Source organism: Phocoena phocoena, chromosome 4 (genome assembly GCF_963924675.1).
Source record: "Phocoena phocoena chromosome 4, mPhoPho1.1, whole genome shotgun sequence".
Taxonomy (NCBI): domain Eukaryota; kingdom Metazoa; phylum Chordata; class Mammalia; order Artiodactyla; family Phocoenidae; genus Phocoena; species Phocoena phocoena.
The window spans coordinates 140,934,802-141,078,980 of record NC_089222.1 but is presented as its reverse complement, the minus strand read 5'-3'; the positions used below and the strand labels follow the sequence as shown (position 1 = coordinate 141,078,980).

Sequence of the window (144,179 nt, the reverse complement as noted above, 5' to 3'; positions counted from 1 at the left end):
TCAGACACACCCCTGTAGGGCACACCTGCTCAACACAGCTTCCCAAAGCATCAGTGTGACTTGAGGGTTTGGGGAAATAGACATTTTTATGTTAAAACAAGTGGGAATGTGATAAGAACGTAAATCATAGGGGTAAGTGGGAAACTGAAATAGAAAATTACACAAAAATGTTGTGTTTTTGGTAAGTCATTCTGGGTTATCCCCCAGAACTGCAGGGACACACATCTCTCTCTTCTGCAAGGAGAATGCTGAGAGAAACATTTGGGAAACACTGTCCAAAGCCAACGAAGCAATGAGGGGACCACAAACATCAGCGATCAGGCAGGAAAAATACACAAGGGGTAAACTCGACTGTACAACAGCAAGTGGGAAACTAACCATATTGACTTCCTTGAAATCAATATTGCGGTCACGTGACAGGAAGATTACTAACAACTAAATGTTTAAACATTTTGATCTTCATAACATCCTTATTGGTAGAGAGGGCTTTAGTTGGTATCCTTTGTCTTATCCTCCAAATACTTCATGGAATGTGTTAGTAAAGAAAATACAGGTTCTAAATTTTTTTTTTTTTTTTTTTGCGGTACGCGGGCCTCTCACTGCTGTGGCCTCTCCCATTGTGGAGCACAGGCTCCGGACGCGCAGGCTCAGCGGCCATGGCTCACGGGCCCAGCCGCTCCGTGGCATGTGAGATCTTCCTGGACCGGGGCTCGAACCCGTGTCCCCTGCCTCGGCAGGCGGACTTCCAACCACTGTGCCACCAGGGAAGCCCCTAACTTTTTTTTAGCATTTAATTTTAGGGATTTTATTGTAGGGTTCAAATTCTATATTTTGCAGAGAGAGAGAAAGAGAGCACTCAAAAAAGGAAACCAATCGAACAGAATAAGCATCTCAAAATCTTAGGAGGATTTGGAAACTGGCCCATCATTTCATAAAAAGGAGAAAAGAAATTGAAGCTTTAAAAAGAAGAGAATATATAACTGATTCACTTTGTTATAAATCAGAAACTAACACACCATTGTAAAGCAATTATACTCCAATAAAGATGTTAAAAAAAAAAAGAAGAGAATGAAGTCACTATTTTCATGAAATTTTTAAAAATCCAAACTCTAAGGGCTCAGATTTAGCTAAGCCACCATAAAATGAAAACCAATAAAGCCTGTAAGTGCATATTTTCATGAAGTGGAAACTACACTAATTTTTATAATTACAAAGTAGGAGACTTCTTTGGGTCCGTCTGTCAATTTTAATTCAGGTGCTCTTATTTAGTTTATTGCCTCTTTGGAACCGGAGTCTCAGCAGATAAAATTTTAATGGTGTTAGAAAGCACACTCCGGTCTCACCTCTGGCTGTGTCTGTGGAGAGTGTTGGATAACAGACCTCTCACTCGTGGAGGAGAGCCATTCACACTTAAAAACCCGTGGCCTCTAAAGCAGCCTGGGCAGCTGATCACTGTGCCCTTGGTCCTTCCCACAGGGGAACTACGTCAGGGCTCAGAGGACGGCAAAGTAAGTGACTGAGCGCAGAGCCCCACCCACCTCTGCACCAGCCAATTCTGGAACCATCTAAACTGCATCCTTCCTGATTGATCAGTTTGTAGTTACGTGTGTACTTGTCTAAGATCTGTCTCCCCTGCTAGCCTGGAAGCTCCAAGAGGCTGGGGATTGTGCTGCTAGTCTAAAGGGAGAATATTTGCTGAATGAATACATGAATGAATGATGCTTCCCAAGGAGCAGTCATTGAGTCTCAGAGTTTTCCTCCTTGCCTGGACATCAGTTATTTCACCAAATGGGGAGGCTCCAGACTCCAGCTTCCTGTAAATTGTCATTCATCCAGCTCATGTTCTCTGAGGCCCTATCACGTCTCAGGCGCTGAGAATAGAAAGATGAACAAGATGCAAACAAATGTGTGAACTCATCAATCAAATCAAAGCTTGCCTTCCAATAGTTTTTTTTTTTTTTTCAGAGGTAATTACATTGAGTTTTTCACTCTTAAAATGCAAAAAATATAAAATAAAAACTCTGAAAGGCCTGTAGGAAAAAAAAATACCTTTATCAACATAAGTATAATTCACACTGCTGTATGTTATACTTGAAAGTTGTTAAGAGAGCAAACCCTCACGTTCTCATCATAGGGGAAAATTTTTTTTCCTATTTCTTTAATTTTGTGTCTATATGAGATGGATGTTCGCTAAACGTACTGTGGTGATCATTTCCCGACATGTGTAAGTCAAATCATTATGCTGTATACCTTAAACATACACTGTGCTATATATGTCAATTATACCTCAATAAAACTAAAAGAAAAAAATAAAATTATACATTTGTATGAAAAAAATGCAATATGAAAACAGAAATTATAAATTTAGGAAGAGAAACAAAAGAGGTGACAATCTTGACTCACCAGTATCTAGGCCCAGAGAGGACAGGCTCTCTGATTTCACTTCCGGTAACCCCCAGTTTTTCTCTCCTCGAAACAGCAGACATTAATAGAGAACCCCTAAATTTCCTATACACAGAGACCATCAACAGCCAAATAGAAAATGGGGTTAGTCTCCAAAGCCCACTCCTACTGGCTGGTAGTGTCTGCCTGGAGTCATGGGTGCCATATGCAAAGTGGGAAAAGACCACTACCAATTAGTGATGCAACAGGCACCATGGGCGCCACATGCCATATTTTTGTCACTCCTGCCCTAGGAGGTGGACATTAGTACAAGGCAGACATGGGGAAGATCAGAGGAGCTTTTTTCTGACCCTGCCTTAGCCCAGTATTGGGCATACAGTAAGTGCTCAAGAAAATTTTAATTAGATTAATTAATCTCTACTCTAGTAATGTTCACTTGGTGAGATTCATGCCACACTTTCTGTACCATTTTGTAGCTGAAGAGTTTATGGGAAAGTGATCACTTTAGGATGGAGACATTGCAAATAACCTTTCTTATGGTTCTTATATATGACTAACTAATAGAGTAACATTCTTCTATTGGGCTCATGCAATAGAGCCCAAGACATTCCTGATTTAATTTATGCCCAAGAAGACTCCTTGTGTTCCCCCATGACAGGCAGCCCGTACTGAACATTGTTATGATCATTTATTTATTCATCTGCCACTTCTGCAAAGACAGTGATGATTTCTAATTCATTTTTGTTTCATCAACCCGGGAATAGTAACTGCTACATAGCAGCTTCTTATTAAATTTTAATTAAGTTAATGAACTGGAAAGTGGTTATGATATAACTACTGCCGGTTATATATTTTTTGACAAAAATAGCACAAAAATATTATGATTTTTTAAATATATAAATGCAATTATAAGGAACCCAACAACAAGAAAATAAACAAACCAATTAAAAAGTGGGTAAAGAACTTGAAAATACATTTCTCCAAAGAAGATATTCAAATGGCTAATAAGCACTTGAAGAGACGTTCAATATCACTAATGATTAGGGAAATGCAAATCAAAATCACAGTAAGATATCATATCACACCCATTAAGATGGTTATTATCGAAAAAAAGAAGAAAATAAAATAACAAGTGTTGGTGAGGATGTGGAGGAATTGGAACCCTTGCGCACTGTTGGTGGGAATGTAAAATGGGGCAGCTGCTGTGAAAACAGTATAGTATTTCCTCAAAAAATTAAACAAGGAAGTATCATATGATCCAGCAATTCTAATTCTGAGTGTAGACCCTAAAGAATTGAAAGCAGGGACTCGAACACATATTTGTACGCCAGTGTTCACAGCACCATTATTTACAATAGCCAAAAGGGGGAACAACCCAAGTGTCCATTGATGGATGAATGGATAAACAAAATGTGGTATATACATACGATGCAATATTTTTCAGCCTTAAAAAGGAAAGAAATTCTGACACATACTCCAACATGGAAAAAACCTTGAAGACATTATACTAAATGAAATCCATCAGGCTCAAAAAGACAATATTATATGATTCCACTTGTATGAGGTACCAAGTGTGGTCAAATTCATAAGTAGAATGGTGGTTGCCCAAGCTAGGGAAAGGGGAAAATGAGGGGTTAGTGTTTAATGAGTACAGAGTTTCAGTTTGGGAAAATGAAAAATTCTAGAGATGGACGGTGGTGATGGGTGCACAGCAATGTGAATGTACTTAAATGCCACTGAAATGTACACTATATTTAGTGCCACTTAAAAATCATTTAAATGGTATCTTTTATGGTATGTATATTTTACCACAGTGAAACAATTTTTATAAACAATAAGTGCACATGCCTTTAGGATTATGTCATTTTACTTTTGTGGAGTTTATCCTACATATATAGTCACAAACACATGAAACTACATATGTATACAGTTATTTGTTGCAGCCTCATTTATAATAGCAAAATATTGGAAGCTATCTAAATGGTCATCATGAGAGCACCAGCTAAATAAATCATCTTTCCAAGCATGCAATGGAAACTTTTGCAACTGTAAGAATAAATCAAGATGTTCTTTATATACTCATATGGAAAATTTCCCAAGATAAATAGTTGAATGAAAAAAAAACAAGGTACAAAGCAGAGTATATAGTATGCTATGATTTGCTTTAAAAATGGGGAAAGAATATACCCTTGAATGATTTGTATATGCATAAAACTCTCCTGGAAGATTACACAAGGAAGAAATGAAAAATATTGCCTGGGAGAAGGGAAATGGAGCAGGGAAAGGAGGGAGGCTTTTCACGTTTTCCTGTTTAAGTTTTTATTGACAACCCTGTGAATGCACCATCTGTTCATATAGATTGCTAGAAACCACGTTTTAAAATAAGAATAAGCTGGTTCAACAATAACCCCCCAAAAAAGTGATTATGGGGTATTTTTACTTATATTGAGCACCTGATGATGTCTAATTATTTAGATGCACTGTGTTAGTTTCCTGAGGCTCCCATAACAAATTACTACAAACGAGATGTATATAAAGGAAGATTCCCTCACAGTTCTAGAGCCCAGACCTCTGAAATCTAAGTACTGATAGAGCCATGCTCTCTGGAGACCCTAGTGGAGGATCCCTCCAGCTCTTCTAGCTTCTGGTGCTTGCCAGCAATCCTTGGTGTTCCTTGACTTTCAGACGCATCACTCCAATCTCTTCCTCTGTCTTCACAGGGATTTCTCCCTATGTATATGGCTCTGTGTCCAAATTTTCCCTTTTGTAAGGACAGTAGTCATATTGGACTGAAGACCAAATAATTTTAAGTTTATTATATTTGCAAAGATACTATTTCCAAACCAAGTCACATTCACAGGTTCTGGATGGATATGAATTTGGGGAGGACACTATTAAACTCAGGACATGCTCTAAAGATCGTGGCTGGTGTTTCAGAGTGTTTATAAAATTACCACCTTTCTTGGCCCCTTTATAGAAACCTCATGTCTTTCTCTCCCAGGAAGGTTGGGGTAGAGATGCACCCATAAGGAACACCTAAATGATCTAACACAAGAGTTGATACATTCACTGGTCCTATTATTATTCCCCTGGTCTTTTCCAATTCCAATCCTGTGACAATGTTGGTCACCAGTTTTAGGTATTTCTACTCAAACCAGTCCCCACTGGGATTATTTTAATAGTAAGGTTAAACTAAAGGACTTACTTGAGAATAACCACCACACTGTGATAAATTGCTGAGGGTATTTACTAAGTTGTTAAACTAAGTATAAGGCGCTAACCACAATACAAATATGAGTTAGGTTCTTACCTGTATTTTACTTTCCTAGGAAATAAATAATATTCTCTAGTTGGGGACAGCAGTTTAGTTTTGTAGTCCTGATCCTGTAATCCATGAATTATGATCTAGCATCTTATTCTTGGCTGTACTGAGGAGTTAAAAGTCTTACTCTTCATTTTACTCAACATCCAGTTGCTCTGTTACTGAGTTCTGCTGCTGTTGCCAAAAATGCTCACAGGACCACTTCTTCCTTATTCATCTCCTTTGCTTCCCTTCATCCCTTGTATCTTCTGCAACAAGCCCTGCATCATACTGTGTTCTCTGGCCCCTACTATGAAAGAATAAAGACAGAGAAGATGGTGGTCGAGACACAGGATGTGGATTTCAATTACCTGTGCTCAGATCTCAAACGTGTTACTTACTAGAGGAGCAGGCTCACACAAGTTACTGGACTTCTCTGAGCCTCAGCTGGCAAGGAAGTCCTCTCTGAGGAGGTGATATGAATCTGAGACTTGAGTGATGTGAAGATGTACGGAAACAATGTTCAAGGCAGAGGATCAGCAAGTACAAAGGTCCTGAGATAGAAACAAAATTGACCAATGAAGACAAGTAGGCCGGGAAGTTGGCAGCATGGTATTCCAGTGCATAAGTAAGTCGATGGGTGATGAAGGGGTAGGGGTGCCAACTGAAGTCAGAAAAATAAGGTAGAGCCAGATTAAGAGAGCTTGGAGGATTTTTTTCTTAAGTGTAATTGTTACTGAACTCAGGTCCAGCTGCTCACTGCTTGAAAGCCAATACTCAAGAGAAAAGCGTTGGTAGGAAAGGAAAGGTTCCTTTATTCCAGAGGTTGCCAACCGGGAGAGAAGCTGGACTTATGTCCAATAGCCCACTCCCCACTGCTGATTAGGGCACAAGAGCTTTTAAAGGGGAGTTTCAGGGGTGTATAGGCAGAAGTAGGGGGCTACATGCACAGCATCACAGTCAGCTCTGACAGCCATCTTGAAATTGGTCAGGTGATGGTCTGATCAATGTCATCTTGATTGTTTCAACTACAGTTAATCTTTAGTTCCAGGGTTGGTTTGTTCCCATTTCCTTGAGGCCAGTTCTTGAAATTGTGTAAGGTGGAGCAGCTATGTCATGGCTACAGTCTGGTCATCATGTAGTTAACTTCTTCCACCTGGTGGAGGTTTCAGTATCTACAAAGCAGCTCAAAGGATATGGCTCAGAATATTATCTATAGCCCTTGAGGAGGAACTAAAAGTCCTTCACTTTGTGTAATGACTAAACTATTATTATTTTGTCCTGTTCAACTATTTTCTTTCACTTCTGAATTTTCTCACTTCTCTGATTAAATTTAATCTTTGGCTAAAGTTTTCTACAGACAAGAGGCAGGCAGAAGACATGGGGCAGGGGGACCAGGGGTTTGTCCCAGGAAGGCCTCATAGGGTTCTGCTCCATTTCATAATGAGAAGTCATTGGATAGTTTTAACAAAGGAAAAAGTATTATCTGATTTACATTTCTATAGACTCTCCTTGCTATTTGGAGAATGACGTGTACTGGAGCTAGAGTGAAAGCAAAGAGACCAGTGAAGAGGCTAGGGCAGTTGTCTAGAGAGGCGGTGATGATGGCTTGGACCAGCTTGGGAGCTGTGGGGATGAGCCAAGTGGATGGGTTGGGGAAGTACACTGTGGAGGGAGAGCTAGCAGGACTTGCTGATGCATTTGGATGTGTCTATAACGGAAAGAGAAGAAGCAAAGATTACTTCTAGATTATTTTTTTCATTTTATTATTTCTAGATTTTTTTTTCATTTTATAGTGAGGGATCAAAAGTTCTGTTTTAAACGTTTTGATTCAGCAGCCTAGTAGACCTTGAAATGGAGATGTCAAGGGGGTGGTCGCATATATGAGATTAGAGCTCAGGGAAGAAGTCAGGGATGAACATCAACTTGGAAGTCATCAGCATTTAGATGTTATTCAAAGTCATGAGACCATAAAAAAACACCTGAGGGGAAAACATAAATGAAGAAAGAAGGACAGTCAACCACCAGGAGTTTTCCAACATGTCATCTGGTAAAAACAAGAAATAATGAAGGCAGTTTGAGGGAGGAAGAAAATCAAGAAAATGAATCCACTTGGAAACCAAAGAAGAAAGTCTTCCAAGAGAAGGAAGCGGTCAACTTGATTTAACACTGCCAAGAGGACCTGTGAGGTAACCCATGTGGATGTCTTTGATCCTGACAAAATGGTAGTCTTTGGTGACCTTGACATGAGCTGATTCCACACTGTGCTGGGGGCAGAAGCTGGACTGAATCAAAAAGAGAATGGAGGAGGAGGGATTGTGCATATAAAGTGCTGTTCTTAGCACAGAGCCTGGCACAGAGTAAGCTCCAATGAATGATAGGATGTATCACTAGGCATCACAGGGCATGGCTCCTCTGCAGCCCCACGTGACTCCTAAGCTGTAGATTGCTACAGACAGAAATTCTAAAGTTAACATGCTCTCCAAGATGCTACATCACCCAGGTAAAGGGTACCAGCAGAGGAACTTGACCAGGACAAAGTATTTTTTTAATTAAAAAAAATGTAAATTTCTATTTTCCAATCATAGTGAAAAACTGATGATCAAAACTACTAGAAAATACATGATGTAAATGAAGAAGCTACAGAAGCTTGAGTCCTTATGTGCCAACTGGGTCCTGAAACATGGGTGGGAGGAGCGCACAGTGATTTGGAGGAGTTGTGCTGGTCATGTAGACCCAAGTCCACACCTCCCTAGATGAAGGTGTTATTCTGTGAATAAGTTTTGCTTTGTTTTGTTTTGTTTTGTTTTTTAACATCGCATGCCCTGATGTCTCAGCACTTCAGCAATGTCATCAGAAATGAGAGATGCGGGAGTTGAGGAAGATGGCGGAAGAGTAAGACATGGAGATCACCTTCCTCCCCACAGATACATCAGAACTACAACTACATGTGGAACAACTCCTACAGAACACCTACTGAACGCTGGCAGAAGACCTCAGACCTCCCAAAAAGCAAGAAACTCCCCCACGTACCTGGGTAGGGCAAAAGAAAAAAGAATAAACAGAGACAAAAGAATAGGGATGGGACCTGCACCAGTGGGAGGGAGCCATGAACGGGGAAAGGTTTCCACACACTAGGGAGCCCCTTTGTGGGTGGAGACTGCGGGTGGCGGAGGGGGGAAGCTTCGGAGCCGCGGAGGAGAGCACAGCAACACGGGTGTGGGGGGCAAAGCGGAGAGATTCCCGCACAGAGGATGGGTGCTGACCGGCACTCACCAGGCCGAGAAGCTTGTCTGCTCCCCCGCCGGGGCGGGCGGGGCTGGGAGCTGAGGCTCGGGCTTGGTCGGACCGCAGGGAAATGACTGGGCTTGGCGGCGTGAACACAGCCTGAAGGGGTTAGTGCGCAACGGCTAGCCGGGAGGGAGTCCGGGGAAAAGTCTGGAGCTGCCAAAGAGGCAAGAGACCATTGTTTCAGGGCGCGCAAGGAGAGGGGATTCAGAGCACTGCCTGAACGAGCTCCAGAGACGGGCGCGAGCCACAGCTAACAACACGGACCCCAGAGACGGGCATGAGATGCTAAGGCTGCTGCTGACGCCACCAAGAAGCCTGTGTGCGAGCAGAGGTCACCATCCACACCTCCCCTCCTGGGAGCCTGTGCAGCCCACCACTGCGAGGGTCCCGGGATCCAGGGACAACTTCCCCGGGAGAACACATGGCGCGCCTCAGGCTGGTGCAACGTCACGCCAGCCTCTGCCGCCGCAGGCTCGCCCCGCACTCCGTGCCCCTCCCTCCCCCCGGCCTCAGTGAGCCAGAGCCCCTGAATCAGCTGCTCCTTTAACCCCGTGCTGTCTGAGCAAAGAACAGACGCCCTCTGGCGACCTACACACAGACGCCGGGCCACACCCAAAGCTGAACCCCAGGAGCTGTGCGAACAAAGAAGAAAAGGGAAACCTCTCCCAGCAGCCTCAGAAGCAGCAGATTAAATCCCCACAATCAACCTGATGTACCTGCATCTGTGGAATACCTGAATAGACAACGAGTTATCCCAAATTGAGGAGGTTGAGTCTCAGAGCAAGATATATTATTTTTTCCCCTTTTCCACTTTTTGGGTGTATGTGTATGCTTCTGTGTGAGATTTTGTCTGTACAGCTTTGCTTTCACCATTTGTCCTAGGGTTATATCCGTCCTTTTTTGTTTGTTTGTTTTTACTTAAATTTTTTTTCTTAATAATTATTTTAATTATTTTATTTTATCTTACCTTATTTTCTTTTATCCTCTTTCTTTCTTTCTTTCTTCCTTCCTTCCTTCCTTCCTTCCTTCCTTCCTTCCTTCCTTTCTTTCTTTCTTTCTTTCTTTCTTTCTTTCTTTCTTTCTTTCTTTCTTTCTTTCTTTCTTTCTACTTTTTCTCCCTTTTATTCTGACCTGTGTGGATGAAAGCCTCCTGGTGCTCCAACCAGGAATCAGTGCTGTGCCTCTGAGGTGGGAGAGGCAGCTTCAGGACACTGGTCCACAAGAGACCTCCCAGTCCACGTAATATCAAATGGCGAAAATCTCCCAGAGATCTCCATCTCAACACCAAGACCCAGCTTCACTCAACGACCAGCAAGCTACAGTGCTAAACACCCTATGCCAAACAACTAGCAAGACAGGAACACAGCCCCATCCATTAGCAGAGAGGCTGCCTAAAATCATAATAAGTCCACAGACACCCCAAAACACACCACCAGACATGGACCTGCCCACCAGAAAGAAAAGATCCAGCCTCATCCACCAGAACACAGGCACTAGTCCCCTCCACCAGGAAGCCTATACAACCCACTGAACCAACTTTAGCCACTGGGGACAGACACCACAAACAATGGGAACTACAAACCTGCAGCCTGAAAAAAGGAGAGACCCCAAACACAGTAAGATAAGCAAAATGAGAAGACAGAAAAACACACAGCAGATGAAGGAACAAAGTAAAAACCACCAGACCTAACAAATGAAGAGGAAATAGGCAGTCTGCCTGAAAAAGAATTCAGAATAATGATAGTAAAGATTATCCAAAATTTCGAAAACAGAATAGAGAAAATACAAAAAACATTTACCAAGGACCTAGAAGAACTAAAGATGAAACAAGCAACAATGAACAACACAATAAATGATGTTAAAAATACTCTAGAAGGGATCAACAGCAGAATAACTGAGATAGAAGAACAGATAAGTGACCTGGAAGATAAAATAGTGGAAATAACTACTGCAGAGCAGAATAAAGAAAAAAGAATGAAAAGAACTGAGGATAGTCTCAGAGACCTCTGGGACAACATTAAATGCACCAGCATTCGAATTATAGGGGTTCCAGAAGAAGAAGAGAAAAAGAAAGGGACTGAAAAAATATTTGAAGAGATTATAGTTGAAAACTTCCCTAATATGGGAAAGGAAATAGTTAATCAATTCCAGGAAGCACAGAGAGTCCCATACAGAATAAATCCAAGGAGAAACATGCCAAGACACATATTAATCAAATTTTCAAAAATTAAATACAAAGAAAACATATTAAAAGCAGCAAGGGAAAAACAATAAATAACACACAAGGGAATCCCCATAAGGTTAACAGCTGATCTTTCAGCAGAAACTCTGCAAGCCAGAAGGAAGTGTCAAGACATATTTAAAGTGATGAAGGAGAGAAAACCTACAACCAAGATTACTCTACCCAGCAAGGATCTCATTCAGATTTCATGGAGAAATTAAAACCTTTACAGACAAGCAAAAGCTAAGAGAGTTCAGCACCACCAAACCAGCTTTACAATAAATGCTAAAGGAACTTCTCTAGGCAAGAAACACAACAGAAGGAAACTACCTAAAATAACAAACCCAAAACAATTAAGAAAATGGGAATAGGAACATACATATCGATAATTACCTTAAATGTAAATGGACTAAATGCTCCCACCAAAAGACACAGACGGGCTGAATGGATACAAAAACAAGACCCATATATATGCTGTCTAAAAGAGACCCACTTCACACCTAGGGACACATACAGAATGAAAGTGAGGGGATGAAAAAAGATATTCAATGCAAATGGAAATCAAAAGCAAGCTGGAGTAGCAATTCTCATATCAGACAAAATAGACTCTAACACAAAGACTATTACAAAAGACAAAGAAGGACACTACAAAATGATCAAGGGATCAATCCAAGAAGAAGATATAACAATTGTAAATATTTATGCTCCCAACATAGGAGCACCTCAATACAAAAGGAAAACACTAACAGCCATAAAACGGGAAATCGGCAGTAACACAATCATATTGGGGGACTTTAACACCCCACTTTCACCAATGGACAGATCATCCAAAATGAAAATTAATGAGGAAACAGAAGCTTTAAATGATACATTAAACAAGATGGGTTTAATTGATATTTATAGGACATTCCATCCAAAAACAACAAAACACACATTTTTCTCAATTGCTCAGGGAACATTCTCCAAGATAGATCATATCTTGGTCACAAATCAAGCCTTGGTAAATTTAAGAAAATTGAAATTGTATCAAGTATCTTTTCTAACCACAATGCTATGAGACTAGATATCAATTACAGGAAAAGATCTGTAAAAATTACAAACATATGAAGGGTAAACAATACACTACTTGATAACGAAGTGATCACTGAAGAAATCAAATAGGAAATCAAAAATTACCTAGAAACAAATGACAATGGAGACACGACAACCCAAAACCTATGGGATGCAGCCAAAGCACTTCCAAGAGGGAATTTTATAGCAATACAATCCTACCTGAAGAAACAGGAAACATCTCAAATAAATAACCTACCCTTGCAGCAAAAGCAGTTCTAAGAGAGAAGTTTATAGCAATACAATCCTATCTTGCACCAAAAGCAATTAGAGAATAACAAAAAAACCCAAAGTTAGCAGAAGGAAAGAAATCATAAAGATCAGATCAGAAATAAATGAAAAAGAAATGAAGGAAATGACAGCAAAGATCAATAAAACTAAAAGCTTGTTCTTTGAGAAGATAAACAAGATCAATTAACCATTAGTCAGACTCATCAAGAAAAAAAGGGAGAAGACTCAAATCAACAGAATTAGAAATGGAAAAGGAGAAGTAAAAATTGAAACTGCAGAAATACAAAGGATCATGAGAGATTACTACAAGCAACTATATGCCAATAAAATGGACAACCTGGAAGAAATGGACAAATTCTTACAAATGCTCAACATGCCAAGACTGCACCAGGAAGAAATAGAAAATATGAATAGACCAATCACAAGCACTGAAATTGAAACTGTGATTAAAAATCTTCCAACAAACAAAAGCCCAGGACCAGATGGCTTCACAGGCGAATTCTATCAAACCTTTAGAGAAGAGCTAACACCTGTCCTTCTCAAACTCTTCCAAAATATTACAGGGGGAGGAACACTCCCAAACTCATTCTACGAGGCCACCATCACCCTGATACCAAAACCAGACAAGGATGTCACAAAGAAAGAAAACTACAGGCCAATATCACTGATGAACATAGATGCAAAAATCCTCAACAAAATACTAGCAAACAGAATCCAACAGCACATTAAAAGGATCATACACCATGATCAAGTGGGGTTTATTCCAGGAATGCAAGGATTCTTCAATATATGCAAATCAATCAACGTGATACACCATATTAACGAATAGAAGGAGAAAAACCATATGATTATCTCAATAGATCCAGAGAAAGATTTAGACAAAATTCAACACCCATTTATGATAAAAACCCTGCAGAAAGTAGGCATAGAGGGAACTTTCCTCAACATAATAAAGGTCATGTATGACAAACCCACAGCCAACCTCGTCCTCAATGGTGAAAAACTGAAACCATTTCCAATAAGATCAGGAACAAGACAAGGTTACCCACTCTCACCACTATTATTCAACATAGTTTTGGAAGTTTTAGCCACAGCAAACAGAGAAGAAAAGAAATAAAAGGAATCCAAATCGGAAAAGAAGAAGTAAAGCTGTCACTGTTTGCCGATGACATGATACTCTACATAGAGAATCCTAGAGATGCTACCAGAAAACTACTTGAGCTAATCAATGACTTTGGTTAAGTAGCAGGATACAAAATTAATGCACAGAAATCTCTGGCATCCTAATACACTACTGATGAAAAATCTGAAAGTGAAATTAAGAAAACACTCCCATTTACCACTGCAACAAAAAGAATAAAATATCTAGGAATAAACCTACCTAAGGAAACAAAAGGCCTATATGCAGAAAATTATAAGACACAGATGAAAGAAATTAAAGATGGTACAAATAGATGGAGGGATATACCATGTTCTTGGATTGGAAGAATCAACATTGTGAAAATGACTATACTACCCAAAGCAATCTATAGATTCAATGTAATCCCTGTCAAACTACCACTGGCATATTTCACAGAACTAGAACAAAAAATTTCACAATTTGTATGGAAACACAAAATACCCCAAATAGCCAAAGCAATCTTGAGAATGAGAAACGGAGCTGGAGGAATCAGTCTCCCTGACTTCAGGCTATACTACAAAGCTACAGTAATCAAGACAGTATGGTACTGGCACAAAAACAGAAAGATAGATCAATGGAACAGGATAGAAAGCCCAGAGATAAACCCACGCACATATGGTCACCTTATCTTTGATAAAGGAGGCAGGAATTTACAGTGGAGAAAGGACAGCCTCTTCAATAAGCGGTGCTGGGAAAACTGGACAGGCACATGTAAAAGTATGAGATTAGAACACTCCCTAACACCATACACAACAATAAGCTCTAAATGGATTAAATACCTAAATGTAAGGCCAGGCACTATCAAACTCTTAGAGGAAAACATAGGCAGAACACTCTATGACATAAATCACAGCAAGATCCTTTTTGATCCACCTCCTAGAGAAATGGAATTTAAAAAAATAAATAAACAAATGGGACCTAATGAAACTTCAAAGCTTTTGCATAGCAAAGGAATCCATAAACAAGACCAAAGGACAACCCTCAGAATGGGAGAAAATATTTTCAAATGAAGCAACTGACAAAGGATTAATCTCCAAAATTTACAAGCAGCTAACAAAAAAACAAATAACCCAACCCAAAAATGGGCAGAAGACCTAAGTAGACATTTCTCCAAAGAATATATACAGATTGCCAACAAACACACGAAAGAATGCTCAACATCATTAATCATTAGAGAAATGCAAATAAAAACTACAATGAGATATCATTTCACACCTGTCCGAATGGCCATCATCAAAAAATCTAGGAACAATAAATCCTGGAGAGGGTGTGGAGAAAAGGGAACACTCTTGCACTCCTGCTGGGAATGTGAATTGGTACAGCCACTATGGAGAACAGTATGGAGGTTCCTTAAAAAACTACAAATAGAACTACCATACGACCCAGCAATCCCACTACTGGGCATGTACCCTGAGAAAACCATAATTCAAAAAGGGTCATGTACCAAAATATTCACTGTAGCTCTATTTACAATAGCCAGGACATGGAAGCAACCTAAATGTCCATCATCAGATGAATGGATAAAGAAGATGTGGCACATATATACAATGCAATATTACCCAGCCATAAAAGGAAACGAAATTGAGTTATTTGTAGTGAGGTGGATCGACCTAGAGTCTGTCATACCAAGTGAAGTAAGTCAGAAAGAGAAAAACAAATACCATATGCTAACATGTATATATGGAATCTAAGAAAAAAAAAAAAGGTCATCAAGAATCTAGGGGTAAGACGGGAATAAAGACACAGACCTACTAGAGAATGGACTTGAGGATATGGGGAGGGGGAATGGTAAACTGTGACAAAGTGAGAGAGTGGCATGGACATATATACACCACCAAATGTAAAATAGATAGCTAGTGGGAAGCAGCCGCATAACACAAGGAGATCAGCTCGGTGCTTTGTGACCACCTAGAGGGGTGAGATAGGGAGGGTGACAGGGAGGGAGACGCAAGAAGGAAGAGATATGGGAACATAGTATATGTACAACTGATTCACTTTGTTATAAAGCAGAAACTAACACACCATTGTAAAGCAATTATACTCCAATAAAGATGTTTTTTTTAAAAAAAAGAAAAGAAATGAGAGATGCTAGATGTGTGACTTAATTGGAAGATCACGCTCAGTGACTTCTCCCACAGGCTGTAACAGCATGGTACCAGAGCATCCTGTACATGCGAGGAGAGGAGAATCTTCTTCTTGCCATCATTATATTCATAAAGCATGTGAGTTCAGCCAAAAAACAAAGAAGCAAGCAAAATGCCATGGCCTCTTGCATCTCTGAGCACCAGATTTCTGAGACAGCAGCTGACCAACACTGTCAGATGCTTCCCCTGTTTGCCTTGCCCCTTGGGCTCTGATTCTGCTGTGCTGGAACATGAGCAACATGCTAGCCCAACCTAGTCCCACTTCTTTCCAAGCTCTGCAGAGATACTTCACCCGGTGAGCCAACTGATGTGTCGATATGTCTGATAAAGAAGTAATCATGTGGAAAACGGAGAGCATCTCTCTCCATTCCCTCTCCAAGCCCTTGAAGTGCAGAAGAGATGGATTCATTGACTCAAAGACTCAGATACTCTAGTTACATTCTGCACTTCCTCACTCATTCAACAAAAGTATATTAAAACCCTATTACTGGCCAGAAGCTGTTCTAGCCAACAATGCACAAAACAGCAACACACAAGGCAAAATTTTAGGGGCCCTCATGAAGCTTATTTTCTAGTGGCAGAGACAGACAATAAACTAGCAAAGGAAAGAGACTATAATGCCCATTTTGAATACTAATAAATGCTATCAAAAATAGTATAACAGATGAAGGAATAGAGGTGGCAGGAGTGGGACATGGGATGATTGCAGATATGGCCGACCAAGAGTCCTGTCCGTGGAGGTGCTGTGTTACCATTGAACTGGATGAAATGAGGGGACAAACCTGATGAATATCTGGAAAAACAGCAAGGATTCAAGGGAAAAGTTACTGCAAAGATAAAAGCCCTGGGGCAGGGATGAGCTTGGTATGTTCTAGAAATTACAAGATCAGTGTCTTTGAAGCAAAATGAGAGAGAAGACACATGAAAGAATTCAACGTTATAAAGTTACATAGACATCAGACATGTAGAGATTTGTGTGTCATGATAAAAAAATTTTAGAATTTTTTCTAAATGTGCTGAGAAGATTTTAGAGCAGAAGAATAGCTTTGAAACAAGATAATGGCAATGATCTAGTTTATATTTTTAAATATCACTTTGGTTATTTTGTAAAGTAGAAGCAACGGGAAGACTATTGCCGAGAGATGATGGTGCCTTCTACAGGGTGATAGTAATGGAGGTTGTATTAGTTTTCTATTGCTGCTGTTATGAGTTACCATAAATTCAGTGCCTTAAAACTACACTGATTTATTACCTTACAGTTCCTTAGGTCAGAAGTCCCATACAGTCTCATGATGCTAAAATGAAGGTGTTGACAGGGTTGCATTCCTCTCTGGAGGCTGTAGGGAAGAACTTACTTCCTGTTCATTTGAGTTGTCAGAATTCAGTTCCTTGTGGGTACAGAACCTGAAAGGTCTCTGTTTCCTTTCAGGCTCTAAAATGAAGGCTGTGCCAAGCTTCTAGAAGCTGCCACATTCTTTAGCCCATGGCCTCTTTTCTCCATCTTCAAAGCCAGCAACAGTGGTTGAGTCCTTCTCACATATTATCTTTCTTACTCACCTTTTGCCTTCTGCTTCCACTTTGAAGGGCTCATGTAACTAGACTGGGCCACCAGATAATCTAAAATAATCTCCCATCCAAGGTCCGCAACCTTAATTACATCTGCACAGTCCCTCTTGCCATGTAAGGTAACAGTCATAGATTCTAGAGATTAGAGCATGGACATTTTTGGGGAGCCATTATGCTGTCAACTACAGAAGTGGTGACAATAGATGGATTCCAGATGTATTTGAAGGATATTTCCAAAAAGACAATGGATGAAAGATGTGAAAAGGAGAACCAAACCCAGATGGCCTGACTCCAAGTGACATCACTTACTGACATGGGAAACAGTGGGCTTGGGGAGAAATTTAGCACTGATAGGTAGATTTGAGGTGTCTATTCAACATCTAAGTGAGAAGCCAAGTAGTAATTTGGATAACAAGTCTGAAGCTTAGGGGGAAAGTCAAGGACAAATATAAAAATGTGGAACTATCGCTTACACCTGGTTTTTAAAGCCATGAGAGCTATGGAGAGATTGTAGATAGAGATTGTAGATAGAGAAGAAAATCAAAGACTCAGTCCAAAATGAACCAACATTTAGACATGACAAGAAGAGAAGAAGCCTAAACAAACAACAAGAAAAAAACATGGGAAGAGAAGTTAGTAAAGTAGGAGGGTGAGAAGGGAGCCTCATGGAAATCAAATGAGAAATTTTAAGGAGGAAGTGAGCAACTCTACCAAATCTCACCGATGGGTCAAGCAAGATGAATGCCACAATATCCATTGGATTTGATAACATGGTGGTTGTTGATTACCTTGACCACTGTGATCTTAACGGGAGGATAAAAGCTTGTTGGAATTTGGAGGTGAGACTGTGGACTGTAAGTTGGGGCAACTCTTTTGAGGAATTTCGCTATAAAGAACAGCAAGTTGAGTTGGGGACAAGAGTGGGATGAAAAATCAAAGAAGGACAATGTTTTGGTGTGGGAGCTGGTCAGCATGTCTGCTGATGTGGGTGACCCAGGAGAGAAAGAAAAATTGATGGTGCAGGGAAGCCACCTGCAGTAACCAGAAGAGAAGGATCCAGGGCACTCTGGAGGGTGGGGTTTAGACACAGCAGATCCTTTATCACAAGAGAGAAGGCAGAGGGCACGAGTCAGACAGAGACTCTTGTTGGGCTGGCAATTGAAATAAAACATGATCATCAATTGGGAGTGATTATCATTCAGCAAATACTTGCTTCCTTCCCCCAACATCTCCATGTTGATGTGGGGTTTGGTCTTATGACTTAGTTTGGCCAGTGGAATGTGAGTGAATGTGAGATGAATAGAGAATTGAAATGACCTTGCCCAGCTGGGCCTGGTCTCTTTACTTCTCCCACTGTCATGAGAAGAATGTTTCTCTGACCTCCAGAATAAGAAGGGACACATGGAACAAGCAAACCTGCTGATCCATAGATCGATAGGCACGATCACAAATTCTTACTGTTGTATGAAAGTACAGGGATTTTTGTACTTGCTTGTTACACAGCAAAAACTGACTGATGCAAAAGGATATTGGCAGTTCCAAGGAGAGAGGAGAAAGTGTGAAGTAGTTCTCTCTGGATGTAATAGAAAGAATTGAATGGAGGAAGTGACAGGATAGCTGGGCAGTGCTGAGGAACTACGTGAGGTGATGTAAAGAATTCAAAGTGGGACCAGTCAGCACTGCTGGCAGTTGTTTCTAGCACATTCGGTTGCTTGGAAGCAGGTGTGAAATAGTTAGAAAATTTACTTCACCCATGGCTGAAGTTGCCAAGCAAATCTGAGAAGAGAAAAGAGCTGAGGGCGTTCACAAGGGAGTGATTATAGGTAAGGACAAGGAACTCTAAACTGTGTTTAAAAAAAAAACAAAAACAAAGGAGTAATGCTCAGTGAAAAAGGAGGACATAACCCTAACCAGTGGTCCTGGTGTAGACTATGCATTGTGGGGACACAGGACTTAAGTACGTAAAGATAAGAAGTGAGGAGTTTGAGATGAATATATTTAGAATTAAAATTACGGAGGTCTAAAGAATGACCAAAAGAGCAAGTGCTTGAGGTGAAACAGAGAAAACCTGTGTGTAAGCAGTGAGGAAATGAAGGAGCTGAGAAGGAGCTGCATGTAGGTTTGTCATGAATGTTGAATCACTGAGAACCTAGAACAGCACTGAAGACAATGTGAAGTGTTCAATATCTATATTTTCTCATATGAAGTTGGAGGTAGATATGAGTCCCCAGAGAAAGAATAAATTAATTTTACTCACTTATCATAATCACACCCCTCCCCATCCCACACTCCAATTCTTGCCCCTGGGGTGATGCAATGAAAGCTACATCAGATGTTCCCCTACACGTACTGCAGTTGCAAATGGAAATATGCATCTGAGTAGTTTAATAGGATGGCTTGTATCGTAGCCCTCCTCCCCTTAAAAAAGAAAATTAAAACTTATCTCCTATTTAAGAAAAAACAGAGTTGGATGGGAAAGTGGTAAAAAACAAATTTTATTCAGAACTATTGCAAAAGGGAAAAAGAGACCTCAGTATAGACCAGGTTCAACTCCGAGTACAGAGTGGGCAATTGGGAATCACAACCAAGGAGCAGGGTGGGTACAGTGGAGGTGAAATTACTGAGAGGAAACATCAAGGGTAAGGGAGGGTTCTGGGTAAACTAACCTATCAAGACTCTTGCTAGAGGCAGCCCAGAGTGATCAGACATCATCTGGGAGATAGTGGAGGATGAGGAACCTGTTCAGATATCAAGGATGGGGCTTCTGGCTGAACTGACTTAGCAAGGGTCTTGTCAAAACTGGCTTCTAGAAGGAAGTACACAGATGAGTCTAGGAGAATGTGCAGGAGCCCAACTGAAATTGGTCAAGGAAAGAATTTTTGTCACTCCCTTGGGAAAAAAATTCCCCTTGGAAAGGATCCTGGGTTCTTACCATTTGGAATGTAAATAAATGACTCCAAGAAGTAGAGGAAGTGAGTGTCTCCACCTTGAGAACCCAGGGACATGCAAATGTGCTGAGTCCCATCCCCACCTTGAAATGTAAACACACACCTCCAGGCAGGTAGATCTCTCAAGAAAACCTCTCACTGTCTCATCACCCTTCATCTTCCAAGCCTTGTTCTTTTAGCCCAGGTCCCGAGTTTCAATAAAATTTGCTCAGAAAACCCTAACTGTACAGAAACATAAAAATATCTTCTCTAGGGTTGCCCAGATAATAAGAATGAACTAAGTGTTCAAACCTTCAATAAGCAAGGAGAAGTGACCAAAAGATGAGCTGAGGATGGTGACAAGTAAGTGTGGTGTGATGGCTGATTCTATGTGTCAACTTTCCTGGGCCACAGGGCACCCAGACATATCGTTAAACATTATTCTGGGTGTGTCTGCAAGGGTGTTTCTTGGTGAGATTTTAAAAAAAAAGAATGTACATATATGTATATAACTGAATCAATTTGCTGTACAGCAGAAATTAACACAACATTGTAAATCAACAATACTCCAATAAAAAAAATATAGGACAGGAGAAGTAAAGGTATATGTGAGAAAATGAAAAAAATTTTGAATCGGTAGATGGGAGTAAAGAAGGTTGCCCTTTCAGTATGGGTCGCCTTGTCTAATCTGTTGAGGGTCTGAATAGAATAAAAGGCTGAGTAAGAAAGAATCCTTTCTCTCTGCCTCATTGTCTTTAAGCTGGAACAGCCATCTACTCCTACCTTCAGACTCGGATCCAGATGGGACCTTGCACAAATCAGCTCTGCTGGTTCTCAGGCCTTTGAACTTAGACTAGAACTTTACCATCAGCTCTCCTGGGTCTGCAGCTTGTCAACTGCAGATATTGGAACTTCTCAGCCTCCATAATTGTGTGAGCCAATTCCTTAGAGTAAATATATATACATATTTTAGAATATATATATATATAGTAAATTTTAGTGTATATATATAGAGAGAGAAATGTATACTATATATTTAAAATAAAACATATATAATATATACAAAACATTATATTGTATTATAATAATATATCCTATTATAGGAGATATAAATAGATATAAATATACAAATATATTCTGTCGATTCTGTTTCTCTGGAAAATCCAAGACTAATTCATATGGTAATGGCAATTACCTCAAAAGGCCAGAATCTTCGAGGAAAGCAGGGAGAAAATGGTCAGGGAGAAACCACATGAAGCAGAAAGGATGCTACCCCAGCTCCCAACCTGTGCTCCATGGGGAATGGGAGAAGAAACAGCCACCACTCAAAAGGACGGCAGTGTCCTCAGGGGAGAGCAGATCTTATTCTGGGAAAGAAGGGAGCTTTCTGAGAAAAGATTGAAGGTTCAGGGAATTTTGAGGATGACAGACTCAATTGCAGAGGATACACTGGAAGGTTTTGAGTGGTAAGGAAGGGACGGGAGACTGAATCCTATTAAGGGATATAAAGAAATTTATGGAGCACAAATAAGGGTTGAAAAAGACCACTTTAAAGGCTTGGCATTCTGGTGGAGACTGACCTAAATGAGATGTACATACAGAGTGATGAGATGATTTCTGATGGCCTTTTAGAAGAAAGTGACTAAGCAGCTCTAATTCCATCCTCGGGCAGGAAGGCTGGAGTAGGGAGGTCCCCTTAAATATTTCAATGGCACATGAGCCCAAGAGAGGCAGCTCCTCCTGCAGGAATCACTGGCTGTGCCCTTGGAGGGGGCTGTAGGGACTCTGACCAGGCAGACTCTGCTCAGGTCACCAGTGACTAGCTCTTACTACCAAGAAAACAGGAGGTGAAACTCAGGACTTTGGTTACAGACTGGAAGAAGATTTGTGGTCAATGTCATGTGAGGAGATCCTGGCCTGCTCCTCACTGGAACCTGCTCCTCCCTAGACCACCTGTGTGCTGCCTGAGCATCTCTTGGGCTACACCCTAGCCCACTGGTAATGTTCCTTCCTCTTCCAAGGACTTCTCTCACCTTGGAATCCTCCTTCCCTCACACCGTGAATCAGTACACAATCCACCACATCACTGTCTTTGTACAACCTTTCCTGGGCTTCCTTGCTTCACACACCATCTTCTCTACTCATTCATTCAACATTATTAACAGCCTGCCCTCTGAAAACAACTCTTTCTAAATTGCCTAAAGGATGTGTTCTTCTCTGGAAAACATGTATGATGGACTGCTGACCACAGTCCCATCTCTGAGTCATCTTTGGGGTCCCAGTATCGCTATCCTTGACTGCCTCTCTTAGCATTATCTCTTCCTAAATGTGAAAAGTCCTTGAGATGCATTTTTTCCAAATAACTCACTGCTATATGAAAACAACAGCAAAATCTTCCAGACCCCACTCCCTGAAGTCAACTGTCCTCAATCACAAACTTGCTACTTGGTAATGAGGCTAACAACTCACTTTTCAAAACATTCATTCAAACATTTACACAATTCATGCTACATTATCTAGTCTCTTACTTCAGCCGTCTGTTCGATGTTTTAATCCTTTAAGTAGGTATCAATTACATCTTTATATCATGGCATGTCACATTCAGACAGACGTTAACTATTTTTATCTTAGTGATGAAATAAAAGTCAAGGGTACGTTGATGCTAACCGAACACATGACCAGCTGTAGCCAACGCGCTCTCACCACGATCTTCCATTGGTCATTGAAGCTTAGAGTCGTGCATTTTCCAGAGAACAGATCTAAATTTTGCATTTTTCAGGTTTCCCTTGCGCCTGCCCACATTGGCCCTGAAAAGATGCATGAGTTTAGAGCCTGTTACACTCATTCGTTTTTAGGTCTAGTTACTCCCATAGACCATGGAGAGGACGACTTGCATATCAGTGACAAGGGACGCATGCTCATCTATACCCCTGGGCTTCTTCATTCATTCATTTCCTTATAATTATCAGAATCAAAGAGCAGCTGCAAGCTCTGCACAATTTCTCAGCGGTTTGCCAATAAAGCAGAAAGACTTAGTCTTCAAATCTGGGTACCAAAGTTATATTCATCAAATCTGAGCTTTTTCAAGTCCTCCTCTTCTCCTCCTCCTCTATCTTCGCTTGTTTGATTGTGGAGTCAATCGATCAATAGGAAAAGGAAAAGGGAGATGAGGCTCCCTGAGGCAGATGCTTTCTGGTGCCCTGAGTACCACCTCCTCGACCCACTGTCCACTGATGTGAGGAGTTAGGGGAGCCCTCAAACTCATCTTGCACTTTGCAGCCCCCTTCCACTCCCGACTCAGGCAGCCACCTTTAGTCTTTCCCGTTTGTGCTGCAGGGTCTTCTCAGAAGCTGAGAGAAAAGGAGAAGGAAATTAATGTCCCCATCAGTTGGGATGGAGCAGGTGACAGGTGCTGCAGCCTATTGTCCTTCAGGGGGTTCTTTCGGAGGGCTCCCGTACCCTTCCTCAAGGAGCCCTCACTGGGTCAACAGCATCCCCGCTTGCTTTATAGATGAGACTGGTGACATCCATGCCCACACATTGGCTCACCCCTTCCCTGCTTCCCTCTCTCGCTCCCTAACTCCCACCTCGTGGAATCACCTTATTTGGCCTTTGGTAGGGGAGAAGACTCACACTAAAACTCTCCCCCTACCCCATCAATTTTGCTATGTGTGTCGTCAAGAAACTGGGTGAGGAGGTAACTGAATTTATGAGCCAATTTTGTTAAGTGACAATTTTGGATCATCTGAAAATTTCCCTAATTCCTCAGAAAGTCCTGGCCTGTACATTGGCTGCAAAATAGCCAGTTTTTGAAGAAACACAAAGTAGACAGACCCAAGAAGCAAAGATATCTCTCTCTCTCAGAAAATATTAGCTCATGTGAGAACCCAAACACAAGTCTACAGGGAGACCATCGTAAGCAGCAGCCAGCCTTAAAACAAGACTTTAACAAGCAAATGACTTGAAAATTGGATGTGAACTGTATCTTATTCTTTGTGTCCTAAGGAACCTTGGAAAATCAATGAATGTTTATTGACTGACTCTTCAACTGAAGATAGCAAAATAAAGGTTCTGAAGCAAATTTGGCAGGATACATCTGTAGTTCCAGAAAAGCTATGTCCCAGAGCAAATCAAGGGTTTATCTTAAAAGTCAAATCATCCAGCAGTGGTAAATCTCTCCTCAGTTATTCATTTGTAATTTTTATATAACTCTCACTCACAGTGTTTGCTGACTCACATGACAGAAAAATGTTTTATTAAAGTTTTCCTCTATTTTTTAAATGAACAGGAATCATGTCATATCAACAAGTATTTAGGTAACAGTCTTTATGTATTAACATATAAAAATATACTTTGGAAAAATCTCTATATTAAAAAATATTTATAAGCTTTAGGCATGAGTTTCTATAATTCTAGAGTGTTTTTGTTTGGGGAGCGTTTAGGTGTTTTTGGTTTTGTTTTTCACTTTGCTTATTTGTTCATTTGCTCATGTGTTTGTTTCCTGGTACACGAAAGGGATGATCTAAAAAAAAAGAGAAATATAAGTGTCAGAATTAGGGTACCACTTTGTTACTGATAAGCTTAAAGTTACAAAATATATACTTTTGAATTATGGGATATCAGTGTTAGGATCTGACATAGATTTTCAAAAACTATTTAAATGAGAGAAGTGCATTTGAATATCTTAAGTTTACAGATGACAGAAAAGTCCATTCAGAAGGGGTAGGCACAGAGACATTTATGTAAACAGCCAGAAGAAAAGCAGCTAACTTTTAATATGGGCATTTATAGATAAGTAATGCATGTGTGGAAATGGGTTGTAATATTCTGCTCAGTCTGCCATGCAATATACCACAGAAGGGGTGGCTCCAACTACAGAAATTTTTTTCTCCCAGTTCTAGAGGCTGGAAATCCAAGATCAAAGTGCCAGGAAATTTGATTCCTGGTGATGTTTCCTCCTGGCTTGCAGAAGGCTGCCGTCTCACTGTGTGCTTGTATGGCCTTTCCTCTGTGGACGTTTGCTCAGAGAGAGAGAGAGAGCTCTCTGGTGTCTCCTCGTCCTCTTATAAGGACACAAATCCCTTCGGATTAGGGCCCCACCCTTATGACCTTGTTTAACCCTATTACCTCCCAAAGGCCCCACCACCAAATACTATTATATTAGGGTTAGGGGCTTCAACACATGAATTTAATGGGAGACACAATTAAATTCATGGGAGCCCATGAGGGGGGTTATGCCCTTTGATGCAATAATATCTCTTTTTAGAATCTATACTAAGGGATGATTCTAAAATCATCATTTATGCACATGGAAAAACATGTGCATAAAGATTTTTACTTGCAGGAAAAAAATACAGCACTAACTTAAAATGTGCAACAACAGTAAGGAGCATAAGGATGACAAAACCACATGAAGAAGAATATTATGTAGCCATTAAACATGGTAACTACAAAGATTGTACAGCAACAGGGAAAGAATTTATAATATAATGGCAGGTGATTTTTTTAAAGTGTGAGGAATTGAGTAAATCTAGCTAGGATCGAACTGGGTTTCAGTTTTTGTTTTTTTTTTATTGGTACTGTTGTAGACTGAATTGCTCACCCCAAAAGCCAGATGTTGAAGCCCTAACCCCCAGTAACTCAGAACATGACTGCATTTGGAGATGGACATTTAAAGAGATAATAAATGTTAAATGAAGTCAAAAAAGTGAACTCTGATCCAACCTGACTGATGTCCATATAAGAAGAGGAAGAGACACCATGGATGCATGTTCACAGAGGAAAAACCACGTGAGGACACAGTGAGAAGACAGCCATCATCCGCAAGCCAAGGAGAGAGGCTTCAGGAGAAACCAACCCTGCTGACACATTGATCTCGGACTTCCAGCCTCCAGAACTGTGAGAAAATGACTTCTGTTGTTCCAAACCCCCAAGTCGGTGGCCCTTTGTTATGGCAGCCCAAGCTGACTGATCCAGTTACCTTCATGGAACCAAAGGCTTGACTTCCCTAAGATGCTCTGTGCTCAGGTCGGGGCTGGAGTACAGAAAGGTTCTCCTCTGTGTTCATGCCCCATCCTCAGCTTTCACCCAGCCCTGCGCAGCTGCCTCTCTGAGTTTCCTGAGCTTCTGGCAGCTCTCGCTCCCTCCCCTGCAGCCTGCTGTTGGCTGCTCAGTACTTGTTGGGCTGGCAGGAGGATGTGCCCGGCATCTCTGTCACCCAGCCCAGCATCAGCCTCAGATGGTCCTGTGTGCTTGGGACTTGAGGGTGGAGCTTTTTGGGTAACCCTGAGCCTTCTTCCCATGAAGGTCAAGCTGCTCTGTATCTTCAGGGAGTCCTACACAAGAGTGCTCCCTACCCACCTAGTAGCGTGTGTAGGATTCCGGGCCCACGGCTTTCTCTGCCCCTCTCCCGGGTAGAGGGTCTGTCTTCTCTCCTTCCCTCAGCAGCAATGGGTGTGTACCTGCACCTTGGAGGCTACAGATCCCACTGCCTCTTCTTCCAGAAGCTTAAGGCTTTGAGTGAAGGATCAGGCCTTAGGGTGGGGTTTCCTGACCCTCCCCCCAACTTCCTGCCCACTCTACCCCTGCAATGATACCTAGATTGTCTGCAGGCCTGCATCACCAAGGAGGCTCTTTCCAGCCTCACACCTAATCCACCTGGAGAGTCCCAGGTGGAGCTCCATAGGAGAGAGTCTGGGGATGAGTGCGAGCTCCATGATGTCTGGGAGTCTCTCTGCTGCCATGCTAGTCCACACTAGGCCTGTAATGACTAGTCAAAATCTTGCTGATTTCTTTGAAACACTTTTATGGCCGAGGTGACTTTCTCTCTGTTCTGATGCAGCACTTGTGTCCTGACTATTCTCAGGGGAGAGACTCTGCCCCCTGGGAATTCAGGCTACTCGATTACCCCTCTGATGGGTTCAGGAAAAGCTATGATTTTGTAGCTTATCTGGCTTCTTCTCATGGACGTCTGGGTGATGTTCTTTCCAGCTTTCTCCGTCCTAGGCAGGAGTGGAACCCACATCCAATTTTAAGTGGCACCTTTGCTGCACGTAAATGCTGAATTCAGCACCAGCAGAAACACATTTTGCAAAAACACAATGTCAAGCCCAGCGCAATAATTACCACGAGGCTCTGATATCACTGATAATTCTCCAGCGGTCAAAAAACTTCCAAGGAATGTGTAAATATCCAATTAAGAAAAACAACAGATGGGAAGAGACAAAATGAATACCTGAACATACCTAAACAGTTTGGGGGATTCCTCTCTTTTCCCTTTGCCAAATCTCCTTCCGAAGCCACATGTGACTCTGTGGAATGGGGGAAACACAGAGATATTTTAAAGCTAAAAGGACAATCAGAAGCAGAGAGTCTAAAGGCTCTTACACTTTCAAAGGCAATGCCATATGAGTAAAGATTAATTTGCATATGAGTAACAATTATTTTGCAATGTCTATTTTACTTTTCTGAAATTAAATTTATAGATAATGTAACTTAACTACATACCTAAATTTCAAAATAAAAAACTCCAACGTAATGCCATGTATATGATATAAAGGAGGTATACACTAATTATTAGAGAAATGCAAATCAAAACTACAATGAGATACCACCTCACACAGGTCAGAAAGGCCATCATTAAGAAGCCTACAAATAACAAATGCTGGAGAGGTTGTGGAGAAAAGGGAACCCTCCTGCACTGCTAGTGGGAATATAAATTGGTGCAATCACTATGGAAACCAGTATGGAGTTTCCTCAAAAAGCTAAAGATAGAGTTGCCATATGATCCAGCAATCCCACTCCTGGGCATTTATCCAGACAAAACTATAATTCGAAAAGATACGTGCACCCCTATGTTCATAGAATAGCAGCACTATTCACAATAGCCAAAATATGGAAACAACCTAAATGTTCATCAACAGATGAATGGATAAAGAATATGTGGTACTAATAAGAACCTGCTGTATAAAAAAATAAATAAAATAAAATTCAAAAAAGAATATGTGGCACATATATACAATGGAATACTACTCAGCCATAAAGAAAAATGAAATAATGCCATTTGCAGCAACATGGATGGACCTAGAGATAATCACACTAAGTGAAGTAAGTCAGAAAGGGAAAGACAAATACCATAGGATATCACTTATCTGTGGAATCTAAAATATGACACAAATGAACCTACCTATGAAACAGAAACAGACGAAGAGAACAGACTTGTGGTTGGGGGGTGGGGGGTGGTAGGGGAAGGGGGAGGATGGACTGGGAAGTTGGGTCAGCAGATGCCAACTAGTGTATGTAGGATGGATAAGCAACAAGGTCCTACTGTAGAGCACAGGGGACTACATTCAACATCCTGCGATAAACCATAATGGAAAAGAATATGAAAACGAATGTATATAGATATAGATATAACTGAATCACTTTACTGTACAGCAGAAATTAACACAACATTGTAAATCAACTACCTTTAATAAAAGAAATTTTTTAAAAAGTAAAGGAGAGGGCTTCCCTGGTGGCACAGTGGTTGAGACTCCGCCTGCCGATGCAGGGGACACAGGTTCGTGCCCCGGTCCGGGAGGATCCCACATGCCGCGGAGCGGCTGGGCCCGTGAGTCATGGCCGCTGAGCCTGCGCATCCGGAGCCTGTGCTCCACAACGGGAGAGGCCACAGCAGTGAGAGGCCCGCGTACTGCAAAAAAAAAAAAGTAAAAGAGATATAAAAGGGAAGTCATTTATAAGACAGCAAAAATAACACCCAGTAAGACAACACCAGAAGCCATATGAAGTAGTCAAATCCCTGAATCTACAATAAGAATTACCGGGGACGCAGCAGCTATAAACCCAGATGGATCCCAGTATGCTGTAATAGCAGCTCAGATACTCTAAGTAGCAGTGCTATCGGTGATGCAGTTTTCCAAAATGGCAAACAAGTCTTGAGGAAGCTCCTCCCAAAACCAACTTTAACTTTCCCTTGATTTTCAAGGTAGCTTCATTCATAGAAAATTAGATGTACCTTACACACATGATAAATATACTTTATGATTTTTTTATTGTGAAATATTTATAGTGAAATATAGGCTCAAGTAAACAGAGTTATCACTTATGTAGATGTCCGATGGGACATTTGAAATTTTTCAGGCTTTTCCCAAGTATTGTAGGACATCTAGGAACATGCCCTCAACTGAAAGTCACCAGGACTGTCAATCACTAAGAAGTTCAAGCATCGCACCTACACCAGAAGAAGGACCACACCTTTGACCAAAGATGCCATGACTCAGAGGTCACAGGGCAAGTTGGCTGCAAACCCAGTCACTTCTTTGCAGGGTGTTTCCTCTGCCTCATGTTTCTGGGGGCTTCTAAGTTCCAAAAAGGGAAAATCTAACTCTGCAACAATCCCCCCCCCAATTTTTTTTAAATCGTGATGATTACCTTAACTGTGCGTCTCTGAGCCTCAGCTTGTGTCCCCTTGGCTGGGGACACTGTGGAACCAGGTGAGCCAAGGAGGGGAGAGTGGCCACTAACGTGTGTTTTGGTCAATGGGTCTCGACAGCCTGGAGGTTCTGAAAATTATGTGAATCACAACCTAAGAGCAAAACCAATTTCCATGTTCCCTTGCTGATTCTGGAATAAACTGTTCATCCTGCAAACATTTATAGACCACGCGGAATGCACCTGCCCCGATGGGAGCAACGCCAAGGTCATGGGGGAGCAGGTGGATAAGCCCGCCCACCTTCACGGAATTTAATGCAAAAGTAGGCAGTCAGTAATTAATGACACAATTACGTCACTAATGCAATGAAGGAGACGCCTAAAGTGACATATTAGCAGCATGGAAGCATTAACCCAGCAGGGAGGGAGTCAGAGTTCCATTAGGGAAGCTGAAAGTTCCGAGTGATACAGAGTAAGGGATTAATTATCAGAATTCCACCTCCCACATCACAGGAGATGCCAGGGAAGAAAAGGTCCAGAGGCGGAGGGTTAGATATTCAGAAAAGAGTCACTAACCAGGGCCTGCGAAGGGAAGCTGAGAAGTCCACCGCAAGCGTGGTCCCTGCAATCAGGCCCCAGTAGAAGAGTGGAGTGTGAAGCAACAGTCAGCAGCCACGCAAACTTGAACTCCGGGAGAAACACGGCCGCCTGCCTTTCTCTCAGCTCACCCACCCCCAGTGACGCAGGCACCCTGCAGAAGCTGGCATCCTTCCCCATAGAGCCACACACACCTGCCAGGACCCAGAGAAGCAAAGGAAAAGGTCACGACAGTGCTGGAGGGGCTGCAGATCCAGCAGGCAGCAGGCCAGCCTCCGCAGGTGTGAGCTCCAAGGGCACGGGGAGCCGCACACCACCCTTCCATGTGCATTGCCTCTGGCCCTTCACGGGCCTCTTTCTGTGTGGGCAGCTCCCACCCGGAACCACAGCAGGAAGAGTGGCTAACTGACAGAGTACAGAAGCATCCAGAAGGCTTCAGCAAGGAGAATCTGAAGGATCAGCCAGAGTTGGACAAAGTGAAGGGAGGAGGAGGGAGTGATCCAGGCAGAACCACAGACCCCGGGGGAACCTTCCGCGCTTCGGAGACCACGGTGGGATTTGTAGAGAGTGGCGCCTGGCCAAGGAGGGTTGGGGATACACCCAGCTGATCCCTGGAGACCTTGGCAGGATTTTAGATTTCGTCCTAAGAGTGGTGGAGATACAGGGGAGATGTTGCCCTGCACAGGCCGAGCAGCAGCCTAGGAGTCCGAAAGGCCTGGGGTCAGAAGGTGTACGCGTTGCTCTGTGACCACAGCTTATGAGCTCACTTTGTTCATTGGAACCGCACAGGAATGAGCGAGGATTAAGGGAAATAACCCATGAAACTGTCAGTGTGCGTGAGGCAGGTGGACACACTTCTTCTGCAGAGGGCCACAGAGTGACTCTCTCAGGCTTTGTGGGCCAAATGGTCTCAACGGCTCAACTCTGCCATCAGGCCTGAAAGTAGCCACAGAAAACATGTAAATATTGACTGGGTTCCGAAAAAATCTTACTTGTGGACACGATGTTTGAATGTAATGTAATTTTCACGTGTCATGAAATATTATTCTTCTTTTAATTTTCTTCAACCACTTAAAAATGTAAAGACCATTCTTAGTTCACGGGCCTTATAGAACTAGCAGCAGCTGAGTTTGACTCATGGGCTAGAGTTTGTTGGCCCCTGTGGTAGACACAAAACTAGTGTCTCTCCCCTTAACTTTGCTCTTTACACACACATGCACACACACTCATATATATACTACCATACACACCCACACATACATACACATCACGCAAACACATGCACAAACACAGAAACACACACACATGCACCCATGCACACCACACAACTGTGAAGAGGCTGCTGCCGTAATATAAGCCCTCGTGCTGACTGCATTTCCTTTAATTCAGTCCAATTGGTTCATTCTGAGGAAAACAAACAAAACTAGATCAACTGGAATTTTTACAATTGGTTTTTGATTTAGACAATAATGTGCTATGATTTGAACTACCACAGACTTTATTAGCCATGAAATTGAAACAGTTATTACCAAGAGTTCCCAAATTAAGTTACTCTGCGAAACATCCCACGTTCTTAAGGTTTCTGTAGAGAAATGTAATCAATACATTCTGTACTACATTTTCCCCATAGACTTTACTGGAATTTTAAGAAATTTCTGCTTTGTCAACACAGTATGATTACGAGGCCAAGCATGAATCTCTCATTCTGAAGCCATTGGTTGAGCGATGATTCTCACAAATCTTCCCACCAGCCCGCAGGGTTCTGAATCTCAGTGTAGTTTTAGAAATAACGTCTCACTCAACAAAAGAAGGAAGACAATTGTGGGGCTGTTTCAGCTCAAGACCCAGCCTGCTACCCCAAACTCTGCATTTTCCAGGCTGAGAAGCCAGGGCACCTGCTTCATAAATGTTGGAGAGTGAGTCTCATCCGAGGCCGTGGCCTGTGGCATGATTTACAGGCTGTGCAGGGTGAGAATTAAATATTTACCATCTGCAGGGGAACGCAGCTCCCTCAAAGGCTGCAGGGATGAGGGAGGCCTGCACGCACTCAGAGCAGGGCAGCCTCGGGCCTAAGAACTGGGCCATGTCAGGTGAAGACAGGGCAGGCGTATGTGTGCATGTGTGTCTGTGTGTGAACATCTCCACAAAGGTAAACACCAGAAGGGACTTCAGGGGTCCACAATTCAATCCCTTTGTTCTACTGATGTGTCACCAAAGACATGACCTACTCAAGTTCAATGCAGCCAAATTCCTTTCCCCCCATGTGTGTCCTCTTTTGGTAAATGGAATCATCCCAAGGACAGGAAAAAGCAGAACCCAACAAGGCAAAACATCTTTCCCCGTGATGTCACGAGCACAAGGCACGTCTCCATGCCTTGATTTGTTTCCTCAATGTTGCCAAACCCTCCTGGCTGGGTGTCTTCTCCCTGCCTCTCCCATTCATTGGCTGCCCTTGCCCTTCTCCATCCCATGTGGAGGCCATCAGTGGGCTCCCTGTACCCCTGGCTCTGGATGGGCTTGGTGAGCAGAAGAGTGGGGAGGTGGCCTCTTTGTCACCTGACTCCCTCCCTGCCAGCTTTTCAGAGCTTGGCTGTGTCCCTCTACCTGTGGCCCAGCAACCATCAGAGACCCTCTCCATACAGGGCTGGCCACCTCTCCTACCCTGTCAGCTCTATGGATGGTGACAGCTTCTCAGACATACACATCCTTCACAGGCCTGCTGAACCGCCATCTATCCCATCCTACGTGCCCTTGAACCCTCCCTCCTGTCTTGCCGCTCACCCAGTCCTCTCGTCTCTGAACTCCATGTTCTCAACTGTTCCACAGAGAGGATTTTCCTCCCTCTTTGCACAGGACACGTGTTCTTCCCCAAGGGCATCATACTCACTTACATGGCAGGCCCAGATGCTGACACAGCATCTCCTGTACCCTCGGCAGCATCCATTCACCTTGAGGTCATCACTGCCTAGGAATTGGCAACGCAGCTTTAATGCCCCTAATTGTTTTCCAAGAACAGGGCCACATAGAGCAAAGGAAGTGCTTTTATTGGACCTCTCCAATTACCTTCAACGTGTTGACATTATGACTTGAGTCCTACTTGTAAGTAAATGATGAAAGATCCTTGACTCCATAGGACAGGCTTGGAATCTGACAGCATAACCAGGGTCAAAGACCCTTGGAAGCATGGACAGGTGTGGTCTCCCTGGGTAGCATTTTATGACTCAAGGCTTTGAGGAACATTTGTTTAAATATATCTGGGCCTTCATCAGCCATTTATTAGCAGAGAGCCGTATCTATCTTTCAGAGAAACACCCTTGGCCATGATGTTTTGACTCCTTTCACCCCTTCCCCTTGAGCCTGCTTCAGCTCTCTGCACTGCAGGAGTGAGAGATAAATCTACCACATCAGCAAAATCCCATTATCAGTTGACAGCTGCCCTGGGGTTTGCAGGATTCCTAAATAGAAACTGGAAAGTACACAGACATAACACTGAGAGAAAACATGGATTGCGTGTTTGTGTAAAACAGCCCACCCTTGGCACATCTAGGTCATTTCCAAGTAGCTAGCTCTAGGTCAGCACTGTCCAGAAAAAACTTTCTGCAACAATGAAGGCTGTAATCTGCGTGTCCAATACAGTAGCCACTAGCCAGACGTGGTGTTGGGCACTTGACATGCGGCTAGTAGGATTGAGGAAATAAATCTTATATTTTACTTCATTTCAAATAATTTAAATGCAAATAGCCACGTATGTCTATGGTATTGGACAGAGAAACTCTAGATAGTTTTGTTTGTAAAATTTCCATACCTCTTGCAAAATAAAAACTAGCCAGTGGTCCCTTTGAGAAAACTTACTCATAGAACAAGCTACTATAAGAAAGAACCTGTTTACTTGTGACACAGGAAACCTTCCCAAGCCTGATAAATGAAAAAAAAAATTATAGACTGATTCACCAAGCACATAGCAAATTGAAGAAATTTCTATGAAGATCAGTCGGCACTGTTCTCCAAAGTCTAAAACTTGAAGTTCAACTGTATTCTACATGCAACCCCCCACCGACTTCTAAAATAACCATAAGAATATGATTCTTATAGCAGGCAGATGGCAGATATTCATTATACTTCAATATACTGTGTTTCCCAGTATTGACTTGTTTGAGGTCAATATTTACTCAGTGCCTCCAGAATGCTAGGTTCTGTAAAGGTTACAAAAAGCGTAAATGACATGACATTTGTTTTGTCTCAGGATCCGTGTTCTGTGGCAATTTGGAGAGAGTAAACTATGAAGAAAAGAATATGGAATTCACTCACTGAACAGCTCTGCTTAACAGGAGACCAGAAGGTCTCCTGAACCTTCTGGGCTTTATCCTTGACTTGTATCCATTCAAGGATGGTGGCAGGAGACAGGATCACATTGACAGGGAGTAAAGAAGTTATTATAATAAACAAGAGTCTCACTTTTAAGCAGTTGAATTGTCAATTTTTCTCATAAAAAGGACTCTTTGGAAAGTATCAACTGAAAAAAAATGCACAACATGAGAGTTGTGAGTTACGTTTTATTTGGGGCAAAATGAGGACTATAGCCCGGGAGACAGCATCTCAGAGAGCTCTGAGAAACTATTCCAGAGAGGTAGTGGGGAAGGTCAGTATATATGTGGTTTTGGTGAAGGGGGAGTCCATGCCATCAAGTACATGCTTTTTGCAGAAGATTTCTGCTCGTCTCGTGAAGGTTACTTCTAGTCACGAGGAGCAGACGTCACCATGAAGGATTTTAGTGCTTTTCTAGATATGCGGAGATACAAGAATTAGGCTCATAAAAATCATCTCCTGAAAATAACTACCTGAAGGCCTGTTCTGCCAGTTTTTTCTAGAGCACAGAGTGCCTCATTCCTGAACTCCTTTCAGAAGGTGTTGAAGGTCAGCAGCTGCAGTGGCTCATAATTTAATCCTTGTAAATCTAGATGGCAAGTGCCGATTTGTAGGTGACAAAAGTGATATAGCTATATTCATGGTGTTTCGAAATTTTGCATTTTAGTTCTACTCTAAAGAAAATAGTGACCAATTCCCTCACATTAGGGACACAGTCTTAGAAGAGGTGATCTTTTTCTTAGGATCCTCTAAGTAGCGGGCATATACAAAATATTTGACAACCTATAAAACAGGAACACCACCCAATCAGAGTGGGTAGTGTAGGGGCACTGACCAATCAGAACAGTACAAAACAGAACACAGCCCCACGTTGTACCAGCAAATACCCCTTGAGTTAGTTGTCAATTCATAGGAGGGGGTCCAGGGTAGAGACTAAATGTGATTTATGATGAAGAAATACTTTAAAAATCATGATAGTATGCAGGTACACCTTGTTTTATTACTCTTTGCTTTTTTGTGCTATGTAGATACTGCATTATGTACAAATCGAAGGTTTGTGACAACCCAGCACAAGTCTATCGGCGCCATTTTTCCAAAAGCATTTGCTCACTTCATGTCTCTGAGTCCATTTTGGTAATTCTTGCAATATTTCAAACTTTTTCATTATTATTATACTCGTTATGGTTGTGGATGAAAAACGTTGCCTGCCATATCGGCAAACAAAGGGTGGTGCAGCCATCAAGACCTCAGCCACTGCAGCCCCGCCAGGCGGTGCCCCGGAGGGGACTCGGGAAAGAAGACGATGCTGGCCCCAGAGAGCTGAGGTGCGCATCGAAGGAATGATTGCAATGAGCCCAGGCTCTTGCATCTTCCCATACACAGAAAAGCACTAAATCCCTTAGCCGGAGGTGTCTGGTTTTCTTTAATTAACAGTAACTTTTTGATGTTCCAACTACCTGCTCTTTGCTGCAAAACTGCTATATATCCTGGCTGCACCCTGCCCTCTTTGGAGCGGTCCCTCAGAGTTAACTGAGAGGCTGCCTTCCAGGCTTGAAGTCCTCAGAAAGTCTGCCAAGTAAAACATAATTCTCAACTTTTAGGCTGTACAGCTTTTTTCAATCGACATGGTGACCTGTGATCAGTGACCTTTGATGTGGCTCTTGCAAAAGGATTGCAACTCACTGAACTCTCAGATGATGGTGAGCATTTTTTAGCAAGAAAACATTTTTTAATTAAGGTCTGTGCGTTGTCTTTTAGACATAGTGCTAGGGCACATTTAATAGACTACTGTATAGTGTAAATGTCACTTTCACATGCACTGGGAAACCAAAACATTCCTGTTACTTGCTTTATTACTGTGTTCTGGAACCGAACCTGCAACATCTCCAAGGTCTGCCTGTATAACTTCTCTACCACTGGATTAGCACGCAGCGGTGTGGAGTGATAAGAAACATCATCACGATGAATTTGTGCCTTTTACCGGGTAACTTCAAGGAATTCACCACAATCTTAACACTTTTAAAAGTTGAATTCCATAAAGACGCAGACCTCAAGAATGGACTTGAGGACACGGGGAGAGGGAAGGGTAAGCTGGGATGAAGTGAGAGAATGGCATGGACATGTATACACTACCAAATGTAAAATAGATAGCTAGTGGGAAGCAGCCACATAGCACAGGGAGATCAGCTTGGTGCTTTGTGACCACCTGGAGGGGTGGGATAGGGAGGGTGGGAGGGAGGGAGATGCAAGAGGGAGGAGATATGAGGATATATGTATATGTATAACTGATTCACTTTGTTACAAAGCAGAAACTAACACACCATTGCAAAGCAATTATACTCCAATAAAAATGTTTAAAAAAAAATTCAAATTCCACTTCAGCAATAGCGTGGTTGGGCCTGGGGGCCCAGAGCAGTTGCTAATTACTGACCATCATAGCAATCTGTTCCAACCAGTGCAGAGCACAGACAAATAACAGCCTCTACGTTAAATATGAAGTGATGGGGTGGACAGCAAAATACACTGAAAAGCTCTACATGAAAAAAGAAAAAAAAATTTATAGAGGTCTCTGTTTTGTTTCTTGGAAAATTCTTGGTTCCTAAGCTCTATGATTCTTTAAACTACCCCCTGAATAGTAAAGAGTTAAGAAAAGCAATACAAGTTTTTTGGTGTTTTCCCTTTTATTTATGAAAGAACATATTGCCCATTTCCAGTTTTTTCATGGCTGGAGTATGTCCCCCACAAAACATAATCCACATCTAACTCATCCGAGGACAAGAGAACAAGACTGATGAGGGAGCAGATAAAAATGAATGTCTTCATGTCAATATTCAATAATGAGATATTTCTCAAGGTACACATTAGCTTTAGAATTTAAAATTACTTATAACCTATAAGTTCTGATTTTCTGGGCAATTTTTATTTTTATTTTCTGCCACGCCACACAGCTTGCAGGATCTTAGTTCCCTGACCAGGGATCAAACCCGGGCTATGGCAGTGAAAGTGCCAAGTCCTAACCACTGGACCACCAGGGAGCTCCCCATTCTGGGCAATTTTAGATGTCTGATTGATCCTAATTTTTATCCTTTTTTCACAGATAATATGCAATAATACCCACATAGTAAACATACATAAATATCACTTCATAGGATTTCAGGTAATAAAAACTTCTTAAATGTCATGGTGGGATGTAGACTTATCTACCATTTGTTGGGTCAGCAAGCAGGAGTGTTGAGTGATGAAAAGCACGATCATGATGAATTTGCAGCTTTTACTTAGTAACTATGGAATTCACTGAAATCTCAAAACATTTTAAAAGTCAAATTCCACTTTAGAAGCTGGGAAAATGGATTCCTTCCCTCCACATAAAATATCCATTCCGATGATGCCAACATCGCTTCTTCTAGGTCATGTTGGCAAAGCTGGAGCCCAGCCATAGGATGATGGAGAGCAATGGCGACACCATTGTGAGCAATGATGACATCGTCATGAGCAGGGATGACATCATCACGAGCACTGACGATATCGTCGCGATGTAGGTCATCAGCCAAGTGCCATGTGGAGCCAAAGGGATGCCTGTACTATACCAAAGTCACATTCCTGACCTTCTTAGGACTGGCCACGTTAAAGGAAACCTGTGGGCGACTTGCTGGGCCCAGCTGGTGCTGATCAGATCCCTGGAGACAGAAAGAAAAGGGTAGATTGAGTTGGTCGAGATCATCATAACAGCACACTTGAGAAGGACGCTCAACTCGTCAGCTGAGATAAAACGAGGGTGCAGAGAGGAGCACAAACGTTAACACAGGTCCTTCCTCTATGATTTTCAATAACACACACTGCAGATGTTTCCCAAGTACAGGGCCTGAAGAGCGATCCAATTCAAAGAATCCAGTGTTTGTATGAAGGCAAATTACAGTAAAGATTCACTGTTTTGTTTTTCAATATTCCTATGGAAATTCTCACCATTGTATGAAAATGTAAAATATTTCTACCCTTCTTTAAATAGTACACTTTCTTTCTAAAGGAAAGGAGCAAAACTGAAGAACTGACTCCGTGTCGATCACCCACCTGTCTCCTCGGACAGTGTTCCTGGCTCTCACATTCTGAAATGTACTATCAAGCAGACCACTCACTCCTCTGAGGGGCCAATGCCTGTGGAAGAGCGTTGCCCTATTAAAATACATGCAGTGGACTTCCCTGGTGGCACAGTGGTTAAGAATCTGCCTGCCAGTGCAAGGGGACACAGGTTCGAGCCCTGGTCCGGGAAGATCCCACATGCCCCGGAGCAACTAAGCCCGTGTGCCACAACTATTGAATCCCGTGCACCTAGAGCCCGTGCTCCACAACAAGAGAAGCCACCACAGTGAGAAGCCCACACACCACAACAAAGAGTAGCCCCCGCTCACCGCAGCTAGAGAAAGCCTGTGCGCAGCAACAAAGACCCGATGCAGCCAAAACGAAATTAATTAATTAATTAAAAGTCATCAGTCCTTTACATAAAAAATAAATAAATAATTAAAATAAAATACAATACATGCAGCATATTTTCCTGCCACCCTGAGAATGCCGACTCCGACTCCAGGGCACCCGAGCTGCATTTAACATCTTAAATAATGTAACTAGGCACCATAAATAATTTACATCACAATGGAACGTCAGCAAGTCTGGGGGTGGAATCACGCTGACTCATGGTTTTAATTCATTGACTCCCCATCACACAAGGATGTAGCCCCACAGGTCTGATGGGGCTACATCGCACCATAAAGGCGGTGCTTCTGCTGTGATGATGCCTGGGATGTTTGCTGTCGTTTGCCTTTTGTCCCCATGACATGGTTGCACCAACCATTGTTGTTTTCTAAGTTTATCAAGAGTTTATTTCTGTTGACCTCAATGGGGAAAAGATTAGCAGGGAAGACATCGTCCAGGTTTCAAGTTATTCATAACCTCACCCCCCAAAACTGAAAGAGTCAGGAGGAAAGACACAGAATTGCCTGAAATAACCAGAAAAATGGACTGACAGCGAGTCAAGGAGAGGAAAAGGTGGATCGTTTGATTGAAATATTCATCATGATGCAAAGTATTTGCAAACCCTATGACTTCCTATCAAAATAAAAGGTGCTTCCCTTTCCCATTAACTGTAATTTTCAGAAAGAATTTCTGATTTTATTTATTAGTTTTGTGCCAGTGTGTTTCGTGGGCGGTTACTCCTGCGTTATCTGTACTTCACCAACAGAAATTCTTGTCTGGAAAATAATGTCAGTGTTATATAATGCTAACTGGAGATGCAGCCAGGATAGAAATAATCAGTGTAGAAAAGTGCCATGTTTTGGTTTAATGTCAGTTTGTAAAATCAGTCTCTTTTTTTACCTTCTGAGCCTCCTTAAAATGTAGTGCATGCTCTGGGGTCTCTACAGCCCCAAATCCTCTTTCTATCCTTCATATATATTGAATGCGATGTGCCTTAGACCCACCTAAAACACGGGAGATTTAAAAAGTGTTCCTCAGCTATGGTGCCATGTGGTTATGGAATATTCCGGTGCTGAGACGCTTCCATTTGATCTTCATCACAGCCCCACCACAAGCATCTCAGATCCTCCATGCTCTGTAGCAAGCTCCATGCAGTGGGGTTGTGAACACAGATCATTCCAAATGCACAGATGTAAGCAAACCCCCAAAACTCAGAATGACTTTCCCTTAGAAACAATGCAATACATTGTTTCTACGTGAATACGTGTCTGTTTTCTATGTGTTTCTACGTGAATACATGTCTGTTTTCACGCTGAGCCACAAAACAATTTCCTTAAAGCAGATTGCCTGGGGAACAAGGTAAAAATGCCCTTTCTTTGGTCGTATCTTCCAGAGATTCTGATCCAGAAATTCTGGAACAGACTCAGGAGTGTGCATTTTAACAAGCCCTCCCCCCACTCCCAAAGAGCTTCTCTGTACTGAGGACCACGGCTCGATGAGCAGGTACCCATATAAGTGTGCCTCTAGGTGCTGGCTGCACCTCCACGCTCAGTGAGCATTCTTTGATACCCAGGATACAGGAAACACTTCCCGCATTTCTGCCCATTGGTTATAGGAATGAGGATTCTCCATCTCAGCCTCTGGTAAAGAGCCCCAAGTTCACGGGGCACCCTGGCAAGGCAGTGGGCTGAGAGGTAGAGATGAGCATGGGAGGTGCTCCAGGCGGCTAGCGGGGGCATCTTCCCATGGTTTACAAGCCAGCAACTCCCAATGGCCCTGGCCTACATCAGCCATGGCCCCCTGTGGCCTCTGACCACAGTGACTGGCCTTCTACGGAGCCAATCTCCAGCCCACAGCCTGTCCCTGATGACACTGTCCCTGATGACACTCTCTCTGAGCTGAGCCCTCACCCCTTCTGACGTTTTCAAGGACGGTCAGCACCGAAAGCGTCGGGAGACAACTGGAGATCTGAGAAAAGAGGTTCGCCACGACATCCATGCTGCCCTTCCCCACAGCAGAGTGGGCCTCTGGTGTTCCGGACTTTAACGGGAAGGATGTCGGAGGAGTGAGAGTTGTGGGGGGCTGGTGTCGTGGCGACGGGGTTTCACCCCTTCCTAAAGCATTAAGAATCCAGGCTCCTGTTCGAGTAACTGCTGAGCATAGGGTGTGATTTAAATCATACTTGGCAATGCATGATGAAGACGCAGGCTGCGGATGGACACAGGTGGTGGAACTCTGGGCGGGAGTGACCCCGAAAACCGCCCTCTCCTCAGCGACTGTGCGCAGCTCTGAGCAGACACGGCCACAGACTCCAGGGCCTTCTCTCCTTGTAAGGGAGTCCACATGACGCCAGCAAGAGTACAGGCACCATCAACCCCGGGGAGGGGTCCAGTACAGCCTCTGCCCAGTGTGGTTACCATGAATACCTTGGGACTCTGAGCAAATCATAAGTACTGGATGGGGTGAAATGACAAAGTAGGCAAGTCCATCTTTGGTAAAGTCGCACTCTCCCCTCCTGCAAGCCCCACTGCCATCTTACTGTAAGGCAGCCAATAACGCTTCAATCTAGCCACGTGTCAGAGCCCCCTCAGCTGGCTCTAAAATGCAGAGATGCCCAGGCTACCTCCCCAGCTCTACTGAGACAGGAAGTCTGCAGGTGGGGGCCAAGAGACTGGACATCCCAAAGGCCACAGCGATGAGTCCCCTAAGCACCCCAGGCCCTTCGGGTTTCCCCTTTCTTGGATCATGTTTGAACGAGAGAGCCTTGAAGAAAACCCAAAGTGACCAAGATTACAAAGGAGCCAAATGGCAGTTTGACCTGGAATCATGTATCTTTCTTCAGGGATTCAAAACAAAATGTTGCATCCTCGTCTATGTTTGTCAAATAATATTTTTTGTCATGATTTCACTGTGGTGATCAGTCCGTATGCACACGGGCTCCTGGTGTCGCCCTATTGGTGACAGCACAATGCTGGGCTTTGAGAACCTTCTCCACTGGAAGGAATTACTGTGTAAGGAATGCCCAGAATGAATGCTGTGCCAGACTGTGTGTAGTCAATGGCCGTCCACTACGTAAGACCTCCTGCGATGCAGAGGGCAAATAAGACACCAGCCGAGCAGAAGAGAAGACAGCGTGGAGAGAACACGCACACGTGGACTTGTGAGTTGTTGTACTTGCCAAAGCCAAGATGGCGCTGCTCTGAGTGAGACCTGTTGACCCAGAGCAGGAGCCTTAGCTGCTGTCATGCACACCCTGTCTCCGCCCACAGGACTTGCATCTGACCCAACCAGCTCCACAGTGATGGGGCCTGGGCTGTGCTTTTGCTGCAGGCTGACTCACAGCTTGAGATCTCTCGGTTTAACTGACAACTTTTTCGGGACCTGAGCCGAGCGCAGATTTTCTGCAAAACTGTGTCATCTGTAGTCAACCACCCTGAGCTCTAACAAGCCAGCTTCTCAGGCAGGAGTCTCGCTGGGCACCTGCTCTGGGCCCCTGAGGCCCACGTGGGTGGCCACACTCCACAGCAGCAAGGACGGCAAAGTGGACAAAATGAGTCACACGGAGACAAGTGGAGAGGAAGGCAGGATGAAAGGACAACGGACGGGGCTCTGAAGAGCTCTCCTGTCCTGGGCCCTCCAGGGAGCAAAGCTCATTGCACATGGAGAAAGTTTATGAGGAAAGAAAGCACAGATTGCACTGTCCTTGCTCCGTGGCCTAAGGAGTCCTGAGGAAAGTCCGCATGAGCCTGCACAGCAGGGAGCGTGGCCATACAGACCAGGCTGGGCTGCAGGCCTGGCCTTGGCAAGTTCTAAAGGAACCTCTGGCTAAGGGTCGCCTGGACCTGCTTCTACAAGCTATGGCTTGACCACCTGGTGGCTCTTCAGTGGCCAGATGATGACATGCAGGACTATGTCCTCTTTGGAATAAGGACACAGAAGAGACCTACTGAAGGCCCAGCCCTTTCCTCTACTGACCATCTTCTTCCCTCCCTCCTTTTTTTTTTAATTGAAGTACAGTTGATTTACAATGTCGTGTTAGTTTCAGGTGTATAGCAAAGCGATTCAGTTACATATATTGGGTTGGCCACAAAGTTCGTTCGGGCTCTTCCATAAGATGTTGCAGAAAACCCAAATGAACTTTTTGGCCAGCCCCAATGTATATATATTCAGATTCCTTTCCCTCATAGGTTATTAAAAAATACTGAGTAGAGTTCCCTGTGCTATACAGTAGGACCTTGTTGTTTATCTATTTTATATATAGTAGTGTGTACCTGTTAATCCGAAACTCCTAATTTGTCTCTCCTCCCCCTTTCCCCTTTGGGAACCATAAGTTTGTTTTCTGTGTCTGTGGGTCTATTTCTGTTTTGTAAATAAGTTCTTTTGTATCATTTTTTTAGATTCTACACAGAAGTGATATTATGTGATATTTGTCTGCTCCCTCCTCCTTTAACTACCTCACGGGAAGCATAGCTCACAGTACATCCCACGTTCAGGTTCTTCAAATGGGCATCCAGGACACAGTGCCTGGGCCCACACCGGCAAGGCGCCCTTTGCTTAATGACCAAAGACAGGCCTCTTCATAAATGTGCTTGTCCAAGTTCCCTTGCTTAGAAAAATCCAGCTATTTAAAAACCATTTGTCAGTTTCTAGCCCAGGCAAAAACATTTCATCTTCCTTTCATCCTCTTTGTTTCTTAAGGACCCTGGTGCTCTGGCCAAGATGCCCTGCTTCCCTAGTAGCCTTACAAACACTTCAAGAAACACGGATATGTGTGTTACCAGCCCCCAGGGCCCAGCACCTCAATGGCCACTGTGCTTTTTCCACCAATAGATTATTTAACTGGTTACATGTCTAAGTAGCAGAAACTTCTTAAATTTCTCTCCCTGTATATTTTCAAAACAACACTTCAAGCTTAGGAGCATCCAATCAGAGCTCCAAACGTCATCCTTCATTCCTGTATCCAAATGCATCTAGACTTCCCCTTTCTCCTCACTTATATCAAGGGGAATCAACTGACATGACCCTCTTCTGTATCTCCACCTGCCCCATACTCCACTGCAGACCTGAGCACTGTGGCTTGTCAGGTGGAAAGACACAGAACAGAAAAAGGTAACCACAGAAAGGCCACGGAAGTAAAGGTTGGCTTAAGTGTCTTCTTGGAGTGGCCATGCTTGGCGCTGGGGAAGAGAGAGCCACTTCATCAGACCGCATTCCCCACTCAGGTCCAGTCGGGGGGTCTTGACAGTAAACATCCTTCACAGCCCAGCGATGACTCCCTTTCACCCACCATCTCTTAGTCAAGCCACCAGCCCTTCGAAGGGGAAACGGTTGCATCTCTACAGCCAAGAGATATATGTGCCCAAGAGAGCAGCCTCGATGGGAAGAATTTTATGTCTCTATATCCCTGCCACCCAGCCTGAGGAAGTAGCTTGAACTCGTACCAGGGGCTCACAATTTGTCACGTAGGCCCATCTGCTTTTGTGAAGACCCCTCATACGTCTTCCCGCCTGGCTACCTTGGTTGCCACTAATAGCATCATTTTGTTCCTCCCGATACATGGCTGAGCACCAGTCAAAGCTCCCCTTCCCCCCAAAGGCCTGGGAGGCACACATCACTGGCAAGCTGTATGTATGGAGCTGAATCCCGACCGCAGGAAGGAATATTACAGCCTGGAGCCGCCTGGAAACTCAAGTGAACATCTACGCCAGGAAGGAGAGATGGGGCTTCGAAGGCACACGCTCAGCAGTAGCCCCTCAGGCCAGTAGCAACTCCAAGGCAGAACAAAGCCAAGGCCACCCGATCCAGCAAACTGCCGGAAAACCAATCTGTGAGTCTGGCTTTCCCAAAAGCTAAATGGGGAAAACACCCACTGGGGACATTATGGCAGAATTGCATCCAAGTACTTCTCCTTTGAAGATGCACAGGCCAGAAAATGGTCCTGGTTATACGCACATTTGTTTACTATGATTTTTAGATATAAGGAGTCATATTTTCTGCATATGAACTCGAATTCATTCACGAGTGACAACCAATGCTAACTCAGTGTTGGAAAATGAACGTACGGTGTCCTCACGGTTCCTGATGGATGGTTTTCTTTATGTTTAATGTCCCTTGGAAGGAGGTGTCCATCAAAAGTTGCCTAGCAACCAGGAACACCTGAAATCGTGCCTCTGCCTGGAGCCCCAGACTCACACATCCATCTGCACGCCCCATACCTCTGTGTGGACGTCTAACTGACACCTCAAGATTACCAGCCCCCCAACTAAACTTCTGGTCTTTCCCAAAAAAGCCCACTACAAAGAGATACTACGTGTTCCAGCCCCATTCCTCCATGCTGGCCCGTTGACTTGGAGGTGAGCAAAGGCCACGTTTGTCCATCATGAATGTAACGTAATCACCTACCATAGGGGAAGGGTTTTTAAGTAGCCAAAAAAAAAAAGTCCAAAAGGGAGAAGAATGTCTGAATCACCTGATACGGTTGCCTACTGACACGTTGTTCTGGAACACTGGATTCAGAGGACTTTGCAGGGAGAGAAGCGGTCTCTGCAACAGCAAAATGATTTTAGAGTCACAAGTGACCAAAGCCACACTACCTATTCTACCAATTCCAATCCATAAAGAAATACCTTTGCTTTTATGTATACCCCTGGCATCAATAATCTGTAACCACAAACGGTTTTTTTTTAAGTTTACTTGAGGGTACATATTTTTAGAACTTTATCTTTCTAATGAAATTAAAAACATAGCAAAAGGACTCAAAATCGATTCCTTTCTTGACAGGTTAGTCTCATCCAGAGACAAGATGAATCCATAGCTTTAATGGCTCATCGAGGGAAATAAACACAGGGGAAAAAAAGGAGCCAGAGAGGTTCAGTTTGGGCCATGATTTGGGTCAAGCTACTTAATTAATCATATAAACTATTAATGAATAAATATTCTATCACAGGAAATTCTGCAAGAGGCTTTGATCAGATTATCAAAGGAAACTGTCTATGCTTTGTGGAATTCTTTTAAATCTGAAGCATACAATTTGGAATGTACATAGGAGACAGCCACGGAAAAATGGAAATTATGGGGTTGCCAAGAATAGAGTCCCAATCTCAGTGAATAAAAGTTTTCTAGCCTCTCGGTAAGAATCAATTAACCAAAACTCTATCTCTGGAATTTGTTTTGCCGGCAACTTGTGAGGGCCAGTCTCCCTCCCCAACCGCTAAGGGGTAATTTGTACCATCTCTCTTTCTCTCAACTGCTTTCAAAAGGATCTTGGTTCAGATACTACCCTTGTCCCTCACTAGTGACAGTGGTTTCAGAGACACCCCCCCCCCCGCCTCTTATGACTGTCAGATTGAAGAGGAAAAGATTTCTTGCTGAATTTCAGACTTAATTGAAGTTTGGGGGCAGTTACCCTCAATGTATTCAAATGCCTTTTCACACATTTTAAGGTAGAAGCATTTTTTTAAAAGAGAGAAAACACTGAGAAAAACATTATTTTTAAAAAACTCTTAGATTTCCACCTCGATTTCTTTTAAACTTTAGACAAATAGGTGGGTTTTGACTGTTATCTTCTCCTAGAATATTTCTAGTTCTGGAATGTCTCTTTCTGCTAAAAATTACTCCCCAAATAATGACCGCCAACCACTAAGGCAGCCGCCTTCAGAAGCCGGTGTTTGATGGGTCAGCCTCTCTCCCGACACTTTCCCTTCCAGATCTTTCCACTGCACCCACCTGGCCACTCACTTGTGGTCCCCGGCTCATCTGAACTGTAGCCATAGTTTTCATTCCCGCTTTTTAACTTTGTCCCAGAAGTGTCTTTGTTTGTCTTCATATTTGCAGATTTCCTAGAATTAGACCATTTGAAAAAGCCAAATGTTAATCAGCAATGGATGCTCGCGTCTCACTACTCCACCCAGAGCATTCACACACGATGAACTCACCACGAGGCCGAAGCTCAGGCACTGGCCTCTGGAGGGTGGCTAGCAACGGGATGTACCCTCACAGCCACCAGCACGGCTGTGTAGATGCCCTGTGTCTCGCACACTCCTCTTATGGGGAGAAATGGAACTTTATCATGATAGGTCCATAGACTCCAGTCCCCAGGTGGTTGGTACTCAACTCTCAGACACCAGTGACCAAATAAAGCAGAGCTGGCCAGCTATGACCCACAGGCCAAATCCAGCTCCCTGTCTGTTTTTTTAAATAAAGTTTTACTGGAACCCCTCTGCTTCCATATTGTCTATGGCTGCTTTCCTGTTACAGCAGCAGAGTTGCGTGGTTGTGACAGAGACCATGTGGCCCACAAAACCCCAAAGTTTTACCATCTGGCCCTTGATAGAAGAAGTATGCCAGTCTCTGAAATAAAGCAAAAATTGGTGCAGCTTCCCGGGGGAAAGAAGTTTGGCAATGGATACCCAAAGATATTTAAATATTTATGCTTTACCACTAAGAATTGATTATAATAAGCAAGGGAAATACGCAAGGGTATGTGCAAAGATTTATCTGAAAGAATGTTCATTCATGAGCTATTTATACTAGCAAAAGTGCAAACACAGGTGCCCAGCCATAGGTAGGGAACTAGTAAAATAAATGACAATGCATCGCTAAAGTGGAATTCCATGCCACCTGTAAAAATTATTACAGGTGAGAACTCTCATACACTGTTGGTAGAAGTGTAAACTGCTACACCTACTTTGAAAATTGTATGGTAACATCATCTAAAGCTGAACATATACCTGTCCTATGACCCAGCTTGCACTAATAGATTATACCCAACAGAATACAAAACAGGAATGAGGACTGGTATACATGTCACCAAAAGACACACACAAGATCGCTTAGTGCAGTAATGTTCGTCACGGTCCCAAATACCCTTTAAGTGTAAAATGGAAAAATCAACTGCCTATATGCCCCTTACTTGGTATCATATAGTAATAAACCACTGACATCTACATTCAGTAATATGATTGATCTCACAGCCTGAAGTTCAAGAAGGCAGACATATCACATGACTTCATTTATATCAAGTTTATACAACTCTAACTTCTGGGGATGTGGGGATAGATGTCAGAAGACATGACCTTTGAGGAAGAGGCAGTAGATGATTTCATCGAGGCCTGAGTAGGGGCTGGGGTCCTGGGGGTGTCCTAGTTCTGCATCAGCAGTCCAGGTCCACATTCTTTATGAAAATTAATCAAGCTACGTACTCACGATTTGTGTAATTTTCTATAGTTATATTTTAATAAAAAACTTTATTAAGCAAATGAAACAAAAACATTGCAGGCAAGTATTTGTCAACAGAAATAATCTTCAGAATAGTGTCAAGTGAGGAGACAAAGATATTAAATGATGTTTATTATGATCCAAATTTCACAGAACATATACGTGTGTGTGTATCTTGGTGAACACACGTGTGTGTAAATATATACGTACTTAGGTAACGGTTACTTCTGGGCAATAGAATTAGGGGTGAGTTTAAAACCATTTTTTATAAACTATCTTTACTTAAAAAATTTTTTCTAAAATAAGCATGCATTGATGCTATAGGAAAAATATATATACGAAATATATATATATATGTATATATATATATATATATATATATGTTCTTTTAATGCAGTAGAAATCTGTGAGCAGCTAGAGTTAGCACTGTTGACCCAGTGGGAGGGGAAACAGGTACAACACGGGGGCCCAGTGAGCTGCCCCATTTTTCTTCCCTGGGCCCAATACACTTGGATCTAAGGGTGAGAGTTGCACACAGACAAGAGCTCAGGCCCTGAGCAAGGTCAGCTGGTTCACATTCGGACCCTTCCATTCTCTGGACAGGAGATACTGAGCACGTTACTTAACCTCTCTATACCCCTCAGCTTCTTCATCTACAAAATGGAAAAATGGTCTCATAAAATCATTGGGAGAATTCAGGAAGATAACCTCCACCAAGTGTGAAATAGCCTGGCACGCATGCTAGGCACTCATGCTGGCTCTTACTGTCGCTACTTATGTCACGATTGTTACTGCCATTGTTATTGCTGTTCTCTACCCATTGCCTTGAAGAGCTGTTGATCACTGTACTACGTTTTGAAATCACCTAAGATCCCAGAGAATAGAATTGACATTACACAGTCAATAATGACGAACAGAAGCATTCAGACCGCCACCCTGCTGGTGATAGCAATTGAGAGAAATTCCAGTATAATTACAGAGGTCAGTTTTCCTTCCTCTCCTCTTGCCCAAAGTCAGGCCCCAAAGGAGGTGCATTTTCAGATTGCTGCTTTGTGACATCCTCAGAGAAAGAGAACCCACGTTATCACCAGGGAGTGACTGGGGTGGAGGGAAAATGGATGGTATGTGTTACATGATGATTACATACATCGTCCTTCACCACATGTAGCCGGAAGATATTTTAAATCACAACATTTTACATATTAAAATTATCTAATAAAATACTGAAAAGTAGATGGGGTTTTAACACCCCCAACAAAATCACCACTGTCTAAAAATCCTTCCCCTGAGTGTATTTATAATTATGTAAATATTGCAGACATTGAAACTGGCTTTAGTAAGTGCTTGACATAGTTACCTTAAAAGTGCTTGCAGTTACTTCTGGACAGCCGTGAGGATGGCAGGAATTTCTCTGTCCCTCCGCCCTGAACAGTGAGCTGTGAACACTCCTAATCTGTCTGCCTGTTCGGTCTCATTGCCTTAGTCACCCAGCTGGTCTCACTGTCTCTACCACCCCAGAAATTCCAGCAGGACCTCTGCCTGGCTCTTTGACATCCCTGAAATGGCCCTCACATCTCTAGCCTTGACTCAAAGCAGGAGGGCCAACAGTCACAGTACAGAGTGTCCTCTTGTGGAAAGAGTTGCGAATGCCAGACACCAACTAAATTCCACTCCACTTTCCTAAGTGAGCAAGTCAAACTTAGGCAGTAGGAACCCACCTATTTTATTCTGCAATTAATGTTGCCCTATGAGTTTGTGATTGGCATATGTGTTTTTCAGAGTTGTCCCTTTTTAGTACCTAATTTTGAGTAACATAATCCTAAAATCCCACAGCTCTGTGTGTCTGTGTTGGTTGGTTTTCATTTGTTTTTTATTTTCAGAAAATTGGTGTGATCTCAAACTTACCTTATTTCACTTTGATAGCTAGATTCTGCAAAAAAAAAAAAAAAAAAAAAAGGAAGAAAATCACATTAGCAAAATCAGGATAGTTATTCTGAAAATAAAATCTTATCAATTTTTATAGGTTCCCTGATTTTAAATACTCACATTACTGAGTGTTTGTGATCCAATAGATATTAAGCTTCCCAACAGTGAACTATCAAATGACTTCCAAGCTTAAGGAAAGCAGAATTTGCTATTCACTATCATAAATATAAATATTTGTGATACTTGGGTACCTGAAATATAGTAGGTGCCCAGTAAGTACTTAGTGAGTACTGAATCTAATTTCTGAGGTTATAAAGACTCTACTGTTCACCATAAAGAGATGCTCTGTGTTCCCTGTTCATGCTGTCAGTCATTCAGTACTTACCTGTTCAGGCACCCTGCCAGTGCTATGCAAGGTGTTATTTCATCTAATCGTCAAAACAACCCAAGAGGTAGGTGTTAGCATTATCATATTTTTAACAAACTAGATATTAGTACAAGAGTATAACCATGTCTTTAACAGATAAGGAATTTCATTGCTTCAGCACTATATTTCTTTCGTTCTGAAATACATTTTCAATCAATATGTACCAATGTTATCAATTCATACAGTTGTGTCCACACCCCAAAAGCTCTCATTAAATTGCTAATGTTTTTAATCAATGGATTCTTGGACTGGAGGGACTCTAGCATTTCACAATGGGGAGTAACACACAGCAGCCCCCATCCATCTGGTACTAAAGCCAGTGTGCTTTGCACTTTCACCATCCCATCTAGGGCTCCTAGGTATCAAGCTTTATCAAGATCAAAAAAATATTCATTTTCCTTATTTTTTGGGTAATGTTCTCACTTATTTGCAGTTCTGACAACATCCGCTGATTCACACCTCAAATTGAACCTCAGAAGCAATCTTATTTGAATTGAAGGGGAGAGATTATCTAGTGTCCCTCTGGTAATAGAGGAACGTCACTAGTGTTCCTGTGAAGCTTCGATCCCAAAGCCTCCAGGCCACGCTGAGTGGGGTCCTCAGCCGTCCTCAGTCAGTCTCCAGTAAACCAGGCAGAGTACCGAGAATTCTCCAGGCACCAACAAAGCAGAGCACCAGAAAATACTCTTTAAAACACTTGCTATTTAATATTTGTAAGCATGGAAATAATTATCATGGGACAATCCAAGTGTTCACTGGATCCTATACATTTATGTCAAGGTGAAGTGTAGCGTCCATTGTGCATCAACTTTTCAAAGTTAAATGAAGGATAAAATCTAGGACAGATCACGATCACACAAACTTTTATTATGTTAATTTACTTAATTCTCATAACCAATCTATAGGAGAAGACTTATCCCCATTTTGTAAATGAGGAAGCTAAGAATCAGAGAATCTCCCTGGTACACATCCTGTGTGGCCACAAACCTTCTTACTAGGCTGGCGTGGGACAGACAAAAGCCTAAGAGATGCAGAAGTCCAAATAAATAGAATGTTCTCAAATATGCCACAATAGCTAATGTCAGAAATAATAATCTGAAGGCAATGAACAATCCTAGTCAGTTCTAAATTAAAATTTAAGTTATTCATAGTTTTCATTAAAATCCAGTGTTCTTTTTTTGTTTTTTTTTGGTTTTTTTTTGGTTTTTTTTTGAGTAATGCATCTGTGGCATACAGGGTAACTCCTAGGTAAAAACAAATTCCCATCAAATATGGGTCAACAGGTATTTACTACTTTTCACTTCTGTTTCCTAAAGAATAAAGGTATACCACAGAATTAATTCCCCAAGGACAAACCAAACCCATGCAGGAGCTAAGGCTAGACAATTAACCTAGTTAAGGCTGGACCATGAACTTCACATGGAATATCTCACTAAGAGAACTATTCTGAGTAAAAGAGTTGGGTAACATGGTGCCTGGCAGACATGCAAAAAGTGCTCATTGAGTGGCAGTTAGTCTTAATAAAATTAAAAGTGCAATTAAACTGACATGTAGCTTTAAAAAACTCTAACTTTAAGAAAATTAATTTAATATTCAAATTTAAATGTTTTAATTTAAATATTCAGTAGGAGTACATGGAGGTTTCATGAGAGAAAGAAAGACAAAGATGGACACACACACTCAACAGTTGGAAAGTCCTGAGCTGCCCATATGACAAAGTCCCTGTGGTTTCTGAAATCACAAACTAACTCCAGAATAAGCCCACCCCAATGTTGATGAACCCACGCTAATATTAATAAGCTCACCTCTATGTTGGCCTGTCCCCCAAACAAGGCCACTCCTTCATATATCTTGGGGTATCTCAAAAGACTTCATTTAGAAGACATGTATAACTATTTTTATTTACTTTATTTGTACTACTTTTGTTAACAGAAAACCATGTTTTTCTTTCTACCACTACACCAATATTCACCTACAAAAGGAGACTCAGAATTCTACAAAATAGAAAAAAATCTTTTGATATGTTCAGATAGGTGGGTATTATTCTAGAAAAAACATAGCATCTAAATGACAGATTGCGACAGCCTTATATCCTTGCCAGTAAACACAAAACTCAAATAGTCAGCGTCTTTGATGAGAAAGGCACTGCCTCATCACCTTCTCAAAGTGTGAAGATCTGTCTTCCTTGGGGGGTTGACTCAGGCCCCAGAGGAATGGCTTCCTTTCTTGAGAAAGTCCTTTCCCTCTCTATGAATGGCATGCATTTCCTTTCAAGGACTCTAAAAGCCAATATACCTTTTGAAAGAGCTGATGAGCTAACAAACTGCAAATGCTTGTACCAAAAGTTCAAAAATATATATAAATCTGTACGAACAACAACAACAAAAATTACCTTCTTTCTCTCTCCTGGAGACACAGCAGCAGAACATTATAATCAGAACAATGATCAGGATCAAAAGCAATGACAATGATACTGCAAGTAGAACTATGGCCCAGGCAGGCAATGATGTACCTGGTTTATCAATACTGTCTATAAGGTAGAAAGGAGAAAAATATATATTTTAGTGAGGGTTGCCACTGTCAAGGGTATGTAATCACTGATTCTACCACACTATAAATTAGATTATGTTTTCCAACCATGTTGTAACTATTCAATCTGCTACAGCCAGATGTCAAAGGCCAAGTTCCCTTCTGTGTGCTTAAATATTCAATGCTCTATGGTATTTTTCATTACAGTGTTTATTGCTGCCAGTAAATACCAGCCTAGTAACACAGTCCAAGCATTCTCTGGTTAACTCCTCTAAAATTCCTGAGAGGTGAATAAACTGGGCTGGGCCACAACTCCCTGAGGTTGGAACAGTGGTTTCCATGCTCTGACATCCTTTACTTATTCAAGAAATGCTTATTGACTGGATATAAGCCCAGGAGTGGGATTGCTGAATCAAAACTCTAATTTGAAAAGATACACGCACGCTTATGTTCATAGCAGCACTATTTACAACAGCCAAGACGTGGAAGCAACCTAAATGTCCATCAACAGATGAATGGATAAAGAAGATGTGGTACATATACACAATGGAATATTACTCAGCCATAAAAAAGAATGAAATAATGCCATTTGCAGCAACAAGGATCGACCTAGAGATTATCATACTAAGTGAAGTAAGTCAGACAGAGAAAGACAAATATCATATGATATCACTTATACGTGGAATCTAAAAGAATGAAACAAATGGACTTATTTACAAAACAGAAACAGACTCACAGACTTAGAAAACAAACTTATGGTTACCGAAAGGAAAGGGGATAGAGGAGAGATAAACTGGAGTTTGGGATTAGCAGATACAAACCATTACGTACAGAATGGATAAACAACAAGGTCCTACTGCATAGCACAGGAAACTATATATTCAATATCCTGTCATAAACTGTAATGGAAAAGAATATAAAAAAGAATATATATATGTATAACTGAATCACTGTGCTGTTCCACAGAAATTAATACAACATTGTAGATCAACCATACTTCAATAAAATAATTTCTTTTAAAAAAAGAAGTATTTATTGAGCAGCTACTGGACAAGATTGGAAGGATGACCTTGGTTCTCATTTCCATGTCCCCACCCATGGAGAGTCAAAGCCCAGAGGAAATCAGAACAAACTGAGAAAGAGTCACTCCCAAAGGAACCTAGTGCAAGTCTCACTCTCCCAGTGCTACCCGCACCTCACCTGCAATTCGCTTCTCTTCTAGTAATTGCCCCTCACATGGCTCTCTGGGAGCCACCTTCCTTAGTGTCGACTTTGCCCTCTTGTTCTATCCAGTAGTCATGGAGGTGGGAGAGAGGAAGGATCAGGTGGGGCAAGGCAAGCAGAAAAAAAAAGGAACCAGGATATCGCTTGCTGCTTATTTTGTTCAAATCTGTACAGAGATTAACGGACATATAACTGAAACACTCACTTACTCTCACCTGTTTCAAGCTACGGCTCGTCACCAACTTATTTTTAGGAATGGAAACGACTGTGACACTTTTGAAGTTCCTTTCATTTTATTTACACTAATGTGTCTAGTAGTACTTTAACAATGTAAAGGGTTTTTTCCCCCAGAAAGTAATTGCAATGATGTGTTTTACAAGTTGTTGATAGCAAAGACATTTTCCTTAAAAAGAGTTTTGACGTACACTACTTTAAATAGGGTGCTGAAATAGTGATTGTGCAAAATACATTGTACGAATTAAGCAAGCTAGAAGTACTAAGAAAATTTGTGATTATTATGTTAATTTCTGGACCAAATAAAAAAGTGCGGTCAGAAAAAAGGGGGGAGGGAGAGCTGGGGAGAGAAGGAAAGAGAGAAGAAAAGCCATTTTGATTTTTCATAGCCATGTCCTAGCTGTAACTTTCTACTACACATCATATGGTTGTCTAGATTCAAATTTAATTTAATTTAAATTATATACAATTAAATACTCAGCACCAGTCAGAGTGGCCACATTTCAAGGGCTCAGTTACCACAGGTACAGAACCTCACCTTCATCAGGGAGTCCTGTGGGACCACGCCGCCTAGGCATGGGCTGTGGGAACTGCACGCGTGTTCCAGACAGCCCTCATCCAGCATTTCACTTCTCCTACTGAACCACGTTGAAGTCAAACCACGTGTACGTTGGTCAGCTTCAATGTGAATTGCTATTCAAGAAAGTCTGTCACTCTACCCTGAGTGCGTGGGTAGCACCTCAGTGTAAATTTGTGCTATTTTATTAGATGCTAGTCATTAGAAAAGTATTAAAACAACAGACTTCCTATGAAGGAAGATAGGGTTTGCTTTTAAATCAACGTCATTCCCGCACTTTGGAACTAGAGATATAGCTGGAAAATGTCTCTTGGATGTTCTTACTTAGAGTTTTCTTTGAAATCATAGTTTCAAAGTTAAATCCGCAGAATAAGTTGCATGAATGGTTAGAGATGATCACTAATGTTCTGGTGTCGACATCTGGTTGCTGATTCATGGGCGAGCAAGGATCCCACTGCAGAATAATCCACAGGCTTATCTCAAAGCAAGTGCTAAAATCCAGGGAACTCTGTTTTGAAGAACTATGTAATATAAAAAGATATTTGTCTTCTGCCCTTTGTGCAAGGCTTGTCTGCATTACCTACAATGGTTTTTACATTTCCTTCTTTTTTTAACATCTCACATTCGAAGCCATCTTAAATGTCTATGAAATTGACCACTCTCAGGTCCATTCTTCTTACACTTCTGCTCCTATCTAAATTAGACTTAGTCCCCACAAGGACCGCGTCTTATTTTCCTTATACTCCAAGCACCTGGCACATATTGGACACCTTGAACAAATGAATTGATAGATGGATGGATAGATGGATGGATGGACAGATAAAAGAGGCTGAATTTCCTTCTGACTCTACATGGAGAAATCTGTACACCAGGCAGTCAGCTGCCTCTGAGCCAGACCTAGGACTCACCTTTCTCCCATATTAAGATGCTCAGACAAGAATTACAGGACTTTAGAAAAGTCAGAACTAATGCCATCTATCTCCGCATCAGTCACCATTTTTCTGAGGTGAGCTGGGACTGATAGAGATAAGAAAAGAGTTACCCTCCAAAAGAAATGAAGGGGGAAGGAACAGGATTATACCCTTCCCATGCCCCATACATGCAACTTTAAAACAAGCTAGTCCCTAAATTGGGAGACTGGGATTAACATATACACACTCCTGTATATAAAATACAGAACAAGAGCTTACTGTATAGCACAGGGAAATATACTCAATATTTTGTAATAATCTACAAGGGAAAAGGATCTGAAAAAGAATATATATATACACATATATGTATATATATAACTGAATCACTTTGCTGTACAACTGAAAGTAACACAACATGGTAAATCAACTATACTTCAATTTTTAAAAATAAAAATAAAATAAAATATAGTATATGGTCCAAAAACAACAAAACAAGCCAGACCCTTCACATCCAGAGAGTAATATGGCTCATCCCTTCGCTCCACAGAAAACAGAATCCCAAGCATCTCCTGGTACCCCAGGGGATTCTGATGCAGGTGGTGGGCGACCCACACTTTGAGAATCCCCAAATGCAGCCAAAATGTAAGCACCGCCCAAGCAACCTGCCACATTACAGGGCACCCCTATATTCTCCCTCTGTCTGATGTGATGATAAAATTATTAAGCCCAGAACTGCATTTAGGATTTCACAATCAGACCACTCTATGGAAGCTTCATGACTGACAGAGCTCTTTGGGCTTTGCGTCAGTGGAACCAATCAAATCTCATGGCCACCGTATCCCTGTGCACCCTTTGGCTTTGGGCTCACTCATAGGTAACAATTCTCGCCCCACCAGGCTGTTCAGAGACTCGAGAGATGGGGGTCAAAGTGCAGAACGCTGTAAAATCCAGCGCACGTGTTCAGGATTGCCGTGGTCATTTTAATTCGGTCTGTTGAACTCTTTTACAAACTGAAGTTTGCAAATAATAGGAGCTTTCATAGTAAAAGGGAGCCAGCTGGGGTTAAACATTAATGTCTGGCTCAAGATCCAAGAGACAGGCTTGAAATTCTTACCGGAAAAAGTCAACACACTGTTGACCTCCTCAGACCCTCTCTGTCAGGGGTGTTTCCTCCCTGCTGGAGAAAGCTCTCGGCGTGCCAGCTTCTGTCATCTGAGCCTTGGCATAACAACTTTCCTCTGACCTTGCACAGAGGCAGCCAGCGATCCCCAGGGAGGGCCTGTTTAAAGGACAGGAGGCCACCTCTCTGGGGTTGGGGACAGAATCAAGAAAGAGAGCGGGTGATGTTGTGCCCTGCCTGCCTCTCGTGTCCCTTAGTTCAACCACTAAGTTCAATGAAGTGATGCTGAACTCGCCTAAAAGCCCCAGGATCTCACCAAAATGACAGCCACAGGGCTCATTCTTTGCTTCCACAGGGGGTCAAATTTCCCACGGAGCTTCCTACCTAAGAAAGACTTAAACCCTCTACTCCAGGGGAGCCCAGAGAAAAGTGTGGGGTGTGCACTGTGAAGAGATGTAATTTAGGATTGGAGCTACACAGAAGAACCTTCCTTACTTTAGTAATAACTTTTAATTTATCATAGAGTACTTACATATATGTACACACACGCATATATATCATGGGTATTTTTGTTTAGCATGAGGCTAATTTTTAAATGAGCACCTTTACAGTGGGTTGAAAGAAAAAGAAACAATAGTCATATATTGATAAAGCAAAAATCGTGACAGTGGACAGAAAACAGTATCTTGGAATGATCTCATCCATGACCCAACCCCTTTGTCATGCAGATAAGACACTCAGGAGAAGGACTCAATAAAAGGGTCAAGGGCGCTCAGAGCAGGAAAGCCCCAGGGGCTCTCACTTACGTCTTTCTATTCTGCCATGTTGGGTCTCCAATCTGGAAGAATCCTTCTGGGGAAGTTACAGCCCACGTCTTAAAGGAAACAGGGAATCTAGGTGGACACCAAGCCTTACTGAAGAGTGTGGGTGTGATGGTTCAAGGTGAATGGCAGATTTGCAGGCAAGGATAGGTATACTATACCTGAGAACCCACAAATAGTGACTAAGGAAGGTTATCTCCAGGGTCAACACAGCTCGCCTTCCTCCCTACTTCACACACTACATGCACATAAGGGCTGCATGACTGGGTTTACTGTGTGGTTTTAATCTCAGCTCCGAGCTTGTCTTTTTCCCATCTGTGAAGACAAGGAAAATAGTATTTCCCAGATGCTCTCACAGGAATGCTCAGAGTTTTAAAAGGGCACATGGAATTTCTCAGAACCAACTGGATGACTACAAAATGTCAACACCAGCATGGGCAAAGCGTGCTCCTGACTAGAAGGGACACAGGAGATCTCCGAATCCATAAAATAAATGATAACCATCGCTCACTCTCCTGTCCTGTGGGCTCTGGGACAGGGACTGTCCTAAGTGCTCTCGGTGTTTTAACCCACTTACTTCTCACAATAACAACTACCCTATAAGGTAGGGATTATTACTATCTCAGTTTCCCAGATGAGAAAACCCAGGCACAGAGAGGTTTTCACTTGCGTAAAGTCACACTGCAAGTAAGTAGGCAAGCTGGGGGTTGAGGCCAGGCTGTCTGGTGTCCAAGACTATGAATAGTAGCACCTGATGAGGCTGGGTCAGGAGGTGGGGCCTTGGAGAGTTTCCATTTCAGTAACCCCTAATCCTGACTGCTCAGTAATTTGGGAGCGTTTCTTTATTTTTTTTATTTTTTTTGCGGTACGCGGGCCTCTCCCTGTTGTGGCCTCTCCCGTTGCAGAGCACAGACTCCGGACGCGCAGGCTCAGCGGCCATGGCTCACGGACCCAGCCACTCCGCGGCATGTGGGATCTTCCCAGACCGGGGCACGAACCCGTGTCCCCTGCATCGGCAGGTGGACTCTCAACCACTGCGCCACCAGGGAAGCCCTGGGAGCTTTTTCTTTAAGTGCCAATTCCCAGACTCCACACAGACCAAGTAAGTCAGAACCTCTGGGGTGGGGCCTGAGAATCAGCAAACGTGTTAAAGCTCCCTTGACAGGAAGCCAAGGAGAGGGAACGTCTGCCCTCTGCTCCTCCCCAACTCGTTTTACGGGCAAGAAAACTGAGCCCCGAAGGCCAGTGACTTGCCCAACATCACACAGCTAGTGCCAGAGTTCCCACCAGGACGGTCACTCCCACCACTCTTGTCTGTTCTCGAAATGACCACATCCCACAAAACTCAGATCATACCAGGAATCACCACAGTCTACAAGGTGCTCACTTGTCCGAAAACTATGGCTTCACTTTCACAGTTCACAGCCTACACACTTGTAAGTATGTAGAGAAAACAATCCAGACGACCAGACAGAGGACTGAGGGACCTCAGCTCATGGCAGACATGATGGGGGCCTTCACCTTCTAGCTGTATGTACGTCTGTGATGCTTCCAGTCTGTATTACCTCTATAATGGAGAAAATAGAATTTTTTTTAAAAATTAGCCTGCGACCTTTCAATATGCTTTTCTTTAAAGAATCAATGTGTGTAATACACCCTTTTGGCTTGAACTCACTAGACTTCCTAAGCTGCCAGTATTACTCTTCTTTCAGGGACTTGAAAGGATTATTCCGGACATGAACACAAATTCCTTGCACTTTCAGGAATGAGTGGCAGGACTGATGCTTTTGTCTGGTTCCTGAAGAAGCTTGAACAAGCACAGCCTCGTGCGTCTTCAGCTCTTTGTAAACGTGGCTTTGCTTCTACAAGCCAGCTCTCCCGGCCAAGGCAGGAGCGAGGCTTTCAGATACTAAAACCTGCATAAAACACACAACAGGCAGCCAGCCACCAGCTGCTCTCGATCTGGATGAATAATTTAGAAACAAATTACCCTTCTCCAAATGAGTCCAGTAAAGTCAGACTCATTGCAACACACCCCTAAGGCTCTCCTCTGTGAAACTGTCGTGACTCCAGCTGCCATAATTAAGGCCACTCACTTCACTGGTCCCAGGCTAAGAAGAATTCAGCTGAATTAAACCCCATCACGGGAAACCAAATGTCCCTTGCCCTTCCCCTAAAAAGAGAAGCTTTGTAGGCAAGCTAATATCCAAATCCATTTCTGTGAGGCATCCTCATAGACCAGAGCTCTTCGCTGCATTATTACCTTGTTAAGGTGTGTGGTTTAAAAAATTCATTCCATTTGGTGCTAATGGAACTTTTTTCAATCTTCCCTTTCAAAGCCTGGACCATACTTTGTCATATTTAAATCGCTTAAAAGCAAGCTGGGTTGGCTCCTTGGAGAGCTGGCTGATTCCAGGCTGGAACAGGGGAAAGGGGAAGACAGTCCAGAACATCTAACTGAGCCAAGTGGAAGGAGATATGGGGATACATGTACACATATAGCTGATTCACTTTGTTATACAACAGCAACTAATACACCATTGTAAAGCCATTATGCTCCAATAAAGGTGTTAAAAAAAGAACTAAGAGGGACACATCGGAAGTACAGCAGAGCCAGCTGGAAGGGATTCCCACCGGCCGAATCTGGAGGAATCCGAGCATCGCAATGAGTAACGATGGAAATAAATCATAATGTATTGGATTAAAATGCGCCCATACTAAAACTGTAAACATTTTTTGAAAAAATAAGAAAAAGAAGAAAAGAAATGCCTCTTCTTTACAGAACAATGCCAAACTAATAAATATAGAAAAATGATGGAACCAGAAAAATCTCTCTTTTACAACCACTATAGAAATAAGTGATTCAGGCAATGACTTATCCATGAATGCAAATGTTATTATGTGATAGACAGTCAAGAAACAAGATAATCACACAGTACTTGTAGGTCAGATATTAATTATAAAGGCCAGAAAGGTACCTTTACAATGGAGAAATCTGGGGGACACCACCTTACCCAAATGATCAAACTTATTACCAATAATAGAGAAAATTGGCATCACGTGACCACATGACATTACCCATGTCTTGCCAAAAATATTTAACCTCAATCAAAGTATGTTGGGAAAATTCAGACAAATCCATATTGAAGGGTATCTTGCAAAAATGGTCTGGATCCTTCAAAGATGTTTATATCGGGAAAGACAAAAAGTGGAGGAACCGCTGGACGTTAAAGGAGACAGAAGAAGACCTGACAGCCAAAGGCAATGCATGGCCTTTAACTGGATACTGGCTTGGGGGAAAGAAATCTAGAAAGGACAGTAGGGGAAATTTGAATATGGAATCAATGTTAAATTTCCTGACTGCCAACTACATTGGGGCTATGTAGGATGTCCTTGTTCTTATGACACACATGCTGGGGTATTTAGGGGTAAAATGTCATAAAATCTCCAACTAAATCTCAAATGGTAAAGAAAGGAAGAAAGGAAGGAAGGAAGGAAGGAAGGAAGAAGGAAAGAAAGGAAGAAATTTTAAAAGGAGTGAGGGAAGGATGGAGGAAGGAAGGAAGGAAGGAAAGAAAGGAGGGAGAGAGGAAGGGAAAGAAAAGCTAAGAGAGAAGCAAACATGAGAAAATGTTAACATCTGTTGTATCTAAGTGAAGATACATTGGTATTCATTGTACTGTTCTTGCATCAACTTTTCTAAAGGTTTTTTAATTGTCCAAAATAATAAGAAAGCAAGCTAGGTCTGAATTCCAGCTTCATCTTCATATACAGTCTTGGTAGGAAATCAGCTAAAATCCTTTGAATTTAATAAGCTGAAATAAGTTAACCTCGACTTAAAACCAAAGAAAACACAGATTTCTGTGTCCTTTACCTTCAAAGACACTGATATTCACCAGAACCAGGTCAAAGCTCTGGCAGTCTGAGTCCCCATTCCTAATGGCAACAACCAGCTGGAGCCTGTACAGCTGCTCTGTGTCGATGGGGATGCTGTTTGGTTCCCAGCAGGCCCCTGCGCTCTGTCTTCTACCTGACATGTGGATTCACTCATGCTTTAATTTCTGTTGTCTGCCTGGTCTCTGGAGACATCTGAGTTGGAGACAAGGGCCAGACATCAGGAGTGCAAGCTTGTGATGGTACTGCAGTGGGGATCCATCCCTGCGGTGCAAAGCTCAGGATGACTGGCGCTAACCACAGCTTAGGCTCTAAATGGCTTTTTACAGGTTCACAGATACATCATCTGTTATGCGGTGAATTGTCTGTCCCCAAAATTCATTTGTTAAAATACTAACTCCTAGTGCCTCAGAATGTGACCTTATTTGGAAACAGTGTTGTTGCAGATGGAACTTAGTTAAGATGAGGTCATAGGGTGGCCCCTGATCCAATATGACTGGGGTCCTTATTACAAAAAGGAAATATGGACATGAGCCACACATACAGGGAGAACATCATGTGAAGATGAAGGTGGAGATCAGGTGATGCAGGGTCTACAAGCCAAGGGACACCAAAGACTGCCAGCCAACCACCAGAAGCTGGGGGAGAGGCTTGGAACAGATGGGTCTTCAGAAGGAACCAACACTGCCCACACCTTGATCTTGGACTCTTAGCCTCCACAGCTGTGAGAGAAACCATGTCTGTTGTTTAAGTCCCCAGTCTGAGGTTACAGCAGCCCCAGGACACCCACAAACCTTCCAGGGCTGCTCACAGGGGGAGGGCAGAGTGGACGGGTGAGCAGATTCTGGAGACACACTGGCGAGTCCACCTCTGCCATCTACTATCAACGTGGGCAAGTTCCAAACAATGTGTCTCTGTCACCTCATCCTTACATCAGGAATAATAACTGCATCCACTCATAAGAAAGTTGTGTAATTTGGTTAACATTTGAGAACTGCTTAAAACAGTGTCTTTAAAGAGTAGATATATGGACATGTATAACTGATTCACTTTGCTGTACAGCAGAAACTAACACAACATTTTAAATCAAGTATACTCCAATAAAATTTTTTTAAAAAATAAAGTGAAACACTGAGTTTGGGTTAAAAAAACGCATCTTTACTTAATAAGAGCTATGTAGTACTGTTTTTTATTTTTATTGTTGTTATTATTAATCTTGCTATGGCTGTAACTTTATTCCAAACTTTGGAAGATCTAAGTAGAAGTGTTTTCATAGTGGGAAGAGTTTTGGACCATGGGAGAAGTTCCTCCTGGCTTTGGGATCCCTTTGTGCCATCAGCATAAGACCTGGAATGGAGTGTAGTCCTTCTCTGGGCCTCCCTTCCTTTCCTCTTTTGTAAAATGAAGGCATGAAACTCAGCCCTGGCCCCTGTGCCTTCTAGTTGGCCCAGGTGGCCTTCGAGGTCAAGCAGGTTCAGAGGCCCCATGAAGGTTTGGTCAGTTTGGTGTTTCCCAAGGACCCTGCAACAGATTTTCTTCGGGATCTAAACTTTAAACTTATGTCATTTTGTGAAGTTAAAAAAAGAAAAAAAACATAGACCTGGTACTTTGAGATACACTGTGGATTTGCTGGGTAAAAAATTGAGCTCTCCTAATCCCACTAAGATTGGAAGGAATCCTTGAGAACGTGCATGACCTCCTCAGATACTGAAAGAGCTCACTTCCTTGGCCCAGGGGATGGGATCAGACAGGAACAATGAGTGAAAGCTAGAGAAAAACATTGAATTCAAGTATCTACATCTGAACTTGATGCTATTTTATAATTGTCAAGATTCTCAATGGTTTCCATATGTAAGTAGAAAAGAGAGAAGCACTTGAAGACAGAATTTTAAAAGTGAAATTACAAGGTCATGAAGCTGACACAAGTCACTTGTCTCCATTACCATCCCTACCTAGATCAAGATCACTGTGCGATTCTCCTGGGCATCCCTGATTCAGCAACACAACATACAAAATGTAAAGCATGCAATAATAATCCACTTTGTATAAAGCAAAAAGTCTTCACTTACCCAAGGGAGGCTGAACCACAGTAAGATTTACAGTTACGGACTCGTGGACGTGCAGCCACTTCATCTCAGCCACACACGTCACAGTGCCATTGCCCTGCGGCGTCAGAGCCAGAACGCTCACTGCACTTTGAAGGTCCTCAGGCTCCCGGACGGAGTAATAGCTCGAATGGCTCACCGGAACCCCAATCTCCCAGGAAAGACGTGGGAGTGGGGTCCAGCCCAATGCGCGGCAAGTCACATTACAAGGCTTATCCTCCATGACTACTAGACTGCCTTCAGGAATGAACAACCGCCCCATAACTAAAGAAGAAAAGAGAAATGTTTGGAAGGAATGGTCATGCTTCTCGGTGATGGATGTCTTTAAAATTTTCCTTCAGATCACATTGCATGAGCACTACCTTCCCGGGTACAAACTGACTGTGTCTGTATCTGGAAACCTTAACTCAGGTTTGATCTGTGTATTTAACTTATACCTGTCAGGTTCACAGAAGAAGGGGAGGTGGCTCACGAGAAAACAGAGATTCCAGAGAAAATGAATAAATAAAAATCAGGATCTAAGGGAATATAAATCACATGGGAAAGAGAGGGCGGATGTGCCCACCATGGAGGGCTGCACAACGTCTGCAGTGGAGTGGCAAACTTGCCCTGGGCTGCCCTAGGAGCCAAAGCACAAAGGGAAAACAACCTTTATATTCTTTTCATCGTAAGGAGAACACATCTCAAAGTTTCATGGGAAGCAAGTCTCTCCTGGCCTTTGGTCAGTCAGATTCATTTTATTTTTGAGTCACATTTTTAAGGATAATTTCCTATGATATTGCCTTAAAATATTTTTCTAGGTACAAATTAAATAAAAATCTAATCTAATCTAATTATAGAAATAACTACCTTAAATTCTGTATCAGAATATATTACTTAGATCAATTATTTTAAAGTTTTTAGTAAAGACACGCTTGCATATGCCAGGGTTCCCACTGTAAATGACCCATCTGAAAATAGCACTTGTATTGCTAATATTACTAAAATAACCTGAGGATGGGCCCCGGTAAAAACACAGCGTTAGCGAACTATATAGACAGTGAAACATTCAGATTAAAATACCCTAAAACTCCCTGCCATGTAATATAATGGAAAGAACACTGGGCTAAGAATCAAAGGATCTGTTCTCGATATTGGCTTTCCCACAAACTTGCCGTCACCATGGGTAAGTCACTGAAATGTTCAGGCTCTCTGTTTACTACCTGGTGAACAAGATGATTTAACAAGATCAGTGGTTTTCAAACATTTTGGTTTCAGTAACTTTTATACTCTTAAACACCACTGAGGACTCCAAAGACCTTGGATTTACGTGGGTTCTATCAATATTTTCCATATTTGAAATAAGAATTAAATATTTGCTTATTTTTTTCAAACCTTTGTTTTAAAATAACATCAATAACCTATTACCTGTTAATATGGATTAACATATTTTTATGAAAAATATCTTTAGTTTTAACCCAAAATAAATTAGATGACATGTGTTCTATTCATGCAAATCTCTTTAACATCTGGCTGGACTCTCATATCTGCTTCTGCCTTCATTCTGTTGTGATATATTGCCTTCTTCGGAGTATATGAAGAAAATCTGACTTCACACGGATATATGGTTGGAATGGATAAGAAGCTTTTCAGATAACCACGGATATTCTTTGATACTACTGACACACCAAAACTTGACAAGCAGTGGTTGCCTAAAGGTTAGTTACACTGTGGAAACTGAAACCGTATTAAGGAACTTTCATGCTGTTACATTAGAATCCATTGCTCTAGATGGCACTTTGAATGGACATTTTACCCTTGCATGATTTTGTATCATTATACATCAGTCATTTGGAAAACACCGGTCCACTGAGTTATGCAGACCTTCCCGATGTACAGTGGGAAAATCCCTGTACACTCATGAAAGTGAGTGAGAAAGGCAACTAAAATCTTAGTATTACCATGGAAACAGTCATGACCACAGAGACCACCCTGAAAGAATCTAGGGGTTGCCTGGGAGTTTCCAGACTAGACTGAGCTGGATCAGCTCTGAAAGCTCTTCTTACTCTGAAATGTTAATTTCCAGTTATTCCTTTCTTGAATAATGTCTTGGAGCAAGTAAAGCAGCTTAGCTATTTCAAGGATTACTGTAAACGCAGCAGTGAGAAGGGAACAGATTTGTCCCTTCAGACTACAGGATCTTGTGTTTATTCTTTTTAGTTCATTCATTGTTTCATTGATGGAGAGGTTTAAGATGACAGAAACTGGGGGTAGGGGGCTGGTATTGCTTCAGTTAGTAACAGTTGATCTTGAACTCAAGGCTTAGTGGCCTTCAAAACACAAGAGATCTAGAGTTTGGTGTGTGATTAATTGGTGTATGGGCAAAAATACAGCAATCTGAAGCATTTCCTTTTTCAGTATTTGTGATCCACCTTTTCCCACTGGCTTTCACAAAGGTCATCCAGTGGCATGACGAGCACTTTACACAGGGTGATGGCTAGAATATTCGTGTAGATTTTGGATGACTCAACATGGAGTTATGTACATTCTCTTTCTTTTTCTTGTGGATACATGGGAAGGAAAAAAACAAACTTTAGAAAATTCACTTTCAAAATAAACTGGATGCTTCCTCTTTTTTCACGGTTCTTTTCCCTCGAAGAGACCCTGTTGCCCAGAGAACTTTTGTTTCTCTAAGAGCAAAGTGCCATTCAGCCCAGTGCAACCAGGGTAAATGGATGGAGTTCTGTCTCGATCTATGGGTTCCTTCCACGTGACCTTGAGGAAGACTTTAACTTCCCTAGATTCTTGTTCTTCCATCTGTGTTAAAACCAAAAGCTACAGTAATTACCAACATTTAAAAATGCATGTTAGGGGCTTCCCTGGTGGTGCAGTGGTTGAGAGTCCGTCTGCCGATGCAGGAGACACGTGTTCGTTCCCAAGTCCGGGAAGATCCCACATGCCGCGGAGCGGCTGGGCCCGTGAGCCATGGCCGCTAAGCCTGCACGTCTGGAGCCTGTGCTCCGCAACGGGAGAGGCCACAACAGTGAGAGGCCCGCGTACCGCAAAATAAAAAAAAAAAAAAAAAAATGCATGTTAGGGGGCCTTCTCTGGTGGTGCAGTGGTTGAGAATCTGCCTGCCAATGCAGGGGACACAGGTTCGAGCCCTGGTCTGGGAAGATCCCACATGCCGCGGAGCAACTAGGCCCGTGAGCCACAACTACTAAGCCTGCGCGTCTGGAACCTATGCTCCACAACAAGAGAGGCCGCAATAGTGAGAGGCCCGTGCACCGCGATGAAGAGTGGCCCCCGCTTGCCTCAACTAGAGAAAGCCCTAGGACAGAAACGAAGACCCAACACAGCCCAAAATTAACTAATTAATTAATTTTTTTAAAAAAATGCATGTTAGGGGTATTCAGACAACTTCATAGTTGCATCTTGGGAAAGATGCTATAAAACCACATGGATTTATGAATCTGATATGCCATAAGCATAGCAATAATAAGTCATGCCTTCAACCCTGTTTCCTTGATCCAGGGGTGCCCTCCTCCTCTCTTGCTTCCCCACTTTACCCGTTATCTACAGACCTTCAAGGTCTGTAGGTCGTATAGCACCTGCTCTGTGGAGTCATCCTAGAAGCCTTCACTAAGTCTCTTATCTCCCTTCCCAATTTGAACCTTACCTTGTCTCCCTCTCTTTGCACTTGCCAGCATCTACATTGCACCACTGTTATTCATGCGCTTGCATTATCTACTCTTCTTGTAAAATTCTTGAGAGCAGGACTATGTCCTATTGCACTCACCTTGAGTGCCCCTTAAATGCCTAACACAATGGCATGCTCCGACTGGGAATGCAACAGATAATAGCAAATGACTTTATGGGCATTGCTATGAACCAGGTGCTGCTCTAAAGGCTTTATACAAACCTACTCATTTGATCCCACAACTGCCCTATGATGAGCAAACTAGGACACAAGGTCATTAAGTAACATGTCCAAGGTCACACAGTGAGTCAGTGCTAAAGCTGGAACTTGAACCTGGCAGTCAGGCTCCCACCTCTGTGCTATTTACCACTAGACCTCTCTGCCCCACCAGCTTCATTTGCAGTAACTTGAAACAGACAGGGCTTTGGAGTCTTCAAACCATCCCTAGTCATTGTTCCATCCGATCCTCATAGTAAACCTGTGATGTGGGCAGGGGAGCCTTATCCTCACTTTAAAGATAAAGAAATGGAGCCATTTCAGGAGTCACCAAGGTAGGTAACTGATGAAAACAAAACCAGAACTCATATCTTTGGTTCCTTGTCCTGTGTTCTTTCCTTTATACCACACATTATTAGAATAATAATTTGGTCATGCAAACTAAGCCAATAATCCAGGTAGCTTCACAGAATCACTTATTTAGAGAATATCATTGTGCCCCTAATTAAATCACACAAAATTAAAGACACATAAAAGTAAAGATATAACAATTTGACTAAATTAAAAAATGCAAGTAGAAATAAGTAGGCATGTAACTCCACCGAACGTTATCAAATTTGATTTGATAGCAATATGAATATAGACCAAATCATTGGAAATTTCTCCTAAACAAACTAATAAACAGGCATAAGAAAAAATTTCAAAGACACAATGTAGTCTGTTAAAAGAAATGCTGCTATAGAAATCAGGAACTCTAAAAGCTCCAATGCATCTACAAATGGTACATAATTACATTTTTAAGGAATGCAAAATGATTAAACTTTGATAAAGATGTTCTGAATCCTTGTATCTTTTTTTTTTCACTAAGTAACATAATCTTCAGCACCTGAAAATTACCTTTGATCCCGCAACTGCCCTGTGATGAAAATGAATACATGATAAAAGGAAAAATAAGTTATCCATTATTATAAATTTTGTTTACTCTTTTATTTTCTCTAAAAGACTTGGTAGGTCTTAGTGAACACACACCTTTGATTATAAGAACCACTGTGGGCAGGAAGAGTAATAGATTAGGAAAATTCAGCTGGAAAGAGGAAAAAGTTAAAGCATGATCCAAAGTTGATAAATGATGTCAGGCAAAAAAATAGAGTCAAGTATACGAAAAGCTAGAAAAAGGACAATGATCGTCAACTCTCTCTCTAAATCAAAGACAAGTGACTGCAACTGGTCCCAGAATTCCAGGATGTACTTCCAGAAAAGTTATTAGTACTGAAATTGGTCAGCTGAAAAAGTGATAAAAGCTGTCTTTAATAGTCTTAATAAGAAAAAAAGGAAAGGAAAGGGAAAGGAAGGAAAAGGAAGAGGAAAGGGAGAGAAGCAGAAAGAAAGAAAGTAGAAAGACAGTCAGTGAGGATGGGAGGAGAGAAATAAACACCTAAAAACAACAAACACTAGTCAGTTCAGAATAGCTCTAAGCAAACCAGCTGAAGGCAAGTCCACATATGAAAGAAGGAAGGAAGGCTAGGAAGAAGGGAGAGGGGGAGGGAGCATGGTGATAAGTAACAAAATATCCATCAGTTCAGAATAATTCTAAGCATAGCACCAACTGAAGTTCGACCCTATATGTCCCCATATACGACATGAACTTCAGAAGGTCCCTTCCAGCCCCCTGGCATTTAACCCAGTGAACTCCAAATGCTCCCATTGGAGTCACCTGCACACACACCTTGGACAGAAAGAAAGGCAGATCCATCCCGGTCACTGTTCTGGAGGCTGCATTTGATTTGCCCTGCATCACTGAGTTGTACGTTGTGGATTATCATCTCAGAGATGAAGTTACTGCCCTCTTCATAACTCATGGCGGTGAAGCGGTCGTTGGTGATGATGGGCTCCGTGGGCGTGATGCTCAGAACCACCGTGCCTTTCAGAGCCCACATGATGAGCTTCCAGCCCTGCGAGATGGTGCAGTTGAAGCGCGCCTCCGAGCCCTTCAGCGCCGTGACATTCTTGGGACCCTCTATGATTTCATTACTGGATCCACAAGCTAAAAGACAACCAGTTTTTCAAGGTGGTGAGGGGATGACTACAGAAGTCGACTGTACAATGTAGCACTTCTGTGTACCAGTTGTGGCCACTGGGTGACCATCCCGTGGCTCAGATTCCATGTCCTACTGGTCTCAGATTCCATGTCCTACTGGTCTCAGTACCAGGTTTCCCAGTAGCTCAGGAGCTTCCAGTGGACAGGAAGCCACACCCATGCCCTCCTTTCCATGGCCCTCTCCCCAGTCCACAGTCCACGGAACTCCCAGTGGGATTGGGACTGGAGGGAGCAGTGTCCCTCCTCCACCTCCTGCCAGATGTTACCTTAAGTATTTGACCCCAGCCTGTCCAGAGAGCGACTACTAGCCTAGCTCTGTGACTTCAGGAAAGTTTTTCAGCCTCACCATGAAGTGAGAATTTTCCTCCCAGTGAAGTGGGAAGGACATGTGATTTCCACCTCAGAGGAAATCCCAAGGCTCAAAGGGGGAAGTGGAAAGGAGCTTCTCTTTGCATAGAGAGTGGAGACCCCAGGTTGCCGTGACCATGGTCCACTGCACGTCCCCTGCACCTTAGGATGGAACTGTCACTAGTGCCACAACCCACTTCCTAAGGACGAGAAGAGATACATGGAGGAGACACAGAGAGGGAAAACACATAGAAGGATGTAGGAGAATGCGATCCCTCAAGGAGAACCCTGTGGGGATGTAAAGGATGCAAGAGAGTGGGATCCCTCAATGACAACACTGGGGGGATGCATTTGACAGCCTCGTAGAGAGTCTTAGAGCATCTAGTGTTGTGTTTAAAACTCCAGCGGGTGGGCAGGTAGTTCTAGAGCATAATACTGTGAACTCCAGAGTCCTGCCTCACTGGGAAAGTTTTCACACTTCTCCTTGACTACTCCCCTCACTGCACAACAGGGACACTAGTACTGAAACCCAACAGAATGCTACAGGGCCTTCCCAGAGACAGGCCCTCCCCTCCCCTATCCCTCTTGCCTCTTGTTTGTATAAAACCTTTAACCTCTTAGACCTTCCCTGAGTTCCAAATAGCAAATTTAACCAGAGAAGTGAGAAAATGCAGGAAAAAAGGAAAACAGTCAAACAAGACAAAATAATAATAGTTTAGCCATAAAACAAGGTCAAGGACACTTAGCTCCTCCTCCAGGGCTACAGATAATATCCTGAGCCATATTCTTGAGCTGTTTTGCAGATACTGAAACCCCCACCAGGTGAAAGAAGTTAAGCGCATGCTGACCACAAGCACATAGACTCCAGACCAGTTGGAATCAGAAGGCTGATGATGTTAACTCCTGAAATACTACCCTGTTATCTCTCCACTAACTAACCAGAAGAATGTCCATGAGCTGTTCATGAGCCCCATGACCCCCTCCCTCACACTGCTTTTTAAAGCCCTTCCCTGAAAGCTATCAGGGAGTCTGGGTCTTTAGAGCATTAGCTGCCTGTTTTCCTTGTTTGGTGCTTGGAATAAACGCTGCACCTTCCTTCACCACAACCTCATGTCAGTAGACTGGCTTGGCTGCGTGTTGCGCAAGTGGACCCAAGGTTGGTTAAAAGTACCACAGCAACTAGTTTCAGGAACCAAATGAGACGATCCACATAAAGCCCTTAACATGACCCTCAAGCACTCAGTAAGCAGTCACTACTATGTGACATACAAGACAAACCAAGAAAATCATAGAGGAAAGTAAAATGTTTCCTTCAGACTTCTCACAACATTCTACCTTTTGCTCACCAGATACACTCTGACGCTGGTTTTAACTGGAATGACATCTCCTAACTGGCCTTCCCCAAGGAGGGCATCAAGACCTCTCCAGCTCATGGGAACTCAGTCAGAAACACTCAAGATGGAGTGTGTTCTACACCTGAAGAACTCAAGAAATCTTTTGGCCATTTAGGACTGATTTTCTTATCACCCCAGAAGAGCGAATTGGTGGTCAGAGTTTTCCTAGACTTTCCCATATTTGTAATAATAATTCAAAGTAGAACTTACAGAACAATTGATAATCTCCAAGATTTCTCATCTGTTACCTCTTACATTTTAATGCTGAGGAAATCAAGACCAGCAACGCCTCAGGACCTGTGATCACAGTGGTGGGGCTGAGACGCAAACTCAGCCCTTCCCACTCTGAATTTTCCCTCTTTCCCACTCTTTGCCCTCTGATCTCACTCAGAGTTTATAGTAAAAAGACCCCCCAACAGCCCACACTCTTGGTTTCTTCTCAGTCACGCCTGCCACCATCAGTAAGACTACATGTTCCAGGGACTTCCCTGGCTGTCCAGTGGTTAAGACTTCACCTTCCAATGCAGGGTGTACAGGTTCAACCCCTAGTCGAGAGCTAAGATCTCACATGCCTCACAGCCGAAAAAACCAAAACATAAAACAGAAGCAATATTGTAACAAATTCAATAAAGACTTTAAAAATGGCCCACATCAAAAAAATCTTAAAAAAAAAAAACAAGACTACATGTTTCTATCACCTTCCAGAGTGATATGAACCCTGCAGGTCCACCAGGCAGCCCCCATCCACACTGGGTGCCCCCAGATAACTGCAGCCCCTCTTTCCTTCCAATCTTATAAGGTCAAGTTGTAAGGCAGGTTCTAAAAGAACCTGAAAGATTTCTGGGAAGGAACCTCCCCACCAGACACGCATTAACACATTGACACTCACCTGAGTACCCAGAATGCACTGCAGGGATGATGCCCACAGCAGGGCCAGGTCAATGGGAGAGAATGGGATGTACAGTGTCTCTGAGACCTGTAGGACTGGGTCAACTAGGAGATCCCAGGCTCCAAAGAGGCAGAACTGAAGGAAGGTCAGAATTAACTAGGACTAATCCTGTTTGGGGGTAAACATGATCACTATTCTTTGTTTTGCCTCTGGGCATGATAGAAAGAGAGAGAAAGTATGACCCTTAATAACCACTCAAATTGGGTATTCTCCCTTACCCTTGGGCACATCTTTCTGATCCAAGGATCCCTCTGATCTGGGATTTTTAAAAAAGGTGAAAAAGCCTGAAGAAGGGAAGGCAGAAATGATTCCCCAGGGAAGCCACAGCCTCTGTGCCAACTTGGCTCTTTCCACGAGCCCTGGATTGCATCTCAAAAAAAAAGCTCAAAGGAAAGAAACAGCCAAATCTACACCCCGAGGAAGAAAAGACGAGACGTGCCCTCATACTCCACACCGTAATAACGACATCTTTCCCACCTCGGACTCGGGTGCATGGGAGTAGGTTGAACACAGCCCACGGGTCTGGGTGCTGGGAGCACAGGGGCGGTGAGACCAGGGCTTGCCCGGCCAGCTGCTCCATCCAGGACACTCCAGCAGAATAAGCAAAGCATCTGAAACCCTGGTTCCATCGCTTCCTGGTGCCGGGTAGGATATTCACTCCAAAACACTGTTCACTCCAAGCCAGTCTTTAAATTCCCTGCAGACTGCACATGGGAGCAAGAATGCACCAGGTTCAGACCTTACTGGGCAGCTCAGGAGGTGGGAGCTTGGGAGGGACCTGGACCAAATGGAAACTCTTCCACTTTGAACTTGGCCTTGAAATTAAACAGGCGGCATCAAATCCTAGTCACTAAACTCCCCTGACGTCATTGCCTGCGATCCTTGCTGCCACCATGAGTAAACTCTCCTCCAGCTCTGCCTTGTGACTCAGAAGCTCTATTTCCGGTAACGTGAGGCCCTGGAATCTCACTGCTCTCTCACCTGCATCCTATCAGCTGTGGTGTGTGTAACTTGCCTCACACAGGACAAATATGAGAAAATTGTAAATAAGACCTTTCATCAAACAGTCCGCTTTCCCCTTTGCTCTCCCTTTCACTTTGTAGAGCAAAGGGCCAAACCAGGGGCAGAGCCACGGGAACGATGAGTGTCCCCGCACCCACCTCGGCCACCAGCTACGGTGATCACCCAACACTGGGTCCTCCCTTGCAGGAGATGATCAACTTGCAAGATGCTCATTCATGCCAACACCCTCCAATTCCACATCCAGGGCTTCAGCCCCACCCCCCCTTGCTTTCCTCCTGCCTTGCAAATCCCGCTCCACCAGGCGTCTCCGTGTAAATGGCTGGCTGCCACCCAGGACTGAGAAGGTTCTCTTCTACTCATTGTGTCCTAACAGCTGCAAAACTGAAATCACTCACACAGTAGCATGTGGGCCAGCTTCCTGGCCCCTCCCAATCCTCTGCAGATAGATCCTAAACATAAGTATCATTCTTCTGCAACTGCTTCTTCTCAGCTCCCTGGAGTAGCAGCCAGGCATCTCCCTGGCGTGTGGGGCACAGAGGGTCTGCACCCACTAACCCCTCTACTCTTCCACTTACTTCTTCTCCAGCTTCCCTCCTGCACCTGTAGACCCCTCACCTGCTCCCATCTCTTACTTAACACTGGAAATGAACAGACAAGCAGACAATTAAAAGCAGAAGGGAGAAAGGGAAATAAAGCAGAGGGCAGTAGAAGGGAAGTGCCCAGGTAAGACAGCTCCGATGGAGAAAATGGTAGTCAAAACACATCGGGGACTGGGAGCATCAGAAGGAAACTGGCAAGTGAGGGAGGGGGTCCCGAGGTGTATCAGAGCTGCCCCCCATGTCCCGCTGACCATAGCAGGAGGTGCCATCATCACCGTTGTGCCACCGCCATCACCCAAGACTGCGCTCTCCACGGGGCAGCCAGATGGGTCTTCTCAACATGCCTATGTGACCAGGTACCCTTTCCAACCTCCCACCCCAATACCCCAGACTTTGTTTAAAATATTTCCATCCTTTAGGATACAGACCAGATCACCCTTAACACTACCATACCTTAAGACCCTTCTTAGTCTCACATCAATGTCCTCTCCAACTTCATTTTGCCCCAGACTCCGCCCTCTGCCCACCAGACCATCTTCAATTTATCCAACTCACCAACTCTTTCTGGCCCCAGGGCCTTTGCACAGGCAGTGACTGCCTGAAGAACTAGTCTCACTTACTCCTCAGCTCCCAGCCAAGTTGTCTCCTCCTCAGGAAGCTTTCCCAGACCACCCTGTGCAGGTCAAATTATCCATAACAGACTTTCGGATGAGTGAAGCAATTGTCATGGTGGTGATTTTGTATTGATTTTTCTATCAATTGATGTCTAAGCTCTTTGTTAGCAGAGACTGCACCTGGGTTTGCTCATCCCAGTGCCTGCACCTAAATGGCATGTAAGAAGATCCCAGTGAATATTCACCGAGTGAACAAATAACCCATCAAGCTAGGAGCAAGGTGGACAGGCGAGGGCTGGCAGGAGTCCTTTGGGGGCACGTGGAGGTTGTCCTCAGCTATTCAAAGCCATTGGAGGTGTCTCTACCCGACACTTTCCATGATGAAGCATCCTAGGAGTTCAGGCTTTTGCAATGGACCCCATCCCCCAAAGGGCTCTAGGATTACCCATAATCCTCTCCCCTCCTGGAATAGCTATCTCCAGACCTCAACCCAAGCCATCCCTGCCTTCAAAACAGTACTTCAGGAAAAATAGCTCAGAAAAATTGTAGACGCAGAGTTCATCAGTTTCCCGCCAAGCTGTCGGAAGAGATTTTTACCGCCGTGGCTGAGACAGCCACGTTGGAGCCATATCTCTAAAATGTGTGCTGAGCCTGGTTTGCTAACCGCATGAGTCCCTACACAAGCAGGGAAAATGTTTTCCTCTCCACCCTGCAAACAAATGCATATCAAGCACCTACGAAACGCTTAGCACCACGTACTAGAAGGCATGGGCTTCCAAACATCTTTGCCCCTAAATACATGTTAACACCACAGCCTGGTTCCCTTGGCTTAATGTGTAAACACATCCAAAACCAAAATTTGTAAAACAGTCCTGACTGCACATTACACACTCTGATCATTCCTATACTATTTTATTCTGTTTTATTTTTTCAAGCTGTCGTGAATGGAGTTAAAAAAAAAGAAAAAAAACTATTATCTAGCCCTCTGAAACAGAGTTTATAGGTGTGTAAAGTATAAAGCAAGCAAAACTTATCTACGCAACTAAAAGTCAGAATAATGATCACTTTGAGGGGGGCGGCTGAAGAAAGCATTTGTGAAGTGTTCTTGGGCTCATCGTTGATACACAAAGGTGCTCAGTTTGTAAAATTTCATCAAGCTGTACCTTTACGACTTGTGCACTTTTCTGTATGTATATTATTCTTCAATACAGTGCCTTAAAATCCCTGAAGTAAGAATACCCTGAGGACTTTAAAACCCAGCTAGGAAAACAAGACAAACACACCAGACGGAAGCCATGAAATCAAGACAAGACATAGTCAAAAGAAGGCTGGCATACAAACTCCTGTTACCCTAAGCACCCGGGGCTCTGCACACTCCATCTCCTGCAACACGGAATCTGATCCAGAGACCCTGGCCTGGGGTACCTGGAATCTATTCCCACTGATACTCTGGGAAAGTTCCAGGATGAGGAGGGACTGTCGGGAGGACTGGGAAGTCTCACAGGCAATGGGCCCCTCACTCTGCCAACAATGGGAGATGTGGGGTTATCACCGAGAAAACTGCAAGGCCAGGAAGGCTTCAGGGAGGAGGTGATGCCCAAGTCAGGTCTTCCTCGAAGACCAGGTGGAAATGGAAGGGGAGAATATCCAGGCGGGGGAATGGGATGCTTCAACAAGAGCAATGAACTTGGGAAGGTACCCAAGCAGGGACCCCTGGAGGAGGACTGGTGGGCTCTTGAGCACCTGAAGGACCCTTCCGGAGTGAGGCCGGCACAGCAGGAAATGGAGGGGGTGGGGTGGAGGGGACCCAACAGGAAGAGCCGAAGGCAGAATCTGCTGGCAGCCACGCGCCCCCGTGGCCTCCTCCGAGCCCCTCCCGCCCACTCCGGGTGGATGCCCGGGAGCGTGCCAGCCAGCTCCGCGGTCCCTACCTGCCAGCCCAGCCAGGACGACCAGCGCGGCCAGGATGCCTCGGCAGCGGCCCGCATCTCGCATGCTCCTCCACACCTGGGAAAGCAAAGCGGGCAGGTCACAGCCTGTCTCCATCCAGAGGCGCATGGGGACCCTCCCAGCTCGTGTGTTTCCCTGGAGAGATAAGTCAGCCTGTCCAGTGGCACCAGCCTCATCTTGGAACTTGCTAGAAAGGCAAATTCTCGGGCCCACCTCAGACCTGCTGGATTAGAAGCTTTGGGGGGCAAGCTCAGAAATCTGCCTAAAGTTAAACATTGTACCGATTCCTGTAGGTGCTCCTGTGTGAGAATCAGTGTATCCAACGATCTTCCTCCCAAGCCCATGTACAAGTCGTGGGAAGCACGTGCTGTACCACGACCTCAATCAGGATGCTTTAATCATTGAGGAAAAAAATCCTGCCCACAGCAAGCGTACATTAGCAAAAGGGAAGACAGACCGCAAAAGGAGGGACTAGATCATAAGCTTATTAGGTGGTAAGGGGTATGGAGACAAATAGAAGAGAGCAGTGTGTGTGAGGGGGTGTGTGTTTGGTGGGCTGGCTGGTGCTTCGAATGCAGAGGTCAGAGAAAGGCTCCCAAGAAGGTGCCCAGTGAACAGGGAAGGCCGTGAGGCAACCGGCACATGGGTATGTACAGAAGAGCTTCCCAGGCAAAACAGCAGGTGCAAAGACCCTGGGGTGGGACCGTGCCTGGCACTTTTGGGGAACCGTAGAGGGGACTCTGGGGCTGGGACAGGAGAGAGGTCAGGGTAGACCAAGTAAGACCTTCCTGGCCCCTTGGTAGGACCCAGGGATCCTGTCATGTACATCTCTCAGCCCTTCCTTTGTTCTTTGATAAACCTCTTCCTCACTCTCCATCCCTGCATTTTTGTTTTTTTCCTTCTCCTTGGGACAGGCCTATCCGGGGCAGCCACCAGCGCTGCTTAGAGCACGTATGTTAAACCTCCCACTGAACATATCATGAACTGTCTACAAAAACACCGGCTCAGGCTTCCCTGGTGGCGCAATGGTTGAGAGTCCGCCTGCCGATGCAGGGGACGCGGGTTCGTGCCCCGGTCCGGGAAGATCCCACATGCCGCGGAGCAGCTGGGCCCGTGAGCCATGGCCGCTGAGCCTGCGCATCCGGAGCCTGTGCTCCGCAACGGGAGAGGCCACAACAGTGAGAGGCCCGCGTATCACACACACACACAAAAAAAAACACAGGCTCCTCAACCCAGGAAGGGGTTTCTTTATTTCACACATCCTTAGCACAGCGACCCGAGCCGCGGGGAGTTTTCACTTTGGCTTTGGCCTCCACATGGATTTCACAGCTCCGCTGGCGGGGTAACATCCCTTCCCCCCAAATCAGGAGGCAGGGTTCCCTAAGCGAGCCCGCGCGGGATTCTGCGATGAGCTGCCACACCCCGCCCCCCAGGCTCCATATCGTCGTCTCTAACAGGACATAGGCCACCACAACCCACAAGCCGAAATACAATAACTGAAATAGACACAGGTAAGAGCTGCCTCGCCTGCTCCCTCAGAGAGCACCTCATACAAGCTGCTGAATCAAATAGAGTGGGGTGTGAGGGAGCGGCGATGCCCGGCCCGTGACCCCACTTTACATGTAAGTGCAGCACGGGGAGCTCACAGCTCACGGGCAGGAACGTGGGGTTTCTGTCTCCGTTTTCTGATGTCTTTGGAAAGCAAAATTCAGCCTGTATAGTAAACCATAATTGCTCGTGTGTGTAATATAAGGGTCCCAGCATCCGTGCTGCAGGACCTTCCCACCAAGCAACTCAGCTCCTGACATCATCTAAAAAAGACTCAGTAAATCCCTACAAATACGCCTTGATACCAAGCTGTCCAGTAGCTGAACACAAACCAAACTGAAATCATGGATCCCAGATGGATCCAAGATCCCAAATTACCAAGCGCCAAATAAATCATTTACTAATTTTCAAGGTTCGAGGAACACAAGTGGACCAGTCAATCGCTCTACGAGTCACCTAGAAATCTAGGCTCAAGAGGAAGATGGAGGAGAGATTGAGCTGCCGAGTTATAAAAGTCACACGTTTTCCTGAAAGCAATAAATGTGAAGTGCGGACCCAGCATGACTGAAACTGCAGCATAAGCTTACGGTCCACTAGGAAAGGCTTCTAGTCACTGATTGTCTAGTCAGCCAGGCTGCAGACTAGCACCAGATTACTTAACTCGCTTATTCTCTGTGTGACAGAATGAGTCCATTTCTAAGAGCCCAGCAGAACCCCCCGGACGGGGGCACATGGGAACGCCCCGAGTGCTACAGGAACCCAGACGTGGATCTTGAGGGGACGGTATTTTTTGAAGGGTGTGTACAGGAAGGAACTGTCACCAAATTGATTCCAAGTTGTACCTGAACTCAGTTTGCTTTATTTAAAGGAAGGCTTTGCCAGGTAATTTGCAAGTTCATATCTCTATGGAGTAGATTTTACTTCTCATTCATTTTGTTACAGAAGACTTGGTTTATCTACTTTTAGTTGAAAAACTGCAAAGTCTTTCAAAAATCTTAAATCTTATTAAATTGCATTGAAACAGAAATAGAGTTACAGATGTAGAAAATAAACTTATGGTTACCAGGGGGGAGGGATAAATTGGGAGACTGGGATTGACATATACACACTACCATATATAAAATAGATAACTAATAGGGACCTACTGTATAGCACAGGGAACTCTACTCAATACTCTGTAATGACCTATACGGGAAAAGAATCTTAAAAAGAGTGGATATCTGTATAACAGATTCACTTTGCTGTACACCTGAAACTAACACAACATTGTAAATCAGCTACGCCCCCATGAAAATATTTTTGAAAATTGCATCAAGACAGGATTTAAATCACAACCACTTCCTACTGCCCAGGCAAGGCAGAAACACTCAGGAGACCCGTCTGCACCCACCAAGCTGGTTATCTCAGGAAGAAAGTTGACAGATGAGATCATTTCACTTATTTACCCCCACACACAAACCCTTATGTCTGCGTTTTTGGAAAAAGCTTGAAATCATAAAATCCAGAGGCTGCAGACATCCTGTTTTTAAACATCAGCATAAATCCTAAACCCCAAAACAGGTAGGACGGAGGGAATTTAAATGCACACAAGGGGCTCTCCACAAACCTCTATGTGCACATACAAAGGCACCAGGGTCCCTCCTCCACCCCAGTACCCCAACTCTGGGCGCCCCCGCATTCGGAGGTGCCTTGGCCCTGCCTGCCAGGCGTGGGTAGTCTTAGAACTTCCAGAGGTTTAGAGCAATTTCCTTTCCATCAGGCCTCTCATTGGGGAAGAATAAATGGCATTTAAAGTCTGTCCAATGAATAACGGGAGTGCCAGGAATTTTCCAGCCTTTGAATCCAGACCTTCCAAATTCCAGCGAGTCTCGGCTTTCAACACATTCGGAGAACAGCTCCCTGTGAAGCTTGATTAGAAATCATCTCAAATTCCTAAGCTCGCAGAGCAGCCCGATCTTTTAATTTTTAACTCTGTGGAATTTGGGAAACAGATACGTGTTGGATTGTCCAGCACTTCCCCCCGCCACCCCCACCCCAGACCAGCAAGCGGCCTGCCAGGGGCTGAGTACCGGCTCCCCAGGAGGAAGCGGATACCTGCGGGGAGTCCGTTGGCCACACACCAGGCCCACGCGGTGTCTCACCTGTGACAGGTGGATCTGCCCGTTGGGGCTTCAGCAAAGGTACTGCGGTCCCCAAAGGCCCCTCTCCTGCCTCTCAGCTCTCCCCACAGAAACGCAGGAACAAATCTCTCGGCCACGGAGAATCCGGACCGCTCTCACCTGTAACCAGGAAGTCGCTCACGTCACAGGCCGGGCTGTGCACCAGGGCCCTGGAGCCGCAGACTCCCCATTAATCATCAGCCAGCCCCAGGTCCGGTCAGGCTGACCACGCCCTGCCTCAGGGCCAAGGCTGCCCTCGCACTTGGCCTCCACCCACTGTTCCTGCCCCAAGCCTTTCTTGTGTCCTGCAGGAGGCCAGTGGGAGGCTGGCGGCCCCCTCCTGCCCTTGGACGTGGACGTGGCCGGCCACCGGCCAACCTTGCTCCTTGGGCTCTGGCACAGGCCCGGAGCTGGCAAAGCGGATTTCTTCTCGCAGCCCGGCCCCTCCACATCCACAAGAACAGGTTCTTTTGTGAACGAAAAAAAAAAAAAGTCCTGAGAGTGACGTCCTCTGGAACAGGGCCAGCTTTAGAAGTCAAGTCCAGTTTCCTGTGGAGCGTTTGCAGGAGAACTGCTAAGAGGTTTTCTGCAGGCATCCCAGACCCCACTCCCAGCCCCTGGCAAGCGAACTGAGGAACTTGGCTTTTCAGAGCATTGAGAATTCTTGGGAAAACCCATCCCCCTAAATCCCGAAGCAGCAGTGTACTGAATTGTCTGCTCCCTTACAGTTGTTTTTGAGTATCTGGTTGGTCTCCCCCATCACATTCTAATCCTGTCCTGGGACTCAGGGTCAAGGGCATCTGCACAGAAGAGGTGACAACAGAAGGTATGGATCATATACTTAGAGTAAGACCCTGAAGCGAATACATAGGGGAAATGCTGTGTCTTCCAGTTGAAGGCGATCAGAATATGCCACCCCAAGACATGTCACTTTGGCATAAAGATTATTTTTAAGCTGAAGACATTTTGAGAGTCAACAGATGCCAAAAAAAAAAAAAAGGAAATAAAGAAAAAAAGCTTTCTCAGAGCTTCCCTTTTCTGACTAAAAGCAGGACCTCCTGGGAAATAAGGCTGCCATAAATTCTTCCCCTAAAATACCTTTTTTCACCCCCTCCCTTTCTCCTACTAAATTAGCTACTTAAGTCTTTAACCATTCAATGAGCCAGTTACTTCCTTTGTTGGCTCCCATATGCACACAAAATAAACCTTTTTCTCCTAGTCAGCTTTCTTTTGTCAGTTTAATTCACAGGTCTCAGTAAAGGAACATAAGAGGGTAGAGGAAAAGGTTTTTTTCCCCTCCCTACCAGGCTCTGGTGCTAGGAGCTGGTCAGAAAAATGGTGAACAAGCAGATAGACTTAGAGAGTCGATATGTTTGTCAAATAATCTCACAAATATACACAGGGTTATAGCATCTTATTTAGGAGCTGTGTCCCGAAGGCCTAACATAATTCAAAACTCAAATAATTCCAGGGCAATTAGCCACAGGAATAAAAATTGAAGGCCAGGGTGACTCATGTTTGCCCTAATGTGCTTTTTAAATATTTTTTGGCTCCATTCCTTCCTGACATTTAGAATTTCATTCACCAGTTCTGCAAACTGGCCTTCGGAGCACAGTACCAGCCAGGGTTTCCAGCCCTACCCTCAGCCTCAGCAGTACTACTGGAAAATATCATTAGAGCTTCTAGAAAAATTTAAGGTATAATAACAAAGGGGAGGGGGAAAACAAACTTTACCCTCCTCAGTCTGTGGCTGGGACACTGGAAATTAAACTGACAAAGACAGATTAACAAGAGGAAAACAAGAGATTAACAAGAGTTTATTAACACATGCAGTACAAATACAGGCAGAGGAAACTCATTGCCGGGTAGCTCAAAGGGGCGGTTAGGACTTGGGCTTACCTAGTGTCTAACAAGAAAATAAATTTTAGAGAAGTGACAAGAAAAGGAAAAGGAGTTGAGGCTTTTGGGGTGGCCGACTGTGGGAAGGTGAGTACGTGGGTGAGACTAATGGAAGGTAGGTGTTGTGTTGATAAGCTTTGTTTGTGTTGATTCTGATAAAAGTCTCCAGTATTAAGATCCCTTTGCCCTTCATGGTACAAAAGAGTGGAGGGTAGAGAGTTTGGTGTCTGCTGTTTCTCACTCATCTTCAACTTAAAACAATGCATATGCCAAAGTAGAATATTTTAGGGTGGTATGTTCTGATTCCCCACAAGTGCCATAACAACTATGCATACATAATGATCAAAACCACTGTCAGCAATTCTACAGCAAATGCACGGTCTCCTCGGGGTATTCCTATCTACCAGTTACTGAGAGGTTCCCCCAGGGCAAGAGTGGAAACACTACTGACAAGTCACTGGAAATGCAGCTCAAACTGTGTGGTCCTGATGGATCTTTTTCTTTCTTTTTTTTTTTAATTTGGGAGATTTGCATTATTTCAAAGTTTGAACATAAAGAGAGATTTTACTAATATTTTTAGCCTATTTTAAAATTGTAAAATTCAAATTTACATAAAACATATTCACACTGTAATTCCTATTGCAGTAAAATCTCTGAAGGAACTCTGATGAAGGTTGGGGTGAGGAGGGAGTTTCCCTGAGGAAACTGGGTTTGAGCTCAGATTGGAGTGGGAGGATGTAAGTAGTGAATTGGGCAGGAAGGTGGAGGGCGCAGAGGACCACTCCTGGAGCAGAGTGAACAACGTGCATCTGGGCAGCAGGATGGATGGCAGGAGACTTGGTACCCTGAGGATGTTAAAGAGGCTCATGGGACCTGAATGCAGTTAGCTGGGGGGCCAAAGGGACCTGGGATGAGCCCAGAGGGGAGGCAGGGTCCAGACCAAGGGTTCAGACAAGAGGTTGGTCTTGATCTTCTAATATAGAAAGAAACATCAGGAAAACTGATGAAAACTTTGAAATGGGCAAAAAAGATTCTGGGGTTATCTGATTTAATAGAACCTGAGCTGCCTTTGAGGTATTGAAAACTCTCTTAAGTTTGGGATGGTAGATTTTATGTGTCAACTTGACAGGCCATGGAGCACCCAGATAGCTGGTTAAACATTATTTCTGGGTGTGTTTATGAAGGCATCTCCAGAAGAGGTTGGCATTTGAATCAGTAGACCGAGTAAAGCAGATTCCTTGCCAATGTGAGTGGGCCTTATCTAATCTACTGAGTGTCTGAAAAAAACAAAGTGGAGGAAGGGTGAATTTGCTCTCTGCCTGACTGTTCAGCTGGGACATTGGTCATCTCCTGCCCTCAGACACTGGCATTCCTGGTTCTCAGATCTTTGGACTCAAACTGGAACTTAGGCCATCGGTCCTTCAGGTCTCAGGGCTTCAGACCTGGACTGAACTACACCACCAGCTCTCCTGGGCCTCCGCCCTGCAGACAGAGGATCATGGGATTCTTCAGCCTCCATAACTATATGGGCCAATTTCTCATAATTAATTAACAAATAAATAAATAAATAACCTATTGGTTCTGTTTCTGCCTAACACTGACTAATACAAAGTTGTAAGAAACTGACAGTAATATAAATGATTCTAGTCCGTAGAAACGCCAATGACCTTTGGCAAAAATGCAAATTGCCCTACAGATATTGACTAGTTTTGCATCTATTTGTAAATTTTTTAACATTCTTGATGGTACATAGATATGTGTCCCTTGAATTGTCCACTCAGTCTGTTGTAACGTCTTGCTGGTTCCCTCATTAATTAGTGAGTTAAATAAAATCTGGGACACATGTTTCTTTTAGATTTGTATGAGAGCCGCGATTTTAGAGCTTTTAAAAGGAGCCGTCTGAGGAATTTAAGTGAATGAGCGGCATGATCTCTATGGAATATTTTTTTAATATTAAAAGTAATAGGTTGAATCATGAAAGTGTTACCAAGTCCAGGCTCATACCACTCACCACACAACAGACCAATAAATCAAGGGATGAGGTGTTGGGTCAAGAATAGCGACTTTATTCAGAAAGGCAGCAGACTGAGATGAAGGTGGACTAGTGTCCCAAAGAACCATCTTCCCTGAGTTAGAATTCAGGCTGCCTTTGTACTAAAAGCAACCAGCCCCACTAAAAGGTGGGGATGGTGGCTGCAGACTTCTTGAGAATCCTTTGTTCTTGCAGCTGTCCACATGGGTCTGGTCACAATGTTCCTATAAAGCTCCCACAAGACAAATGGTATTCTCTGTTCTGCAATTTTTATCTCTATATGAATGGGAAAGGGTTATACCTTTAAAGGTCAGAGCCTTGAGAATGGACTACCCCATATATTTCAGGCTATAGGCAACATTCTTTTAGTGATCAACTTGTAACAAAAGCAATAGAATACAAAGGTTAAAGAAACATATCCAATATGCAGTCAGATACATTCTTCCCTGTTAGAAAAGTGCCCACATTTAACTGTTTTTCACTTACATAGACAGCAATTTCATATTAGGCTCAATCTACTATAAAGAAGAAAACAAAACCCATGTGAAAGTATCACCCCTAGATAAGCATTATGAATTTTTAATGCATAGTTTCTGTTGTTTTCCTCATTATAAGTGATACATATTAACTATGGAAAAATTAGAAGATTCAGGTAAGCAGAAAAGGAGGAAAATTTTAAAAGATTTCTCTTAAGCCCAACATGCAAAGACAAGCAGTTAGTAGCATGGCATATATCTGTTTAAAAAATATTCTTATTTTATCTACTGTTTAGGAACCAGATTTTATTTACTTAATATATTGTAAGCCTCTGCCCCCAGTCAGTAAACACTCACATTATTTTTAATGGCTAAGCAAAATTCCATCAAAGGAAGGTACATCACTTATCTAAGCAGATTCCTGCTGTTTGGTGTCACATGACTGGCACATTTTATCACAGCGGTGAACATCATCATGGCTGGATCAGAGCATAAACACCTAATGATTTCCCTAGGATCAGGTCTGAAAAATGCAATTTTTACTACGGAGACAGTAAAAAGTTCAGTGACTGCTAGGGGTGGGAGGATAAATAGGCAGAGAAGAGAGTATTTTTAGGGCAGTGAAAATACTATGCATGATACTGTTAGGGGAAATGCATGTCATTATACGTTTGCCAAAACCCATAGAATGTACACCACCAAGAGTGAACTCTAAAGTCAGCTATGGACTCTGAATGGTTGTGATGTTTCAATGTAGATTCACCAATTGCAACAAATGTTCCCCTCTGGTGAGGGATTGATAGCGGGGAGGCTCTACACAGAGGCCGGGGAGAGGTGCTGGGCAGGGGGTATACCCTCTGAATCTGCTGCTTAATTCTGCTCTGAACCCAAAACTACTCTAAAAGATAAAGTGGGTTTTTTCTCTCTTTTTTTTTTTTTTTTTATGCAATCCCTGGGTCAGAAGACATGCACATCCCAGGAAGTCTGAAACATTCCGGATTAGCAAGAGGCTCTCCAAGATAATTATGTTGCCCCTAGCAGCTAATGTCCAATGCAATCAACACTACCAGCTATTTTAATTTTTGTCGATTTGAATGGCAAAAAAATATTTAAATCATTGTTGTTTTAATTACAAAAGGAATGTGTTGTCAATGTAGAAACTGTGGAAAATTCAGAAAAATACACAGAGGTCATTAAGCAGAACTCAAAACCTTGCGACCCAGGGAGACCCACCATCAAGTATTATAAAGCCTTCCGATTGTTTACGTGTGTGGATGTGCACCTATGTGTCTTAAGAGTGTGTATGTGTGTATGTCATGTATAATTTTTAACTTTTTATTGCATTATTATATATAATTTTACCCACAAAATTTGCATTTGTTCCCTTCATCCTCTATACTGGGTTGAATAGTGTCCCCTCAGAATGCATGTCTACCCAGAACCTCAGAATGTGACCTTATTTGGATATAGGGCCTCGGTAGTTAGTTAAATTAAAGTGAGGTCGTACTGGATTACAGAAGGTGATAAATTCAATATAAATGGTGTCCTTATAAGCAGAGAGAAATTTGGACACAGGGACATACACAGAGGGAAGATTATATGAAGACACAGGGTGAAGGCCAAGTGATGACAGAGGCAGAGAGTGGAACGATGCAGCTACAAGCCAAGGAATGCCAAGGATTACCGGCCAGGAGATGGAAGAGGCAAAGAAGCATCCTCCCCTAGAGCCTTCAGAGGGAGTGTGGTCCTGCTGACACCTTGATTTCGGACTTCCAGCCTCCAGAACTATGAAACAAGGAAGACATGTTGTTTTAAGACACCTAATTTGTGATACTTTGTAACAGTAGCCCTAGGAAACTAATATCCCCACTTAACCAATGGCTTAAATGTGTTTTCATAAATTTATGTATTCTTATGAAATAATTTTGAGTGGCTAAAAAGTGTATGTTTTATGGATGTACCATCATTTACTTTATTAATTCTTTAATTACTAAACATTAAGTTGCATCTGTATTTTAACTGTTAGAAATCTTTTATTTGAACGAAAATATGTACTTTCATGTATTACATAGTAAAATATGTTGATGTCTATACAATTTTATATCACTTTAACTTTAACTCTATAAGCATTGTTCTCTATCACTAAAAAACCATTCATGAGCATTGCTTTAATGGACTTATAATAATATGCTATATTATGATACATAATATCATTATAAACTATCATAACTGTGAGAATATCCAAGCCCTTAAACATTATGTTGTTTCCAGCTTTTCAATATTGCAAGCAATACTGAGATGAATGTATTTATGCATGTAGAGGGTTGGGGTATTTTTTTCTTTTATTTTGCATTTGGTACCCTATCTCACATTAGGCTCTTTTAATTAGAGTCATATGTCAAAACATTATTCACTTTAAAATTACTGATAGAGTTAAATTTGATTCCAGAACTATGCGTGTTTACAATCCCACATGCAGTGTCTGAGATGGCTTCTTTCACCACACCCTCAAAAGCATTAAAGATGACCATTTTTGTGAGTGTGGTTAACTGGGGTACAAAGTTAATAAATCCCTCTGTAAGTAGGAATTTGCAAAATGCCCTCTGTCCATTGCATTCCTCGATCACGAAATCTTAGGAGGAAAGTTGACTAAAATAATGTGTCCTTAAAGTTGCAAGAGCCATTTCACCCTCTCAGGCAGGCATGTCTTTCAGTTATTTTTAACATCAACCATATCACTAGGGACATAATGAGAAATTTTGGCCCTGGACCATCAGCAGAAAATTCACCCTCTATTTAAACCACCCCAATACTTAGTGCCTTAAAAGCCATCATTTATTTTTCAATCTGGGCAGGGCTCAGTGGAGATGGCCTGTCCTGCAACACACACTGTCAGCTGGGACACCTGGAGCTGGACCCACATCCAAAGGGACTCCTTCACAAGGCTGGAAGTTTGCTCCTAATGGTGAGGGTCTTCATTCCTCTCCACATGGACCTCTCTGTGGCACTGCTTGGGCTCCCTCATAGCATGGCAATTTGGTTCCAAGAGCAACTGTCCCATGGGACAGAATGTGGAAGCTGCTAGGCTTTTAAAGCCTGGACCTAGAAATTGGCAGTGTCACTATATTAGTTTTTTGTTACTGAGTAACGAACTCCCACAAATTTAGTGGCTTAAAACAATACCCATTTACTATCTCACAGTTCTGTAAGTCAGAAGTCTGGGCAGGTTCAGCTGGGTTCTCTGGGCAGGTTCAGCTGGGTTCTGGGTTATCTTGAGACTCTGGGAATGAATCCACTGCTAAGTTCACTAGTTTCGTGATCTGGACTCATTTGCTTGTGGTTGTAGGACTGAGGTCCCCATTTCCTTGCTGGGTGTCAGCCAAGGGCTACTCCCTGCTCCTCAAGGTCACGTACATTCCTTGGCATGTGACTCCCTCCACCACCTAAGCCAGCAACGGTGCATCGGGCCTCCCTCTGCTTCCAACCTCTGACTTCCCCTGTGCAGCCAGCTGGAGAAAACTCTCTGCTTTTAAAAGGCCCATGTGGTTAGATGAGGCCCACTTGGATAATCTCCCTTCCAACCTATGATGTAACATAATCACAGGAGCGATGGCACAGCATACTCACAGCTACCACCCACACTCAAAGGGGAGGGGGTGTACAAAGGTGGGGGTCATTGGGCGTCATAGAATTCTTCCAACCCCAGTCATCCCACTATATGCTATTGACCAAGAAGTCACAGAGTCCAGATTTAGGGAGACCCCTCAATGGAGGAGTGTCAAAGAATTTGGGGGTCATGTTTTAAAACCACACATCCTCAAATAATTTTGGCTTCAGGAGCAGATTGTGATAAAACACATTCCTGAAGGAATGGGAGGGAATGATCATGTGTCTACAAGTACATCCTCATCAAGCAGCCTAGACCTCAGGTGTCAGGTGTCCTCCACGTGACAAGAAGCCCTGTGAGGTCAACCTGGCTTTGTCACTGGGCAGAGTAGTGCTTGTTGATGGATGAGTGGGCTTTAAAAATGTGCAAAATCTTTTAAAAGCAGTCATTAAATTGGAGGGCTTCTACTGGTACCCTGGCCCCAAGCCAGGAGTTCCCCTCTTAGGTACCATCCTGTTCACACACTGATACAGTTCACACACTAATGATTGTATGCAAAGCAAAATAAAAGTGGTCCTTGAAAGTGAACTTGGATTTTCAAAGACAAATATATTACTTTTTTAAATGAATTCCAGAGCATGGGAAAGCATAAATTGCCTTTGGAACGTCATCATCTAAGTTCTTCTATTCTATTTTTATGGCGGCATTCTCATTTTAGGCATGTCAAAATGGCTTGACACATCACAGGTGCACGTGTCTGGGAAACGATCACATCGCCCTTTTTTGGCAATCAGTGCTTGCACAGGGGCTCAGAGCTGCCTGGGAAATGATACTCCCTGGATGCTAACATGGGCTTTGGTAGTGGGATCTTTCTTGCTCCTGAGGGTGAGAGTTAAATTGACTTTGACTTCCGATAATGAATGTTTATCAAGCAAGCCACTATGGGTTGAATTGTGCCTCCCCCAAAAAAGGTCCACACCTGCAGGACCTCGGAATGTGACATCATTTGGAGATAAGGTCTTTACAGAGAAGTCAAGTTGAAATGAGGTCATTAGGATGGGCCCTAATCCAGCTTGGCTGGTGTCCTCACAGAAAGGAGAAATTTGGACAGAAAGACAGACATATACAGAGAGAAGACAAGGTGAAGAGACACAGGGAGAAGGCCATGTGAAGACAGAGTCAGGGATTGAAACGATGCTGCCATCAACCATGGAAAGTCTGGGGCTACCAGAAGCTAGGAGAGGCCAGGAAGGATGCTCCCCTACAGGCTTGAGAGAGACCACGGGCCTGCAGACAACCTGATTTCTTACTCTGACCTCCAGGACTGACATAATACATTTCCATTCTTCTAAGCCGCTCAGGGTGTGGCTCTTTGTCTTGGCAGCCCCAGGACACATACACCAGGGCTTGCTGAAGTCACTGTTTATCCAGTGGCCACGAGTCGCTGAAAATTCTCCTGTCCAGTGGACTTCTCTGGTCTCATTTCTCTCATGTCCCCACTCTGCTTAAGTCACCTGATGTATTTCCTTCAAAAGTGGAAGTCGGGGTCAGTGGATTGTTTGGGGATTTTTTATAGCATCCCAAGGAGCTCTGCAGGTCAAGTCTTGAACTAGCTTAATATTACTTTCTCTTCACCTCTTTTTCTTTTTTTAAAAACATTTTTTGGCCATGCCACACAGCTTGTGGAATCTTAGTTCCCTGATTAGGGACTGGGCCCGCATCCTTGGCAGGAAAAGCACAGAGTCCTAACCACTGGACCGCCAGGGAATTCCCTGCCTCTTTATTACTTTGTTTATTTTGTGTATTCTCCCAGCCAGGACCTGTTGGCTGATCTTACTTGGATATCTACTCTCTCCATTTGTTGTATTCTTCCCTTTCCGTGGACCACATTGGCTATGTCTACCTGCTAGCAAAACTTTACCTTTGTGGTCTCCCTCTTCCGGATTTAGGAACCACGATGTGTGCACCTTTCTGTTCCCAGCAAGGCTTGATACAGTGCCAAGCCCAAAGGGTGCCCCACGCACAGCTACTGGCAAGGCCCAACATCCATGGCAGAGAGAGTAGGTAGAAGGAATCTGAGCCCTCAGGGACTCTGAAGAGCCTGACTGCCTCATACGTAGAGAAATAAATGTCTACCATGTTCAAACCACTGCTATTTTGGTCTCTATAGCAGCCAAACTTACATACCAACTAATACAAGAGGATTCATAGATAAAAGCTAGAGACCATAAGGAAAATTCAAGATTTACTGGCCAAGGTTTTGGTGCTAGGTGGTTAGAAAGATTTGTGGTCATAAATGGTGCAAGTTACTTAAACTTACCAGACTCAGTTTTTCTTCTGTAAAATAGTGATACTAATATCTAGCACATGGGCTTGCATTGGATTAAATTTGATATGTCTGTAAAGTGCCAGGCACATAATAGATGGCCAGCAATGGGCAAGTATCATTATAACTAAATATTTAAAAAAAAAAGGAAAAAAGGAGTTTATGCATAAACTTAACTCTATTAGACACTAGTGTAACCTTCTTTACACAGCATAGGGGTTTCTTGGCCTGGGTTTCTAAAAAAGAAGATCCTGAGAAAAAAAGCATTTGTGAGCAGGTAGTTTATTTGGAAGGTGATTCCAGGGCAAGAGAGAGGAAATGAAAAGAACCAGTGTGTTAGTTTTCTAGGGCTGCTGTAACCACACACTGGGGGCTTGGAACAGTGGAAATCTATTCTCTCCCAGTTCTGGAGCTGGAAGTCTGAGATCAAGTTGTCGGCAAGGCGGTGCAACCACTGAAACCCGTAGAAGCGACTCTTGATTCTTCCTCCTAGTTTCTGGTGTTTGCTGTCAATCCTTGGTGCTCCAGTGCTTGTGGCGGCATCACTCCAATCCCTGCCTCTGTTGTCACATGGCCTTCTCTCCCCACATCTTCATTTCATCTTCTGATAAAGACACCAGACATGTCAGGTTGGACCCACCCCAATCTAGTATGACTTGTCTTAACTCGATTACATCTGCAAAGACCCTATTTCCAAATAAAGCCACATTCACAGGTACCATAGGTTGAGCCTTAAGCATTCTTTTTGTTGGGGACACAATTCTACAATTCAACCTACAACAGTGAGATGGAGAAGGAGGAAGCCACAGTCTTTTCTTTTAACATCTTTATTGGAGTATAATTGCTTTACAATAGTGTGTTAGTTTCTGCTTTATAACAAAGTGAATCAGCTACACATATACATATATCCCCATATCTCCTCCCTGTTGCATCTCCCTCGCACCCTCCCTATCCCACCCCTCAGGGTGGTCACAAAGCACTAAGCTGATCTCCCTGTGCTATGTGGCTGCTTCCCACTAGCTATTTTACATTTGGTAGTGTATATATGTCCATGCCACTCTCTCATTCCATCCCAGCTTACCCTTCCCCCTCCCTGTGTCCTCAAGTTCACTCTCTACATTTCCGTCTTTATTCCTGTCCTGCCCCTAGGTTCTTCAGAACAGTTTTTCTTTTGTTTCTTTTTTTTTATTTTAGATTCCATATATATGTGTTAGCATACGGTATTTGTTTTTCTCTTTCTGACTTACTTAACTCCGTATGACAGGCTCTAGGTCCATCCACCTCACTACAAATAACTCAATTTCGTTTCTTTTTATGGCTGAGTAATATTCCATTGTATATATGTGCCAAATCTCCTTTATCCATTCATCTTTTGATGGACACTTAGTTTGCTTCCCTGCCCTGGCTACTGTAAATAGAGCTGCAGTGAACATTGTGGTACATGACTATTTTTGCATTATGGTTTTCTTAGGGTATGTGCCCAGTAGTGGGATTCCTGGGTCATATGGTGGTTCTATTTTTAGTTTTTTAAGGAACCTCCATACTGTTCTCCATATTGGCTGCATCAATTTACACTCCCACCAACAGTGCGAGAGGGTTCCCTTTTCTCCATACCCTCTCCAGCATTAATTGTAGATTTTTTGATGATGGCCATTCTGACTGGTGTGAGATGATACCTCATTGTAGTTTTGATTTGCATTTTTCTAATGATTAGTGATGTTGAGCAAACTTTCATGTGTTTGTTGGCAATCTCTATATCTTTTTTGGAGAAATGTCTATTTAGGTCTTCTGCCCAATTTTGGATTGGCTTCATTGTTTTTTTGATATTGAGCTGCATGAGCTGCTTGTAAATTTTGGAGATTAATCCTTTGTCAGTTGCTTCATTTGCAAATATTTTCTCCCATTCTGAGGGCTGTCTTTTCATCTTGTTTTTGGTTTCCTTTGCTATGCAAAAGCTTTTAAGTTTCATTATGTCCCATTTGTTAATTTTTGTTTCTATTTCCATTTCTCTAGGAGGTGGGTCAAAAAGGATCTTGCTGTGATTTATGTCATAGAGTATTCTGCCTAAGTTTTCCTCTAAGAGTTTTATAGTGTCTGGCCTTATGTTTAGGTCTTTAATCCACTTTGAGTTTATATTTATGTATGGAGTTAGAAAGTGTTCTAATTTCATTCTTTCACATGTAGCTGTCCAGTTTTCCCAGCACCACTTGTGGAAGAGGCTGTCTTTTCTCAATTGTATATTCTTGCCTCCTTTATCAAAGATAAGGTGACCATATGTGCGTGGGTTTATCTCTGGGCTTTCTATCCTGTTCCATTGATCTATATTTCTGTTTTTGTGCCAGTACCATACTGTCTTGATTACTGTAGCTTTGTAGTATAGTCTGAAGTCTGGGAGCCTGATTCCTCCAGCTCCGTTTTTCTTTCTCAAGTTTGCTTTGGCTATTCGGGGTCTTTTGTGTTTCCATACGAATTGTGAATTTTTTTTGTTCTAGTTCTGTGAAAAATGTCATTGGTAGTTTGATAGGGATTACATTGAATCTGTAGATTGCTGTGGGTAGTATAGTCATTTTCACATGTTGATTCTTCCAATCCAAGAACGTAGTATATCTCTCCATCTTTTTGTATCATCTTTAATTTCTTTCACCAGTATCTTACAGTTTTCGGCATACAAGTCTTTTGTTTCTTTAGGTAGGTTTATTTCTAGGTATTTTATTTTTTTGTTGCAATGGTAAATAGGAGTGTTTCCTTAATTTCCCTTTCAGATTTTTCATCATTAGTGTATAGGAATGCAAGAGATTTCTGTGCATTTATGTTGTATCCTGCTACTTTACCAAATTCATTGATTAGCTCTAGTAGTAGGCTGGTAGCATCTTTAGGATTCTCTATGTAGAGTATCATGTCATCTGCAAACAGCGACAGCTTTACTTCTTCTTTTCCAATTTGGATTCCCTTTATTTCTTTTTTTTCTCTAATTGCTGTGACTAAAATTTCCAAAACTATATTGAATAATATTGCTGAGCGTGGACAACCTTGTCTTCTTCCTGATCTTAGAGGAAAAGGTTTCAGTTTCTCACCATTGAGAATGTTGTTGGCTTTGGGTTTGTCATATATTGCCTTTATTATGTTGAGGTAAGTTCCTCTATGCCTACTTTCTGGAGGGCTTTTATCATAAATAGGTGTTGAATTTTGTCGTAAGCTTTTTCTGCATCTATTGAGATGGTCATGTGGTTTTTCTCTTTCAATTTGTTAATATGGTTTATCACATTAATTCATTTGCATATACTGAAGAATCCTTGCATTCCTGGAATAAACCCCACTTGATCATGGTGTATCACCGTTTTAGTGTGCTGTTGAATTCTGTTTGCTAGTATTTTGTTGAGGATTTTTGCATCTATGTTCATCAGTGATATTGGCCTGTAGTTTTCTTTCTTTGTGACATCTTTGTCTGGTTTTGGTATCAGGGTGATGGTGGCCTCGTAGAGTGAGTTTGGGAGTGTTCCTCCCTCTGCTATATTTTGGAAGAGTTTGAGAAGGATAGGTGTTAGCTCTTCTCTAAATGTTTGATAGAATTCGCCTGTGAAGCCATCTGGTCCTGGGCTTCTGTTTGTTGGAAGATTTTTAATGACAATCTCAATTTCAGTGCCTGTGATAGGTCGGTTTATATTTTCTATTTCTTCCTGGTTCAGTCTCGGAAGGTTGTGCTTTGATAAGAATTTGTCCATTTCTTCCAGGTTCTCCATTTTATTGGCATATAGTTGCTTGTAGTAATATCTCATAATCCTTCATATTTCTTCAGTGTCAGTTGTTACTTCTCCTTTTCATTTCTAATTCTATTAATTTGAGTCTTCTCCCTTTTTTTCTTGATGAGTCTGGCTAATGGTTTATCAATTTTGTTTATCTTCTCAAATAACCAACTTTTAGTTTTATTGATCTTTGCTATTGTTTCCTTCATTTCTTTTTCATTTATTTCTGATCTGATCTTTATGATTTTTTTCCTTCTGCTAACTTTGGGGGTTTTTTGTTCTTCTTTCTCTAATTGCTTTAGGTGTAAGGTTAGGTTGTTTATTTGAGATGTTGCTTGTTTCTTGAGGTAGGATTGTAATGCTATAAACTTCCCTCTTATAACTGCTTTTGCTGCGTCACAGGGGTTTTGGGTTGTCGTATTTTCATTGTCATTTTTTTCTAGGTATATTTTGATTTCCACTTTGATTTCTTCAGTGATCTCATGGTTATTAAGTAGTGTATTGTTTCACCTCCATGTGTTTGTGTTTTTTGCAGATTTTTTCCTGTAATTGATACCTAGTCTCATAGCATTGTGGTTGGAAAAGATACTTGATACGATTTCAATTTTCTTAAGTTTGCCAAGGCTTGATTTGTGACCTTAGATATGATCTAGCCTGGAGAATGTTCCACGAGCACTTGAGAAGAATGTGTATTCTGTTGTTTTGGGATGGAATGCCCTATAAATATCAATTAATCCCATCTTTTTTAATGTATCATTTAAAGCTTGTGTTTCCTTATTTAATTTCATTTGGGATGATCTGTCCATTGGTGAAAGTGGGGTGTTAAAGTCCCCTACTATGAATGTGTTACTGTCAATTTCCCCTTTTATGGCTGTTAGCATTTGTCTTATGCACTGAGGTGCTCCTATGTTGGGTGCATAAATATTTACAATTGTTATATCTTCTTCTTGGATTGATCCCTTGATCATTATGTAGTGTCCTTCTTTGCCTCTTGTAATAGTCTTTATTTGAAAGTCTATTTTGTCTGATATGAGAATTGCTACTCCAGCTTTCTTTTGATTTCCATTTGTATGGAATATCTTTTTCCATCCCCTCACTTTCAGTCTGTATGTGTCCCTAGGTCTGAAGTGGGTTTCTTGTGGACAGCATATATATGGGTCTTGTTTTTGTATCCATTCAGCCAGTCTATGTCTTTTGGTGGGAGCATTTACTCCATTTACATTTAAGGTAATTATTGATGTGTATGTTCCTATTCCCATTTTCTTAATTGTTTTGGGTTTGTTATTGTAGGTCTTTTCCTTCTTTTGTGTTTCCTGCCTAGAGAAGTTCCTTTAGCATTTGTTATAAAGCTGGTTTGGTGGTGCTGAAGTCTCTTAGCTTTTGCTTGTCTGTAAAGGTTTTAATTTCTCTGTCAAATCTGAATGAGATCGTTGCTGGATAGAGTAATCTTAGTAGTAGGTTTTTCCCTTTCATCACTTTAAATATGTCCTGCCACTCTGTTCTGGCTTGCAGAGTTTCTGCTGAAAGATCACCTTTTAACCTTATGGGGATTCCCTCATATGTTATTTGTTGTTTTTCCCTTGCTGCTTTTAATATTTTTCCTTTGTATTTAATTTTTGATAGTTTGATTAATACGTGTCTTGGTGTGTTTCTCTTTGCATTTACCCTGTATGGGACTCTCTGTGCTTCCTGGACTTGATTGACTATTTCCTTTCCCACATTAGGGAAGTTTTCAATTATAATCTCTTCAAATATTTTCTCAGTCCCTTTCTTTTTCTCTTCTTCTGAACCCCTATAATTCAAATGTTGGTGCGTTTCATGTTGTCCCAGAGGTCTCTGAGACTGTCCTCAATTCTTTTCATTCTTTATTCTTTATTCTGTTCTGCAGTAGTTATTTCCATTATTTTATCTTCCAGGTCACTTATCTGTTCTTCTCCCTCAGTTATTTTGCTATTGATTCTTTCTAAAGAATTTTAAATTTCATTTATTGTGTTATTCATCATTGTTTGTTTGCTCTTTAGTTCTTCTAGGTCCTTGTTAAATGTTTCTTGTATTTTCTCCATTCTATTTCCAAGATTTTGGATCATCTTTACTATCATTTTTCTGAGTTCTTTTTCAGGTAGACTGCCTATTTCCTCTTCATTTGTTTGGTCTGGTGGGTTTTTACCTTGCTCCTTCATCTGCTGCGTGTTTCTCTGTCTTCTCATGTTTCTTACCTTACTGTGTTTAGGGTCTCCTTTTCACCAGCTGCATGTTCATAATTCCCATTGTTTTTGGTGTCTGCCCCCAGTGTCTAAGGTTGGTTCAGTGGGTTGTGTAGGCTTCCTGGTGGAGGAAACTAGTGCCTGTGTTCTGGTTGATGAGGCTGGATCTTGTCTTTCTGGTGGGCAGGACCACGTCCGGTGGTGTGTTTTACGGTGTCTGTGACCTTATGATTTTAAGCAGCCTCTCTACTAATGGTTGGGGTTTGTGTTCCTGTCTTAGTAGTTGTTTGGCATAGGGTGTCCAGCACTGTAGCTTGCTGGTCGTTGAGTGGAGCTGGGTCTTAGCGTTGAGGTGGAGATCTCTGGGAGAGCTTTCACCTTTTGATATTACGTGGCGCTGGGAGATTTCTGGTGGACCAATGTCCTGAACTCGACTCTCCCACCTCAGAGGCCTGACACCCGGCTGGAGCACCAAGACCCTGTCAGCAACACGGCCAGGGACATGGGGAGTTTCTTGCCTTTTGGGAAGTCTGAGGTCTTCTGTCAGTGTTCAGTAGGTGTTCTTGGAAGAAACAGTCTTATCAAGGAGACCACTGTGGATCATAGTACTCCATCACATGTGGACGTCCTGAGAAGTGTACACACTGCCTCCAGAACCATTCATCAAAGGAGAGGAGGAGTGAGCACTTCCCGCCAGCCTCTGCCCCCACAGGTAGAGTATTTTCTCCAAGGACATAACTCCCCACGTTGAGCTCCCCCAAGTCACAGCATCCAAGGAGCCCCAGAGTAGAAAGTAAAAACCTGAAAGACATGCTTAATGTAAGCCGTTATCAGCATGAAGTGACTTGAACACAGACCAGAAATGCAGTCCCGGCCCCTGCTGAAACCAGAGGCCAGGCCAAGAGGACACGAGTCAGAGCGTCACATGTCTGCTGGACACCCCTCGCACCTCTCAGATTGCTCTTTTTCTATGTTAATTCTACTCAATCTTCAAGTCTGTGACAAGCCGCAATCTCTATAGATGACTCCATAGAGAAGGTGTGAGTGAGTAAGCAACCTGCAGCTAACCAGGGACCGTGATTGAAATGTGTCATCCCCACTCTCCCACCGCTGACTCTCCATTTCCCTCATGCTCCATCAGCTCTTCCACTGGTCCAGGCTGCTTGCCTAAGTGCTGTCCAGTCATCACTATCACCAGATGGGGGAGCACCCAGAGAAGCCCAGACAACCTCCAAGTCCCAGGCATCCTCCCCTGTTTCAGTTGCATGGCAGCAACCATAGCCCCGGTGGTAACCGAGGTTAATGATCCTGGCTAGAAGAGTATCTTCTTTCTTTGCCTACTAGTCCATCCACAGGGGAGGCCCAAAAGACGGGGTGATGTCATATTCAGGTGCAATGGAATCTTTACTGTGAACCTGAGTGGAAGCCCGCAAACTCTAACCCCAGGAACCAGAATCTCTAATCCTATAGAATGTAATTTTTCTGGCAAAGTCTACTGGGAGTGACAGTGAGGGCAGCTGATCCCACTTCCAAGATTTGCTTTCCAGACCTGCAGATTCTGACCGTTAGAAGCCAAGCACCAGATGTTAGCTGCTGGTTCAGCATCACGTTGGCTATTGTTGCAGCACCATATGTTTGCCTCCCCAGAGGATGTGTCCGACTCCAGGGGACGTCAGCTCTGAGCTGGCACAGTTGCTGAGCCTTTAATGGCCTTTTTATGTTGTTGATTTAGGCTGATTGCTTCCAGGCTATGTAGTACATGGTAGAGACAATGGATTATATGGTCATGTACTCATGACACACTTCTTTGTCCATAAAATGGGTCCTTGGTTTGAGCTGATGTCATGCAGATCCAGTTTGATAAATCATTCATCCTGAGGCCCTCTGATGGTGGTGCTGGCAGGATAGGAGCAGGAAAGGCAAACCTGTATTAGGAGCAGATGTCAATTCCAGTAAGGATAAATTCCTCCTGCTGTAACTGAAGGACTCCGATGTTATCAACTTGCTAACAAATGACTGGTGGCTTCCTTGACAAGTACATCGTTGTCAAGCAGCCTAGACCTCAGGTGTCAGGTGTCCTCCACGTGACAGGAAATTCTGTGAGGTCAACCTGGCTTTGTCACTGGGCAGAGTAGTGCTTGTTGATGGATGAGTGGGCTTTAAAAATGTGCAAAATCTTTTAAAAGCAGTCAGTAAATTGGAGGGCTTCTACTGGTACCTTGGCCCCAAGCCAGGAGTTCCCCTCTTAGGTACCATCCTGTTCACACACTGATACAGTTCACACACTAATGATTGTATGCAAAGCAAAATAAAAGTGGTCCTTGAAAGTGAACTTAGATTTTCAAAGACAAATAAAAAATTTTTTTAATGAATTCCAGAGCATGGGAAAGCATACATTGCCTTTGGAACATCATCATCTAATTTCTTCTATTCTATTTTTATGGCGGAATTCTCATTTTAGGCATGTCAAAATGGCTTGACACATCACAGGTGCACGTGTCTGGGAAACGATCACATCGCCCTTTTTTGGCAATCAGTGCTTGCACAGGGACTCAGAGCTGCCTGGGAAATGATACTCCCTGGATGCTAACATGGGCTTTGGTAGTGGGATCTTTCTTGCTCCTGAGGGTGAGAGTTAAATTGACTTTGACTTCCGATAATGTTCATGGTCACCTTCTGCTGTGTTCTCACATAACAAAGAAAGAGAGAGAGCTCCCTGGTCTCTTCTTGTGAGGACACTAATCTCATCATGATGATCCAACTGTCATGACCTCATCTAACCCCAGTTATCTCCCTCAAGGCCCATCTCCAAATACCATCACATTGCAGGTTAAGGCTTCAACATATAAATTTTGGAAGAGGGAGGGGGTGGAGACACAATTCAGTCCATAGCATCCAGTCTCTGATCGACAACCCTACTTCTTCTAGGTCTCCACCAGAGGTCTCCATTCAATTTCTGAATTTCCAGTTAATTTTTTTAAATAATTCCAACCCACAGACTAAATGAGGGGGAAATCTCTCAAAGTCCATATCTATGGATCAAGGCCTTTCCTCATCATCTCTCCTACTCTAGCCCCCTTTCTTCACATTCCCCACCCCCCATCACTGGAGTTGAAGGCACACACATGCACATGCACACACACTCATATGGTTAAAAATTAGTATAATGAGAGGGATTTAGGAAGCAGACCACATTCAGTGAAGGAAAATCACAACCCTCCTGTCATTCTCATATCAATCTCACATCAATCGTATCAATGTGAATTTCATATTAAACATTTCAATCTCATTTCATTCACATAGACTGATGGGATGTAAAGCATCAACCAGCCCCTGGGGCCTCCTTGTCTGCACTCCCTCTGGGATCCTGCAGGTCACCTGAGCCCATGGTCTCTTAGCATCTCAACCAATTTCACCCTCCATGAAGTCCAGAATTCCAAAACAGCAGCTGTCACCCGCAGCCAATATTCACTTCATATTTTACTTTAAATTGCATAATTACCTCCTTTAGTCTCATCTTAAATCATAATATCCGTGGAATTAAGACCATGATTTTTTCTTGTGATGTTTTTTCCTGATTGACACTAAAATAAAAGTCATAATTATGAAAATTAAAATTGTGTTTGTGCTATCTAGAATCATCTAATGGGCCACTTGTAGGAAAAATGGTCATCTGGCCCAAAGTCAGATTTTATATATTTAGTCCTTTTTTTACTCTAGAAGAAGAAACTTGTCTTCTTTTGGGTCTGTTAAAGTGTTTAAAACTTGGACTTGGGGTTCACATTTTGGGACTGTTAGAAGCTCTTTTATTGTAACCACAGCAGAGAAGAAAGAGGAACCATTTTCAAATGCTGAAAATCATTTGGGGGTTTCTATGTCAGGGGAACAGAAGGGCTTGATTTTACACAATGGAAGAAAAAATATCCTGGTTCCATTTTGAGTAAACGTAGTGACATTTGAAATGATTAACACCAAGTAGTATTTATGAGCTCTTACCATTTACTACGTTACCATTTCCCATGTTTAATGACTGCAAAAATATCTAAAACATGTTGAAGCATGTTGGCACTCATACAAAAGCAGAGTTTTACATTCCAGATGGGTACAGCAGGCTCTGCAATAAAGCCACCAGGCGAGTGAGTCATGATCTCTTGATTTGGAAGAGTGGAAAATCACAACGGATCAATCAGGCACATTTAGCAGAAAACACAATACAGTCCACCTGAGTCTTACTGAGCACCTCGCCTCATTGCTAACTTGATGAGATGGCAAATTGTTCTTTATGACATATCCTTAGGTTGTAAATATCCCCTGTTGTGTCAGAATTAGTTGCAGCCACATATGCTTCAGATATATGGGAGAGAAACCCCAGAAAACAGAGGTTCATTCATGTAGGCATTTTCTCTTGCAGAAAAACGTCCAGAGGTAAAAGTCCTGGACCAGTTCCCAGAGTCCTTGCTTCTCTCTGCTCTGCAGCCTCAGCTGGTGGCTGGAGCAGGATAAAGGAAAGCTCCAGAGGATGCACTGACCAGCTGAGTCACCCAGTGGTAAGGCACCTTTCCAGGAGGTACACATAACACAGTGGCTAGAATTTAGTCAAATATCCACTGTACCTGCAAAGGAGGTTGAGAAATTTACTCTTTTTGACCCAAATAAAAGGACTTAGGATAGAGGTGTGAATAGAACTAGTTCCACTGACTTCTGTTATCAGTGTAGAGAGAAGAATTTATTACATTACCTGAAGAAGCAAAGTACTCTTAGGTCCAAGCAATTAGTTTCATAATTTCATGCCATCAAAAACCAATCTCTTTCTTAAAGTGAGTCTAAGTTTCCTGATTTCATTTTTTTTAAGGATGTGTATTATTCAGGGACCTTATTCTGACCCTAATGGGAATAAAATTAATATTTGAGTCTTGCTTAGTGAACGCAAACTACTTTTTGATCTGTAATCACATATAGTTCTAATAATGCCTCCGTGAGGTAGGTTCTGGGGAGCATGGTCCTTACCACTTACCCACTATGTGGCCTTGTATAAGTGATGTCCCTTATCTGAACATATAGTTCCTTGTGGCGGGCAAACTCCAAGATGGTCTCAATAACTCCTCCCTCCTGGTATTCATGCCCTTGTGTAATATCCCCCCTTTGAGTGTGAGGGGACCTTCTAACCAACAGATACAGCCAAAGTGATGGGGTGTCCCTTCTGTGGTTGCAAAAGGTGGTAACTTCCACCTTGCTAGCCAATGCTCTCCATTGCCTTCTCAGCAGGCACAGTTTGAGGAAGTAAGCAGTCATGTTGGAGAGGTCCATGGCAAGGGACTGAGACTGTGGGAAGACTTCCATCAACAGCCTGCAAGAAACTGAACCCTGCTGGCAACAACATGAGCTTGGAAGTGTATCCTTCCCCAGTCAAGCCATCAGATGAGATCTGAGTCCTAGCCAAACCTGATTGCAGTCTTGTGGAAACCCTAAACAAAACCGCAAGCTAACTATCTGGACTCCTACCCACAACAACTAGGAAATAGTAAATATGTGTGGTTCTAAGCTATTTTGTGGTAATTTGCTACACAGAAAAAGCTAACAAATACATTTCTCATAAGTAAAATGAGAATAATTCACCTATAAGGAAAAATAAGGATAACAATACTATCTACCTCATACACCATCGTGAGCACCAAATGAGATACTGCATATAAACTCCTTGGAGAATACCCCACACTTAGAAGGTGCTCATTTATAGTGTGGATGCTTTCAGTGATGTTGATTAATTCACATAATAAATAATACTGAGCTTTGACATCAGTGAGCACAATAGAAACCTCTGCTTTGGGGAACCTCATACTCTAGAGGGGAAAACAGACAACCAATAAATGAACAGACAAATGTATGTTGTGTGGTGGTAAATGTTATAAAGACAAATAAGGTAGGGTACAAAAGATAGATAGTAACAAGGGATGCAATTTTAGTTAAGGGTTGCTATTGTTAAGTATATCAGTCAGGATAAGATAGGCTCTGTCATGGTAACAAATAATCCCCAAATCATGGTGGCTGCACACAGTCTAAGTTTATATCTCACTCAGGAGAATTCTGTTCATCTTGCTTACTCAGACACCCAGGTTGGTGGAAGTTTCTTCTTAAAAATTTTTTCCTTCATTGAGACAGAAATGTGACAAATCCTGTGCTTGCTCTTAAAGTCCCCCGCCCCCACCCCCTGCCACTACTTGCATAAGTAACAGGTTATTTCTGCTTATATTGCACTGTCCAAATCAAACCACATGGCAACACCTAACATCAAAGCGCATGGAAGGAGGGAAACCCCCATGTAATGAACGGCACTGCTAACGTCACACGGAGCTCAGCTGTGTCACCGTTTTTACACAGTCATCACCACGAGTCTCCTGTCCTTGCTCTAAGCGCGAATGAGATGCCCTTCCTTCTCTCTGCCTTTGGCAGGGTCTCTTACTATCTTCCTTTTCCATTTATAGTGTTTTCTAAAAGCACCCCTTTATAATTTGTCCATACCGAGGCAAAGTCCAACTCAGCATGTGTTTTTGTAAATAAAGTTTTATTAAAATATAACCATGCTCATTTACTTACATATGGTCTATGGCTGTTGAAAGCAAGTCTAAGTAGTCATAGCAGATATATGGACCACAAAGCCAAAAGTATTTATTATCTTCCTTTACAGAGAAAGTTTACTGACCCCTGATCTACATCTATACTCAGAATTTTAAAAAACAAGCATGACCTTTCATTCAGTAATTCCCCTTTCTGAGGAAACAACAAGGAAGATGCACATAGTTTATATAAAAGAAGGTATAGTAGGGTAGTATTTATGATAAATGACAGATGGATGAATGCATGCATAGATAGATAATAAATGGTTTTATGTGTCAACTTGGATAAGTCACAGTCCCCAATATTCAATTAAATGCTAGCCTAGATGCTGCAGAGAAGGTATTTTGTAGATGTGATTAATGTCTATAATTGATTTGAAGTAAAAGAGATTATTGTAGATAATCTTGGTGGGCTTGATTCAATCAATTTAAAGGCTTTAAGAGCAGAACTGAGGCTTCTCAAAAGAAGAAATTCCACCTGTGGACTTCAGCTTTAGCTCGTACTGAGTTCCAGCTGCCCTTTCTGGTGGTCTATACTGTGAATTTCAGATCTGCCTATCTGGATATATATATATCATCTCCTAGTGGTTCTGCTTCTCTGGTAGGACTCTCATTGATATAGATAGGTAAATAGATGGTATAATATTGTGATTTATAATAAGACATATATGTGTCTGCTCTTCATCCCCATTCCTAGCACAGAGTTCCTAAAACCCTTGGAACTTCCTAAGTGATAAGAGATAAAGATGACTTTCTTATTCACAGAAGGCTTCCTTCAACCAAGGCTGTGTTTGTGAATGCAGTGATGTTTGGAAAGTCCCTAAGGATGGGGGCTGGTTGCCAGGGGAATCATCCTTGTGATTAGAGGGTTGGAACTTTCAGCTCCATGCCCTGCATCTACCTAGGGAGGGGAGAGGGCTGGAGGTTGAATTAATCACCAATGGCCAACGATTTAATCAATCGTGCCTATATAATGATGCCTCCATAAAAACCCAAAAGAATGGTGTTCAGAGAGCTTCCAGGTCAATGAACAAGAATACACCCATTGCTAGAAGGGTGGTTCACCCCAGACTCCACAGAGGCAGCAGATCCTGTGCTTGGGACCCTTGCACAGCTCCCCCTATGTTTGTCTTCATCTGGCTGTTCATTCTGATCCTTTACTCTCCTTTGTAATAAACCAGTAATCTAGGAAGTAAACTGTTTTCCTGAGCTCTGAGAGCCACTCTAGCAAAGTAAACAAACCCAAGGAACGGGTCCATGGAAATCTTCCATGTATAGCAGTTGGTTGGAAGCACAGGTAACAACCTGGACTTGAGATTCGTGTCTGAAGTGGGGGGAAGGGGCAGTCTTATAGGACCACATTCTTAACATGTGGGATCTGATACTCTCTCCAGGTAGGTAGTGTCAGAATTGAATTAAATTGTAGGACACCCAAGTGGTGTCACAGAATTGCTTGTCGGGGGGTAAACACACCTCCCCACACATCTGGCCACAGAAGTGTTCAGTGTGAATATTGAAAGTAGAGTACAAACACAGCAGTGTTTTTACTACCTCAATTAAATAATCTCGGGAGACCAGAAGGGGGAGCTCTCACGCCATGCCATGATTGCAGAGTCCAACAGGAAGAAAAAAAGACTCCTATCCTTTCCTGGCAAGGACTCAGCCAGTGCAACACCGCGGACTCTTTGTGTACTAGAGCCCTACCAACTTCCTTTACCCCTATATAAAAGCGTTCTCCTTCCCTACCTGTGCAGGGAATTTGAAGGTAGCTCACCATGGTTGCAGACCCTAAATTGCAATTCTCTGCTGATCCCAAATAAACCCATCTTTGCTGCAGAAATATCTGGCAGTCTATTTGTTTTAGGTCAACAGTACGTACATATATACATACAGCGGAAGCAACTGAACGAGAAATTTGTTACATATAGTATGGTTGAGCACTGGTGGCGTAAACACAGCCTGAAGGGGTTAGTGCACCACGGATAGCCGGGAGGGAGTCCGGGGAAAAGTCTGGACCTGCCGAAGAGGCAAGAGACTTTTTCTTCCCTCTTTGTTTCCTGGTGCGCGAGGAGAGGGGATTCAGAGCACTGCTTAATGGAGCTCCAGAGACAGGCGCGAGCCACGGCTAAAAGCGCGGACCCCAGAGACGGGCATGAGACGCTAAGGCTCCTGCTGCCGCCACCAAGAAGCCTGTGTGCGAGCATCGGTCACTCTCCACACCTCCGTTCCGGGGAGCCTGTGCAGCCCGCCACGGCCAGGGTCCCGGGATCCAGGGACAACTTCCCCGGGAGAACGCACGGCGCGCCTCAGGCTGGTGCAACGTCATGCCAGCCTCTGCAGCCGCAGGCTCGCCCCGGACACCGTACCCCTCCCTCCCCCCAGCCTGAGTGAGTCAGAACCCCCGAATCAGCTGCTCCTTTAACCCCGTCCTGTCTGAGAGAAGAACAGAGGCCCTCCTGCGACCTACATGCAGAGGGGGGTCCAAATCCAAAGCTGAACCCCGGGAACTGTGCGAACAAAGAAGAGAAAGGGAAATCTCTCCCAGCAGCCTCAGGAGCAGCGGATTAAATCTCCACAATCAACTTGATGAACCCTGCATCTGTGGAATACATGAATAGACAACGAATCAGCCCAAATTGAGGAGGTGGACTTTGAGAGCAAGATTTATTAATTTTTCCCCTTTTCCTCTTCTTGTGTGTATGTGTATGCTTCTGTGAGAGATTTTGTCTGTATAGCTTTGCTTTCACCATTTGTCCTAGGGTTCTATCCGTCCGGTTTTTTTGTTTTGTTTTGTTTTACTTTTTAAAAAATTTTTTTCTTAATAATTATTTTTTTATTTTAATAACTTTATTTTATTTTTCCTTATTTTATTTTCTTTTATCTTCTTTCATTCTTTCTACTTTTTCTCCCATTTATTCTGAGCTGTGTGGATGAAAGGCTCTTGTTGCTACAGCCAGGAGTCAGTGCTGTGCCTCTGAGGTGGGAGAGCCAACTTCAGGACACTGGTCCACAAGAGACCTCCCAGCTCCACATAATATCAAATGACGAAAATCTCCCAGAGATCTCCATCTCAACACCAACACCCAGCTTCACTCAACAACCAGCAAGCTACAGTGCTGGACACCCTATGCCAAACAACTAGCAAGACAGGAACACAGCCCCACTCATTAGCAGAGAAGCTGCCTAAAATCATAATAAGTCCACAGACACCCCAAAGCACACCACCAGCCGTGGACCTGCCCAGCAGAAAGACAGGATCCAGCCTCACCCACCAGAACACAGGCACTAGTCCCCTCAACCAGGAAGCCTACACAACCCACTGAACCAACTTTAGCCACTGGGGCCAGACACCAAAAACAACGGAAAGTATGAACGTGCAGCCTGCGAAAAAGAGACCCTAAACACAGTAAGGTAAGCAAAATGAGAAGACAGAAAAACACACAGCAGTTGAAGGAGCAAGATAAAAACCCACCAGACCTAACAAATGAAGGGGAAATGGGCAGTCTACCTGAAAAAGAATTCAGAATAAGGATAGTAAATATGATCCAAAATATTGGAAATAGAATAGAGAAAATGCAAGAAACATTTACCAAGGACCTAGAAGAACTAAAGATGAAACAAGAAATGATGAACAACACAATAAATGAAATTAAAAATACTCTAGAAGGGATCAATAGCAGAATAACTGAGGCAGAAGAACGGATAAGTGACCTGGAAGATAAAATAATGGAAATAACTACTGCAGAACAGAATAAAGAAAAAAGAATGAAAAGAACTGAGGACAATCTCAGAGACCTCTGGGACAACATTAAATGCACCAATATTTGAATTATAGGGGTTCCAGAAGAAGAAGAGAAAAAGAAAGGGTCTGAGAAAATATTTGAAGAGATTAGATTTGAAAACTTCCCTAATATGGGAAAGGAAATAGTTAATCAAGTCAGGAAGCACAGAGAGTCCCATACAGGATAAATCCAAGGAGAAACACACCAAGACACATATTAATAAAACTGTCAAAAATTAAATACAAAGAAAACATATTAAAAACAGCAAGGGAAAAGCAACAAATAACACACAAGGGAATCCCCATAAGGTTAACAGCTGATCTTTCAGCAGAAACTCTGCAAGCCAGAAAGGACTGGCAAGACATACTTAAAGTGATGAAGGAGAAAAACCTACAACCAAGATTACTCTACTCAGCAAGGACCTCATTCAGATTTGATGGAGAAATTAAAACCTTTACAGACAAGCAAAAGCTGAGAGAGTTCAGCACCACCAAACCAGCTTTACAACAAATTCTAAAGGACCTTCTCTAGGCAAGAAACACCAGAGAAGGAAAAGACCTACAATAACAAACTCAAAACAATTAAGAAAATGGGAATAGGAACATACATATCGATAATTACCTTAAATGTGAACGGAGTAAATGCTCCCACCAAAAGACACAGATTGGCTGAATGGATACAAAAACAAGACCCATATATATGCTGTCCACAAGAGACCCACTTCAGACCTAGAGACACATACAGACTGAAAGTGAGGGGATGGAAAAAGATATTCCATGCAAATGGAAACCAAAAGAAAGCTGGAGTAGCAATTCTCATATCAGACAAAATAGACTTTAAAATAAAGACTATAGAAGAGAAAAAGAAGGACACTACATAATGATCAAGGGATTGATCCAAGAAGAAGGTATAACAATTGTAAATATTTATGCTCCCAACATAGGAGCACCTCAATACATAAGTCAAATACTAACAGCCATAAAAGGGGAAATCGACACATTCACAGTAGGGGACTTTAACACCCCACTTTCACCAATGGGCAGATCATCCAAAATGAAAATAAATAAGGAAACACAAGCCTTAAATGATACATTAAACAACATGGACTTAATTGATATTTATAGGACATTCCATCCAAAATCAACAGAATACACATTTTTCTCAAGTGCTCATGGAATATTCTCCAGGATAGATCATATCTTGGGTCACAAATCAAGCCTTGGTTAATTTAAGAAAATTGTATCAAGTATCTTTTCCGACCACAATGCTATGAGACTAGATATCAATTACAGGAAAAGATTTGTAAAAAATACAAACACGTGGAGGCTAAACAATACACTACTTGATAACAAAGTGATCACTGAAGAAATCAAAGAGGAAATCAAACAATACCTAGAAACAAATGACAATGGAGACACGACAACCCACAACCTATGGGATGCAGCAAAAGCTGTTCTAAGAGGGAAGTTTATAGCAATACAATCCTACCTTAAGAAAGAGGAAACATCTCGAATAAACAACCTAAACTTCCACCTAAAGGAATTAGAGAAAGAAGAACCAAAAAAACGCAAAGTTAGCAGAAGGAAAGAAATCATAAAGATCAGATCAGAAATAAATGAAAAAGAAATGAAGGAAACGATAGCAAAGATCAATAAAACTAAAAGCTGGCCCTTTGAGAAGATAAACAAAATTGACAAACCATTAGCCAGACACATCAAGAAAAAAAGGGAGAAGAATCAAATCAATAGAATTAGAAATGAAAAAGGAGAAGTAACAACTGACACTGCAGAAATACAAAAGATCATGAGAGATTACTACTAGCAACTCTATGCCAATAAGATGGACAACCTGGAGGAAATGGACAAATTCTTAGAAATGTGCAACCTGCCAAGACTGAACCAGTAAGAAATAGAAAATATGAACAGACCAATCACAAGCACTGAAATTGAAACTCTGATTAAAAATCTTCCAAAAAACAAAAGCCCAGGACCAGATGGCTTCACAGGCGAATTCTAGCAAACATTTAGAGAAGAGCTAACACCTATCCTTCTCAAACTCTTCCAAAATATAAGAGAGGGAGGAACACTCTCAAACTCATTCTACGAGGCCACCATCACCCTGATACCAAAACCAGACAAGGATGTCACAAAGAAAGAAAACTACAGGCCAATATCACTGATGAACATAGATGCAAAATCCTCAACAAAATACTAGCAAACAGAATCCAACAGCACATTAAACGGATCATACACAATGATCAAGTGGGGTTTATTCCAGGAATGCAAGGATTCTTCAATATATGCAAATCAATCAATGTGATACACCATATTAACAGATTGAAGGAGAAAAACCATGTGGTCATCTCAATAGATGCAGAGAAAGCTTTTGACAAAATTCAACACCTACTTATGATAAAAACCCTCCAGAAAGTAAGCAGAGACAACTTTCCTCAACATAATAAAGGTCATATATGACAAACCCACAGCCAACATCATCCTCAATGGTGAAAAACTGAAAGCATTTCCACTAAGATCAGGAACAAAACAAGTTGCCCACTCTCACCACTCTTATTCAACATAGTTTTTGAAGTTTTAGCCACAGCAATCAGAAGAAAAGGAATCCATATTGGAAAAGAAGAAGTAAAGCTGTCACTGTTTGCCAATGACATGATATTCTACATAGAGAATCCTAAGGATGCTACCAGAAAACTACTAGAGCTAATCAATGAATTTGGTAAAGTAGCAGGATACAAAATTAATGCACAGAAATCTCTGGCATTCCTATACACTAATGATGAAAAATATGAAACTGAAATCAAGAAAACACTCCCATTTACCATTGCAACAAAAAGAATAAAATATCTAGGAATAAACCTACCTATGGAGACAAAAGACCTGTATGCAGAAAATTATAAGACACTGATGAATGAAATTAAAGATGATACAAATAGATGGAGAGATATACCATGTTCTTAGATTGGAAGAATCAACATTGTGAAAATGACTCTACTACCCAAAGCAATCTACAGATTCCATGTAATCCCTATCAAACTACCACTGGCATTTTTCACAGAACTAGAACAAAAAATTTCACAGTGTGTATGGAAACACAAAAGACCCCGAATAGCCAAAGCAATCTTGAGAACGAAAAACAGAGCTGGAGGAATCAGGCTCCCTGACTTCAGACTATACTACAAAGCTACAGTAATCAAGACAGTAAGATACTGGCACAAAAACAGAAAGATAAATCAATGGAACAGGATAGAAAGCCCAGAGATAAACCCACGTACATATGGTCACCTTATCTTTGATAAAGGAGGCAGGAATTTACAGTGGAGAAAGGACAGCCTCTTCAATAAGCGGTGCTGGGAAAAACTGGACAGGTACATGTAAAAGTATGAGATTAGAACACTCCCTAACACCATACACAAAAATAAGCTCAAAATGGATTAAAGACCTAAATGTAAGGCCAGAAACTATCAAACTCTTAGAGGAAAACATAGGCAGAAGGCTCCTATGACATAAAATCACAGCAAGATCATTTTTGACCCACCTCCTAGAGAAATGGAAATAAAACCAAAAGTACACAAATGGGACCCAATGAAACTTCAAAGCTTTTTGCACAGCAAAGGAAACCATAAAACAAGACCAAAAAGACAAGCCTCAGAATGGGAGAAAAATATTTTCAAATGAAGCAACTGACAAAGGATTAATCTCCAAAATTTACAAGCAGCTCATGCAGCTCAATAACAAAAAAACAAACAACCCAATCCAAAAAATGGGCAGAAGACCTAAATAGACATTTCTCCAAAGAAGATATACAGACTGCCATCAAAACACATGAAAGAATGCTCAACATCATTAATCATTAGAGAAATGCAAATCAAAACTACAATGAGAGGGGGCTTCCCTGGTGGCGCAGTGGTTGAGAGTCCGCCTGCCGATGCAGGGGACACGGGTTTCGTGCCCCGGTCCAGGAAGATCCCACATGCCACGGAGCAGCTGGGGCCCCGTGAGCCATGGCTGGCTGGGCCCGTGAGCCATGGCTGCTGAGCCTGCACGTCCGGAGCCTGTGCTCCGCAACGGGAGAGGTCACAACAGTGAGAGGCCTGTGTACCGCAAAAAAAAAACCCACTACAATGAGACATCATCTCACACCAGTCAGATTGGTCATCATCAAAAAATCTAGAAACAATAAATGCTGGAGAGGGTGTGGAGAAAAGGGAAAACTCTTGCACTGCTGGTGGGAATGTGAATTGGTACAGCCACTATGGAGAACAGTATGGGGGTTCCTTAAAAAGCTACAAATAGAACTACCATATGACCCAGCAATCCCACTCCTGGGCATATACCCTGAGAAAACCATCATTCAAAAAGAGTCATGTACCAAAATGTTCATTGCAGCTCTATTTACAATAGCCAGGAGATGGAAACAACTTAAGTGTCCATCATCGGATGAATGGATAAAGAAGATGTGGCACACATATACAATGGAATATTACTCAGCCATAAAAAGAAACGAAATTGAGCTATTTGTAATGAGGTGGATGCACCTAGAGTCTGTCATACAGAGTGAAGTAAGTCAGAAAGAGAAAGACAAATACCATATGCTAACACATATATATGGAATTTAAGAAAAAAAAATGTCATGAAGAACCTAGGGGTAAGACAGGAATAAAGACACAGACCTACTAGAGAATGGACTTGAGGATATGGGGAGGGGGAAGGGTAAGCTGCGACAAAGTGAGAGAGTGGCATGGACATATACACACTACCAAACGTAAGGTAGATAGCTAGTGGGAAGCAGCCGCATAGCACAGGGAGATCAGCTCGGTGCTGATCTCCCTGTGCTGGATGGGTGGGACAGGGAGGGTGGGAGGGAGGGAGACGCAAGAGGGAAGAGATATGGGAACATATGTATATGTATAACTGATTCACTTTGTTATAAAGCAGAAACCAACACACCATTGTAAAGCAATTATACTCCAATAAAGATGTAAAAATATAAATAAATAAATCAAACTCTTGGAAAGAAAAAGGAAAAAATATATAGTATGGTTATAATTTAACTAAAGAATGGGAAATCCTTTAATGGAATTCTATAAAATCATTGAGAACCAAGTTGCAGAAGAACGTCATGTGACAATTACACTCTATATTATTAAGTGATAAAAGAATGACAGAAAAAAAATTTGCAATGTAATTGTAATTTTTTGTAAAATGTGTAAGCCTGTGAGTGTTTATGGGTGTTTGTGTGTGTTAGAGAAATAGAGAGAGGCAGACCATCAATCGGGTGGCTTAAACAATAGACATTTATTTTTCACAGTTTTGGACGTGGAAAGTCTGACCTGTTGTGGAGGTGCGGTGGGTGGAGGGATTGCCTCCCCTGGGCCCAGCGCTGTGTCGGGGGCAGTTTCTACAGTCTCATTTAACCGGCCCTACAGTCCTGAGAGGTGGTATCATACACATTTTAGAGATTAAAACAGAGGCTCTAGACATTGCATTGCCAAGAGCCATGCCATCGGTAAGCCAGGAGCTCTGCTTTTGTCTCTGACACCAAAGTCTGCCCGTTCTTTTCCTGCTCTGCTGAGCTGTCTTTTTATTAGGATATTTATGAGAAAGTTTATAAGGGGCTTTGCTCATCTAACCCCTCATTCAGAAAACTGTCCTTATCATGAAAGATGTGATTTCGGATGTCTGTCTCTACAGCGTACATTACTGCCTCTTGCAGTTCAATCCATCAGCCACTTTATACTAAGATTTCTCTCTGTTAGGGCAACTATTGCCTGTTTGTTTTGTTTTGAAGCATCTTTTTTTAACAGATATAATTGACATATATTTGTTTCAGGTATATAACATAATGACTCAATATATGTATCTATTATAAAACTATTACTACAATAAGTCTAGTTAACATCCATCACCTCACAGTTAACAAAAATTGTTCTTCTTGTGATGAGAACTTTTAAGATTTACCCTCTTAGCAACTTTCAAATATGCAACATGGTACTATTAGCTATAGTCCCCATGCTATAGTCCCCAGGACTTATTTATCTTATAACTGAAACTTTGTACATTTTGACCCCCTTTCCCCATTGCACCCTTCACCCAACCCCACCTCAGACAACCACCAACCTCTTCTCTGTATCTATAGCTCAAGGGGGTTTTTTGTTTTGTTTTTTGGATTCCACATGGATTTTTTGTTGTTGTTAAATAAACTTTTTCTTTCAGAGTAGTTTTAGATTTACAGAAAAATCCCCAGGATAGTACAGGGAGTTCCCAGGTACCCCCTCCTCCAGCTTCCCTGCTTATTAACACCCTACAGGAGTAGGTACCCGTGTCACAGTTAACAACTCAAAATTGATTTATTCTAATTAACTGAAGTCCATACTTCATTCAGATCTCCTGTTTTCCCTGAATCCTTTTTTTCCTTTCCTGAGCCCCACCCAGGATCCACCATGACACTCAGTCATCATGTCTCTTTGGGCCCCTCTTGGCTGTGACAGCTTCTCAGACTTCCTTTGTTTTTGATGACCTTGACAGTTGTGAGACCTACCGGACAGATACTCTGCCGAATGCCCTTCAGTTGCGATTTGTTTGATGGTCCTCATGTACCACACAGATGTAGGGTGTTAATTACAGGGGAAACTGAGTATGGTGTATATAGAAACCCTCTGGACTGTACTCAATTTTTCTGTAAATCTAAAACAATTCTAAAATTTAAAGTTCATTTTAAAAAGCCTAAGACAAGAAAATGGTCAGTTGAAAACTATATCATCAAGATACCATCTTCAGGGCTTCCCTGGTGGCGCAGTGGTTGGGAGTCCGCCTGCCGATGCAGGGGACACGGGTTCGTGCCCCGGTCCGGGAAGATCCCACATGCCGCGGAGCGGCTGGGCCCGTGAGCCATGGCCGCTGAGCCTGCACGTCCGGAGCCTGTGCTCTGCAACTGGAGAGGCCACGGCAGTGAGAGGCCCACGTGCCGCAAAGAAAAAGAAAAAAAAAGATACCATCTTCAAAATGTCAAATGGCCGAAGATTGCTCTGTGATTATTAGTACAATGCTCAGCTCTGGGTGTTGGTGTGCTGGTGGGAACAATGCTTCCGTCGGCCTCACCGGCTCTCAAGGCCGGAGCACGCGAGGACTTACTGCGTGGCAGAAAAAACCACATTAATACCAAACCAGATGGGTAGCTCAGTGTATTCTATGTGCTATATTTGTAGGAACATATTTTAGGGACTAATGACATTTATCACACAGCGCAGTATGCAGTGAGCCTGTGGGTATTATATACACAGGAGATGCATGTGTATTTCCTGTCTGTTTCTTCTATTTCCCCGTATCAGTTAAGCTCATCAGTTAGCAGCCTGATCATGACCTGGAAGAGAATTAGGTCAGGCTGGCCCTCAGCCAGGCCAAACTGCAGGCAGGGAGAGCCTGGGGTCTCCTTCTGTGCCTACACTGGCCCAGGTGAAGCCTCGAAAAGGTGAAGTGACCTCAAGAATTTTGTCATTTACAGTACAGGTGGTCCCGATACCCATCCATTTACTCAACACATGTAGAGCACCTATGGCCTGTCAGGGCCTGTTTTTCGTGCAACAGGGACATAAAGCAAACATGGTTTCCTCCCTCATGGAGCTTACAGTCAGGTGGAGGAGAAAGGCACATCTCATGGGGCTTCTCTGGTGGCGCAGTGGCTGAGCGTCCGCCTGCCGATGCAGGGGACACAGGTTCGTGCCCCGGTATGGGAAGATCCCACATGCCGCGGAGCGGCTGGGCCCACGAGCCATGGCCGCTGAGCCTGCGCGTCCGGAGCCTGTGCTCCGCAACGCGAGAGGCCACAACAGTGAGAGGCCTGCATACCGCAAAAAAAAAAAAAAGAGATCTCACCAGTATAAGCCCGTGGTCTAACAGCAGTGAGGGGTGGAGAGTTAACAGTTTGACCCTCCACTGAGGTGTTTGTATCAGGGAAGGTCGGGAGGGAGAATGGTCAGGGAAGAGGATGTCCGGACCTGAATAATGCTTCCCCACTGGGAGAATCCCAGGCACTGTGACAGGTACTAACGGAAGATGTGTAGGCGGGAGGGGCAGGTGGCCTTCCAATACCCCTCACGTCACCCCCGCAGGCCTCGGCTCGTCTACCCACCCCACGGCTGGGCGGGGTCCCCATGAGCTTGTCCAGGGACTCAGGGGTCTGCAGGTGCCTCGGCTCCCTGAGGACACAGCACTGGCTGATCCGACGGCACACATTGGGGGGCTGCCGATTGGCTTTGAACGTGTACTCATCCAACTTTGTTTCGACTGTCAGTGTCAGAAATCCAAGGTGCGTCATCTGAACAAAAATGAGCTATTTATTATAAGGACCCAGAGTGGTTCACAGACGTCATGGACAGAACCGGGTCTGGGCTTCCGGCCCAGCGGAGCCCGACACCTGTATGCCTTCCCGCTTCCCTTCCCCTCTCCTCCCCTTCCCCGTGTGTGGGTGAAGCTCAGCTCCTGCTGCTGCCCTTTCCTCAAAAGCCACGGTCCATCGGCATTGCCCTCCAGCCCTGGAAAAGGACTGACTGTATCCTGCAGGTCTCACATCCATAACTCCAGGGTGGAATGCTCATTGATCCGTCTTAGTTGGTGTCCAGCTCCAGGCCAGTCCACTGTGGCCAGATGAGCAAGGTCACAAGAGGAAATGGCACTTCACATGGTCCATTGCAGGGCAGTGGGGCCATGGGGGACCAAGCCAACGCTGTGTCCACTACTGCCAGCCTCCTATCCGCGGCAGGCTTGTCAGCCCACAGATGTAAGTCTCCTGTTCTCTGACTTACGTGGCTTCTGATTCTGCTCATCTCAGTGGTCCTCCAAATCTCCCCAGGGGCCCACGGATGCTGCTGCTTCCCCCAGTCCAAGAGGACGTCATCTGCTCTGGGCACGATTTCGCCACTGGCCACACCTGGCCACTAGGTGGCGACAGACCTCCGCGTGCCGCACAGTCCCCTGGTCACCCCATCCTCTGGGACACCAGACCCCAGAGTCCCACAGAGGCAACAGCCAGGAAGCCTGGAAGAGCAGGCCTGCCGCCCAGGCGGGAAGGTAACAGACCCCGTGGCTGCAGGGAAGGACTCAGGCAGGGAGCAGCCCCGGAGGCCAGAGCAGGAGCCCTCAGCTCAGGCTAGAGGGCAGCCTCCTTTGCGGTACTCTGACGCACCTCGTAGTGGACTCAGTATGGTCCTGAGGCCAAGATTCACTTATGGGGGAGAAGTCCCAGGGAAATCGTATGCAAAGAAACCTGCCTCTGGGTAAATGGAGATAACGCAGTGTTTCTCTGTATCTAATATGAGGGGGACCCCATGGGTGAGGGCTGTGATTCTTGGACCACGTGCTGGATGTCATTCGGGATGACGGTGTTGACAGCATCACACAGACGGGGAGGCTGAGGGGCTGCCGGGGAGGGCACGGAGCTTCCAGAACTGGAATACGATGCTCGTTGGGCAGCAGGGCTCCAGAACTGGGGGCTGGGAGGCCACCAGAAAGCCAGGCCCGGGCTCCCGGCATTGTGGAGGCCTCAGGATCTCCCTCCCTCCCTCCTCTTCCCTTCCCCCTCCCTCCCCCTCCCTCCTCCTCTTTCTCCCTCCTCCCTCCCTCGTCCCCTTTCTCCCTTCCCCCTCCCTCCCTCCTGTCAGGGCCCTCCCAGCTCCAGGTTTCATATCCTCCTCAGGGGACCACCAGAGACTAGTGTCTTGAGTCCATTCTCTAGGTTCCTGTGGGATGGACTCTGACCGTCCACCTTGCTCAGGTGTCCCCACTGCCACCTGTCGTCGTGGGCACACAGGGCTGGGCCACCAAGAACAAGAGTAGCTGCCAGGGCCTCATCTATGGGTTGGAGGGTAGGTTTCCTAAGAAGGGTTCGTGGATGAGAAGTTCCTCCCAACACACATTCTAGAAGTTGGTGACCCAGGCTTGGCCCTCCAGCCATGGCTGGGCTGCCCACCGACCTGGATCAGAGAAGCTGGCCCCTGCTGGAGGCCTTCGTGTGCCCCTCACAATGGTACCCTGCTGGGGAGTGAGCAGGGGCATTTCCTTTAAGAATTCTGCGTTCACAGCGCTGGACTCTGTACGTGACACTCCCACCCTCGCATCTGCTGCTCGGCACCCAAAGTTCCGAGCTGGCATCTCCATTTGTCCACGTGGAAATCTTCTCCAATCCTCTGGCACCTTCCGGGGCCTGGGTCTAGTTCTTGCTATGGCCCAACAGCACTTTCTGCCCCAAATTCTATGAAGGTCACTAAATTAAAACAAACTGTGGGGTTAATCATTACAGTCCATATCTTCATATACTACCCAATCCGGACCTACATATATAACTGAAGAGGAAAGACAATTAAATAACTCGGGATTCTGCCTCCCCACCCAAATGCGTCCTGCTTGGCCAGGAGTGGCTCGTGGTCACCAAAAGTAAGCCATGCAGTTAAGAGCCTGAGCTTCATTCTGAGCAGCAGTTGCTTTCAAATACCAGTTCATCCCTGCTGTCTACACTATCTTAAGTAAGTTACTGCACCTCTCCAAGCTGGGGTTGCCAGATTTAGGGGAAAATCAACAGTAACAGTAACAACAACAGACCGTCCAGCTAAATTTGAAATCTCAAATAAACAACAAATAATATTTTAGTATAAATATGCCTCCAATATTGCATGGGATATACTTATACTAAAAATTATTTGTTGCTTACCTGAATATCTGGACTTATACTAAAAAATGATTTGTTGATTGTCTGTAATTAAATGGACATCTTATATGTCATCTGGAAAATCTGCAAGCCCCATGCCTTCAACAGCAAAATGAGAATAATTGAACTTACCCTTCATGAGGTTACTATGTGGATTTTATTAAATAATGCATGTAAAGCAATGCCCAATATATTAAAATTATTACTCTTGTATCTAGCATAGGTTTGCCTTTGACAGTCTTAGATTACGCCTGTTGCCCCTGGGAAATTATTAATAGTTTTCCTTTTTACATTCAAAACGATCCCAGTTTGTATAAATTATATGTTCATCACAGGTACAGGGGCCAAATGTTTATACCACATTACGTCAGTGTTTGTTGGAATGTTTTCCTTCATTTCAACCACCAGATGGCACTGCAGGGTGATAAGCCGAATGAGAAAGATGCACATAAAATTTTACCTCAATAACATCCCTGGGTCCGTTCCCTGCCCACCCAGCACACGCGCGCGCGCGCACACACACACATTTCATTTTAGTCGGTGTTGTTGGGTGACTCAGTGATTCTATGAATGCTCACCCTAAAGCTGGAACACAAAAAAAGAAAACTGTAAATAACACTAGTCATAAAACTCATGAATGATTATCCTCCGGCCATATTTTGTCCTTGAATAGAATAAAGTAGTATTTCTACTTTCATAATTCAGGCTAAAATTAGCCAGAACTTTCTTGGTATTCTACAAGAACATCTATTTTCTTATTTGCTTACAATGCATTGTTAGTATCTAGAACGGTACCAAGCATGATATGTGCTCAATGGAGAATGAATGAATGAATGAATGAATGCCAGGGCTGATTGTTAAGAAGATAAATATATGGACCCCCATAATTTGGACTGAAACTTTCTGGAAGCTGGAGTGATGTGACCCAGTTGAAAACAGAAGCACATATTTATTTACATTTAGAGAGAGGACTATGGCACCAGGGATTATCAACTCTATGTCTTAAGGGAGAATCAAATGCCCTTCTTGGAAAAAAGAGGTCAACTAGAATAAAAAGCTAACATTTTCCTCAGCTCAATTTTTTGCTTATTCTACCCTCAATAGGAAAATAAAGGGTTTTCTTTTCCCTTTATTGGAAAGGAAAGAAAGTCACATTCAAGAGAGATTTGAAGACCCAGCCTTCAAGTGCCAGCATACACCAAGCAAGGAACTGGTCAAAGATAAAAATATTTTTCCAGGCCAGTGCACCAAGAAAAACATTAAATAATTTCTTTTTCAGTTCTATTAATAAATAAGACACACACACCCCAAAAGCACCTCAAAACATGTCTGCCAGCAAAACAGAAGAAAAGAAGCATTTCAAACACTGAGTCCTATTGGCCTTTTGAAATTTAACAAAAATAAAATTTCACCTGATAACCAAATACGTATATTGTTAGTACAAAATAAATTCATGATCATAATAAAACACTCCCACATCACAGGGATATCCACAAAAACCTCCCAGTGGCAGCTGAGAGACAAAGCAGACAGGAGACGTACATTTCTTTTTTTTATTGAAGTATAGTTGATTTACAATGTTGTATTAATCTCTGCTGTAGAGCAAAGTGACTCATATATATATTCTTTTTCATATTCTTTTCCATTATGGTTTGTCACAGGATATTGAATATAGTTCCCTGTGCTCTACAGTAGGACCTGTTGTTTATCCATTCCATATATACTAGTTTGCATCTGCTAATCCCCAAATCCCAATCCGTCCCACCCCCACCTCTTGGCAACCACAAGTCTGTTCTCTATGTCTGTGAGTCTGTTTCTGTTTTGTAGATACGTTCCTTTGTGTCGTATCTTAGATTCCACACATAAGTGATGTCGTATGGTGTTTGTCTCTCTCTTTCTGACTTACTTCACTTAGTATGATCATCTCTAGGTCCATCCGTGTTGCTGCAAATGGCATTATTTCATTCTTTTTAATGGCTGAGTAATAGTCCATTGTGTGTGTATATGTGTGTGTGTGTGTGTGTGTGTGTATACCACATCTTCTTTATCCATTTATCTGTCAATGGACATTTAAAAACATGGAACACTTCCCAAATTTGCATGTCATCCTTGCACAGGGTCCCCAATAATCTTCTCTGTATCATTACAATTTTAGTATGTGTGCTGCCGAAGTGAGCATGGAAGACACACTTTCAACGGCAGTGTCGGCGTTGATGCTGTCCAGTCCTGACGATGCCTGAAGCACAGCTTTTACGAGAAAATGAATATCTAGGGTTATCATCAAGACAGAAAGTTCTTCATGAGAAAGGATTGTTTAGGGCTAATGACACCTTCCCCCACCTGAATCTGTCCTTTATAAGAAACCTTGCCTCACCCCATCCTCCCAGCTCTCAGCAATAACATTTCAACAAAACGATCTGGGGTCCAAATGAAAATGAACCCCATTGAAAGCCTACGTGGCAAATCCCGGAGGAAACAGGATGGGTTTCTTAGCCAACATGTCCATAGCTAGTGGTTATGAACACACGTCTGGGGACTAGACTGGGCTGCATCTTATCATATTCAAGGGTTTTGGCTGTAAACAGCATCTAACTCCGGGTTGCAAGCAAAATTCAGGGGAAAGTTGGGCAGCTCAAGGAATAGATGGAGCTGAGAACAGTGTTTGGAAGCAGGACCAGATCCTGGGTGTCTACACAGCAGGACCTCTCAACCTCTCAACCACTGATAGTTCAGGGCCCATCAGTGGGATGAACGTGCTCCCATCACCTTTTTCCATCTGGAGATGATTCCCCTCAAAATTCAAGTCCCAGAGAAAGTCTGCATGGCTGAGTTTGGGTCATGTGCCTACCCCTTGGCTGGAGCTGGCAGAGCACCTTGATTGATGGACACCCCCAGGGCAACACACATCAGGGAGAAGTACTTTTCCAAGAGGAGATTCGATGTTTTTAACAAGTAGGAATGGATGCTGTGTAGGCAAAATGTCCACAAATGCCCATTGTGCCGAATTGGAGGAACCACTTCCTCTCTCTCCCCAGAGGCCTGCCTGACCCTGGAGCAGACATTCCCAGCCTCTTGGAACCTCTGTGGCCAGGTCCACTGCTCTGTCTGTGCCTCACACCTTGTTCCTTCAAGAAGAGGAGGGCGTTAGGGAGAGAGGAGTGGGGACAGCTAGAGCCCTCCTGGCCCTGCCCCATCAGGACATGCTTGCAGGTGCCCTGATCCAGGCACCCGTGTGCTCTACCTACCCCGGTCCTCCCTGTGGGAAGCTGGCCTGGTCTGGGCTCAGGCACACCTGGGGGCTCCTGAACTCTTTTCTGGGGAGTAGGTTCTGGGCTTTGTGACTTTCAGGACACAGGTGGACAGGCTCCTTTCTGAGACGGGCTGGGGACGTGTTGCCTGGCACACCTGAGCCTTCCCCAAAGCAGGCCTGTAGCAGATGCTGAGGGAGACCCTCAGATGTCCCCCCGGCTTCCAGGAGTGTCACCTGCATGGCTCACACTTTACTGTGTATCCAGGAATGATCCTCAGCCAAAGCGAGCTTCCTTGCCCAAGGTTTCACTCCCCTCCCAAGGGCAACCTCTATCCAAAGACCCATGGTGTGGGAAGACAACAGCCAGCCCAGCCCCAGGCCTCAATTCGGAACACTGTGAAGGGCCGTCCCCTCTTCACAGAACCATGGGGCTGGCCGAGGTCTCTGTTACCATCACATTCCTGCTGCTCCGTTTCCTGCTTGACTCCCCGCCAAGGACAGGTCCTGACAGCACCTCCCCACCCCAGTGAAGCTCCGCACACACGCCTCCATCTCTGTGTCCTGCTGAGGACAGTCTGGGCAATACTGGACCAAAGAAGCGGACTCTAAAATGGGAGTAGGTAGTTGGACCATCCACCATCTGGATGGCCATGGACTTCAGGCTGATGATGAGCAACGATGGACAATTCCTGGAACAGTTCAACGTACTCAGATGGTTCAGCCCAAGTGCAATCATGACGCCCCCACAGACGATGGATGGGATAAGATCCCCTTGGAAGGGGGCACCAAGAGGTTCGGGATGGGGCAACATGAGGACTGTGGGCTCAGAGGCTGCGGCCGGGCACTGTCAGAGAGCTGGCAAAACACAGCGAAAGCCTGACGTGGCTCAGTCATCAACTTAAGGCAAAGGTGGATTGGGAGTTTGGGCCTAGCAGATGTAAGCTATTACATAGAGAATGGATCAACGACAAGGGCCTACCATAGAGCACAGAGAACTCTATTCAATATCCTGTGATAAACCATAATGGAAAAGAATATATATATGTATGGCTGAATCACTTTGCTGTACACCAGAAACTAACACAACGCTGTAAATCAACTATACTTGAATTTTTTTAAAAAGAGGAAATAAAAGACAAAGGTGAAAGCCATAGGACCTCCTTGGCCGTGTGTAGAGAGACTCACGGAGGGTTGAACCAGCTGAGGCTCCGGCCCAGGACTTAAGTGTAAGGATAGCAAACCTGCAGGGAAGCTTGACTCCACCCCCCGCAAGCCTGGTATAACAAAGTGAGGGCCCTGATGGGAAAGGACAGAGACTCAAACACTCCAGATGGCGACAGCTGAGTCAATACGCAAATCCTAAACCCTCTGGGTCTATATAAGTAGCCGACTCTTCTCTGATGAATGCATCTCCACCCCAACTTTTCTTGACGACAACGCAGAGTCCCCTGCCTTGTAAGAAAACATGCGTCCCCCACCCTTTCCCCAGGACCTACTGCAAACTCACCATCCCGCCAGCAACCTGGGTTTACTTGCAACATAACCCAGCCAGGGAAGGGTTGGGTCGGCCAGGGGAGAGAGGGGCTCTGCCCCACTGGAGCTGCAGGACCCAGCGGACATGCACCAGCCAGAGCTGGGGGAACATGTCGGGGGGGTTGTCCAGAGGAGTGACCATACCACCTGTGTTCTTGGGAACCATCTGAAGACAATGGTGAGAAATCCTCAGGTGAGAAGCCACCAGCACTGTTGGGAAGCTAGGGGCTGGCTGACCACAGGGTGCTGTGGCAGGACCAGGCTCCCTGATAGCAGTGGGAGGAGGGAATCCACAAAGTACAGAGGCCTGGGGGCAGCATTTCCCCAACAGCAGCCACAAGGATGTGATTACTGTGATGGGAAGCATGACTGGAAGGGCTCACCCCTCAGAGAGCCCTGGACATGGAAACTAGGACAGAGTTCCGAGGAACAAGACAGAGAGGCAGCCAGTGGGGTATGGCCCCATCTCTACATTCAACCAAAATCAAGGATGGCTGGTGGGGATGCTGAGGGCAATAAGTCCCAACCCCTGCCCACTTTCTGTACTTGAGCCACTTCTCAGGGCTGAAGCCCATTGACTAAAGAAGACGCTGGATTCTCAGGAGGAAGGGCCCTCAGCACCACAGCAAATGCAACTGGTAATGATTCCCCAGTCGTTCCCCAAAGGGATCCACAGCCACTAACAGAAAGGAGACACACACAGTTTGAGGGCTGCTATACACGGTGGTTGACACTCAGGGATCTGAAGCATCACCAGGGTGCCCCTGTTGGAGTGGGGGCACATTGGGGCTGATAATAAAGCCAGACCTGGCCCGGGCCTGGCAGGTGCACAGACTCACCCAGTGGCCGTCTCCCCATCCTCCATGTATCAATATAACTGGAATGGACAGACTTGGTAGTTGGAAGAACCCACATATTACGGGTTGAATTGTGTCCCCCAAAACTCACATTTTGAAGTCATAATCCCCAGTACCTCAGAATGTTCCCTGATTAGGAAATGATGGTTGCACATGTAATCAGTTAAGGTCATTAGGACAGGCCCTAATCTAATATGACTGGTGTCCTTATAAAAAAGAGAAATTTGGACACAGGGACACACTTAGGGAGAACACCATGGGAATATGGAAGCAGAAATTGGAGTGCTGCTTCTACAAGCCAAGGAAAGCCAAAGATTTCCACAAAACCACCAGAAGCTAAGAGAGGGGGAGGGGATAGATTCTCCCTCACATCCTCGGAGGGAACCAGCCCTGCCCACATCTTCATGATGGACTTCTGGCCTCCAGAGCTGTGAGAAAATTAATATCTGTTGTTTAAACTAACCCACTGGTGGTATTTTGTTGTGGTAGCCCTAGGACTCTGCTCTACCACGTATGGATTCCTTGGCCTAAGTGGTAAGAGCTATCACAGTGGAAAAGCCAAGCAGAAACTCATGTAATTGGCTTCAGGACAAGAGACTAAATAAAAAACAATATTTCCCAGAGAAGTGAAAGAATCTTTAAAGACCAGTGCAGGGGGTGAAGGATTCTATCACCTCCTCTGTCTTGTTTATTAACTGGCCTCCTTCCAAGTCGTGGAGGTTCTGGAAGATAAACGTGAACTACTGCAAACTCAACCACACAGCAGCCTTGACAACAGCTGCTGTACCAGATGTGGTCTCTTTTCTAGAATCAATTCGCCTGGATGTGATATGCAGCCCTTGATTTGATGTATGTGTTATTTTTCATCTTTATCCGGGAAGAGGATTAGAAGCAGTTTACACATGAGATGGAGAACAGCATTTATTTATAGCTCTGCCCCAGGGTTGCATTAATTCTCCTTCCCCCTGTCATAATTTAATCCGAAAAGGCCTGGGCCATCTGGAGTTTTCCCAGAACATCACGTTTGTCCGCTCTATAGATGACGTGGTAAGTAGAATGAATGAACAAAAGTGGCAAGTACGCTGGAGATTTCTGAAAGATAGAAGTGCTCCAGAAGGTGGGAGAAATTGCTGTAAAAATTCAGGATATTCAGTAAATTTTTAAGGGCCCAATGGGCCGGGGCTTGCTGGGACATCCCCTTTAAAGTAAAGGATGAATTATTGCATTTTTATCTCCCACCTCTAAGAAGGAAGCACAGCTTGGTTCTCTGCTTTCTGGAAGTAACATATTTCAAACTTCAGAAGATTACCGAACACATTTACATTTACTGTGTGGCATGGAAGGTGCCAGCTCTCAGGGACACTGAGAAAAGGAAAGGGCACCACAGTAGGTCCAGGCTGTGGTGTAAGTGTGCCTGCTGCTTGGCCATGCAGCCTGGTAGACCCTGTGTGTCTGTGGTGGCCACTGAAGACAAACCCCAGCAGGAGAATCACAATGTAGACCCCTAAGATTCTAGAGCAAGCCCGTGCCGACTGCAGCAGAGAAATATACAGTATTTGAAAAGAAAAGCATTTGTCCTGCTGCTGGATCCTGATTGAGACTGATTACCTGACCATGAACACCAAATGACCGTGTAGCCATCACTGCCCATCTTGACCTATACACTCACAAGCAAATAATTCTTACAATGGAAGTGGAGTCTACAGATGAGGCACCAGCAGGGCCAGAAAGTAAGCTGCGCCTGCAGGTGGCCTAGAGATTCATGTCATTTACCACTGTTACACCAGCAGATGGAGACCTCTGGTGGAGACCTAGAAGAAGCAGGGTTGTAGATCAGAGACTGGATGCTATGGACTGAATTGTGTCTCCACCCCCTCCCCCTTCCAAAATGTATATGTTGAAGCCCTAACCTGCAATGTGATGGTATTAGGAGATGGGCCTTCAGGGAGATAACTGGGGTTAGATGAGGTCATGACAGGTGGATCATCATGATGAGATTAGTGTCCTCACAAGAAGAGACCAGGGAGCTCTCTCTCTTTCTTTGTTATGTGAGGACACAGCAGAAGGTGACCATGTACAAGCAGGAAAGAGAGCTCAGAGCCCAACCACGCCTGCACCCTGACCTTGAACTTCCAGCCTTCAGAACTGTGAGAAATAAATACCTGCTGTTTACGCTCCCTCCCTCCCCCAGGCTATGGTACTGCGTCTTATCAGCCCCAGCAGACAAAGACACTGGAGGCCCAGGGAAAAGGGATGTGGATGGGCTTTTGGGAGTGGGCAGGGGGCATGCAGATGCCCGTGTCCATGACACTGTTCACTGAGGACCTCTGTGCCTCTACAACCAGTCGGACAGGATGACTGGTCTGGTGGTGTCCAGTGGCCTCTGTCCTCAGTCACCCGTTGCGCCTGCAGTGGCCCATGGGTGGAGTAGCCAAGATGGCAGGGGTGGAGGGAGGTTCTGCACGGCCCCCTCACCAAGGCTGATCTAGCTCCCACCTCTGCTGAGTGCCGGCTGCTGTTCACACCTGTGGCCACAGGACGAGGACTGTACATTACTACCTGCTAGAGAGGAGATAATAGGCTAAGTTTTAGTTCATTGATGAGTCAGCTTGCTACGTGGTACACCCTGAAAACAGACTATTGATTCACTACAGTCGCTGAGCGCTCAGGGAGGGGGCCCTGAAAGTCACGGTGATGGAACTCCTCCCAGTGGGAAGAGCTTCAAACCTCTGTCATCCATTTGGAGCAGAAGTGGCCTGAGGTTAGAACATACATGGACTCGTGGGCAATGGTGAACTGCCTGGCTCACTGTTCAGTGGCTTGGAGGAAGGAAGTTTTGAAGGGACAAGGAGGTCTGTAGATGGTCCTCTGGGAATGAGCATTAGGCGTAAAGATCATTGTGTTGTATGTTAGCATCCACCAGAGAGTACTCACCATGCAACCAAGTAGATAAAATGACTCAGCCAACTGAGGTCACTCCTCTCATTCATTGACCACACCAGTGCTTACACAATGGATGCATGAATAGAATAGCTATAGTGACAGGAAGGAGGCTATGCAAGAGCCCAGCAGCATGGGCTCCAACTCATCAAGGCTCATCTAGCTACTGCTATGGCTGAATGTCCAACCCTCAAACAATAGAGTGCCACCCTGAACTCTCAAAACGGTACCATCATTCAGAGACCAACCAGCTGTCCTGGAAGGGAATGACTCACCTTGATAGGCATTAACTCATATGCCAATGTGTGTTTACCTTTCCTGTCCACAGGGCTTCAGGCAGAACCACTAGCTGAAGGTTTACAGAATATTTGATCCACGAACATGGATCCCACGTAACATCTCATGGGCTCAGGGACTCGCTTTACAGCAAAAAAGTTTGACAGTGGGCCAATGACCACAGTCACCGGTCCTATCACATACTGTACCACACCAAAGCTTCTGACCTGATAGCACAATGGAAGAATTCTTTGAAGACACAGGTAAAGCATCACCTTGGAGGTGGTACCCATCAAGGGTGGGCACTACCCTCCAGGACGTAGTAAGTCAAAAACAAAACATGATCCTGCGTCCCCAGTAGGTATTACATATAAGTGTGGAAATCAAGTGTGGAAGTAACATTGGCCCTACTTATCATCACGTCCAATGACTCACGGGGGATGATGCTTCCCATCATTGAAATTCTGGACTCCACGTATCCACCGATGGAGAGGAATTTTGCCCCAGGGTGATCATACCCAGAGTCTCACTGATACCTGCTTTCAGTGATTTAGCTAATGAGATTTGGGACTTTTGCTCTTATAAGACAGATGATAAGATTTTGGAGTTAAGTTGATGCTGTAATGATTGAGAATCTGGGGGACTCTGGGACCGGGTGACTGTATTTTGCATGTAGGATGGGTACGAATCTTGGGGAGCCTGAGGCAGACTGTGGTAGACTGAACAGTGAATAGTCCCCCAAAGATGTCCATACTCTCAACCCCTGGCCGCCCAAGACAACAATTATTCTACTCTTGGTCATTGTAGGTGACTTTAGTCTTTTCTAAAATTCATATCAATGGAATCACACAGTATTAATGCTTTTGTGTCTGGCTCCCTTTTCTCAGCATCATATTTTTGAGATTTATCCATGGTGCATGTATCTGTAGTCTGTTCCTTTTATACTGTTGAGTACTGTTATGTTGTGTGAATATATCAACATTTATTTATCCATTTTCCTATTGGTGGACATTTGGGTTACTTCTAGTTTGGGCTACTCTAAATTCAAAACTTCCATGAATATTCATGTCCAAGTCTTTGTATGGGCAGATAAATGCTATTTTTAAACTTGGGAAACTGAACAACAGAAATGAATTAATTAGCAAGTGATCCACACTTAAGTTGGAATCACATGGAAAGACTTTACATCTTGGACTTCCCTGGTGGTGCAGTGGTTAAGAATCTGCCTGCCGGGGGGGGGGGGGGGAACCTTGAAGATGGCGGAAGAGTAAGACGCGGAGATCGCCTTCCTCCCCACGGATACACCAGAAATACATCCACACGTGGAACAACTCCTACAGAACTCCTACTGAAGGCTGGCAGAAGACCTCAGACCTCCCAAAAGGCAAGAAACTCCCCACGTAACTGGGTAGGGCAAAAGAAAAAACAGAGACAAAAGAATAAGGACGGCACCTGCACCAGTGGGAGGGAGCTGTGAAGGAGGAAAAGTTTCCACACACTAGGAAGCCCCTCCGAGGGCGGAGACTGCGGGAGGCGGAGGGGGGAGCTTCAGGACCGCGGAGTGGTGCACAGCGATGGGTGTGGAGGGCAAAGCGGGGAGATTCCGGCACAGACGATCGGTGCCGACCGGCACTCACCAACCCGAGAGGCTTGTCTGCTCACCCGCCGGGGCGGGCGGGGCTGCGAGCTGAGGCTCGGGTTTCGGTTTTGGACGGAGCTCAGGGAGAGGACTGGGGTTGGCGGCTTGAACATAGCCTGAAGGGGTTAGTGCACCACGACTAGCCGGGAGGGAGTTCGGGGAAAAGCCTGCACCGGCCGAAGAGGCAAGAGACTTTTTCTTCCCTCTTTGTCTCCTGGTGCGCGAGGAGAGGGGTTTAAGAGCGCTGCTTAAAGGAACTCCAGAGACGGGCGCGAGCCGCGGCTAAAAGCGCGAACCCCAGAGACGGGCGCGAGCCGCGGCTGAGGGCGCGAGCCCCCGAGACGGGCGCGAGCCGCGGCTAAAAGCGCGAACCCCAGAGACGGGCGCGAGCCGCGGCTGAAAGCGCAAACCCCAGAGACGGGCGCGAGCCGCAGCTAAAACCGCGGAGCCCAGAGACGGGCGGGAGACGCTAAGGCTGCTGCTGCCGCCACCAAGGGGCCTGTGTGCGAGCACAGGTCACTCTCCACACCCCTCTTCCGCGGAGCCTGTGCAGGCCGCCACTGCCGGGTTCCCGGGATCCAGGGACAACTTCCCCGGGACAACGCACGGCGGGCCTCAGGCTGGTGCAACGTCACGCCGGCCTCTGCCGCAACGTCACGCTGCCTCTGCCGCCGCAGGCCCGCCCCGCACGCAGTGCCCCTCCTTCCGCCATCCCCCAACCCCCGGCCTGAGTAAGCCGGAGGCCCCGAATCAGCGGCTCCTTTAACCCCGTCCTGTCTGAGCGAAAAAACAGACGCCCTCCAGCGACCTACACGCAGAGGCAGGGCCAAATCCAAAGCTGAGCTCCTGTGAGCTGTGAGAACAGAGAAGAGAAAGGGAAATCTCTCCCAGCAGCCACAGAAGCAGCGGATTAAAGCTCCACAATCAACTTGATATACCCTGCATCTGTGGAATACCTGAATAGACAAGGAATGATCCCAAATTGAAGAGGTGGAATTTAGGAGCGAGATCTATGATTTTTTTCCCTTTTCCTCTTTTTGTGAATGTGTACGTGTATGCTTCTGTGTGAGATCTTGCCTGTATACTCTTGCTTCCACCATTTGTCCTAGGGCTCTATCCGTCCATGACTTTTTTTTAAAAATTCTTTTTCTTAATAATTAAGTTTAATTGTAATAACTTTATTATACTTTACCTTCGTTCTTTCTTTCTTCCCTTCCTTCCTTCCCTCCTTTAGACAACGAATCACCCCAAATTGAGGAGGTGGTCTCAGGGAGCAGGATTTATGATTTTTCCCCCTTTACCTCTTTTTGTGAAGGTGTATGTGTATGCTTCTGTGTAAGATTTTCTCTGTATAGCTTTGCTTCCAACATTTGTCCTAAGGCTCTATCCGTCCCTTTTTTTTCTAAATATTTTTTAATTCAATAACTATATTATACTTTATTTTATTTTTACTGTATCATCTTTCTTTCTGTCTTTTTTCCTTCTTTCCCTCCTTCCTTCCTTCCTCCCTCCCTCCCTCCCTCCCTCCTTTCCTTCCTTCTTTGCTTCTTTCTTCCTTCCTTCCTTTCCTCCTTTCCTTCTTTCTTTACTCATACTTCTACTAATTCTCCCTACTTTTTCTCCCTTTTATTCTGAGCTGTGTGGATGAAAGGCTCTTGGTGCTCCAGCCAGGAGTCAGGGCTCTGCCTCTGAGGTAGGAGAGCCAACTTCAGGACACTGGTCAACAAGAGACCTCCCAGCTCCACATAATATTAAACGGTGGAAATCTCCCAGAGACCTCCACCTTAACACCAGCACCCAGCTTCACTCAACGACCAGCAAGCCACAGTGCTGGACAACCTATGCCAAACAACTAGCAAAACAGGAACACAACCCCACCCATTAGCAGAGAGGCTGCCTAAAATCATAATAAGGCCACAGACACCCCAAAACACACCACCAGACGTGAACCTGCCCACTAGAGAGACAAGATCCAGCCTCATCCAGCACAACACAGGCACTAGTCCCCTCCACCAGGAAGCCTACACAACCCACTGAAACAACCTTAGCCACTGGAGACAGACATCAAAAACAACGGGAACTACGAAAGTGCAGCCTGCAAAAAGGAGACCCCAAACACAGTAAGATAAGCAAAATGAGAAGACAGAAAAACACACAGCAGATGAAGGAGCAAGATAAAAACCCACCAGACCTAACAAATGAAGAGGAAATAGGCAATCTACCTGAAAAAGAATTCAGAATAATGATAGTAAGGATGATCCAAAATCTTGGAAGTAGAATGGACAAAATGCAAGAAACAGTTAACAAGGACCTACAAGAACTAAAGATGAAACAAGCAACGATGAACAATGCAATAAATGAAATTAAAATCACTCTAGATAGGATCAATAGCAGAATAACTGAGGCAGAAGAACGGATAAGTGACCTGGAAGATAAAGTAGTGGAAATAACTACTGCAGAGCAGAATAAAGAAAAAAGAATGAAAAGAACTGAGGACAGTCTCAGAGACCTCTGGGACAACATGAAACGCACCAACATTCGAATTATAGGGGTTCCAGAAGAAGAAGAAAGAAAGAAAGGGACTGAGAAAATATTTGAAGAGATTATAGTTGAAAACTTCCCTAATATGGGAAAGGAAATAGTTAATCAAGTCCAGGAAGCACAGAGGGTCCCATACAGGATAAATACAAGGAGAAACACGCCAAGACACATATTAATCAAACTGTCAAAAATTAAATACAAAGAAAGCATATTAAAAGCAGCAAGGGAAAAACAACAAATAACACACAAGGGAATCCCCATAAGGTTAACAGCTGATCTCTCAGCAGAAACCCTACCAGCCAGAAGGGAGTGGCAGGACATACTGAAAGTGATGAAGGAGAATAGCCTGCAACCAAGACTACTCTACCCAGCAAGGATCTCATTCACATTTGATCGACAAATTAAAACCTTTACAGACAAGCAAAAGCTGAGAGAGTTCAGCACCACCAAACCAGCTTTACAACAAATGCTAAAGGAACTTCTCTAGACACGAAACACAAGAGAAGGAAATGACCTATAGTAGCGAACCCAAAACAATATATAAAATGGAAATAGGAACATACATATCGATAATTACCTTAAATGTAAATGGACTAAATGCTCCCACCAAGAGACACAGATTGGCTGAATGGATACAAAAACAAGACCCTTATATATGCTGTCTACAAGAGACCCACTTCAGAACTAGAGACACATACAGACTGAAAGTAAGGGGATGGAAAAAGATATTCCATGCAAATGGAAACCAAAAGAAAGCTGGAGTAGCAATTCTCATATCAGACAAAATAGACTTTAAAATAAGGACTATTAAAAGGGACAAAGAAGGACACTACATAATGATCAAGGGATCGATCCAAGAAGAAGATATAACAATTGTAAATATTTATGCACCCAACATAGGAGCACCTCAATACATAAGGCAAATACTAACAACCATAAAAGGGGAAATCAACAGTAACACATTCATAGTAGGGGACTTTAACACCCCACTTTCACCCATGGACAGATCATCCAAAATGAAAATAAATAAGGAAACACAAGCTTTAAATGATACATTAAACAAGATGGACTTAATTGATATTTATAGGACACTCCATCCAAAAACAACAGAATACACATTTTTCTCAAGTGCTCATGGAACATTCTCCAGGATAGATCATATCTTGGGTCACAAATCAAGCCTTGGTAAATTTAAGAAAACTGAAATTGTATCAAGTATCTTTTCCGACCACAACGCCATGAGACTAGATATCAATTACAGGAAAAGATCTGTAAAAAATACAAACACATGGAGGCTAAACAATACACTACTTAATAATGAAGTGATCACTGAAGAAATCAAAGAGGAAATAAAAAAATACCTAGAAACAAATGACAATGGAGACACAACGACCCAAAACCTATGGGATGCAGCAAAAGCAGTTCTAAGGGGGAAGTTTATAGCAATACAAGCCCACCTTAAGAAGCAGGAAACATCTCGAATAAACAACCTAACCTTGCACCTCAAGCAATTAGAGAAAGAAGAACAAAAAAACCCCAAAGCTAGCAGAAGGAAAGAAATCATAAAAATCAGATCAGAAATAAATGAAAAAGAAATGAAGGAAACAATAGCAAAGATCAATAAAACTAAAAGCTGGTTTTTTGAGAAGATAAACAAAATAGATAAACCACTAGCCAGACTCATCAAGAAAAAAAGGGAGAAGACTCAAATCAATAGAATTAGAAATGAAAAAGGAGAAGTAACAACTGACACTGCAGAAATAAAAAAAATCATGAGAGATTACTACAAGCAACTCTATGCCAATAAAATGGACAATCTGGAAGAAATGGACAAATTCTTAGAAATGCACAACCTGCCAAGACTGAATCAGGAAGAAATAGAAAATATGAACAGGCCAATCACAAGCACTGAAATTGAAACTGTGATTAAAAACCTTCCAACAAACAAAAGCCCAGGACCAGATGGCTTCACAGGTGAATTCTATCAAAAGTTTAGAGAAGAGCTAACACCTATCCTTCTCAAACTCTTCCAAAATATAGCAGAGGGAGGAACACTCCCAAATTCCTTCTACGAAGCCACCATCACCTTGATACCAAAACCAGACAAGGATGTCACAAAGAAAGAAAACTACAGGCCAATATCACTGATGAACATAGATGCAAAAATCCTCAACAAAATACTAGCAAACAGAATCCAACAGCACATTAAAAGGATCATACACCATGATCAAGTGGGGTTTATTCCAGGAATGCAAGGATTCTTCAATATACGCAAATCTATCAATGTGATAAACCATATTAACAAATTGAAGGAGAAAAACCATATGATCATCTCAATAGATGCAGAGAAAGCTTTTGACAAAATTCAACACCCATTTATGATAAAAACCCTCCAGAAAGTAGGCATACAGGGAACTTTCCTAAACATAATAAAAGCCATATATGACAAGCCCACAGCAAACATCATCCTCAATGGTGAAAAACTGAAAGCATTTCCACTAAGATCAGGAACAAGACAAGGTTGCCCACTCTCACCACTCTTATTCAACATAGTTTTGGAAGTTTTAGCCACAGCAATCAGAGAAGAAAAGGAAATAAAAGGAATCCAAACCGGAAAAGAAGAAGTAAAGCTGTCACTGTTTGCAGATGACATGATACTATACATAGAGAATCCTAAAGATGCTACCAGAAAACTACTAGAGCTAATCAATGAATTTGGTAAAGTAGCAGGATACAAAATTAATGCACAGAAATCTCTGGCATTCCTATATACTAATGATGAAAAATCTGAAAGTGAAATCAAGAAAACACTCCCATTTACCATTGCAACAAAAAGAATAAAATATCTAGGAATAAACCTACCTAAGGATACGAAAGACCTGTATGCAGAAAATTATAAGACACTGATGAAAGAAATTAAAGATGATACAAATAGATGGAGAGATATACCATGTTCTTGGATGGGAAGAATCAACATTGTGAAAATGACTCTACTACCCAAAGCAATCTACAGATTCAATGCAATCCCTATCAAACTACCACTGGCATTTTTCACAGAACTAGAACAAAAAATTTCGCAATTTGTATGGAAACACAAAAGACCCCGAATAGCCAAAGCAATCTTGAGAACGAAAAAAGGAGCTGGAGGAATAAGGCTCCCTGACTTTAGACTATATTACAAAGCAACAGTAATCAAGACAGTATGGTACTGGCACAAAAACAGAAAGATAGATCAGTGGAACAGGATAGAAAGCCCAGAGATAAACCCACGCACATATGGACACCTTATCTTTGATAAAGGAGGCAGGGATGTACAGTGGAGAAAGGACAGCCTCTTCAATAAATGGTGCTGGGAAAACTGGACAGGTACATGTAAAAGTATGAGATTAGATCACTCCCTGACACCATACACAAAAATAAGCTCAAAATGGATTAAAGACCTAAATGTAAGGCCAGAAACTATCAAACTCTTAGAAGAAAACATAGGAAGAACACTCTATGACATAAATCACAGCAAGATCCTTTCTGACCCACCTCCTAGAGTAATGGAAATAAAAACAAAAATAAACAAATGGGACCTAATGAAACTTCAAAGCTTTTGCACAGCAAAGAAAACCATAACCAAGACCAAAAGACAACCCTCAGAATGGGAGAAAACATTTGCAAATGAAGCAACTGACAAAGGATTAATCTCTAAAATTTACAAGCAGCTCATGCAGCTCAATAACAAAAAATCAAACAACCCCATCCAAAAATGGGCAGAAGACCTAAATAGACATTTCTCCAAAGAAGATATACAGAATGCCAACAAACACATGAAAGAATGCTCAACATCATTAATCATTAGAGAAATGCAAATCAAAACTACAATGAGATATCATCTCACACCAGTCAGAATGGCCATCATCAAAAAATCTAGAAACAATAAATGCTGGAGAGGGTGTGGAGAAAAGGGGACACTCTTGCACTGCTGGTGGGAATGTGAATTGGTTCAGCCACTGTGGAGAACAGTATGGAGGTTCCTTAAAAAACTACAAATAGAATTACCATATGACCCAGCAATCCCACTACTTGGCATATACCCTGAGAAAACCAAAATTCAAAAAGAGTCATGTACCAAAATGTTCATTGTAGCTCTATTTACAATAGCCAGGACATGGAAACAACCTAAGCGCCCATCATCGGATGAATGGATAAAGAAGATGTGGCACATATACACAATGGAATATTACTCAGCCTTAAAAAGAAATGAAATTGAGCTATTTGTAATGAGATGGATAGAACTAGAGTCTGTCATACAGAGTGAAGTAAGTCAGAAAGACAAAGACAGATACCGTATGCTAACACATATATATGGAATTTAAGGGAAAAAAATGTCATGAAGAACCTAGGGGTAAGATAGGAATAAAGACGCAGACCTACTGGAGAACGGACTTGAGGATATGGGGAGGGGGAAGGGTGAGTTTTGACAGGGCGAGAGAGAGTCATGGACATATACACACTAACAAACGTAGTAAGGTAGATAGCTGGGGGGAAGCAGCCGCAAGGCACAGGGATATTAGCTCGGTGCTTTGTGACAGCCTGGAAGGGTGGGATGGGGAGAGTGGGAGGGAGGGAGACGCAAGAGGGAAGACATATGGGATCATATGTATATGTATAGCTGATTCACTTTGTTATAAAGCAGAAACTAACACACCATTGTAAAGCAATTATACCCCAATAAAGATGTTAAAAAAAAAAAAAAAAAAAAAAAAGAATCTGCCTGCCAATGCAGGGGGCATAGGTTCAAGCCCTGGTCTTGGAAGATCCCACATGCAGCGCAGCAACTAAGCCCATGAGCCACAACTACTGAAGCCTGTGTGCCTAGAGCCTGTGCTCCACAACAAAGAGAAGCCACCGCAGTGCGAAGCCTGCACACCACAACGAAGAGTAGCCCTAGCTCACCACAACTAGAGAAAGCCCGTGCACAGCAAAGAAGACTCAAAGCAGCCAAAAATAAATAAATAAATTTATAGATATATATATATAAAGACTGTACATCTTGTTTACAGTTAAAAACTAATATAACTCCTACAGGATATAATTAGTGTTTCTGTAACTATCCTCTGAAGTATACTCAAAGTTCTCATTTGCACAATTTGGGTGCAGTCACGTCAATCTGAATATTCTCAATTATAATAGAATAACGTTTTTAAAAATCTTGCTTTTATGATTTCTAGGTGTATAAAATAACTAAATTATTTGCCTCCCAAGATGTTTCTAGGGAAAGACCCTGGGGTATTTATTTAAATTGTAATTTACCTTTGACGTTTAATCACTTAAACATTCTCCCTGGGATCTTGATTGCACAGTTAATTTGCTTAGCAAACACTTGCTTCCAAGTATAACAGGAAACCTGAACTAAACAAAGAGAGGTATAAATAATCCCTGGTTAATGAGACCCAATTAATGAAATTGTAACTTCAGGTGACATAATTGGGATCTCACCAGCTCAGCCCAAGAGGAAGGGCAAGTCGCTATAGTCTGAGTGAGTGGGTGTGGTTGGGGAAGGTGAGGACCCACGTAGGGGAGGCTCCCTCCCCAGCATCACTAACAGCCAAGTCGGCCTTTGTCAATGCTGCGCGGCCAGCCTCTTTTAGTTCAGGTACTTGCTAGTGGCAGAATCCCTTACGTGAACTTCAGCATAAGGAAATAGTATGTGAAATAACCAAAGGTAGAAATAATTCACAGCGATTTTGAACACATCAGATCAGCCTGGAATGGATGATTAAACATAACTGTCAGAAAAAATGGGTCTATTAAATTCCCTCCCCAAAGAAATTAGAGTGAAGATGGTGGGTTTCATAATCAGCATGACACAAAACAACGAAAATGGGAAGGTGGTGGAGCTCTTGACAAGACTTTTGGGGAATTCGGGGTAAAGGAAAGCCACTGGTCTGGGACCAAATCCACTCAGCCTCCCAGCCATTCCCCTCGGGTTGGATCTAGTCATCAAAAGCCTTTTATCTGGAGAAATGTGTTTAAGGCTCACTCTTAAGAAAATGAATTTTGCAAGAGCCCTGATGTTATCTTTGGGAGCACCGAGTTCCAGGGGTGTGCTGCAGGTGTGGCATTCAGGGCTCCCAGGGACCAGTTATGTGCATCTCTATTGGGAGCTTGAAATCACCTTGATGGTAGTACTTACACCATAGAAATGGGAAATGCACAAATGGAAATGCACAAATGGCATGGGGTCCCCCCACCCCTAAGCATTTACCAGCACACCACAGCCAGCGATGCTACATGGCTGGTTGACCACTCCAGAGCCAGAGCGCAGCTGATAGTAAGTTCTCAGAAATCACTTAGTAAGTGGAGGAGGCTTATAAGAAGTTAAAGGAAAAATGAACTGCAGAAAATAAATTACTTATTAATTACCTTATTGCTGTTGTATGTGCACACCCTGCCTTTAAAGCATTAGCTTAAAGCAGGAGAGTTGAAGAACCCTCTCCTTTAATTAACCAGAAGCATGGGAGAGGAGGATTTTATGGAGATAAAGCGGAGCAGAATAAGCCACCCCCAAATATGATTGATTATTTTGAATTAAAGGTATTTGAGAAACAGCTGTTGCAAGAACACGCTGACCCTTCTCTGTGTCCCTGAAAGCAGTTGATCAATCTCCAGGGTGAAAGGTGCCCTCCCTGTACCAGGAGGGTAGAAGGCATCTTATCACCAGAGCCTGGGAATTCAGGGCCAAGCAGGCTGTGTAAACAAACCTGGTTATTTTTTCACCCATTTGCTATGCAAAGCCTAAACCCCTTTGTCTTATCAATTCTTCACAAATTTATTTTCTTTGTCTAAAAGATATAAAAGCTTCCTGCTTTGGTCACTTCTTTGAGTCTCATATTTTTATGGGACTCCCGTATATATGTATGTAATTAAATTTTCTCTTGTTACTTTGTGTTGCGTCAATTTCATTATTAAACCATCCAAAGAATCTAGAAGGGAAGAAAGGAATTTTTCCACCCCTACATTAGAGATATCAGGCGTGTGTGCGTGTGTGTGTGTGTGTGTGTGTGTGAAAAACTTGACAAAGACTAGTTTAAAGAAGTAAAGAGTTTTATTTTTCTCATCCAATGTGAAGCTTAGTAGTAAACAGTCCAAGGCCGAGGCCAATACTCAAGGATGTCTGCAGTGAGAGTACCTGACAACTAGCTTTTCTGAGCATAAGTGCTGACGTTAAGCTTTTGATCGCCAACAAATCCATCTCAAATAAACACATTGCCAACTACATAACTAGGTCAAGGGCCAGGCTGCCCCCCACCCACAAAGTTCTCCTTTTAGAAGGTTCTGGATGATAACTGACCACCGGACTGACCCTGTGTGTCCTTTCCTGTGCTTTAATTTCCACTCTTATGTTGTAAATTTGTCAGTAAAAAAATGAACCTGCAACCCTAGACACCCAACCCTCAATCCCAATAAAGGCAAAAACCCCAGATACATGCTCAGTCTCTCTCTCTGTCCCTCTCTACCTGCAACCTCACAGTATGGTCTTAAACCTGGCATGTACGCTCCAGAACCCAGAGTAATAAATCTGATTTTTGCAAAGTTCCCTAATCGTTGTTGCTGAGGTACATCTTGCAATTATAACATGATCTGTCAGAGCCAGTCCAGCCTCAACATTGGCTCTGGTCAGGGAAATGTCTCTGAGGACTCACCAAAAGGTCCCAGGTGAACACCCCCAGGCATTCCTAGTGAATAGCATCATTATTAATAGGCTGAGACCAATCCAAAACAATGTCATCCTGTGTCTTCTGGCTTCATCATAATTACCATGTGACTCTAAGTGTGAAAAAATGGCTGCGGCTCCTCCGGCTATTACACCCGCATTCCAGGTCGACAGAAGAGGGGAAGCACAAGAGAGGCCTCCCCCAGGGACTTCTGCCTGAACCAGAGTTCTATAAAGAGCCACCCTAGCTACAAAGGAGCCTGCAAAATTAAATATTTTCATTCGATAGCCTCTAGAGTACAGAGCAGAGCAAGAAAAGGGGAAAAGGGTGTGGAGTGATTGTTCCAACACAGATTCAAATCCCACTGCCTCTGGAATTCAGATTCAGAATGTATTATCTCATGAATTTTGCATTTACAGAGCATCCACTTTGAAGAATGTCTTTCTCAGCTGAGTTCAGAACCACAGAGCACAGAGAATGATTTGAGTGGCTATTTCTCTATTCTCCGTTGGATGGAATACTATTCACACCATCCTAGATGCAGAGGAGACCAGGTCACTTATTACCTGCAATGGAGGGGCCCCATCTCCTGGGATCTCTCAGTCTCATCGAAATAGAAAATCCCTACCTATATGGGACACAGGGCAGACTCTGTGTCTCCTGGGTATTAACAGTGTGCTGGGGGGAAATGGAGAAGAAACAGATGTGTTAACTGACGGAAGGAAGGTTTCCAGAGGTATGGAGATCCAGCTGGGTGTTGAGAGAAGACAACTGTTACTGATCCCCAATGGGTGGGTGACCCCTTAATGGGTCCTTTGCCCAGAGCTGCAGATGCCAATCAATTGTCAGGTAGAGCAGAGCAGAAACTTGATTCATTGATCAAGGAATGGAGAAAGGAGGGTTCATGCTCTAAAAGTACCTTCTCTCCAAAGGGAGGGGAGTGAAGGATTTGAAGGGGTAGGAGGCAGGCTCTAGGAAAGTGGCAGAGATTTCTGAGGGCAGCTGGGGGCAGCCAGGGCATGCTCAGTCTTCCAGGCTTCTTTGCACTCGGCACAAAGTGTGCCTAGCAGAGGGCAAGTCTCTCTAGCCCACCCCACCCCACCTCCTCCACCCCCTGCGGAGATCTTAGCGTGGTGATGAAGCGAAGGGAACTTTTGGACACGTCCAGGTCTCATTTGTGCATCTGTGGTCAAGTCAGAACCGGTTCAGGGTATAAACCACTGCATATCTCTTGAAGCACGACTGTAAAACATTCGACAAATACCGGGTGCTTTGAAATAAACACAGAGATACATCAAGACCTGGATCCTTTAGGTCAATTTGTTGACTTCTATTAAAAGCCTTGTTGGGATTTTTGCTGGAATTGCATTGAATGTACAGATGAATTTTAAAAGAAGTGACAACCTACAGCATTGGATTTTTCCAAACACGAATATGATATGTCTCTCCGTTTATTTAATTCTTATTTTGTTCTTCAATGAAGATACATAATTTTCCTCACAAATTTCTTTCACATTTTGGTTAAATTAATCTTAAAGAGCTTAGAGTTTTTGTTGCTGCTACTAAAGAAATTTTTGAAATTATCTTTTAAAACCTTTTTATTTTGAAATAATTATATATTCACAAGAAGTTGCAAAAATAACGCAGAGAAGTAGTAGTATTACTTTTAAAGTTGTTGTTGTTACTATGCTGTTTACTTATGTATATTGATCTCATATCCAGCAACCGTGATGAGTTATCTACGGTTTTACTAGTTTCTGAATATTATCTTCAGGTGTTCAGTCATATCGTCTGCAAGAAGTAAACATTTTTTTCCATTCCAGCCCTTACATCTCTTTTTCTCTTGCTTTATTTTGCTTTCTACATTCTTCAATAGAGCACTGAATAGAAACAGTGAAAGCAAGCTTCCTTGTCTTGTTTCTCACTTTAGAGCAGAGTTTCTCAATCTCAGCACTATTGACTTCATAGGAGGTGTAGCAGCATCCCTGGCCTCTACCAGTAGATGCTGGATGCCATAGCACAGAGCCCTCACCCCCATCCACACCATCCCCGCTGCAGGTTGTGACAACCGAGAAGATCTCCAGACATTGCCAAATGTCCCTTGAGGGGCAATATTGTCTCTGTTCCAGTCGAGAAACACCACTTTAAAAGGTGTCCTCACATTTCACCATTAGGTTTGATTTTTGCTGTAACCTTTCTGTATATACCAATTAGGGTTTAGGGTTACATACCTCAGAATCTGATTCAGGCTAAACTTATCACAAAAGGGACAACAAAAAAGAGATGGCAGGTTTCTAACAGAATCAATGAGAAGGCTGAAAAAAGCAGGCTTAGAGAATAGGCATGAACCAAGGAGGCTATGCAGGAACCCAGGGCCCAGGGAAATTTCCAGAAACAGCCTGGTGAGGGTACTGGCGGGATGCTTCTTCCCTTTCCACCAGGGACAGCCCCAAACCAGAGCTGTTTCTTTGTGAAAGCCATTCCTTATCAAAGTCACTGGTAGAGCATCCAATCGGCTAGGTTTAAGTCACAGAGCAGCTGGGGGCGAGCAGGGACAGGATCAGACTTTGGGGCCTCTAGAATGGTAGATGGGGCTGGGCTGTCACTGACACTCACAGAAAAGTGGATTTCCCAAATGTAGGAAGGAGATTCAGATTGTGAGCAGACTAAATATATACACGAATATTGAAATGTAAAATATAATCGATATGGACTACAATTGCATTTATCAGGTTCAGGAAATATTTTCAAAGCCTAATTTGCTTTTTTTTTTCCCTTTGGCTTGAGGATTAGTTTGATTTGTCAACTGAGCTAGGCTAGAGTCCCCAGTTATCCAATCAAACACTAATCAAGGTGTTGCAGTGGTGGTATCTTATAAATGTGGTTAGGAAAGCAGGCTACTCGCCATTGAAGTAATCTCCAGTGAGATGAGGGTGGGCCTCATCCAATCAGTTGAAGGCCTTTAGAGTCTACTGAAGTTTCCTAGGGAAGAAGAAATTCTGCCTCAGGACTGCAACATCAGCTCTTGCATGAACGTCTCCAGCCTGCTGACCTGCCCTACAGATTTCAGATTTGCCAGACCCTCAGTTACCCAAGCCAATTGCTTGCAATAAATGTGTGTGGTGTGTGTGTGTGTGTGTGTGTGTATTCTATTAATATATAGATTTGAGTAAAAATATATACTTTTTCTGTTTCTCTGGAGAACACTGACTGATAACAAATGGTGTTTCATTTTATTAAATGTTTTATCTGCATTTAATAAGAGAATCTTCTTTTTTCTCCTTGGGGCAGAGACAGCTAGTTTTCCCCTATTATCTGTTCTCTTTTCCTTCCATAGTAGTAAAATTTCAGGGGACACGTGGCCACTCAATACTTTCCTCAAATCCCTTGAAGCTAGATGTGTCCATGTGACTAAGTTCTGGCTGCTGAGTTGTGATTTGAAATATGTGCAGTTGCCATGTCTTTGTCTTGCCCTTGAAGTCACCCGGGAAGAGCAGGGGATGGATAGGAAGGCATGCCCGTTTCTCCCATTTCTTCCTTCCTACTGCCTGGGATATATCATGACGGCAGCTGGAGCAACCATCTGGACCAGAAGATGGAAGCCATGTGTTGAAGGGGGCAAGGCAATGACTGAGTGTAAGTCACTATTGACCATGAGTCACCACACCAGCTTTAGACCATCTGTGCAGAGTTTTGTGTAAGACACAAAATTCTGTCTTGTTAAAATTGCTGTTATTTTAGATCTCTCTGCTCCAGGAGCCAAACTTACACCCTAACACATCCTGTTAATGTAAATTACACCAACAGACTTTCCAATCTTAAACAATATTGTCATTTTGTTTGTTTGTTTGTTTTGCGGTACGCGGGCCTCTCACTGTTGTGGCTTCTCCCGTTGCGGAGCACAGGCTCTGGACACGCAGGCTCAGCGGCCATGGCTCACGGGCCCAGCCGCTCTGCGGCATGTGGGATCCTCCCGGACTGGGGCACGAACCCATGTGCCCTGCATCGGCAGGCGGACTCTCAACCACTGCGCCACCAGGGAAGCCCCTGTCATATTTTTTAATGTACTACAGCATTCCATTTGGTAGTGGATTATTTTTGGTTTTTACATCTATTTTATTTTTAACTTGGCTTGAGTATGAGTTTTCTATCGCTGTGTAGCAAATTGCCTCATACTATTTATTCTCTCACAGCTCTGCAGGCGGGAAGTCTGGATGTCCTGGAGAGGGCTCCACTAAGGACCTCACACTGTCACAAAGTGTCAGCCAGGCTGGATTCTTATTGGAAAGTTTGGGGGAAGAATCCACTCCCAAGTTCATCCAGGTTGTTGGCACGCTCTGTTCCTCGACTCTGTAGGACTGAAGTCCCACTTCTGTGCTGGTTGTCAGCTGAAGATGTGCACATTCCCTGACAATGGCCACCCCCGTCCTTAAGCCAGCAACAGCATGTTGCAGTCTCAATTTTGGCATCACTGTGACTTCTTTCTGCCACTAGTCAGGAGAAACGCTCTGCTTTTAAAGGGCTCGTGTGATTAGAATAGACTCACCCAGATAATCTCCCTTTTCATTAACTCAAAGCCAACTGATTGGTAACCTTACTTACATCTGCAAAATCCCTTTTTCCATGTAATGTAATGTAATCATGGCTGTAATGTCTCATCATATTCACAGTCCTTGAGATCAGGGTGGGAGATCTCAGGGGACCGTTTTAGAATTATGTCCCACTACATGCTGTGAAGCCATTCATTATCTGGTTCCAAATTATCTAGTCTTGTCTCGTCAGCTCAGGCTGCCATAACAAATACCATAGACTGGGTGGCTTAAAGAACAGAAATTTATTTCTCACAGTTCTGGAGGCTCAAAGTCTAAGACCAAGGCACCAGAAGACTCGGTTCCTGGTAAGACATCTCTTCCTGGTTTTCAGACAAATGTCTTCTTGGCCTTCTTGCTGTATCCTCACACAGAGGAGAGAGAAATTCTCTCTCTCATGTCTCTTCTTATAAGGGCACTAATCCCATCATGAGGACTCCATCCTCACAGTCTAATCACTTCCCAAGGATCCCACCTCCGAATACCATCACACTGGGGATTAGGGCTTCCACATATGAATTTGAGGGGGACACAGACATTGAGTCCATAGCATGTCTTATCCCTTGGTCCTGCCCCTATGGACTTGGCTTCTGCTTACTGAACAGTATTTCTTTCCCCAACTCACCATTTTGTCCCTGAAGCCCTCCTGTGCC

The 144,179-nt window shown here is 43.4% G+C and overlaps 1 protein-coding gene and 1 non-coding gene across 2 annotated transcripts; both read right to left on the bottom strand.

Annotated features, from left to right (window-relative positions):
• Window positions 1–38,349: 38,349 nt before the first annotated feature.
• IGSF5 (immunoglobulin superfamily member 5) lies at window positions 38,350–115,810 on the bottom strand. Its single transcript, XM_065875916.1, has 9 exons — window positions 115,592–115,810; window positions 77,071–77,146; window positions 69,841–70,158; window positions 64,184–64,483; window positions 53,197–53,334; window positions 50,357–50,381; window positions 46,973–47,073; window positions 45,705–45,778; window positions 38,350–38,445 (listed from the first exon to the last, which is right to left on the bottom strand). The coding sequence occupies exons 1-9, from the start codon at window positions 115,808–115,810 to the stop codon at window positions 38,350–38,352; spliced, it is 1,347 nt and encodes a 448-aa protein (XP_065731988.1).
• Window positions 115,811–120,267: 4,457 nt separating this feature from the next.
• Window positions 120,268–120,374, bottom strand: LOC136123025 (U6 spliceosomal RNA). The gene has a single exon (XR_010655904.1). It is a non-coding gene; the product is annotated as a U6 spliceosomal RNA (small nuclear RNA).
• Window positions 120,375–144,179: the final 23,805 nt, after the last annotated feature.

Excerpts from the sequence above, each read along its gene's own strand:
- IGSF5 (XM_065875916.1), bottom strand. The coding sequence starts at position 115,810 with ATGACGCACCTTGGATTTCTGACACTGACAGTCGAAACAAAGTTGGAT. Across the intron at positions 70,159-77,070 it reads CGTCCTGGCTGGGCTGGCAG|CTTGTGGATCCAGTAATGAA; the intron begins GTAGGGACCGCG and ends GTTGTCTTTTAG. Across the intron at positions 45,779-46,972 it reads AGATGAGCCGGGGACCACAA|AGACCGCTTCTCTCCCTGCA; the intron begins GTGAGTGGCCAG and ends TTGCTGTTGCAG.